The sequence below is a fragment of the Oryzias latipes genome, chromosome 13, assembly GCF_053564925.1.
Source record: "Oryzias latipes strain Hd-rR chromosome 13, Olatipes_Hd-rR_3.1".
NCBI classification, from domain to species: Eukaryota; Metazoa; Chordata; class Actinopteri; order Beloniformes; family Adrianichthyidae; genus Oryzias; species Oryzias latipes.
In genome coordinates, this window is record NC_136249.1 from 19,439,118 (window position 1) to 19,548,111 (window position 108,994).

General features: G+C 39.2%; 8 protein-coding genes and 1 long non-coding RNA gene across 16 annotated transcripts; 4 read left to right on the top strand and 5 right to left on the bottom strand.

The window, feature by feature from the left end:
• Positions 1–3,931: 3,931 nt before the first annotated feature.
• On the bottom strand, positions 3,932–18,710 carry gosr1 (golgi SNAP receptor complex member 1). Of its 2 annotated transcripts, XM_004075442.5 has the most exons (9): positions 18,577–18,710; positions 17,665–17,776; positions 15,820–15,907; positions 15,369–15,476; positions 15,142–15,233; positions 9,801–9,875; positions 7,261–7,290; positions 4,958–5,040; positions 3,932–4,732 (listed from the first exon to the last, which is right to left on the bottom strand). In XM_004075442.5, exons 1-9 carry the CDS (start codon positions 18,608–18,610, stop codon positions 4,608–4,610), a joined length of 747 nt encoding a protein of 248 aa, XP_004075490.1. In that variant the 5' UTR covers positions 18,611–18,710; the 3' UTR covers positions 3,932–4,607. The 2 variants fall into 2 exon arrangements, with proteins under 2 accessions (XP_004075490.1, XP_078786162.1); XM_078930036.1 differs by lacking the exons at positions 17,665–17,776; positions 18,577–18,710 and adding an exon at positions 16,929–17,011.
• Positions 18,711–20,426: 1,716 nt separating this feature from the next.
• Positions 20,427–39,289, bottom strand: cpda (carboxypeptidase D, a). Its single transcript, XM_011482610.4, has 21 exons — positions 38,476–39,289; positions 36,686–36,933; positions 31,047–31,189; positions 30,703–30,872; positions 29,857–30,272; positions 29,557–29,748; positions 28,932–29,099; positions 28,695–28,804; positions 28,449–28,551; positions 27,956–28,098; positions 27,698–27,867; positions 27,301–27,603; positions 26,929–27,124; positions 26,668–26,803; positions 26,429–26,575; positions 26,100–26,198; positions 25,938–26,002; positions 25,673–25,804; positions 24,867–25,052; positions 22,643–22,745; positions 20,427–22,258 (listed from the first exon to the last, which is right to left on the bottom strand). Exons 1-21 carry the CDS (start codon positions 39,117–39,119, stop codon positions 22,029–22,031), a joined length of 4,104 nt encoding a protein of 1,367 aa, XP_011480912.1. The 5' UTR covers positions 39,120–39,289; the 3' UTR covers positions 20,427–22,028.
• Positions 39,290–41,093: 1,804 nt separating this feature from the next.
• Positions 41,094–44,145, bottom strand: cryba1a (crystallin, beta A1a). The gene is made up of 6 exons (XM_004075443.4): positions 44,022–44,145; positions 43,541–43,607; positions 43,261–43,379; positions 42,925–43,066; positions 42,593–42,735; positions 41,094–41,644 (listed from the first exon to the last, which is right to left on the bottom strand). The coding sequence occupies exons 2-6, from the start codon at positions 43,577–43,579 to the stop codon at positions 41,497–41,499; spliced, it is 591 nt and encodes a 196-aa protein (XP_004075491.1). The 5' UTR covers positions 43,580–43,607; positions 44,022–44,145; the 3' UTR covers positions 41,094–41,496.
• A 2,005-nt stretch (positions 44,146–46,150) lies between these two features.
• On the top strand, positions 46,151–49,152 carry crybb1l3 (crystallin, beta B1, like 3). 2 transcript variants are annotated; one of them, XM_004075441.5, is made up of 7 exons: positions 46,232–46,308; positions 46,557–46,586; positions 47,118–47,191; positions 47,296–47,414; positions 47,510–47,642; positions 47,924–48,066; positions 48,342–49,152. In XM_004075441.5, the coding sequence occupies exons 3-7, from the start codon at positions 47,126–47,128 to the stop codon at positions 48,508–48,510; spliced, it is 630 nt and encodes a 209-aa protein (XP_004075489.1). In that variant the 5' UTR covers positions 46,232–46,308; positions 46,557–46,586; positions 47,118–47,125; the 3' UTR covers positions 48,511–49,152. The 2 variants fall into 2 exon arrangements, with proteins under 2 accessions (XP_004075488.1, XP_004075489.1); XM_004075440.4 differs by lacking the exon at positions 46,557–46,586 and having other exon boundaries at positions 46,151–46,308.
• A 2,096-nt stretch (positions 49,153–51,248) lies between these two features.
• unc119a1 (unc-119 lipid binding chaperone a1) lies at positions 51,249–67,655 on the top strand. The gene is made up of 5 exons (XM_004075439.5): positions 51,249–51,746; positions 64,886–64,999; positions 65,106–65,196; positions 66,250–66,422; positions 66,503–67,655. Exons 1-5 carry the CDS (start codon positions 51,623–51,625, stop codon positions 66,613–66,615), a joined length of 615 nt encoding a protein of 204 aa, XP_004075487.1. The 5' UTR covers positions 51,249–51,622; the 3' UTR covers positions 66,616–67,655.
• A 1,018-nt stretch (positions 67,656–68,673) lies between these two features.
• Positions 68,674–94,241, bottom strand: foxn1 (forkhead box N1). Of its 5 annotated transcripts, none has more exons than XM_078930039.1 (9): positions 94,106–94,241; positions 77,708–77,789; positions 73,458–73,772; positions 73,104–73,193; positions 72,591–72,721; positions 72,338–72,434; positions 71,446–71,653; positions 70,875–71,333; positions 68,674–69,349 (listed from the first exon to the last, which is right to left on the bottom strand). In XM_078930039.1, exons 2-9 carry the CDS (start codon positions 77,768–77,770, stop codon positions 69,048–69,050), a joined length of 1,665 nt encoding a protein of 554 aa, XP_078786165.1. In that variant the 5' UTR covers positions 77,771–77,789; positions 94,106–94,241; the 3' UTR covers positions 68,674–69,047. The 5 variants fall into 5 exon arrangements, with proteins under 5 accessions (XP_078786165.1, XP_078786164.1, XP_023817203.1 ...); XM_078930038.1 differs by lacking the exon at positions 94,106–94,241 and adding an exon at positions 84,622–84,728; XM_023961435.2 differs by lacking the exon at positions 94,106–94,241 and adding an exon at positions 80,230–80,402.
• Positions 80,430–82,018, top strand: LOC144981735 (uncharacterized). Its single transcript, XR_013647262.1, has 2 exons — positions 80,430–81,370; positions 81,461–82,018. It is a non-coding gene; the product is annotated as an uncharacterized LOC144981735 (long non-coding RNA).
• slc46a1 (solute carrier family 46 member 1) lies at positions 94,195–100,792 on the top strand. Of its 2 annotated transcripts, XM_078930041.1 has the most exons (7): positions 94,195–94,512; positions 96,114–96,505; positions 96,606–97,084; positions 97,973–98,056; positions 98,177–98,333; positions 98,447–98,508; positions 98,539–98,685. In XM_078930041.1, exons 1-6 carry the CDS (start codon positions 94,195–94,197, stop codon positions 98,496–98,498), a joined length of 1,482 nt encoding a protein of 493 aa, XP_078786167.1. In that variant the 3' UTR covers positions 98,499–98,508; positions 98,539–98,685. The 2 variants fall into 2 exon arrangements, with proteins under 2 accessions (XP_078786167.1, XP_078786166.1); XM_078930040.1 differs by having other exon boundaries at positions 98,447–100,792.
• Positions 100,793–102,317: 1,525 nt separating this feature from the next.
• sarm1 (sterile alpha and TIR motif containing 1) lies at positions 102,318–107,207 on the bottom strand. The gene is made up of 8 exons (XM_004075437.5): positions 106,286–107,207; positions 104,939–105,557; positions 104,647–104,859; positions 104,452–104,543; positions 104,049–104,375; positions 103,746–103,935; positions 103,092–103,213; positions 102,318–102,863 (listed from the first exon to the last, which is right to left on the bottom strand). The coding sequence occupies exons 1-8, from the start codon at positions 106,750–106,752 to the stop codon at positions 102,752–102,754; spliced, it is 2,142 nt and encodes a 713-aa protein (XP_004075485.1). The 5' UTR covers positions 106,753–107,207; the 3' UTR covers positions 102,318–102,751.
• Positions 107,208–108,994: the final 1,787 nt, after the last annotated feature.

A 108,994-nucleotide genomic window follows, 5' to 3' on the forward strand; every position in this document is an offset into this window, starting at 1 on the left:
AAAGAGAAGTCCCATGTGGACACACACACTCACTGGCCACTTTATCAGGCACACCTGTCCAACTGCTTGCTAACACATATTTCTAATCAGCCAATCAGGCAATAGCAACTCAAGGCATTTACTCATGTAGACATGGTCAAGACGATCTGCTGCAGTTCAAACCGAGCATCAGAACAAGGAAAAGGGTGATTGAAGAGACTTTGAGTGGGGTATGGTTGTTGGTGGCAGAGAGACTGGTCTGAAGATTATAGAAACTGCTGATCTGCTGGTATTTTCACCCACAACCATCTATAGGGTTTATAGAAAATGGTCCAAAAAAAGAGAAAATATCCAGTGAGCAGCAGTTCTGTGGTGGAAATACCTCGTTGATGCCAGAGGTCACAGGAGAACGGCCAGACTGGTTCCAGCTGATAGAAAGGCAGGAGGAACTCAAATAACCAATGATTAAAACTGAGGTCTGCAGAAGAGCATCTCCATTCTGCCTTGTTTTAACGGTTCAGGCTGGTGATGGTGTAATTGTGTGGGGGATATATTATTGGCACACTTTGAGCCCCTTTGTAATGCCACAGACCACCTGAGTCTTGTTGCTGACCATGTTCATCCCTTTATGACCACGGTGTACCATCTTCTGATGTCTACTTCCAGCAGGAGAAGGCACCATGTCATAATTCTGGAATCATCTCAGACTGGATTCTTATACATGATAATGAGTTCTCTGTCCTCAAATGGCCTCCAAAGTCACCAGATCTCAACCCAATAGAGAACCTTTGGGATGTGGTGTAACGAGAGATTGACATCATGGATGTGCAGCCAACAAATTTGCAACAAACTGTGTGATTCTGTCATGTAATTATTATTCATATTAGTTGAATTACAATAAGATAGGTTTTCTTAAAATAAATCTGTGTTTGAACGAGGTCATACAAGCAACTGCACTCTTCCATTTCTTGTACCGTGTACTGCTACTGAATATTTTAGTGTTACAGGCACATACTGGCCTACTTTCATGTGGTAATGGGGGATTTTTGAAAGTGGAAAGCTGAAAAATCCCTGAATCAGTCTGTGACCACTACAACCTGCTCCTAAAATACACGTTTTTTACTGTTTCTAAGCCGTCATTTGAAGAAAATAGTTTAGCTACAACTAATCAGCACAGCCCTAAACATGTGAATTATAGAAGAATGTTTAATTAAAGTGCATTTCTTGAAAAAAACAAAAAAACAAAGAAATAATTGGACCAAGCTTATATGGCAATAAAACTAAATCTATGAATTAAAAAAACCACTATGATGACTAATGAGCAAATACTAAGCACACAAAGAATATAGTGACATCAGGATTAGTTTTTTCAGTTTACCTACTTCTGTTTGAAGTATAATATTCTATAAATGAATATATAGAATCCATTTTTAGTTTACTGGGATTTGTCACTTTAGATTGCATAAGTTAATAAAATGTTTTGTTACCTTCTGCCTTCTATATTAAATTGAATTTTTATTAGCTTTCACCTGAAACAATGGCATCCCCTTTTTTCTGTCTCAAGTAAATTAATGTCTCAAAGTCAAAATATCAACTATATGAAGAAGAAAACACCAAAAGTGCAAAGAGCGGATTTTATGTCTCAATAGTTTTACATTTTGTGTTATAACTTAGTAACATGCAAAAAATGTTTAGGAATAGTTAATTTTTTCCCCAATTATACCTTTTTTTTTAAATCTTTCCTTATACAGCATTAATGCATAGATTCAAATGAGTGCACACCTGTACAAATAATGATTAAGATGACTGATAATAATGTTAACAGCAAATAAGAAAAAGATTCTTTAGAGCAGAATAATCTTCCACTCCACATGCCATGAAGCCAGGTGAAGGTTTGCTGCTGGATGATGCAAGTATAGCCCCCAATTCTACAGTTAGAAACCTTGGGGTTTTATTTGACCAGGATTTATCATTTAAGGCTCACATATCTCAGGCGTGTAGAACTGCCTTTTTTCACCTGCGGAATATTGCTAAAATCAGAAATATACTGTAGCGACCTTGGAGTTAGCCCCGCCTTGAGCCCCTAAGGCTGATGGGAAGTGGGGACTTTTAGGATGAAACCTTGAGTCAGAGGGTTGTGAACTGAAGTTACTTCTATGCTGTTGGGGCTGTTTGTGTATATTGGAATATATGAGCTTGTTGCTCAAAAAGAGATATTGCCTCTCTTCTGTTTATTCCTCCCTGAGACTAACCGGGGTTGTGCAGTGTATGGGGCACGGACAGCTCTCCAAAGAAACCTCTTCAACATCCCCACGAGCAGTTTGGCTTACGCTAACCCGCTTAAGTGACGGTCCAGCTGGATTGTTACAATATTTTCTAAGAGTGATGCTGAAAAAGTCATCCAAGCGTTTGTTACGTCTAGACTGGATTACTGTAACTCCTTGTTAGCAGCGTGTCCTAAGAGTTCCTTAAGAAGTCTCCAGCTTGTTCAGAACGCAGCAGCTAGATTGTTAGCAGGAACCAGCAGAAGAGATCACATCACTCCTGTGTTAGTTTCGCTCCATTGGCTCCCAGTTGATTCTAGAATCAAGTTCAAGATCCTCCTGTTAACCTATAAGGCCTTACATGGTATGGCCCCATCCTATATTAAGGACCTCATAGTCCCTTACCACCCAAATAGAACACTTCACTCCCAAAATGCAGGACTGCTTGTGGTTCCTAGAATTAGTAAAAGTACAGTTGGAGGTAGAGCATTTAGCCACCAAGCCCCTGTTTTATGGAATAAGTTCCCAGTTCATGTAAGAGAGGCCGACACAGTTTCTACATTCCAAGTTAGACTGAAAACATTCCTCTTTGGACAGGCTTATTTTCAGACTAGCTAGTATTCTGAGATTACTTAACTTAATGTTAATGTGTTTAAATTGAACTTAATAACAATAACAATTAGTTGTCAGTATGCTGCTAGTAATTTTGAAGCTGGGGTAACTATGGTGCACTGGGGTTCTGTCCTCTTTTCTCATCTACTTCTACTCTCCTTCTCATCTCTATTCTTGATCATTATTCATCATTTAGTTCTCCATGCCTCTGTTTGGTGCAGTGCAATTCATGTACTCTCCCTTTTTCCTTAAGTCTGAATCCATTAGAAACCTGCAAGAAAAGTTCAGTCTCTGAGTCAGAAATGTATAAATATATATTACTATAATAGCTTAGTCCTAGTATACTGTAGATATGTTTAACAAAATAAAGTTTACATTTATGTCAACAGCAAATTATATGTACATCATGCAGCATGTTGATAACAGCCCTAGAGAATCATGCCAACATGTGTACTATTATTGATGACCCTGCAGCATTAAAAGAAAAAAAATTGTAGTCCTTACCTGTGAAATCTTTCTCCTTTGTGGACTCATTTCTCCAATTTTGGCAGTTGAAACCCACACAATGAACTGGCATTTTTTCAAAAAATGTGTTCACATGAATGCACTGCAGCAGTGACTTGACCTCCCCAAGATGGCGGTGCTCTCCTCCTATGAAGAATCACGTGATGTCTCCTCTAGCGAAATTTACTCATTGTTGTAAACACAGGGATCCTGGGAAATGAGTGGAGGGTTACCGTGTTAACGTTCCTGCCCACAACTCAGAGGCAAATTTCTGAGGAACTCCTGCTGCTCTGCAGAAACTATGTCCTACAAAATGACTCAGGTGTTTTCTTTTGGCTAAAAAAAAAATGGCATAATCAGGTGAGCCTTAAAAAAATCTACAAAAACAGATTTGTTTTTTTATATGAACGGCCACCCTCATACATCTAACAAAATGATTTTACCATGTTTCTGAGTGTAGCATTAACTAAATATAAAAAAAACATCACTGCTTATTTGTTTCACACAAAATCAACCTTATTGTATTAAAAAAAAAACATTCAAAGTTGCTACAACGGCAAAGGAAACACAGCTTTCACAGAACACTTTCATATTCTTTTTATTAAAATAGCTTTTATTCATAGTCAAAACTGTCTGGATCAATGTGTTGAAATTATTTCAAGCATATCTAAGGAGCCTTCCAGATGTGGAAGTGGAGGCCGAGGATTCAGCAGCTTGAATCCATCTCCACCTTCATCCTCTGAAACCTCCTCAGAAATGACGTGGCTCTGAAGATGGCGCTCAGTTTATCATTTACTGTACATTAAACAATAACAGAGTTATACACTTTTTTATGTTACTTATGATAAGATGAGAAGACTTGTTCATTTCAATTTTACAGTTGACAAACCATCATCCCTCTCCATCAGTAAGAACCATAAAAAGAAGAAACACTTTACGCCATAGTTACTCCAGAAACCATTTTTCTCCAAGTAAATTATTCATGTATCCCTCTTCTTTTCTGTTTTTACATTTTATCTTATTAGGAGACCAAAGCAGAAGAATTCCAAGCCACCAGCCCTTCATCTGTCCCGCTGCTACAAGTTCTGCAGCAGCTCTTTAGCACGGTTAATTTCTGTCCCAGGACTGGACTGTACAAGAGTCCTTCTGCCTCACAACCTCTGTAGTCCTTCAAAGTTTGAGCTCAGCCTATGAAAAGCGTCCTTGGCTCAGTCTTGCGTCTTTACTGAATGCATCTATCCAGGTTTTTTAGTGAAATGCATAAAGGAGGAGGAGAATGGTGCAGACGCCAATCACAGTGCCAAGGATGAGAGAGTCTCTTCTCTTCCGCAGGTTGATTCGCTGGATGAGACTGTTGATAGCTGGAAAACGATCTGAGGGAGTCAAATGTGAAGGAAGGTAATTCTGTGGGACTGCACGGTCACAGCAATCACTCCTGTAGAAATCCTGATGGATGCATTTTTCCAGGGAAAAAAAAACAGAAAGCTTTTTCATGAGCATTGATTTCTGAAGAAACAGCAGTTGTTTGTTTTTAAACCAATAACTCCTCCGTGTGGTTTCCTGTACACAGCCCTGCAATCATGCAGCAGAAAGGATACTGGCCAGTGTGTTGACCCTGCTCTGTATGGATTTCAGAATGCTCCTTTGAGAAGTCATGTTCTCCTTGGTGGCCATGGCAATGCTAAAGAAAGAAATATGGTAAATAGGCAATTCCACAAGACACAACCCCAGATAAATATATTCCTGGTCAACATTTGACTGTTAATTCAACTGTGAGGTGGACCTATAGAGAGGAAGTAGAGCTGTCTCTTTTGTGCTCTGTTGTAGAAAAATTGAGAAACTTTACTCTGGAATGTGGATTGTGGGAAATCATTTAGTAAATTTTGTCATTAGAGATACTTTAACAAAAGTCCCTTTAGACTGTTATTGCAATTTTGTACCAAAAAAAGTTGCTGTTTCAGAAAGCAAACAGGAGTGACTTCTCTCTACATCTGTGACAGTGTTTTGCACTACATGAGACAACTGCTGACCAGTTCTGCGAGTCCCCAGACCCCCCCATAAAACAAAACCACATATTTCAGAGTGGCCCTTTATTGTGGCCAGTCTGAGGCACACCTGTGGAATAATCGTGCTGTCCAATCAGCATCTTGATATGGCACACCTGGGCCATAGCACGGATTATCTCAGCAAAGACATGCCCAGTGTTACAGATAAAGACAGATTTGTGAACAATATTTCAGAAAAATGACTTTTTTGTGTTTGTGGAAAATGTTTCAGATCTTTGAGCTCGTCTCAGGACAATCAGGAGTAAAAAAAAAGTGTTGCCTTTATATTTGTATTTAGTGTATGTCTATTTGTTAGCATTCTTTACTTTTTGGGAAGCATTGAAGTGACTTTAATCTGCATCACTACTATAGTAAATTACTTAGGCTCTATTAATCTGCGTTGGTCAATAAAAATAAAAAAAAGCTTTTTTCAAGGTAAAATCCCATCTACAAATCTGCAATAAGCGTGAGTGGATGCAGAAGCGTTAGCACAGGTGGTTGAAGGCGGATTGGGGTTTCTGAGGGGACACTGCAGTCTTGGCCTGAAGCTGTGTTTGGAGGATCATGTTCTCCTCAGTCAGGACATGACACTGCTGAGGGAAGCAACATCCGCAAGCCTTTGTGTCCGTGAACACCTGCTTATCAAGAGCTGATCGAAGGAAACTACTTTTTAAGACATGGTACGTGCATGACAGCACACCTTGTTATTGACAGAACGTTTCTTTTAAACACATGCAGGAAAAAAGAAAGAAAAAATGTAAAAACAGACAAAAAAGAAAAGTTCTGAAGTCATCATCAACAACATCTTGAAACGAAAGTCACAGAAGTGTGATGTACGACACAAATGAATTAAAGTAGTTGTATTAGTTATAGTTGGCCATCTACTTAATCAGCAATGCACAAAAAAACAAGCAAACAAATAAAAGGACATGTAAAAGTAACAGCTATAAATGTAGAATAGTAAAAGCTGGCAGATTCTTTGGCAACTTTGATTTCTGTTTTTATAAATATTAAACCTTGTCTCAATTTTAGAGTCAACAATGAATGGGTTGTGTTAGCCACGCATCACTGCAGATACTGAGATTTTAAAACATCTCCACATGGACGACATGCTGGAGTCTGTTGCAAATGCAGTGATGTGTTTCTGTTAGAAATGTTAACATTAGGGTAAAGAAGAGATTTTGATGCTGATACTGATCTTAAGCTGATAAACAGTGAATCCCTTGTCAAGCGATTAGTAATAAAAGCCAATAAAAAACAGGAAAATTGGATGCAATTAAATAAAAATAAAAATATAATTGAAACAAAACTGTTAGCATGTTACATCTTTAATTAGTCAGAAGAAATACCATACTTAGATGTATACAAGTGTTCTAACTCTAGTACACATTTATAAAAATATTTTTTTTTTAAAGCGATGTCAATGTAAACATGAACCCAGGTTCCTGTACATCTACAAGCAACATTTTATTCGAGGTCTTTATTCCATACCCTCCTTTTCTCTGCATTTTTCTGAAGGCAGATGGGCAAACGTCAAAGGACCTAGTCTAAAGTCGTGTGACGCTAAAACCTTGTTTCCAGAGTTGTCAGTATGACCTTCAGCCAATCAACGGGTTTCAACAGAAGCTCTGCCCTAACTGGTCCGTTCCATTTTTCTATGGACCCACAACTAACAGGGCCCCAAAAATTGGTCAGTGCGGTCCAGCTTAATGGATCCATTTTATAATGGAAACGCTCAAAATCCCAGACTGTTCTGTACTGTACCGCTCAGAAAAAACAAGGTTTACAATGTTCACAATGAAATCAGAAAATGTGACACACATAAATCCAAATGTGTGAGGAAACAGAGGATTTACCTTATAGTGTCGTCCATTAGTCGGTCTGAGCTACAGGTTGGGGAGGAGAGAAAAAAAACTGGGTTACACAAGAATACTGTACATGCAGTGAAATACAAAACAATTAGAAACATTTACAGGTTATGCCTAACCTTTCCTTTCCTCCTGAACTGTCCCTGACCTCATGACTGACCATAAAATATACTGCAGTTTTATTTCCCGGCAGAACTGAGACTGTTAGAAAATTCAAAGTTGATCTGAGGCGGAGCCAGAGAGAAACCTGGTTATACTTTCTTCTCTTCAGAGTCTACAGCACAGACATAAGTGGCTGGTTTTCCCATTAGTCATCTCAGTCAGATGCTGGGTTTTGTGGCTTCAGCTCTGAAGGGACTCTTTCCTTTCCCTCTCTGAAGTTGTGTTTCCTGCAGTCATTAAATCGCTCATTAGCTTCCAGCTAATTGCTTTCCTTTCTAGTTGTGATGAATGAACCCATACAGACCACATGCTCTCTTCCTATTCACAGGCAAATGCACAAAATGACAGACAGTCCACTGCAATGCGCACTTCAGTTATGTAGCATCAGTGCCATAGCTTCACTGTGCCCCAAGGACTCGCATTTTTTAAGAAGTTTCCCTTAATTGCAATATCTGCAACTCAACATTCCGTTACAGCCCACAGTTATGCCCAAAATGCTGATATCAGCTCATTTAATCGATGAATATGCTTAAAGTTGAAGAAAACTAATCTGCTCTGAAGTGAAGCCAGTGCATTAGAACTGATAAATATATTAAAGCAGAATTAATGAGAAAATGGAAGGGTTTCTAATATCACAGCAGTCATTGGAAAACAATCTAAAGTTTTAAAATGTCTTAACGGGAAAATGCATATTGAATGAGTGAGCTAATAAGTGATGGTTTTAGAGCTATTAAAAGAGGCCCTTGAGGTGTTAAAGCAGCTTGTATGGGAGCGTTTCTGATGCTGCTTAAAGCGCCGGGTGATGAACAACAAGCCTGATTTTCATGAATAGTATCAGTGAAACTCTGATGTTGCTTTTGAAAGACAGTTTATTAAAACACAAAGAGGTGTTTCGAAATCTTTCCACATTAATGTCAATTAAATCTTAAAAAGCTTAACATTTAAGCAGAAACTAAGCTTAAATAATTCACATTTCATGAATATTCTGTAATCCAAACAAGTTAGCAGTGGCTAGAAACCTATAGGGCTTTCATTATGTGTCTGAAATTGTTCAGTTTTTTACTTCGAACGTATTCCAAACAATTAAAAATAACAATAATAATTTCTCAATTGACGTCAGTACAAAAAGCTTAGAATAAGTTATTGAGCCCATAGAACAGACAGGGATAAACAATATAAATAATTGCAAACTTTTTTTAAATTTTGACAGAAGATAAGTAAGGAACTAAGGATCATTGTGTCAAAACTGATAAAGTTGTTGACATCTGGGAAAGTAAAAAATAAATCAATAAATAAAAATACAGTCCATATATCCCTCCAAGACATTTGTACTCTAACTAAAAATAAGGACATGATTAACAGGATTCATTTGCACCCAGGTGACGCTTTGTTTATGGTTTTTATCTACGTATTATATTCCTATTTCAGCTGCTGGTCACAGCAAACCACATTTTCCCTGTGACTCTAGTGTCAGCTGCTCATTTTTTACATCTTTTTATATGTCTTTCTCCAAACCACTGGAGCGTTTTTCTCACGCATGCTCTGATTTAACTAAATAAATGATCCCAGTTCCCAATCTTGATTAAGTGAATATCAGTATATTGAACTTATGGAATTGCAGTTGTGCATACAGCAACAGACATGCTTTGCCCTCTGCTGGTCATTACAGGTAATGCTGATTCACGCAGCCCATAATAAATTAAACTCAACACTTTATCACAGGAGCAAAAACCTGTTCTGTGATCAATTTCTGCCGGATCTACAACTTAAAATTCATCAGAGACTACCGTCTACTGTCTGTGTTGAAACATAACGGTGAGGGGCCTCCACACAACCTTGTTTCTTCGTTGGCTACTAACAAATAGACAGATGTGATTTGAACTTTGGGAATAAATCCTCATTTTGAAGCGTAAGGAAGGTTTGTTGATAGATTTGCATTTTGTTTTATCCTGCGCTTGTGGTCCTTGCTGACATTCAAATGTGTGCACCACCGAGGGTGCACCAAACACCTCACTCGCGCACACACATACACACAAACGCACACAGGTTTCACAAACCGCATGCTGTTCTGTAGCTTTGCTGACTCAGCCAAATGATTGGAGGATAAGAAAGCTGGAGATCACGGTTCCTCACGCTGTTTTGTAATTCCATTCATTTTTTTTGATTTAAACCTTTAAACTGCAGAGTTCTGCTGCACAAAACACTGTGGTTTTAAAGCTAAATAAGAGCATTTCTTTTGGAAAAGAAACATAAAAACCGTTGCAGTCCAGATTTCTCTCTTCCTGGCTTGCAAAGCATGTATTCTTAACTCGGAAAAAAACGTGACTTTATTGGTAAATAGGTCGATAATCTTGGTGTAAACTTACTTTCTTAGATGTTCATGCTCCTTTAGAAACAGCTCGGTTCTTCTGTTGTTGACCCCAGAGCCACTCTTGTATGTCCTGACAGAGGAATAAACACAAGTCAATCAGAATGAAGAGCACATCAATTTAAACAGCTCTTTCATTTATTAAAGACCTTAAAACCAAAAGCAATCCTTGATCTTTTAAACTTTGTTTCATCTAAGTCAAGGGAAGGTGCAGCTAAATCAGACAAAAGTTGTTTAAATCCTGGTTTGGTGCATTAATTATTATTTTTTTTTTCTTTTTAGAATGAGCTTGTTGGGAATTTAGTCATTTTCATGCTCGTCTATTTTTAACAAAAACGTTTTTTTCTGACATGATTTGCAAAGTAAACTGGCTTTCATAAACATGACTTCATTCCACTGGAACTGATAACTGAGTGTGTAAGGCTTAAAAGTCGGGTTCTTATGGCATCTGCCCATGGAATTATTAATAGAGACCTCGTTAAATTAAAAATGAATGGTAAAATCCATCCAAGCTGGTGAAGATGCAAAAATGAAAATGTTTTTTCTACTAGTAAGCTTTGAAGCAGCAAAGAGCTCAAAGTTAATGGATGGGCTGCCTGCATAGAGTCATTCATCCAGATTGATTTCCTTGAAGTAAAAGGTAAAAAAAAGCAGTCAGCTGGGCTTGAAAAGGGAGCTACACCAAATCCATATGACTTTTTTTTAACCTGCTACTTCAAATAATGTAAGGCCTGTTACACCACTCATGTAACAATAGAATCACACCCGTTCTGATGCACTTGATGCAACTATGAAGTATCAGGTTCCCTGAACAGCTGACTAACATCCTGGGTTTGTAGTCATTAAGCACAGCCCCACCTTCCTGGTGAGCAAAAAAAAAAAAAAAAAAAAAAAGCGCTGGAGGCATGGAGACACACATATGCCATTAACGCCTACCCCACCCAGCTAAAAGCAGAGAGTGCATGAGAACAAACAAATGGGTGCACGCACAGTCCGTGGCTGCCCTGAGCCCAGCATGGCTCCCACAGCAGCAGTGCTGATGCATACTTAGGGCTGGAACTGCGTGTACCAACATCCAGCTCCCTCACTTCAGCAGGGCTTTCTAAAAAGGGCACGGGTGTAAATCACGGCCAAACTGTCACTTTTGCTGCTGACATTTAGATTCAAAGCGGGAGCAGAGGGAGAATTATGTCTCCATTTTGCTGCTATGAACGCTTCAGCTGCTCACTGTGTGTGCTTGTGTGTGTGTGTGTGTGCACGCACTCTTGTCAAAATATGGTTAGCCACATCTTCCAGACATTGATTAAGAACGAGATAAAATATCAAACTGGTTATTTAGATGTTCACATAAATGTGCATGGTTTCTTTGAAAGCAAATGGATTTGTGATTTTTGTGAAGCATAACCAGCCTTCATTCTATGCATTTTTATACTATACTGCCCCCTACCTGACAACTAAAGTCCAAGAGGGAGAGGCCTCAACTTCAGCAGTTTTCAGAGACCGTGTTAGTGAAAATTGCAGGAGAAAAACCCTTTTGTTGTTTTAAAAAACCTCTTAGGGTAAATTATAGAACATGAACACCAAACTCTAGAACTACAGTCCCTTGGATTATAATTTCATGCTTTTTTCTGCAGATGTTTTTCCAAATACTTACATTTCTTACCATAACAAGCTTAGTTGCTGACACGGACACTTTAGTTGACCACAAGTTATTACCCTGTTATTACACCGCTGCTGTTTTCTCAGGTTCAACATATGATGCAACATTTTCTATGTTTAAGAGGCCTTAAGCGTCTGCAGTAACACAAAGTTTAGATTTCCTTTTTGTTCAGGGCTCGACATAGCCATTTGTCCGCTGGCCCGGTCCTGTTTTTCAAGCAGTACGGACCACAAGACTTTATTTTTTACTTGTCCGCTCGGGCCACTAAAATATCTAACGGTTAATACATTTTTCACCTTTTTCAATAAAGTATATTTTGCGAAAACGTGTAGATTTACCTCATCTTTATAATTCACTTTTTCTGCTAGTGCTGTGTTCAGACTTCAAGGGTTTCTATGGGAAACCTTTTATCACTCTTCTCCTCCTCTCCCGCCTGCGCGCGCGGCTGTCGCTGCCGAGCACCACGCGGCACGCGCTCACTCTACTTTTTTTTTCAAACTTTATTGAAAGTAACAATTCAATACTAAACAATGTTAAACAGCAACAACGAAGGAACAAGCCAGTGGGTTATTATTACATTTTAGACAGATATATTTAAACTGACACACATATCAGCGCGCCCCCTGGTGGTTTTTCACCGCGATGATCATAAATTCGACACCGTCACTGAAGAGAGACTGAAGCATGTCAGAGATGTGGAAGACATGGCAGGAATAGATAGGAATATGTTAGATGGAGTAATGGGTGGAATTAGTAGTATGGACAGCAAGATATTTAATGAATGCATTGAAGATGAAACTGTATGCACTAAGCTTTAAGCTGAATGTTAAAGAATCACAGGCAACTCCAAATACCTGAATCTCAGAGTCAAATGGAGTATAATGTCAAACTACTTAATTTTCTTTTTCTTTACAACACTGTAAGCAGTAAGTATTTCTAGTTAGCTGAATGATCTCAGTAATTTAATTTTATTTAATTTTTCAATTATTTAATTTAATTAAGTAACTAAAGTAGTGCTGGGCGATATGGCCTAAAAATAAAATCTCCGATACAACGCTGCTTGTATCGTTGTATCGTGACAGCGATGCTTTTGTCAGTTTACCTTGTTGCATTTTCAAAAGTGCAGAATAAAATGTGACACTGAATTTCAAACGGCGCATTGTAATTTTTGCATCTATTATTAAAGTATTTTATTAATAGTAATACAGTGGAAATTAGTAGATTTGGTTAGCATGTTGATTTACGGTATGCGCCCCTAAATTTTCTGGTTGTGCCCCTAAAATTTTCAGTTGGGGGCCACTGTGCTCCTAGTGAAAAAAGTTAGTCTGGAGCCCTGGGCAGCATGAAAACTTCTTAACTAGTGTTACCTACTTCACTGCAGTGCTCTCTTCAAAACATCTGAAACAGACTAGAGCAGATTTAAGTTTGATATGCTCTATTTTCAGTAATTGAAAAGTGTATAAATAAGTGCTAGATGTCACCAGAATGCACCAAATTTCCCCATATTAAAATTTTCCGGGGGGGCATGCCCCCGGACCCCCCTAAAGTTGCAAGCACCTGCGGAGCTGTGTGCAGTGTCGGGCCAGTAACTTTCAAAACCTACTGGCCCTGTGGGCCAGTGCAAATTTCTGGGCTATGTCAACCCCTGTTGTTTCTTTACTAGAAATGCACAACTTTTCTCTCACTGGACAATCATGTTGCACTTGACCTTTTTAGCATACAGCAAAGGATCTCATTGGAACAAATATCACTTTAAGACTTTCATATGAATATATCTGTAAGACCATTGGACATAACTGTAAACCATAAGCTCCCCATTGCCAGGGATCTATTCGGAACAACATGCATCCCTCTCAAAATAACCTTTGCCTGAAGACAATTACTGACCGTGACTGCAAACATAAGCTTCCTAATCTATTAGGAATAAGTGTACATTTAAAAAATAAAATGTTTCTGAAAACAGTCTGTAGAATATCGGTAGGTTTTTTTTTTTTTTTTACATCGGGCCGATAAACTTTAATTGTGCAAATAATGTTCGATACCGATGCTGGCACAGATATATCGCCCATCCCTATTCTCTATCATATTTAACTTTTGGTAATAAATGACAGCAGTGGAGGTTAAGCCTTTGGAAGAGAAAAGGATGAGTGTCACATTAGAGCTGGACGCTACTGGTCCTCATTAGCTAGTGGCACAAAGAATAAAGAAGAGAAGCCGAAAAAGGTGCAGTGGAGCTAAAAACATTGAGGAAAGTATGTTCTCATGAGCTTAGAAAAAGAAATAATTTTAGCTCAAAAGTTTATGTTTTGTTGTAGTATTTAAAAAAAAAAAACAACAGCAGAAAGTTCAAAAGTCATCGTCACCCACAGTGCAACAACTGTGCAGAAATCGGTCACATCTCTCAACAAAAAGAGGCTTCACTGACCTCATTTCTTAGTTCGTACAAGGTTTCCAATAGATTTTAGACAGGGAGAACAGAAAAAGATCTGAACCTAGCAATTTTGAAAGATTACATTATTTAACGCTCGAGGTTGTTCGACCGTTTGACCGGCAGAGTGTCTCAAAAAACCCCTCCATACTGATAAGTGACTTCAGGACAGCGGAGTACAGGTATGTGTTCCTCTGTAAGAGATCTGCATCTAAGGCAGATGGAGTGGGATCAATGAAAGCCCTGCAGTGCTCCCCATAAGCTGACTGCTGTGTAAAAAAAAAAAAAAAATCAATACACCATTGAGAAAAGAAAAAAAAAAACACAACATTTACAGGAGTCATGGTCAGTGAGGATCCTACAACTTATTTATGATAGCACATACTCCTTCCATCCAAGGCCAAAGGGCTTCTTCTTTAAGTGTTAATCAGAAATTTTCATAAGAGCATGCCAAAGGGAAAAATTCTGATCATTTCCCCAGAAATCAAAGACATTTAAGCCGATTTGCGGGATCAACCAGATTATTTCAAATAAAAATTAAAAAACAGGCAAAGCCGCACAAGCCAGCATCCATCTTTCACCTCAGTGTTGAGTAAGTGATATTGGCCGACCACGAGTGCATTATCAGAAATGAACGCACGCCGTGGAAGCCTGAACCGTCCAACGCTGCCTTAATGTCTGATAAAGCACACTTTGAAAGCCATTATCCCACTTTTACCATGGTCACTTACAAAATAAATAAATATCTAATCAGTTTTTAGCACTTTAGTCTTATTTGTTTGGTTTAAATGGCTTTCTAACAAAAAGCAGACTATTTGTGACGTGATGCAGCGTGTTGTCATGGTAACATGATAACATGTCACCCAGCACTGACCTCGACTGCAGCGACAAAGGAAAGCGATAAATAGGCTGATTGTCACGATTGGTTAATTAAAGCATCAATTTAGAGAGAAACCACTTGTTTATGTCCAGATGATGAAGCAAAAGTCTGCTTTAAAGAAGCCAGCGCAATAAGACAGAGCATTTAAGATTTGTGACCGGAACTTCTTTTTTAGGCGTGCATTATCACTATGGATTATCACTTTTTAAATCACACCCAGCAGCCAATCAGCATCTAGTATCCACCCGGACCATGGTATAAAAGGTAACTGACCACTGGAGTTGAATGGTTTCTATCAGCAGCTATGATCTCATCTTTCCAGTTGTGACACAACTGATGTCTCAGCTGTAGAGGCCTATTTTTATACTCACTCAATGTCTTTTCTGACAGAACCTAGGAGGTCTTCTCTTTCTCGAATGGCCAGAAAGTTGCCCTTGGTTTTGTGGAATTCATGAGTGTAATCCTGAGAAGACAGCAAAAAAAGGACCAAAAAATAAATAAAAACACATCCATGTGTGGCGTCAAGAAACAGGTCATCTATGATTTTTTTTTTCTTTGTAGCATATTGAACTAAAAGAGATAATAATGAATGACTCACCTGCAGAATGTCTCTGTGTCTCTGGAGGGTGTGCATGAGGGCAGCATTCAGAGAAGCTGTGCCCGGTGTGTTAGTGTACTCTGCCATCTTATCGTTGACGGCAGTAAGCTGAAAGACGTAAAGAAGCTCAATCAGAGAGACTTACAAGCTCACGCAGGTTAGGCTCACATATCATGCTAGAATTTTATCCTAAAAAAAAAAAAAAAATCACCACTGAAGTAAGTAATATGGTTTCCCCTGCAGACGCTGTGCTCATAATGCAGTGACTTTTTCTAATGTTTCCTTTTTTTCCTATTAAACCCAATCACACATTTACTTTCTGGATGTTTTCAGAGTTAATATCGACACTCAAAGTTTGAATAATTTCTGGTTGAATTGCAAACTTTCTGAGGAAAACAATGACTAAAGTTTTCTCAATGCTTTTACATTTCATCTGGCTAAAACGACTTACTTTGGCTAAAAGCTGCTCGATCTCCACGGACATGGTGTCAAACATCCTGTCCTGAGTGGAGTTGTTGAGAAGTGGGGTGGTATCCGAGCTGTAGAGAGGCAAGTGGGAACAGTGAGCAGTTACAAAGAAAACCCAACTCCAAATGAATGTTTTCTGCTATGGATCCATCCTGAATGAACGAGATTTTACATAAAAGATTTTCATGTAAAAATAAAGAACTTTAGTTGGCATGAACCATCTTCTCTTTTTCAACTTTTCAAGCCTACAAGATCAGTCATGTTTCATGGTTAAATTTAATCAAAGTTACTCAGAGCAATTGCATGAGGTTCATTAATGGATAAAGGCCTTTCTTCGAGTACATTTTTTACTCAAGAGTACAGGGACAAATTTGTTGTCGTAGCTGTGTTTCTGCCAGCTCAGACTCCTGAATGCAACTCCAAACAAGAAACCACATTTGCATGCAGAGATCTTTTTTTTTTTCAAATCACATTTTATATCTACTTTAAAAGATGCACAGTCTAAAATATGGATCTGCAATCTCAGGCTCTGGCATCACATGTGGCACTTCTATCTCTTCATTATGAAGAAAAATAAATTAATGGTAACCCCAACTTTGTAAAATGATTAGTTAGCATTGAATTAAATTAGATCAGTTAGGTTTACAAATTTATGGCCAAGGTGGCTCTAGAACAGTAAAAATAAACAGCAACGTTTTTGTACCTTTGTCACTGCACTACATCAAGCAGCACTGAAAGCTTTCCAATCCTCCAGAATACACAGATTTGAAAAACTATCAAAACATTACTGAAACGTTCCATCTTTGATCGCTCTATTTACTTAATCAAGCACAAACTATTTTATACTGCACAACATTGTTTATTTGCTATACAGAAGGGGGTTGCTAAGAAAACCCATTTGAATGTTTTTATACAGTGGGGCAAAAAGTATTTAGTCAGCCATCAATTGTGCAAGTTCTCCCACTAGAAAAGATGAGAGAGGCCTGTAATTTTCATCATAGGTATATCTCAACTATGAGAGAGAAAATGAGAAGAAAAAAGCAGAAAATCCCATCGTCGGATTTTTAAAGAATTTATTTGTAAATTACCTACAAGCAAGATTCCTGTCTTTCACAGACCTGTAACTTTTTCTGTAAGAGGATCCTCTGTCCTCCACTCATTACCTGTATTAATGTCACCTGTTTGAACTCATTATCTATATGAAAGACACCTGTCCATAACCTTAAACAGTCATTCCCCAAACTCCACTATGGCCAAGACCAAAGAGCTGTCTAAGGACACCAGAAACAAAATTGTTGACCTTTTTCTCTGCAAATTTCCTTTTTTGTAATTTAAAATGATCAATGGTTTAAATGCAAAGCAGTATCAACAATTTTGAAAGACTTTGTGGTTCCTACTACATTTTGATCAGTGAGAAACAGCCCTAAATGGCTCTTTAAGTATTAAAGGTTGTTGTTTGCAGCAGAGGCTCCTCTGCTAAAAGGCCAAAAAAATCTTTGGATTTGACCTCACCATTTTGAAGTTATTTATATTTGATGCAAATGTGTCCTCACTAGAGTCAATATTCATTTGTTAAAAAGCAAATATCAAAGAGGTTGGCACCACAGCTTAGTCAAAGAAACATGGACCTTTACCAAAAAGACACACTTGGGTTTAGACCAATTATGTTATTAGTAAACTGAATTAGTAATTAAGTAAAGCTTGCACTGTATCTAAAGAACAAATACATAAAACAAAAATGGGCAATTCATGTTAAATACATAATTTCAGAAAATGATGGGCATTTGCTTTAGAGATGAGTGTCATTTGAAGAGTGCAGAGATCTTACGTGTCTCCTCGACGTCCATCCCTGGAGCTGCTGTAGCTGGTGCACAGTTTACTGAATGAGACCAGCTTCAGGTCCAGTTCATTTTCCAACTGCCTAGCCTGCTTCCTCAAATCTGCAACAAAAGCAGCATAAAGGACTAAAAACAAACATATTTGAGGCCGGATATAGGTACTGTATGGGCAAGACGGATATGAAACCCCAAACTGTCATCACACCCAGACTAAATGATCCTGACCTAAACATGTTAACTAAAACAGAGATATGTATGTTTCATTCTGTAGAAAAATTGGTACACCTGCATACTTAAAGTACTGATTAGAGGTTGAGCATAAATAACCTGAACCTTTTAAAGTTTTCCCTTTATCGAACCATATTGCTGATTTTTTATATAAATGTTTAACTCATGATAAGGCTTCTGTAAAGCTAAAGACAAGTTGGGTAATTTTTATTTGAACTCAGAAACCTGTACTGATGGGGTTTATACAGTTGATGGATAGCAAATGTTTTACAGAAAAAAACAGAGGGGAGTTCATCGAGACGTCTCTTACGTCTTACTCTAGACGCCGGGTTTCTTGATCCCTTCATGATTTATGGCTTGGTTTTTTTCGAGACCAACAAAAAATACACAAATATATATTCTTTAATTTAGGTATTGTTTTGAATCTATCGAAAGACAAACGAGGAGCGCTCAGTTGATAATCAGTTTAAAGTTGGACGGTGAGGCTTTGGCAGCTTAGTTCAGTTCGGCGTCGATGCGTTAGTTAGCATGTCGGCTAACCTGTTGTTGCTTAAATCACAGAGTAATGGCAAAGACGCAGACACAATTCCTAACGGCACCAGGTACACGAGACCTAGCGGTGTCGTTCTGTATAAAACTTTAACGTGACTTGGGTCAAATTCTTGATGGATTACCTTCCCAGTAGTTGCTGCTTCCTAGTCCTGCCATTTTTGTTGTTCTGCGACGTCACCAACTTGAGGAGGTGGTCACGTGACAAAAAGAAACCGCGTCTGTTTTCCCGCAGCTGAGGCTGATAGGCAATGACTCCTCAACTGACTAAAGTTTAGTTGCGGAAACGTTTTTTAAAAGCACGTTTGTTTTTGATGGAACATTTTATTATTGTAAACAAAATACCTCGTGGTAACAAATCTTTTACTTTTTTATATTATTTTTACTTTTTTCCCGCCTGTTTAACAGAACCACATTTGAAAGGTCAAGGCAGGTGAAATTATGGCACAAACAGTAAAAATGAACATGTGGATTATTCCTTTGAAAACTTTATACCCTACACACCTCCATTCTGGAGTAGTCCTTCATAGATCCACTCTGTGTTGGCTTAAAATATGGAGTTTGGTCCCAGCCTGTGGAGCTCCCCTCTGCCTATTACAAAATGAATTTTTCGTAACCCTTGTGCTGTCCTAGGCACTATAACATTGGGAGTTGGGTCATCTAGACCCACTAGACAGTGCTCTGAACCTTTTTCTTCAATGATTTGTGATCTTCACTGGTGTCCATGGATTACATGAAATCTTTCCACCTTTATCCACCTTTGTCATGGTAGGGAGAACACGTCAAAGTAAGGGTGGGGGTCATCTAAGATAGCACAAGGGTTTTTAATGTGGCACTGTGCTGGTCCCCAGCCCGGGTAAAAAACAGCGTTGTGTCAGGAAGGGCAAACCACCACTGCAAATCAGTGAAAGCTGATTTGCAGCTCCTGAAGGTGAACATTACAAATATGGCACCATTAAATTGTTAAAGTTTTTCTGAAAATGCTTTCACAACATTGTACTTTTCAATTTGTCAGCTGAACCATGCCATGTTTAGGTAGCAGAACCTTGAACAAGTCAAGTATGTTTGATTTTTTCAAATGTGTTTGGCTCTTCTGTCTTTCCACTCTTTTCTTTTCCAACCTTTTGTCAGTCTTGCTTGGCACATAAATATCTAATCTTTAAAATTAATGAGATGACAGTGACGTCAGGAGGAACCCCCTCTACCCCATCCCCTCCACTCACAATTCTCAACAGCACCATCCACTCCACAGACTCACAAAGCTTCCTAGGGTCCACCGTCTCTCGGGACCTTAAGTGAACCTATCACATTGACTCACTCCAGAAAAAGGCTCAGCAGAGGTTGTACTTCCTGTGACACTAAGTTTACCCTGCCTCAGGAGCTGCTGTGGAAAACTGGTTGGTGTTTTAACTAACATTGGTTGCTAAGTGACTGAATTGAGGAGAACAGACAGAATTCTTCTGTCTGAAGAATTATGTAATGATCCAGTCTGTCCTGACCACATCCATCATGGTCTGGTTGGGATCTGCAACTAGACATGACAGGGCAAAACTGCAGGGAATCATCAGATCTGCTGAGAGGATTATTGGTTCCAGCCTTCCCTCCATTCAGGATCTATAATGGTCCAGGCTCAGGAACCGGAAACAAAGTCTGTTTCTTCCCCAAGCTGTCACTCTGATGAACTCCTGACAAGTCACAGAGCACGGAACAGAAAACGATAACTGCTAATGTATTTTAATTTATTTTATCTTTATATTTTTCTCTTGTCTTTACCTTTTCACCATTCTATACCTTGTTTGGTTTGCACGAGAGCATAAGACACCGAGGCTAAATTCCTTGTATCCACACTGTACTTGGCCAATAAAGCTGATTCTGATGAGAATACTTGCACTATTCTTAATATAAGATCCATGAAGAAAAGAAAAATCAACAATTGCAAAGCAGTTCCATGAAAACTGAAGACAATAGAAAGATGTGCAGTGAATTATTTTATTTCCTTGTTTTGTGAGGTCTTGTGAATATTAGCCTGTCATGGTATAACAAAGCTTTGAGATGTTATATTGTGGATTTATGGTAAACACAAAGTGCACTTTTTCACTCCCAATCACAATTGATAAATATTTACATTTCATTCCAGTTTATATAAAATCTTTACACCAACACTGTGCAACAATAACACACAAAAATGGTATTCCAAAGTTCATATACAGATCTTATGCACAGTATAGGAAAAATAACTTACAAAAGTGTTTCTCCACAATCATTTCTCGACAAAACAGCTGTAGAAATTACAGCAAACCTGTCACGGCAACATTTGTATTGCTTCAAAGCCATGCAAAGCAATGAAACAGTTGTAGACAACCCATAGTTTGGAGATCCGCAAGTTAGTCCAAACATATGAAAATCTCATCCATCATTCTTCAATTTCCTTCTAGTCATGTAAGGAAAAACGATTTCATGGTAAAACTTTCAAATTGTGATGAACCTCTGACAAACTTGTTCAAAATGTTCTAACAAACATCCCCATAGAGACTGATGCTGCCTAAAAAGATTGGTGAATATAGTCACACTGTCATAAACCATGATCCATTTTCTGCATAACACGCCCTTTGGTTTTTAGAACAAACAAAAACATTTTATTTTGCTTAGTCATTTGTTGTTCATTCCAAATTTAAGTCACCGTAGTGAAAAAGAAACTCAGAAGATTCCAAATATTTCTGTTAAAAGAATTTGGGCACAGATGTCATGTGACATTAGTGAAAGTCAGCAGGGTTTTTGTTTTTTTTACAGATTTCAACAGACTCAAAGATAATAGAATACATTCTTTTCACAATTACCTGTAGGTTTCTGTCTTGGCCAGTGATTAAAAAAAAAACAACAATCTATTTTCAGCTTGCACAATGCTGGATCACAACAGGAAAACACTCCATTAACAAGGCAGAGTTAGAATGAAGCTTTTTAACAAATTCTCCATGACATTTTTAAGCTTCCTCCCAAACATACAAACATAAATCTGCTGAGAACAGATAAGCCAATTTCAACTGCACGCTTTGGATCTCAGATCCCCTGATCTCATATATTTCCCGCAAAACCACCTGAGTTTTGGATCAAATCCCGGCATGAAGCAAGTAGTATAAAGTTTAGAGAAGACAAGGCACCGTGTTGGATTCAGTCACCTAAAGGCTTGGACATTGCTGTGCCACCATTTTGTCTTGGACTAATAAATAAAAACTATTTTTATAAATAGTTTGAAAATAAAAACAGCAAAAACACCTGGAGGAGATTTGTCTACTATCAAACAGGTTGTTTTGGACTTGATGGGCTGGACGGAGTTTGACCTAAGGGAATAGTCTTAAATGGCTCGGGAGGAAAAAAAAAAAAATTCATTTAGCAAAACTGAAATCCAAGTAATCAAGGCTGAGACTAATGATGTGGAGTTTAAAAAAAGAATTATCTTACAGTTTTAATACACCGACACAGAGAGGCAGCTCAGTCTTGAGTTTTGCATGCTCCTTTGCTGATCTGTAGTATGACAGTGGTGGGGGTTCAGCACTGGACTAAAGTGGTTCAACATTTCTCAGATTTTGTTCGCATACAAAGTCTCCTCTTCGCTTTCACTCTCATCCTGAAACTCATTGGCAAGCAGAGATTTCTTGGAGCCCATGGAGGCGAGACGTATCTCGTCGTCGTCGTAATCTTCACGGTGCTGTCGCAGGCGATGGAAGCCGTCTTTTTGACGACCGGACTTGGCTGCGCACACGCACCAGATGATGAATGCCGTCACCACCAACGCAGTCATGGAGGCTGCTGCAGGCAGAAAGAGATACAAAACACAAAGAATGCCTGCATTAATACACAAAATATGCATTCAAATAGGACAAACTACTCACACATACACACACTCCTCACAATCACACAATAAGCCTGTACTTAAGATTATCCGGCCTGTGTCAAGATTTCCTAACAGTTTTACCTTGGTACAGAAAAAGAAGAATTAAATAATACAAATGGGGAAAACAGAGGAACAAGTAGTCTTTGTGACAGGATTTCAGGTTTATATAAAACATGATGGAATTCTTAATTTATATCTTTTTTTTATAAAAAGATCAGGTGATTTTCTATGAACAAACCGCACACAGTGGTACACAAAACCTAGGTATTTTATATTAAAAAAAGACTTTTAAAAATTACCTGCACTGGCCACAACAAACTCCCTTTCCAAGCCAAAGATGGTGTTGTCCGCATCAAACTCAAAGAGCAGGAATCTGGCAGCTTCATAGGAAGACACCACAACCTAAAAAGGTAGTTAAGATGCATCTTTTAGGTATGTGAGCAGAATCTAAAAAAAATGAATGATCTGTAACAATTAGAAATCTTTGAACTAAAGTGAAAACTTCTATGGATTTATGTGGAATTTTTAGAAACAAGGGTTGTCAAGGTTACCATTTTCAGATCGTCAAAAAAAATACATGATTGTATGTTCTAGTCTTGCACAAAGCTATGATATGATTAAAGCTTCCTCTGTCATTCATTTCTTAAGATGTCTGCTTCTGCCTTTTAACTTCTTTACAACACGGGCTGGTAATTATCTAATCAAGAAGTCTCACTTGCAGGTGTGACTCACCTGCAAATGTGTGTCATCAAAAAAAAAAAAATCTAATTTTCTTCACAGCAAGTTTGTTTTGTCCCATATTTCTGTCATTTAGGTGTTTTTTTGGAAATTCCCAGCTCTGTCCTCCAATCGTTTAAAGAAGAGGATTTGTTAATGCTGGTTAAAAAAATGGTAAGTGTTGCTCAGTGGGAATCCTGTCTGGTTGTCTGAAATAAACGCCACCTTCATTTTCAGAAGTATGACATCCCACCGTATCAACTACGACAAAGTATTCGATGTCCCCAAAAGTACGGGAGGACCATCATAAAGAGGAACCCCTCTATGGCTCAAGCTTCTGATCTGGACCTCATGTTTGAGCCAAGAGAAACGGATCCTAACAAGCCGATAGATGACAGGTACATCAAAAATGCTGCTTTGATTCCTGATCACTCGGATCTGCCACCCAGCAGGGAAACGGTCAGGAAAGAGGAGAAGACGCCCAGTGGCCATCTGATAATTCATGGCTTCACAGCACCAGACTACCAGCAGATGTATCACGCAGTGGTGGATCCCCTGCTTCTTAGACCAAATGGAAAACTCGCACCCTATAGTCTGGAACTAGGACTTACCATTAAGGAGCATCTTTTCCAAGAACTGGCTTATCCCAGCCTTCAAACATCACATAGTCCAGATGGAAAGATGGAGGTGACAGAGAGCTTTTGTTTGCTCCGCCCTACACCTCACATTGATCTGGACAGTAATGGGGAGCCATGCTAAAAGTCTTACCAAGACTTTTTTTTTTTTCCAGCATAACTGCACTTCTTCCAAGTGTTCTCTTTAGTACTGCTTGTATTTCATATGCATTTCTTTTTTCTTTCTTTTTTTTTTTACCTATATGTGTCAAGAGTGAAATCTTGAAGTTGAGGAAGCGATTTCCTTTTTAATGACCAACAAAAAAGTAGAAGCTCCACAAACAAAGTGCTTTATTCATTTGTAAGTGAGCTTCAACTTTAGGAATGTCCTGAGCTGTATACTCGATAGCAGAACCCTGCTTCATCAAGAGTAAATGGTGTTACGGACAAATGACACCTTTGTTTTTTGTCTCCAAAATGAACATATTTCACTCAATACCTTTTTTCTGCATGTATTTTTCATTCTATTAGTGCAAAATTTCAGGCATTTAATTCAGATTTTCAAAAGAAATAAGGTTAAAGTTCTATGTCTGTTTCCTTTTAAACCAGCCTTTTGTCTTCTGATGACTCCTTTGAATTGAAACTTTACTTGGAAATGAAGTTCAAGCCCTGATTTTACTTAAGTCTAGATAAAAAACCTAGTATCAAGCAGATTTCATTGACTGCGTCATTCCAAAGAATCACGAGGGTCACTAGTGCAATCAAAAGAAACTAAACGATTGTGCCCACTTAGAGCACTAAGACTACCAGGGTAAATTTCAAATACAAGCTTGTTTAAATATGCTCTGCATACAGTGCATAGAAGGCAAGCTGCCTTTGAGAAACCTGACTCTAAAATCATTTATTGTACAGCTTTATTTCTTCGATTTTCTTTTTGTCTTGTTTTCATCAGTTTGTGGAGGCAAGAAAAACAGGAGGGGGGCAATTTTTAACCCACTGAACCTTTAAAGTGGAGGCATGACTCCAGTTAAGCAACTCCAGGTTGTTGTTAATTACATTTCTTTTTAATTTCCTGGCATCATTATATTGAATGATAGCAAAGAAAAAGGAGTGACTGACACTCCCCTTTTACTTACTACAAATGTTACGCAGGTTTGTCTGCAATCCAAAAGATATTTGACGAAGTGTGTACCTTCAGATGTTTTTGTTGGTAGCCATCGGCAACGGCTTCAATATCGTGGCTGCCAGGAGCAAGAAGAGCGTGGAAGTAGCCTCCTTCTGTGGAATACACTCTCCTTCCACCGTTTATGACAATGATGGCTCCAACTATTGGTTTTCCTTTCTTGTCTCTTACAACACCTCTCACTCCTTTATGGACCTGCATGAGGCGACAGTTGAAAGTAAAGTTGTTGTCATAGCCTCTTTTAAAATTTCAAATCACGAATTTACTGAAATTAACAAGTTTTTGGATTTTATTTACTGCAAGTCACATTTACTTGTTTTAAATGCATTTCTGGGAGATTCTGAAGGGACACAAGGAACATTTATATTTAACAGGCCCTTTCAGACTAAGAACAGTGTAACAAAAAAATAAAAAAAAGAGATCATCAACCTCATAATCAACATCCAAAATAGTAAATGACGTATACTTAAATAGTGCTTTTCTACCAAGCTTTAATGCCAAAAGTCCTTTACAGTTACAGTACCATTCACCACGCACACATACATTCACACACTGATGGCAGCTCCACCTTCAACCACCAGGAGCAATAGGGGGTCAGTGTCTTGCTCAAGGACACATGGGCGGGCAAGGCAGGAACTGAACCTGAGATCTTCCAATCACAAGTCGACCGCTCTACCTCTGCACATCAGCCGCCCCCGCAACCTCTCAAGTATTTAATTGTCAGACGCATTGTGGTTTTTTTCTTCAGAAATTCTGTACACTAAAAAAAAAAAAAAAAAAAGTCCATGTTATGCTGATAAAATATTCCGTCATACCTCCACCAACATGCTGAGCAGGGCTTTCTTGTTCTCAGCCCAAAGTGTGGACAGCTGATCAGCCGGGGGGAAAAAACAGCAGCCGGTGTACACAGTGATTTCAGGACAGTTGCCAAAGTCCATACTGAAGTCCTGGAAGGACAGGTTAACACAAACTGACTACTTTTTCACGTAATATTCCAGGCACTCAGGTTACAAAACTCTTGCATAAATACACAGCAGGTGGATCAATCAAAGGAACACCATACTGCTGTCACAGACTAACCTTCATGCTCCCCATGTGACTTTGTCTCTCTGCTGCTAGTATTACTCCATCTGGAACTCTGCCCCCTGAGCACCGGAAAAAGCATCCGACACCGCTTAACGTCCTAAAAACTGACATTTATAACCAACAAGACAAGTTTGAAATAGGATTCAAATTGCATACCTTGCGCATTATTGGAACACCCAGTGTCCCCGAGGTGCATCTTGGGGTGGTTATTGGCATAAACGCTTGCCAAATACTTCAGTGTGCCCTCCTTTTCAACTGGAAAAACAAAAAAGGATTGAATAAAAAAACAACTAAACCCACAGAAGCAGTGTGCAGACTACTACATCATTTGGACTTATCTATGCTTATTGGAACATTTTCAAACAAGTACAGCCCTTCCTTCTCCTGCAATAAGTAATTTAAACATGTTTCAAGCTTTTTTGGGGTTTGAAACATAAATGAAAATACAAATGTATAATCAGCAGCTTTTTGTATAATGCTTTTACCGGTTTGGACAGGCTTGTCATAAGGGTACGTCACCACAAGGGAGCCTCCATCCAGAGCTACAGACAGAGTGAACTTGTTGTTCATGATAAAGTTCATCATGCTTTTGGTCTCAGGCTGGGGCTCAACCACACGTTGGGAGGCATTGCCTGTTCAAGAAGAAAACACAGATAAATCAGAAATGCTGGATACCGGATAACTCTGTTTTGAGGTCATTTCCAGAGTTTTTCTGATTACTGACCAAAGAAGTCTGTGTCCAAATCTTTGCCATTGGCATTGTTCTTGCCCTGTGCCGACGTGCACTGCTTCTCAACTGCTTGTTCTCGTCCATCAGGGTTGACAGAGGGAACAATGAAAATCCGGGTTGAGTTGATAAGCTGGAGAAGAGATCAATAAAATATATATATTTACAATCTTGCTACAATTTATTTAACTTGTTTAGGACAAATTAATTGATGTACTCCAATGTGTTTTAGGAATTCAACACTGCTTTAACTCCCACCTTGGTGATAGCTGGGTTCTTGCCATAGTTGATACACAGAAAGGCAGCAAACTCCAGCAGCATCTCTGTGCCCACTGGGGCATTCCCGTGGATTCCTGCTACAAAGCGAATATTTGGTTCCGATGGTTCTGGCTCTGTAGGCTTATTAGATATTTCCAGGGCAAAAATATTTCGGAACTCCACACTCTGACCCAACCTGGACACAAAAAAACAGGAATAAACCAGACAGATCAAACTTCAACAAATCAAACTTCCACACATTCATCGACACAAGGATAAATGGAAAACAACCTCCTTCCAGCTCAAACTGTAATGGACATTCAGTTACAACATCCATCAAACCACAGTGTGGGGGAAACTGAACCTACCCACCTGTGTAGAATGGTAATTTTTGGAAAGTTAAGTGTCAGGCCTTTCAGGAAGGCGGACAGGTCTCTGAAGCTTCTGTAGCGAAAGCTGCTGTCTGTGGCTGAACTGCTAACCAGCTGCGCCAAGCCCTGACCCAAGGACAGCTCCTTGATCAAGCTCTGCAGCTCCTTCTCAGACGGGTTCTGCGTGGGATAGGGACCGCTGGGAGTCTGGCCGTTGCCATCCTGGTACAAACGCGTCAGTCGGAAGTCAACTATTTCTGCTCGATCCTTTGAAACCGTTGCCAAAATTGTCACAGGCTTATAACTGTGTAAACAAAAGTGAAGATAATTGAAAGTAAGAAGAGTTAGAAACTTCTCGGTACATTCACAGTAATTTCATTTCAAAGCACAAGCATTACCCATGGGCAGAGGCAGTGACAGAGTAGGTCCCTGGGACCAACAGTCTCCAGTAGTCTCCAGCATGAGCTGTGGTGATGTTGTGCTTGATCCCCTCCACACTGATGGTGGCATTTGGTATACCTGTGCCATCTCCAATGTCAGAAACGGTGCCCTTAACGCCAGTGTGAACCTACAGAGACCACAAAGAACAGCGTCTAACACAAAACTGAGCAACATTCAAGTTAAGGGTCAACAATAGTTTAAGCGTTTTGAACAACCTGATGTATGAACTGAAGCAAGGCTCGATAGTTTTGCTCCCAATATTGTGGCAGGTCTCCAGCCATTGGGTACTTGACACAGCTCAGTTCAATGGTCACCTCAAAACAGTTTGTATTGACGTAATTCCAATCCTGCATGCCACCTGTAGTGTAAGGAAGTCAAAGCATCGTTTAACCAATCATCTCCTCCTTCATTAGAAACCTTTGGTTTAGCTTAAAGTCCCACTCCAATCATCTTTTGGTCTGTTGTTAAAGCATTCCCAGAGATCTTTCAATTAGTAGAGGCAAAAATGGATGAAAAAAAGGGAGGTTTTGAAAATGGCCCTTAAAAGCCCTTCTCTTGTTCCAATGTGACAAAATAAAGTAATTTGCCTAGCAACAGCATCTGAAAGTCAGCTGTTGTTTTTTGTTGCCTGTTTTCGCCTGCTTGGTCCACTTATAACAAACACACTGAAAAGGTAAAGAGACACTGGATGAATAAATGTTGGTTTACCAGGAACAGAGTACCACTGAGCACCATTGGTGATCCCATCCTGAAAGACGTCCTCAGAGTACAGGTCCTTACAAGGGTGCCCATTGTGCATCAGAGGATTCTCCTGCACACAAACCACAAGCAAGAAGGAACCAAACAATGAGTGCCATTGTGGCCATGATAAAAAGATTTTCTCTCCACAGATTTGTTTTCAAACACATTACCGGTATATGATCAAACTTGTGTCTAACAACACGGTCTGGCTACCTGCGAATAGGCTCTCGACAACTGCTGAAAGACTGCGTCATCAGGTGACTTGCTGTAACGACTGCTCCCATCTGCGTCATCGTCAAAGGGGTAGTTGACCACCAAAGAACCTGAATTCCACAAAAACAAGCATGAGACAGAGAAACACCATGATTCACTCTTAACCATCAAAGTGCCAATACTCAACACTGCACATACAATGCATCAAGACACTAGGGTTTCAAAATGAGGCTGTACCTCCATGGAGGTTGGCTGAAAGGACAAATGGGACCATCTTCAGCCAGTTCATGACAGCTGTGGTCTCTGGCTGTCTGGGTTCAGTGATGTCGACAAACTGATCAGGGAAGTTGCGATTCAGGTCAAAGTTGTTGCTGTTGTTGCGTCCTTTGTAGCCCTGAACATCACCTGTAAAGAAGCAAACCTAAAGGATCAGCCATCTTTTCAGAAATGCAGTCTTCTTTAAAATCGGAAACATGGCTGCTAGTCCTCTAAACCCCATTCCCCATGCACAGCAGCAGCAGTCACTGACCAAAGGTTGGCTAGTCTACCATCTTGCATCTTTTTCTGTTGGAATTTTTTGGTATATTATAGGTTATTTTGATGTACAAACAAACTCTTGAAAAGGTTTGCAAAATGTTAGCCTTCAGTGCCTGAAAATGATCTAGGTAATCTGCATCTGTTTTATTTACTAAATACAAATAAATGGGACAGCTGTGGCAGGGTACACCCTCGGGTGGTAATCATTAAGTTGCTCGTGTTTTACAAAAGCAAGCCACATCCTACATCAACGCAAGTGTTTCCTTAATGGTACCCTTCATTGCAGGTCAGCTCTGAATCAACGGTGCATGGACGTGTCCCTCACCTTCCCGGGCCACCTCATAACCGTCAGGGTTCATGGACGGCATGATGTGAATTCGAGTGTTGTTAAGCAATTCAGTGACCTCTGGGTCAGTGCCGTAGTTAAGACAGAGGTATTCAATGAGATTGAGCAACAGCTCTCGCCCAACCACTTCATTGCCATGCATGTTGCCCACATACTTGAATTCTGGTTCACCTGGAAAAGAGAGAAATAGAGACCATCAGCATACCAGAAAACAAAAACAGAGTCTGAACGAAAGTATGCTGTTCTGATTCCGGTCCTATCCTCCATCCTAATACTTACCGTGCTCGTGAACCTTTGGGTTGTCAGAGATGACCATCACATATAGCTCACGATTTTCCACCGATCGACCAATAGAATGGAGGTGGGTGATGGAGGGAAACTTGCTGCTGTATTTTCGCAAAAACAAGTCCATGTCTGCATAGTTGTGGTGGCGGAATTCCTGGGGCTGGATAGGCTTATGCAATGATGGAAAAATACGGGGGCGACTAGTGTTTTCTTCAGGAAGAGTAGGTTCAGTTGGTGATAAGTCAGAGGGACTGGTAGAGGTGTTTTGTTGATGAACATGAGGTGGCATGGAAGTTGTATCCAGAGAGACATTTATCGTGGTCTTATCAACCAAAGGAGCCAAAGTAAAGTTAAGCTTAGTGGCTTCGCCTTCAATGACTTGGACATTTCTGATTGTCTTGGACAAGTGCCTGTAGACAAAACAAACAAATAAATAAATAAAACAAACAAAAAAAGAGAAGGCTCAAGACTTCTGCATAAAAGAGAGAGTAAAACTTTACATTGCAACATCCATGAGAGGCTTTACTGTAATATTCTTTAAAGTTTTAACCAACAAGTTACAGCATGAGAGATCCACAGCTGATGTATACTTTGGTAACAAGGTTAACTTTGCAACTGGGAGAGGAAAAAAGCTACACAATTCACTTTAGTGAAGCGGGTCTGTCCCTGACAGCTTCTTCATTTAAGAGTATGTAAGATCTACATGTTAACATTTGTGAAACTTACCTGGAAACTGAACTGGAAAAAATGTAAAAAGAAAAAACTCGGGGCATTGTCAGCAGTATTTGATGTTAAACTTTAGCTGCCGTAAAGACTGGGGTAGTGTTTTGTTTGACTCACCCAGCAGCCACAGCTGTGATGTTGTAGGTTCCTGGCAGAAGCAGCCGATAGTAATCTCCATATTTTGCTGTGGTCAGGTTGTGACGAATGCCTGCTACGACAATGCTGACATCGCTGAGGGGAGCTCCACTTACAGCATCCGTGACAAAACCTTGAACACCTATGTGCACCTGGAAAACAGCAAAATTTGATCTTTTTGACTAAGTTTGCAAACTTGCAGAAATGCAGAGATGCTAAAATAAGGAAAACAGGGTTGTTTTATTTCTATTAAATACAAAAAAACATGAAGAAGTTTGGTTTAAAAACAGAAAGTTCTACTTTCTGTTGTTGGGGTAAAACTGTACCTTTTCCATGTAAGCTAGAAGAGATTCCCTGTTTAGATCCCATTCCTTACGGAGCTCATTAGTGGGGGGATGCTTGCAGCAGCTGAGCTCCATGGTGATTTCCAAGCAGTTTCCATAGATATAGTTATAGTCCTGCATTCCTCCTGGAGGACAGGCAACAAATGTCAACAACAAAGCATGTTAAAACAAACAAAAGGCCCTACTTTTTGAATTCACCGTTTTAGAAATGTGCAAATAGACTTAAGGCAGTGATAACTCCGCCGCTTCTGTAAACTGACCCCGAAGCCGCAGGGCCGTGTCTCACTAATACAATCATTCAAAGAGTGCTCAGCTTGGCAGTGAGCTACGACATTTGCAGTTTGCCTGTCACCTAGACCTCTTGTTGAGCAAACAGAAACACACTGGAGTTTAGGTGGTTTAGCTGACCCTCCCCATTGAGCGATAGCCATTAGTTTAAAGAGGGTTGCCATGACAGCATGCTGTGTGTTTTTTTTTAATCAGATTCTGCTGTTTTCCTCAATTTAAACAAAGTTAGTCTAAGAAAAAATAAATAAACTCACCCATTAGCCACAATACACAAAATGACTCAAAGCAAGTCATGAATCTTGACCAACTGACAACCAGAATCAAATATTTTTGTTGCATTTCTTTAATATTGTGAATGTGTAGAATTTCTAGGAATGTAACACAACCAATGACAAAAATGTCTTTTAAAGGCAAACTTTTTCAAAATACAAAAAATATTATTACCTTTTCCCCCCCTTTGTTTCTATGAAATATTAAAACGTTATTTTTATGTGTGCTCTGCCCCCTTTGCATTCTTTGCTGGCTGCAAAATGGTGCAGTGGTTAGCACTGTCCCCTTTGTAATGCAGTGGAGATCTGTTCAAAGCTCCAGACACCCCCATTAGAGATTTGATGGATGCTGTTAATATCACGTTTAAAAAGTTCAGTTCTCCCTGTTGAGAAACCAGCTTTAGGAAGTTCAGCATCATCATTTCCTTTAAGTTTAAAATGTGTGAATGTTTGTCCACAACTACATCTTTTTTTAAACTCTGTAGTTACACACTTAGACTTTTTTTTTCATAACTGACTTTTCTTTCGTTTGACCTCTTCTTGTTCTACAAAAAAAACAACAGCTTTTTCTTTCTATACGGCCCACATGCATAACTCACACGTGTTAACCTGGTTTTATTTTATTAGCTCAGTGTTATTTGGTCCACAAATTGATGCATAAAAGATTCAACTAACTTTGTGGCCATACAATATAGTCCAATTCTATTACCAGAATAGATTAAGTTATTTATTATTCATATGCTGTTTAAAACCATAAATGAAAATGCATTTTTACCGGGTAAAACTGTATTTTTCTTATTGGCACTTTTTACAGAGGTGGCCGTGGTGCAGCGGTAGGGCAGTCGACCTATGATCAGAAAATTGCAGGTTCGATTCTCTCGCCCGCCTATGTATCGGAGTGTCCTTGGGCAAGACACTGAACTCCACATTGCTTCTGCTGGAAGGTTGGCGCCAGTGTTCTACAGCGGAGCCGCCACCAGTGTGTTATTGGGTGAATCAGTTTGTGACTGTAAAGCGCTTTGGGCCTTCGAGAACGGTAGAAAAGCGCTATACAAGTAAACGCCATTTACCATTCCATAATGTCTCTGACACAACAGCTTCAAATGGAAAAACCTGGCTTTTGGGGGCTTTTAGACTGTTCTGTTACTTGTGGTTAAAGTGTGTCATATTATTTTGGCATTGTTGAAGTGTTGTGAATAAGAAATGGTAAGTTAATGTTTAGTGCAAATAACACACATCCTTCTCTGTGGTATTTCCAAATATAATTCCCCTGACTTGGTAGAAGCCAGCTTGTGATTGGACGTCTTTCTGTTTGCATCACATGCACATAAAAAAGATTTCATAGCTTTAACAACAAAATTTTGTTTGTATCTGTTGTTTTCAACCAATACTGCTGTTACGCTCAGAGCTAGATGGATTCTTCTCTTACATTTACCAAACAATGCTAAAACATTGATTCCACATGTATTTGTGTGATGGCCAATAACATTAGCACAGCATGTTGTAAACTCCAGCTCTCAAGTATGAGTGTTGTTTTCTAAATATCTTTGCAAAATTTCCCTTTAAGACTCTTAAAGTTTTGCGGCTATAAACCTAATTCTTTAGGAATTTTTCCCTGAGCAAATCTGTAATAAATTAAGATCTTAACTTGAAAACATGACAAATAAGAAAAACAATTTGTCACCACAATGTATATGAATCCTAACAATGTATATGAATCCTATTTATGTCAATAGTTTAGGTAGCAACAAAGTAAAACTCTCCAAAATGAAAATCCGGGTTGCACAGTAAATAAAGTAAATCCAACTTTTAAAACCCTGTTCATGCACCAGTGACACAGATCCAACAGTGAAGTGTGAACGCGCCCAGCAGCAAACACGGAATTCTTTAGTGTACGATGGCTTCAGGCATCGAATGATGCAGTGGAAAAAACAGAATCCGTTGTTTAACTAAACACCCAGTACCTCAAACAACTTCAGGAGGTGAAACAGTCATATGACTATCTGCTGTTCAGCATGACCCATCTAATTTCAACTACTTAAAACCTCCAGAGAACATTGATTATGATCCTGCAGCAGAACTGAAAATGTCCTCCTCTCATGAACCTTTGCTGAAATGGAATTAAAAGACCTCCCTTTTAAAAAAATGACTAATAAACGGTTAAACCAAAATGAACCCGTAAATCAGAAATGGTAAATGGGTAAACTTATTTGGTGCTTTTCTACCTACCTTGAAGGCTCAAAGTGCTTGGCAGTCACTGTCCCATTCACACACACACACATTCATAGGGCGGCCCTGCTATAACCTATACCCAATGTGGGGTTCAGCGTCTTGCCCAAGGACACATTGAGACACGGGCGGGTAAGAGAACCGAGCCTGCAGTCTTCCAATCAGAGCCCACGTGCTCTACCTCTGCATGCCCGTTAAAGATCAGGAAAAAGTTGTTTTTTTCCCAATGCAGGAGAACTAGAACAGAAAAAGGTAAGAGCCCATTGATCAGTGTGTAAACGATTATGGATTAAGATGATATGATCCGTTGAGTCATTATTTCAAACAGATGACTCGCAACAAAGCAGTCTTTTGTTTCGGACTCCATTTCCTGGCACTTCGCCTGGAAGTTTCGTTATGTCAGCTAACATCCCAACAATGAGTCCATCACCTGTGGCCAGTTGAGCTTTAGCAGCTACATTCCAATCACAGGGACAACACATCTTTGAAACAAATATGCTTGGATAGTAAACTTAATCAGATTAGCAGCAAGCATTGAGAGAATGTAGTTTCTCTTCTCGAGGACTGTGTTCAATCATAGAGCGGCAATGCCGCTAATGAAGACCTGAAAACTGTTGGTATGACTCAACACAAGAGATGCATTATGTTTTGTAAAAGTATATCATATTTAGGGTGGCCTGCAACTTCAGCCTATACTGTAACTTTTTCAGGTAACCTGAAATCTCCAGTCAATTTCGCTTCATGCTTAATAAAATCTCTTCATTAGACCGGAACTTTTGAGTTTTTTGTTTCTCATAAACAACAGCTCCCTAAAGGCTAGGTGTGTCAAAAGCATTTGTTATATCCATGTCTATTTATAGGCAGAAGCATTTCAGCCGTATAAGTTTCAAAATTATATTAGTGAAACTATGAATCTTTGAAAGGTTGAGATATAAGAGAAGAAAGCTTAGCGGAAAGTCAAGGAAACTTGAGAGTGTTTTTTGCAGCTTGAGAAGTCTAACCTAACACTGCTGTAAACTGACATGTACAGGAAAGTTGCCATTCTAATGAGGAAAAAAAACACTGCAGATACCTCACACACAAAACACTCAGAGTAACCGACAACACTAAGTTAGAACGCCTGCAGATCAAGTGTCTACCCTGTGGCCATAATCACACAAAGGGCTAAGGAAGAACAACAACAACACAACAATCAGATGAGCTGACCAAACCAGAGTTACATCACAGTATAACTTGAATTCAGTCTGTGAGCTCCTGTGAGTTTATTAATGTGAGGCAGTGTTTTCTGTTTTTAAAGACCCACTCCAATGAAAATGGTGTTTTTAACGTGTAGCAGTTCTCATGACCGAGAACACATATAAAGAAATTTAAGATTAAAACTGTGTTTCGGAGTATTACTTAATTCAAATTGGGAGAAAATCAAACAATGTTTAAAAAAGATTTTCATTGTTAGGTATAAAATAAAATCAGCAGGCCACAAGCTCCCTGCGCTTCATTCTGATGCATCCATTTGAAGACAAAAAGATCCATGCAAGTCTTCTTTTTCCTCGGCTGAGCTCACATCCCCCTCAAAACTACACGGCTGGAAAGCTCCATTACTGCTCGCTAGGCCTGCACAATATACCGCAAATTTATCGTTATCGCAAAATCCAGCTCTGCAATATGCATATCGCAAAAGACGGCAAATATCGCAATAAATCGGAAACCTTAAATGTGCTAAAACAATCTTATGTCAGCTTGAACCATTTAACGAATCAAATAAATCCCTTTATGCATTTGACCAATCGGATGGAGGCCTATTATGTTAGATTTTTGTCACCTATGTCGACGAGTGACATTTGGAGTATAATTTTTAAACTGTTGCAATGTAATGGGAATGGTTATTTGGTTATTTTGCTATTTGTTTATATACCGCAAATTTTATCGTTATCGCAATTTTAATCTCTAATATCGCATATCGCGAGTTTTCCTCATATCGTGCAGCCCTACTGCTCGCCATTTTTGTTTCACCGGTAATGTTAGCTTGGGGTTGTGAGGGGCTGTGAGCTAGCGAGAGAGTGGGGAAACAAAGGGAAGATGGAATATCAGTCCAGGGTTACCCCCCCACAACTCAGAGGCAAGTTTTCAAAAGAACTCTTGTCACTCTGCAGAAACTACAACACATGTGTTTTATTTTTATTTTGGCTACAAATATATAGGAATGCTTCTACAATAGATTAAAAAAATGATTGGAGTGGGAGTTTAAAGGCTTGTATCTGTCTAGCCTTCAGGTACAGTAGCTAGCTAACTCAAAATAATTTAGCAGAGGTGCCTAATTTGACATGTTTTGACATTAGACACGTTGGACCGCTGAGCATCTGTGAGATAGAAAAACACTGCTATGAAAGCAGTAGCCGTCACGCCACGTGAAAGGCAAACCCAAGTAACCTGCATCTTGATCCTATCAAATAAATCGTACCCAGTGACTCAAGCCTTCACGAGATCCTGACAAACATCCTTGACTTTCATGACAGAGAGAGGCCAAATACTGAAACCTGTTCAACTCTATGCAAACACTCCAACAAGGAGTACTCATTGACTGCTGTTGCTGTGAAACCTTTGAGAACCATGAAGTTCTGTCCCCTACCTGTACTATCCCAAAAAGTAAAAAAAAAACAACAACAACATGGAAGTGATTTAAAAAAAACAGGGACGTGAAAAAGTTTCGTCCCCACGAATCATCTGAAGAACTGAAAAATAATCCAGGATTCTGCATATTTTAATGCATCATCACACTGGGGAAATATTTTCATTTTTGACATTTCAGCCAAAACCAATGACCCATGATCGGCTCACCTGGCACATCATACCACTGTGCCCCATTGGTAATGCCATCTTCAAAGGTTTCTGAGGAGTCTTCGGGGCAGTTGGGCTTGCCGGTCTTCATCACGGGATGTTTCTGCGAGTACGCCAGGGCCAAGTAGCGAAACAGAGCATCGTCCGCTGACTGGCTGTAGAAACCCTGGCGTTGATGCTTGGCAGAATCATCAAATGGGTAACTGGCAACAACTGTGCCTCCATGCAGGTTCCCCGACAGCACAAACCTGGAGAAACGACAGCATTGTGAAGCTTTAGCTTCAAGATGTTTAACTTCATGGAAATGGATATTAGTGTCAAAGAGGGAATGAAGCTAAATGTTTATCCAGGACATCTGTCTGTCTAGATCCATCCTAGCTTTTTATATGTATAAAAAAGGAAAGGGATGGCATTTCTAATTAAAGCATGTCAAAAAAGAATGCATGCAAATTTAGCCATACCAACAATCATGAGGTGATTTAAGATTGTACACAAGATTCATTCCAAATGTAATGTTACTTTTTTTCCAGGATTTTTTGTTCTTCCTTTTTGATTACTTCTTTGCAGTAAAAGGCATGGGCTGTTTTTTTCTAATTTCTATATTCACTGATTCGGAGCATGATCCGGGGGGATCAAAAAAAAAAAAAACCCCATAGGAGATGACAGTATAGTTGAAAGGATTTGGCATTTAAAGTTGAATTAATTTATCCAGCTCTGACTGCAGTTATTTTTCTACAATTCAAAGGCATGCTAAATTGATTTTTTTATTGCTTAGTGTTCTCGTGTTGACCTGACATCATTTCAAGGAAACGAATGAACCCCATCGATGCATTTGCACATTCCTTCAGGGACTGTTCTGTTATCGGAAATTATTGGATTAATGCTACGGAGGAAATGGAAAAACATGTTTAAGAAAAAAATACCTTCAGATACATCACTTTTTTTTCTATTTAATGAAATGTTCAAAAGGAAGAAAGGTGTGTTATATGTGTATTATTAGGTATTGCTAAATGATTAACTGGAAAGTATTAAATCACTAACAATAAATGAATGGAAAAATAAACTCATACAACTTTTTATTTATATGAAAATTGAGGTTTTTAAGTACCAGAACATTCAAGTGGAAGGTTTCGTGGTTGGTATTTTGATTTGCTAGTTATAATCTAGCTCTTTTTGATGATATGTTTATTCAATGTTTTGTGTATTTTTGTTTCTGTTATGGATTTTTGGTTTGTACTGCCCAAGTCCAGATCCCCCATGCCAGTCCCTAGCCCGGATAAAACACATAGTTGTGTCAGGAAGGGCATCCGGCGTAAAAATCTCTACCAAACCACCTGTGTTAGTCAGTGAAAGCTGATTCGCTGTAGCAAACCCTGAAGGGACATGCAGAAAGGTAAACAACAAAGCGGTGAAAATAAAAAAAAAATAAAAATGAATACAAATTTGGAGATCGTCACCTCAGTGTGTGTAAACACAGAAAGAGATTTTTTGTTTTAAAAAACTCTAATCACCATTAAACAAACTTATTTCCTTGTGTAACAACATGAGGAAATAGTTATTGCACTTCAGCTGTGAAACTGGCAGGGCTTAAGTTTGACTAAAAAGATATGTGTGGCATAAAATATGTTGCTTCCATCTGACGAGGTTCTACTAAGTCATCGAATACAAGGAAACATCTGTAATTCGAAAAAAACAGTGGAAACACCTGTCTGGACCTCCAGGATCCTCCTGTCAGGGCTAAAACGTTCACCTTGATGTGCCTAAAGTACCGAGAACCTAAACAGACTCACTTTTTCTCCTGGATCCATCTGATCACAGCCATGACCTCGGGGACCGTCTCCGCGTCCGTGCTCGTCCCGTCATACTGGTCAGGAAAGCTCCTGTTCAGGTCCTTGTTTCTGGCGTTGTTTCGGCCTCCGTGGTCCCCGGCGCAGTCCCCCTCTCTGGACCTCTCAAAGCCGTCGGGGTTCATGCTCGGCATGATGTAAATATCCGTGCTGTTCACCAGCGCCGTCACGCGCGGGTCCTCCCCGTACCGAGCCAGCAGGTACTCCACCAGGTAGACCAGCACCTGGCGGGACACGGTCTCATCGCCGTGCATGTTTCCCACGTACTTAAACTTAGGTTTTCCGGGAGTCTCTTTGTCGGGGTCCACGGTGACCCGCATCACCCACAGCTCCCTGCCCTCCACGGACTGGCCGATGCTCGACAGATAAGCGATGGTGGGGTACCTCCGGGCCAGCTGCTGTAAACGCTCAGTTAGCTCAATATAGTTGTAGTATTTGTCGTAAGTTTCCGACATTTCCTCCGTCGACTGGCCGGCCCTGCGTGTCCTCTGTAGCCTGGCGTCACCCAGAAAAACAACGAGGGGGAGAAGAAAGACGAAAAGTGACCCTCGCCGTTTAAACGAGGTTTTCCCAAAGAATTGCAGCATTTTGTCGGCCTTCTGCTAATAGACCATCTGGACGTTAGAAGGGCAACACAGCGTCGAATATTTTAAACACACCGACTCATCGACAAGGAAGTTTTCCTTTTTCTTTTTATAATCTGTCAGCCTCCCTGGCCTGCCTGTTTTCGCTTGGCTTCCGCTGACGTCATAGAGGCGGAGCTATACGTCGATTTAAGGTGGACCGCTGGAGTTGGACAAAAAATTAAAGACCGTTGTTATGTTTCGGTTTTAACAGGATACTGTATGAGCGAAAGATAATGAAACTCAAAAGCACCTGTTTCATGATAGCAATTTGGTTCCAATTTTCTGGAAGTATAGGTAGATTATGTAGGTGGCTTTCAACAATAAAACATACTCCCAACAATTACATACCTTAACATTGAATTTGGTTGTGTCCAAAAAGAAAGAGAATAAGTTTTTTAAACAATTTTGTTATTTTATTCATAAATCTGGTTTTCTGAAAGAGAAGCCTAATAATTTGTATGATATACATTTATATTGTGTATTGTATTATATTTAAAAAAATGAATACATTAATAAATAAAAACGCCCCTCTCACCCTTCCGCGGGTGGTTTCTCACCCAGGCTCAGGTCCTCTACCAGAGGACTCACTTCTCCAGTTCTTCTCTGAGTCCCTGGTATTTCTCCAGTTTCTCATGTTCCTTCTTCCTGATTATCCCATCGCTTGGCACTGCCACATCCACCACAACGGCTTTCCTCTGTTCTTTATTCAACACTACAATGTCTGGTTGCTTTTCCATTTCCATCCTATCAGTCTGGATCTGGAAGTCCTACAGGATCTTTGCCCTTTCATTCTCTACCACCTTCGGAGGTGTTTCCCATTTTGACTTTGGGGTTTCCAGTTCATATTCTGCACACATGTTCCTGTATATTATTCCAGCCACTTGATTGTGTCGCTCCATGTATGCTTTACCTGCCAGCATCTTACACCCTGCAGTTATGTGCTGGATTGTTTCAGGCGCCTCTTTGCACAGCCTACACCTTGGGTCTTGTCTGGTGTGGTAGATCTGAGCCTCTATCGCTCTGGTGCTCAGGGCTTGTTCCTGAGCTGCTAAGATGAGTGCTTCAGCGCTGTCCTGTAGGCCAGCCCTTTCTAGTCATTGGTAGGACTTCTTAATATCAGCCACTTAAGTTATGGTCCGGTGGTACATCCCATGCAGGGGTTTGTCCTCCCATGAGGATCTGTCCTCCAGCACTGTATCCTCTGCTCTCCATTTCCTGAGACATTCACTGACCACACTGTCAGTTGGGACCTTGAGCTTGATGTATTCATGCATCTTGGATGTTTCATCCTGGATAGTGGCTTCTACACTCACTAGTCCTCGGCCTCCTTCCTTGCGGCTAGCATACAGTCTCAGGGTGCTGGATTTGGGATGGAACCCTCCATGCATGGTGAGGAGCTTTCGTGTCTTAACATCCGTGGTCTGTATCTCTTCCTTTCGCCATCTTATAATTCCTGCAGGGTATCTGATAACTGGCAGTGCGTAGCTTTTTATTGCCCGGGTCTTGACCCTGCCATTTTGGACTAATAGTTAATTTAACTGTTTGCAGCTCTTCAAAGAATTTGATAACAATGTTCATGCTTTTTGAGAAAAAATAACTTTTTATTGCAGCATCAGTATTAGCTTAAGTTAAGTCAATGTCTTTTAACATTTGAAGGGGCATGTTCTCTGCAAATGCAGTATTTCTCTTTTGCACAGTTTGAATGAGCCTTCCATCATTGGCAGATGAAGATCTGCCTTTAGGTGCCTATTTTGTCCAAGAATATAGACTATATGTTACAGTCCTGGAATCGAACAGAGATCAGGACAGTAATACCCTTAATTACATGGCCTGGGTGTAAATGTTTGATTGAAGGAACTTTGAAATTAATGAATGTGGTGCAGCTTGAACTTCACAAAAACAAAGACTCAAAAATAAATCACAAGTTAGACATAATGTTAGCAGCAGACTTGTATTTGTTTTTGTTCAAAGTTGTCCATTCATTTTTAAAAGTTTCCCCCATAGTGTCATTTTCAATCCACTAATAAGAGGAGCAACAACTTTGAGTGACACAGCTATGCTTCGTCAGGACTTTCAACCCCCCCCCCCCCCCCCCCAACTCTTTATTCCTTAGTGGGGCTACAGTCAGGAACTTTTCTTCACTCTTTCTTTGTTTTTCTTTCCCTTTTCGATTCTTTACTCAACTTTTTCTTTGTTCCCATCTTGATAAAACAACATTTCTGTAAACATCTGAAGGGTTAAGCACCAAGGAGTGCTGGAATGACTGGGTGAAGGAAGGAAGAGGAGGAGGATGTGGAAGAGGTACAGAGAGAGAGGCTGGGAGATCTGGCTGCAGGTCTCACTGCTGGATGCGACGCAGTGACTGGACCTGGAAGGACTGAGCGTGGGAGCCCCACTCTCTGTAATGTTTGTACTCGCCACCGTGGCGATCACATTCCATGATGTACTGGTAACCACGGTAACCTGGAAACTGGTAGCACACCCAGCTGGATAAGAAGGAGAGACATCACTAGTTAGGGAAAACAAAGTGGAGGTGTTCCCAGTAAGATATGATTCACATTCAGATCAAAAAAGCAGCAAGAAGACAAACCTGGGATGGCTACAAAACATTTAGTATCTGCAGCTCTTGGAATTTTTGAGTTGTCAAAATTTTGTATCCTCAGTTTAAGCCAACACAAATCCCCAATGCAAGGTCCTTATAGAACTTAAAAGAGTTTTTGAGTTGTTTTCAAATAAAGACAAACTTTTAATGCAAAAGCATGGACAGTCTTAAAGAATGTGGTTTACTTATTACTCTTATCTCAGAGAAAAAGTATATAAAAAGGTGGGCTCTAATGTGTTGTTTACATCAAAGTAGTTATATGATACTTATTGATTCCACAAAGATCATGCCCATTTGAAGATATGCTTTATAATGTGCCTCAATATTTTAATGAAGTCATAACCCTGGAAAAAAGGGGGAACGTCTAATTTATTTTTAGCTTGAGAAAACACTATTTACTAAAACACAGGGTTAAAGCTGCATGAGTTAAGTTCTAAATAAAAATATTCAAAAAACAAAGTTCACTATAGACCTAAATGAATAGCCTGGTTCTGGTTCTGGTGGGAAAATGAAAGTAACAAAAGTAGAACTTTGCTGAAAGGCAAAAAAAAATTCAATGCAAAAAATGTGCCATATTTAAATATCAATAAATTATTTTTGCATGTTTAGACAGCTTATCCCAGATTTTTTTTATTTTATGTGAAGGTCTGTCCTTTGGTTTTTAAATTTGAGCGACATTTTCATTCTGTAAAGCACTTTGTGTTGTTGAGCCGTGACAAATGCTTTTTAAATAAAATTTGATTTGATTTAAGTTGATATTTGAAAACAATTTAGCGTGCAACAGTGAGTCGTGTTAAATGTACTGGATATGTATTCATGGCAGTTCACTCACGCGCCACTCTGAACTTGCATGGACCCGATTTCATTGTTACTCCAGCCCATGGCCTGAAGAGAGGGGTAGTCATCATTTATTTCCCACTGCCGTCCCATGAAGTTCTCGCTCTCAAACACCACCATCTTGGACTCCTTGTGGTTCTGTGTGGTCAGAAGACAGTCTGTTGTTAAATGTTGGTAATACAAAGGCAGTTTTGGACACATAAGTAAAAAAGAAATACATTTGCACAGAGTGAGAGTGATTGCAAATCTTTTCCTTGTTTGACAAAAAGTTTGCATAAAAAAATTATTTTCAGGTGCAAACAGGAAAATGAGAGTTTAGAAATGCACCGCAGAGCAGATGGGGCGGAAGGACATCATCCTCTCAATGTGGTAGGCGTTGCTGCCACTCCATGACTCCCAGTGAGGGTACTCCCCCCTCTCCAACACAAACTGCTGTCCACAGAAGCTCGAGTGCTCATATCCTGCCCAGCTGTCAAAGAAAAGCACACATTCACATGCACAGAACTTTCATTTTTTAAGCACTAGAAATTTTTTTTTCAAGCTGCATGACTTAACTGGTGAGTCACATGCAGATTCTAAGTACGTACCAATATTCTTTTTGATCCCTAAATTCTTTAAAACATTTTTAAAAATACATGGATTTTGACACATTTTCTGACTTACGCTCCGCACTCCACCTTGAGAGAGCGGATGTTGTTGACGCCACACTCCATAATGTTCTGGCAGGCTGAGGTAAACTCCAGACGTTTGCCCTGGAAGTTCTCCTGATCATAAACTGTGATCTGCGAGGAGCATAGAGCAAAAAAATCCATACGTGAGCCAGACATATTTCAGTCACATGTGGATTCAAAGTGCAGGTGTTGTGAGAAATCAAACCAGGCATGAAATTGAAAAAGACCAGTCTGCCTTTTGTTTATGGTCCATGACTAGACATGAACCTTACCTTCCATGGTCCCAGTGGGTTTGGGTTGTTTAGAGCCATGCTACTGTGAGTCCCAGTATTGATTTACCTTCAAAACAAACAGTAGATATATAAAAAGAATGACAAGCTGCAAGAAAAAAGCTAAATGAAACCACTTTCTTCAGTGGAGAAAATACCATTTGTCTTAGTAAATCTTGAACTCATGCTGGTCTTGAGATATTTTAACTCTATCTGTCCGTTTTCCATGCATCTCTGTTTTAAATAGCTTCCAAAAGTTCATCACCCAGTAAAATTATGCAACTTGGTTTACAGAAAAAACAGTCACTTGTATTGGAGCAAATCTTCAAAGCTTGATTCAATGCATGCCAGCTCTGTCAGTATGTCAGCTCGTTTGCATCTCTGAGCTCAGCGTATAGGTTGTGACTCAGCAGAATGACAAAAGGTAGGGAAGTGAAAAAAATGACAATGGTCTGAACACTGAGGATGGAGATAGAGGGCTTACCTGACCGGCCCCAAAGAAAATTGCTGTTCAGTGCTCACAGGGGGCTCCACTAAAACGATGTCCAGATCCGGAGAAAACTGACCTATTTATACATCCTGGTGCTGAAAAGCAGCTGGGCCTGAGGGTTCGAGGTGAGAGTCAGCACATTGCTGTCCCAGTTATTGTCCAAAGCTGAGCTGCTGGGCTTTAGCGACCCACAGCAGGACTGGACAGAGGGCACGGTGCCCAGTGCAAATAAGCAGAAGCTCCAAAGGATCCATCCAGTGGGCTGCCCCAAGTCCCAGCATAATATAGCCTACAAGAGCAGGTTTCCACAGTTTTATAAACCCCATTTGTCGAAGTCAGAGAGAAAATATACAGATGTATTTCTTCAACTTAAATTAGTAAATATTGTAAACTTAAAATATTTACTTAGCATGTACATTTGGTCCAAAAAGATCTCCAATAAACAAGCAGGTCTGAGCAATTCTGTGTCTGCCATGCATCAGGTCCACTTGCCTGTTCCCAAATCAGTGGTACCTCGCCGTCTCACTCACATGTCATGTCAAGTCATGCACTCGCATTGTCACAGACAGAGGCAGAAAGGAAACGTCCTGTTCATGCAATGGCACAAAGCACGTAAAGGAATTCACACACATACATGGCAACGCTTGCCATGTTGAGGAGAAAATTGAAACCCAGGAGGATCTTTTTTTTAAATGGTGCCTTTTAATTCCAAAATAATAATTTTCATTTTCTTTGTCACAAATGCTTTTAATTACTCAGTATCAAGTCCTTGTAGCAAAACTCAATGAGTAAAAAAGTGTTCGGAATTTTCAAAAAATTGAAGTGAATCGATGGAAAATATAAAATGAGACAACATTTATAGAACCATTACATTCTATAAATTTATTTTATAAATATAGTTTTAGTGTCTGCCGAAAAATTGTAAAAAATAAATAAATACAACACAAGTGCTCTCTTTAGAATTTTTTGTACAATAATGCCCTAATTAATCTTTGTCTCCTTTAAATTACAGTGCGGCTTTCCCCATTTAGCCTTGAGATTTGTAGATTTACACTTTAAAACCCAAAGAGTTGCTTAGGAAAGGTTAAAGCCCAACGTCACCACAATAAAAAGGCTTCTAATTCACACTGGAAGGGACTGTGAAGGTGGTGAATTTAATGCTGAATGCAAAATTTGTTGTGGGTTTTTCAAGATACTGTGATTTAAGTTTTGACAAAAGACAAACATCAGGTTTACAAGGAAACAGAGGAAATAACAATATCCAAGCAAGTGCTTTTTTCAGGAAAAAAGGCCCCCGCTGCAATTTTTTGGAGTTTTTTTTATTATATCTCAAATGTAACCAAACTCTTATGGCACAAAAGCTGATTGCATCACTTCTCTTTTATGATTCGCCGATTTGATGCCAAACAGCATACATCACCAAGATTTGAATCAGCTGAACCAAAACCCTCATTTGTAGGGAGACCAGCCCAAGAAAAGCAACAAACACTGAAACATATCACCTGGTTCTGGTGTAAATAAACATTAAAGGTTGAAGCCTTTCTTTTTACAAACCACAGAAAAAGAGTTTTAGGAAGAATATGAATAAAACTTGATTGATAAAATGTTAACAGTAGAGTGGAAAAGAAGCACTGTTGCATGTAGAAGTCAGTTGCATATCCTCATATGAAGTGTGAGCTTCATGCATCTACAGTTCGAGCCTGTCTAGCACCATGGTATTCCGTCCAATGCTTCCCTGTAGGAACAAAAGAGATTTAAAGTGTTTGTACAGTCAGCACATTACATACCCATGGCTCAACGGCTTACTGTGTGCACCAAGAGTAAGAGGAGAAAAAAACACAGAAGCAAAAGACTAAAGTAACATAACAGAAGAATTTAGGGTTTGAAATAGACCAAAAGAATTGAAATTCAGGAAAATGGAAGCCCCCACAGTGCGAGATGCCCACAACAGTATCCGTGCTTTGGTGTGTCTACATGTGTGTGTGTTAGTGTGTTAGCGTGGGAGCTAGCAAACTTTCTGCTGATTGCAGTCACTATTCAGCCACAACAGTGGGGAACAATGCAGCATTCAGCTTCATCAGCACAACTCTCCAACAGAGAAGCAGAGTGACCTTTGACTCATCACTGGGGTCCAAACAGCCCACAGCCAATGAGATGTGATAATTTTACACCTATAGAGCCAGTCTCGATGTGAATGTATATATATATATATGTCCACAGACAAGGCCTGCGTCCATCCCTCTCTCCAAAGATCTGCTTGTTTCAACCTTCAGTTGTAACTGTAAGTGGCCTCCTAACTCTGCTAGACTCTCTGGACTTTCAGGGGATTATCGTGGCTGCAAATCTGCTCATTTCTGTACCCAGGAGAGGACTGTTTTCTCTTTAATCCCAGTTTTGGATTTATCACTTGGATTATTGGCATAAAATTCAGCAAGATTTAATTTGATGTTTCAGATTTCTTTGCATGTTACCCAGAGGTAAATTCAGTGAGGATAATGAAGGTTTTCATTTATTTTGCTTTTTCTGTAGAAAAAGAATAGTTCAAGATTGATTTGGCAGGTCAGTAATCTTTATAAATATTTCTTTTCACACATGTTGCCAAACATGTAGGATGTAGCCAAACCTTGGGAGTCTTTATTTGTTTTTTCACATTGAAAGTAGTGCTCAAAAATGGTGGAGATAATGAGGATGAGCAGGGAATCATGTGAAGAATTAATTCTCCTTTTTGCGGGAAATAATATGTGTATATTTAAATAGTGGGCCTTTAGATCTTCTATTTGACTAAATGCGCTAAAGGGAGAAATGGAAGTAGGAACTCTTATAAAAAGCTCCTGGTATTCAATCCATGCAATAAAGTTGTGTGCCAGTTTTCTCGTGTTCAGCATCATACATTAGCTTTTTATTGAGTTTTTTAAATTTTCTCCTTATATAATTACTTGTTTCCCAAGATAAAATCTGAAGTTATCTGAAAAGGAGTTTACCCAGACACTCTGTGAAGAGTATCTTGCATTATCGAAGTGATGAACTTCTCTTTTTTTTTAAACAGTTGTATTAGTTATAACTGATATTGTAACCTTTTGTTCTTTCCAGATCTTATCATGTCTCACTCAGGTGCTCAAGGTAGTATTGGCAGCCATCCTGCCATAGGGCTGCACAACTATAAGGTACCTCAATGTTCATTTTGCACCTTGAAAAGGTTGTTAAATGAAAAAAAAAATGTTGAAACATAAATTTTATACTGATGCCTTTGTCATATTCTGTTTGGCAGATATACCTCTATGAATATGAGAACTTTCAGGGCCGTAGGATGGACCTGTTTGGAGAGTGTCGTAACCTGTGTGAGAAGGGTTTTGATAGAATTGGCTCCATTATTGTCGAGTGCGGACCGTAAGTCCCCCATTTTCTATATACATACCAAGGCAAAAACACTGCAAAAACTACTTTCCAAGCTAATTAAAATGCATCTCATTCCAACTTTGTAGCTGGGTGGGCTATGAGCAGCAAAACATGACAGGTGAGATGTTCATGTTGGAGAAGGGAGAGTACCCACGCTGGGACACCTGGTCCAACAGCTACAGGTGTGACCGCATGATGTCGCTCAGGCCTGTGCAGATGGTAGGTTGTCTTTAGCCTGTGAGGTTTCATTGTTCTGCAGCTTCACACATTTTAGCGCTACTGTTGCCCTAGTTATGATCTGATGTTACATGCATTCAGGGCAAATTAGATTTGTAAGCGCTGATTTCTATTAGGAGGTCATTTTATCCCTGCTCTGACAATTTTTTTTATTTTTCTGTAAAAGTCTTTTAGACATCCCAGTATCAGTGTTTAGCTATGACTTTTTGCTTCCATGTTTGTTGTTTTTAAACAGCATATTCTCATATTGCATTTTTTTCCAGGACCCACAGGATCACAAGATTTGCTTGTATGAGTGTGCAAACTTTGATGGTCGCAAGATGGAAGTGTGTGATGAGGATATTCCGAGCCTGTGGTCTTACGGCTTCCAGGATCGAGTTGGCAGCATTCAGGTCACAGGAGGAACGTGAGTAATTTCTGTGTGTCTCCTGGTTTAGAGCATAGAGGTCAAAGAATTGACGGAAAACCTGTGTGACACTAAAAAAAAACTGGAAAATAGTCATTTTAATGATTAAAAATTTTAATTGCATTCATAAGAGAAAAAATGCTGGCTTTTAAAGGGTTTAAAAATGTAAAAATAAAGTGAATTAAAATAATAAAAAAATGATGGATGGCTACTTTCCTGCATAACCAAGTTGTGTGAAAATGGCTTCCTTTGTTTTTCTCCACTTCCTCTTGTAGCTGGGTTGGCTACCAGTATCCTGGCTACCGTGGCTATCAGTATATATTTGAAATGGGCTCTTTCAAGCACTGGAATGACTGGGGAGCCCAGCACCCCCAGATCCAGTCCATCCGCAGGGTCAGAGACATGCAGACGCACCGCCGGGGGTGCTTTGAGAAGACCATGTAGACGAGTCCAGAGACAGGAAGCAGCAGCTTCTTTATGAAATTGATCGTCGCTTTTCCCAGCAGCCAATCAACAAACGGGTGTCACTGGCTTCACTGGTCAAGTTCTTAAGTATGTGGATTTGTGCTATTTGTATACAAACCTCATACAAAAGTATTATATTATATTTATGAAAGGGAGGGTTATGGGGATTAAAACACCCTAAGTAGTTTTTCTTTAGCTTAGTTTGTTTCTATTTGCAATCAAATTATTACATTTTAATTTGTACTGACCTGCTCATGTGTTTGACACTAAAATGATTCCACAAATCAGATGCTTCTCCCCTGTGATCAACAATTTTGAACAAATGGACTCAATCTTTCCTCTGCTGGATACCATGGACAGCTCTTGGCCCTTGCAGTAAGTTTGTAATGCAGGAGGAGGCGCTATATCCTCATCACAAAGCACCACTGATTTATAGATGAACTGGGATTGGGTAACTAACCAAACTCTTCATGGCCTTGTGATGTGGGGATATCAGTATTATCCCAACAGCAGGTTTCAGCTCATTGACAGAGCTGTTCACAAGCATTTCACTTTTTCTCAGGGATGCTGGCATCTGGAAATCCCTCCAATGGAAATAAATACAAATGATACACCTGAAAATTTGGCTTTGTGTTTTCTTTGAAAGGGTTAATGTGCTCTTAAAGGAGTTGTTCTAAATATTCAAATAATTTAAGTTTAAAATTTTGCATTCAAAATCCTTTACAGCGTGAAACACCTGAATGTTGGTCGAAGCGATTCTTAATAGAAATTTCCTTTTTTAGTTTTTAATGCATCATGTTTTTGTTGTTTACTTGTTTGATTAAAGGTTTCACCTTTTCTGATTGCACGGTTTATTTAATGAGTTTAAAGTACATATGATCTTATGCTGCACAGCAATGGATAGCTGCCCAGAGGGGAGTTTCTGAAACATATAGATGTGTATTTTTTATATACTTTTTCTACTGGATCATAAACCAATGAATTCACGTTTATGTTCAGGTTAACTCAACAAAGTAGACTTAAACTCTTAGAAGAGAAAATGCAATTTTTGTCTTGCGTTGCTTAAAAACTTGCAAAAGAGCACATTAGCTGCATTGGTATGATTCTGTCAGGAACAGGAAGACTTTTATTTTGAAAGGAAATCATACAGCTTCTTTCAAAAGTAAAAAACAAATTCGCATTTTGAGAAAATGCTAGTTTCTCTTTATATTTATGTTTTTAAATATGCCAAATATATATATATATATATATATATATATATATCATACAAATTATTAAAACAATGTGATAAATGCATAGAAGTATCAAATTTTCCTAAACGGTAAAATAGTACTATGCAGCTCCTAATGGGTTTTGATGAGTAGAAAACAAGCCTAAATGGCTCTTTTACTATTAAAGGTTGCAGACACCTTAAGACAACCTACATTATGAAGCCATGCTCTCTACCTTAAGAAAAACCTGGAGAAAAACCCAAAACACATTTGGTTTGCTGCAGCAGCAGGGCAGAAAAACAATGTTTAAGATCCCAATCATTTTGTGGCAACACACGCTTGTCGGCCACTTTATTATGTACGCCTTGCCAGTACCGGGTTGGACCCAATTTTTTCTTTAGAACTGCCTTAATCCTTTGTAGCATATATTCAACAAGGTACTAGAAACATTCCTCAGAGTTTGGTCCATATTGACATGACAGCATCACACAGTTGCTGCAGATTTGTCGGCATCCATGATGTCAATCTAATGTTCCACCACATCCCAAAGGTGATCTATTGGGTTGAGATCTGGTGACTGTGGAGACCATTTGAGTCCAGTGAACTCATTATCATGTTCAAGAAACCAGTCTGAGATGATTCCAGCTTTATGACATGGTGCCTAATCCTGCTGGAAGTAGCCATCAGAAGATGGTACATTGTGGTCATAAAGGGATGGACGTGGACAGCAACAAGACTCAGGTATGCTGTCACATTGTAACCATGCTGAATCTAAATCTAAAGGGCCCAAAGTGTCCCTAGAAAAATATCCCCCACACCATTGCACCACCAACACCAGCCTGAACCATTGATACACGGCAGGATGGATCCATGCTTTTATGTTGTTGACACCAAATTCTAACCCTACCATCCAAATGGGGCTGCAGAAATCCAGATTCATCAGACCAGGCACCATTTTCTAGTCTTTTATTGTCCAATTTTGGTGAGTCTGTGTAAATGTAGCCTCAGTTTCCTGTTCTTAGCTGACAGCAGTGGCACCCAGTATGGTCTTCTTCTGCTGTAGCCCATCTGCCTCAAGGTTGGACATGTTGTGTGTTGTCTTCTTTCGACCTAGGTTGTAACCAGTGGTTATTTGAGTTACTGTTGTCTTCAGATCAGCTGGAACCAGTCTGGTCATTCTACTCTTACCTCTGGCATTTCAGAACTGCCCTCCACTGGGTATTTTCTCTTGTTCGGACCATTCTCTGTAAACCATAGAGATGGTTGTTTGGGAAAATCCCAGTAGATCAGCATTTTCTGAAATGCTGAGATCAGCCCATTTGGCACCATCAAAGTCTCTTCAGTCACCGTTCTTCCTTATTCTGATGCTTCGTTTGAACTGGGACAGATCGTCTTCACTATGTCTATGCCTTAATGCACTGAGTTGTTGCCATTGGATTGGCTGATTAGACATTTGCGTTAAGGAGCAGTTGGACAGGTGTGCGTGATAGTGAGAGTAGTCATGACTTTTTTTTAATTCCTCGTTATTTATTTCCCAAGTAGAGAAGGCCATCCTGAGTTTAGCACATTGCATTCTGTGAAGCCGTGTGTGAGTGGCCAGTTTAAAGCCACGGGATTTGGATTAGAATCTGCGACAGAACCGACGAGCCTTTAAGCGAGAGGAAGGGGAGGGAGGGAGCTACGGGCTGATTCTGATCTTTTACCGGATCGATAAGAGGAGGAGGCGCGGAGAATGAGGTATTCTTGTAGCAGCGCACAGCCCGCTTGTTGGCTCCGACGCACGTAAATCTGCAGCGACGCGACGCGGACATCACCGAGAAAGAAAAGCGCCACTTCCTTGCTTCCCGCACCGCGCGCTGTCACAGTCTGTCCTCCTGGACATGAAAGTACAGCAGGACTGCAACTCAGCGGACATGGGGATCCCGGTGAGAACCGAAGAAGAACTGCGCAAAAACACCGTAATTACACCCGAGGATGTGCTTGGGCTACAGAAGATCACCAAGAGTAAGTAAATCTGGTACGACTGGTTAACATGTTGTCATGTGCCGTGGCTCTCCTTCTGTCTGTGTCTACCATGGACAGCGCCACTGTTTAAACCAGCCTGCTCCGGTCACTGACTAGCTTTCTGTTATCACCTGCAAAGCCACTATTCATTGAGAATATTTAAGTCTCCATAATGTGTTTAAGAATTATTTACTATTTTATTTAAAAATGTCCTTGGATTTGATCATATGAAATAAGGGGGGGGGGGGGGGGGGGGTAGTTGGAAATAGCTCTGGCTTTACTACTTGACTTCAAGACACCTGCAGCTCTGAGGTAACAGGTGGCCAGAGATGTGATCAAGCGATTACAGCTCATTGAATTAGGGGGGTGGGGTGGGGTGGGGGGAGTCCTGTCTCTGTTCTTTATGGTGTGACTGAAACATTTTTAAGTTATCTGTTCCAGGAGAGTTGTTCTCCCACTTTGAACTTTGGAAAATGACTTTTTCTGCAGTCAAAAGTGTTTCTCCTCAGACCATCAAAACAAGGAAATACCGGCGGTAATGTGACAGTGTCTTGATGTAAAGTATCAAAATCCACTATAGTTTACCCATGTGTTTAATGATATACTTGTCACAAATTTAGCCACGAGGCCCAAGCCACGGTCTCATTGTGCTGGTCCCAAGCCTGGCAAAATCCAGAGATTTGATTCAGGAAGGGCATCGACATAAAATCTTTGCCAAATCAAATATCCGAATCAAAACTTTGACATCCATACCAGATTGGTCAAGGCACGGGTTAACAACTATCAGTGCTGTTCACCGACAGGGTGGGAATTGGACTACTGTTGGTTGAAGAAGGAGAGGAAGAAGAACGGAGACATGAAGATGTATGGCGTTTCGAATACACCCGCTCAGTTGTCTTTATGCCCTTTCACTTTATGGCAGAGATGAAACGCCATAAAGATAGCTGGTGCTAGAGTAGAGGATGGAAAATATAGGGTTAGATGGAGGAAGGTGCATCGCTGTGGCGACTTCTGAAGGGAAAAGCGAAAAGGAAAAGAAGAAGCAGACGACAAACCAATTCCCTTCCTATTCCAAAGTAAAACTGCCAAACTTTACCAGAAAATGAACTTAGTCTGTTTTCCAAACCACTTTTAATTTCTGTGAGAAATTAACTGGGAGGAGATTTCTGTGAATCTCATCATTGTATATTATGGTTAAAATCTATAGTGTACTCAGTTTATTAAATGATGTAGTTGAACCTGCTGGGCCTCTTTAACCATATGGTTTGTTTGCCCACTTTAAAGAAGGTTTTTTTGTTTAATTTATGGCCAAGATGACCAGAACCTACCATGAAAGTGTCTATAAAGTGTCCCAAAACCAACAAGTGATTTGCCGACACACTGTACTGTCATTGTTGACAGTGAAAAGGCGTTAAGTGGAGTGGAGTTTAAACTGAAACTTCTTCTGTTCAGTAATGAAATCGCACACCTTCCCTTTTGAGCCATAACTACAAAAGTAAATTGCACAAAATTCCATTGCCTTTAAAAGAAAATACAATGTTAATCAATTTTTGCTTCATTGTAATAAAAAAAAAAACATTCACAGCTTGTATTTGTAGAATAATTCATGTACAGTTTGATAAGACCCTGTCGGCATGTTAAATAATCATTTAACTACGTTTTGTTCAGATTTATTCCTGCTTCTTCTATCAATTTCACCAGACATTGAAATAGAAGAAATATACATTTGTTAAATTAGAAATGTTTTTTTATTGTATTTATTAACCTGTGTTAAAATAGTACATGATCTAAAGTCAAGTACAAATCTCAAAAACTGTTTTTCCGTACACTAACAGAACAAAGAATATTTGATAATGTTGCATAAAGTTCAGTAAAAAAGAATCACTGAGGGAGGTCCTTTCCTGCTTCTTTGTTTGTTTTAGCAGTTCTGTCTGCAGTCTTTATTTTCTGACAGGACCAGGGCCTCATGTCTGACTGACTTATACCACCAGCTAATGACAGAAATTTATTTTTGCATTTGGCAAGTTCAAGGGGACAGCTGAATGGTTATTGGGAACAACTAAAATGACAAACAATTTAATGCAAAAGGGTTTTTTTAACCTAAGCCTTTTTGAGAAATTATTTTCTGAGCATCACTTAAAGAAAAGAAAAAACTGTTTGTTTTCTTTTACATAAAAGAATAAACTCACTCTTACACCAAGATCCCAAGAGTCATACTTTCCTCAGATTTAGTTTAATTTAAAAGATTGAAAAAAAAACATAAACACAAGCAAGTAAAAGGAACAAATCCTGAAGACACCTCTGGGATGTCACCCTCTCCCATCTGTTTTCATTGAGTAATGTCTGAGCTGTGAACCAAAAGCAAATCTGCATCAGTTGAAAACAATCCCTAAATCACTCATGATGGTGCGGTAATCTCCGCCCTCCTCTGACATGTAATCTGGATTATGTCGGGATGGCTGTAACACAGCATTCTGCAATGAAATGATACATGACAGGTAATTAATACCTCCATAGTGTAAAGCACAAAATATTTCTGACAGTGGTCTTGGTTTACTGAAAAGAGTTTAAGAGGCTGTCTGTGAATGGTGGCTGAGCAGTCTTTGTTAAACACTTTAATCGATTACTTCTGAGCAAAGATGATCCAAACTACAGCCAAAATAAATGACATAATGGCAAGTTATTTCTGTATACCACTAAGATAAATGATGTGTTGCACAATTCGGTATATCGTTCTCTCTGCCAGGAAAAAAAGAATTGAAGCAAGAGAAAAGAAGAGTTGCTTAAAATGCCTCCTTTCTTGTGCTGTAACATTGGATTCGTTGGAGCCATGTTCTACCCAGATTTGGGTAAAGCTTACCAATTCTGGGAGCCGTTTTGGTCATGGATGCTCCAAATACTTATTTTCATGTTTCAATTGTAAGGTATTTGAACTATATTATTGTAGCTTTAAGTCTAAACCTAAATGAGTAATGTACTCCCTGTTTTCTAAACTTTATAAATATATAATATTGAGAAGAATCTTAAACCGACTACTTAATGAGACTGTGAGTGGACTGCTTTTCCAAAAAAGCACCTTCTAATCAAGGTCAACAAAATTAAAAGTGATGGTTAGTCCTGTTTCTCACAAATGTCTCTAGAATCAAGTTAATCATCCATAGCATTATTAATAGTCATTAAACCACCTGAGATTAAATGTGCAATCAAATCAAACTTTATTTGTTGAGCACTTTTATGACTAATCTACCTCAAAGTGGTTACATAAAAACATTTGCTAATTTTAAAAACCAAAAGCAAGACCAAAAAAAAAAAGGAAAGGGCTCAAACTGTAAAAAAAATATATATATATATTATATATATATATATATATATATATAGATAGACTTTTCTAGTTTTGTCCTACCATCACTCAGAGGCCATAAATATGCTTTCTTACTTCATCAAAAAGGATCATTTGTGGGAGGCAGTTGTCTGCTTCAGGGCTTGTGGAAAGAGCAAGAAAAATCAGTTGCTCTGCTTGGAAAGCTTTAAGGGCTCCATGCTGCTGTGCTTATTAAAGATGTAACTGATTTTGTCAAAGTCATGGCCTTTCTCATGATTTCTTTAATGTGTCTAATTAAGAAAAAAACAGGGATGGTCTCTGAGTCAAACATTTGGAAAAAGCAAGCAGTCTCAGATGAATGTTTTTAAATGAGGATTTCTTTTTACGGTTCCAAAGTCCTTCAAATATTTGTGCTGCTTTGGTGCATCTGAGAGACACTCCATTTAGATTCAGGGGAAAATGGTGGCAGTTTAAACTAGATTTGATGATTGAAGTGAAATTGTTTTGCATTGAAAGCCTTTTTCTTTGCACTTTAAATGCTGTCTTAATGTGAAAAGAAGAAAAAAAACACATATGCAATTGCTAAAAGGGGATGTGAAGGAGTCAGCAAAGTTTCTTCAGACCCGCAGATGCTTGACATCACCCTCACCCAAGTGACAAGAGAGCACAGGGCAGAAATATCAGTAGTATCATTTAAAAAAAGAGAGCTTAAATGATGCCACTCGTCTCAGATATGTGAGAAACACCCCTTGGATTTCTCACAGACACTTTGAAAGCCTTTATAATGGCCCCGAGGACACAGAATGAGCTGCAGTCTTTCATGGTTTATCCTGTGTCATTGACTGTTGTTGGGTGCCTGCATTCAGAAATATTATTGAAATGTAAAAAGAATTCTCTCTACCAGTAACAAACTGCAAGTTCCATCAATTTATATTTTTATTCTGGTATTTTATCAAACTCAGTGAACTCATTTCACACCCGTCTACTGCAGAAGAGCCTAAACTCTTAACAAGCATGAACCCAGAGTCATTGGAGGACACCTTCACATTATAAAAATCTAGTTAAGAACATTAGATCTCAGGATTAGTAGAGGCTTGACCACACATGGATGCTTCAATGTACTGTGGGTATTTTGAGCACAAATGATCTCTGGTGTGCAATTTCCCTCATGCAGGTGATTCCTGTTTCTTCCATGCGTACGATTATTTGACTTTAATAAGTGAGCAACACAAAGCAGCTCTTTATCTGCTTCAGGTGGGTATTCTGACAGCCAGAGCAGTGAATACAACTTTAATTAAAATTGATTGGCGCAGTCGATTCCTATAATCTCCCATTCGCAGCTGCCTCGGCTTCTGTCTCACAAGAAGAGAAGGAAGTTATTATGACTCTCACTTGTGTTTGTGAATCAGAAAGCTGCTCGTGTAAATCTCTGTGGTGGTGTTGCGATCCAGTTGCAGGTCAACGCGGGTCAGATATTAATGTTGGATTATTCATGAAAAATAAACAGCTGTCCTATTAATGATACTGTTGCTGCTGTTTGCACTTTGAGGTCTGCTAGGTCATTTGGATTTTAATATAATTAAGGCTAAACACAGAAAGTCTGTACAGCTCATCAAGCCAGCATAAGTTGAGAAATTCCTGGTGTAGTGAAAAAGCAGAGGCGTGGTTGCACTTGCACAGCATTTATCTAATAGCTTCTTATGTAGGATACAGATTATTTTTCTCATTTATACATAGTTAAGTAGTTAAAACATACCAACTAAATCTGGATTTCTCTGCATCACCGTTTTAAATCTGTCTATCCTAACAGCCTGACAAACACGGTTATTAAAATAATTGTGGTTTTTGTGGTACAGGCACTAAATTTGGTATGGATGTACTTTAGGATCCCCTCTTTCAGAAAAGCATGTCAGCCACGAGAGAGTCCAAGATTTTAGTAATATATAAATAATATACATATAATGATAGTCTGTTGGTACCCCTCAAGTTTAAAGACTGCATTTTGTGCATGAACAGCTCTCATTGATGAGACTTGGGCAAAAAGATATTTTTATGATACTTTGAAAATTTTTGTAACAATTCAGTATATTGCCGCCATTTTTATGAATGGTCACCATTTTAGATTTTTCTCATGGCAAACGTGCTTTTCTGAAAGAGGGGATCCAATGGTACATCCATGCCAAATTTGGTGCTTGTACTACAAAATGCACGATTTGTCTGAAATATCAACCTAACTGGCTCCGCTAATGAGAAAAAGGGGCTTACCTTGCTCATAGCGTTAATAGGAGAAGCACACAAAGAAATGTATTTAGTTATTACTTAATTAAAACTGTGTTAAAAAGTTTGTTACTTTCAATTTTTGTCTTATTAGTGCACAGACGATTAAAAATATAAATTCATCTTATTTCTAAACTTTATTTGTAGTTGATTAGGAGAAATTATGTTCAACAAGATTGCCAAACTACTTTTTTTATTATTGTCTATCTGAAAGATGTACATTTTGAAAGAGAGTGTTTGACAGTTATTTTTTATCCATCTTTAATATAGCAACACTTTTCTTAAAGACATATGTGATTTGTCTGAGTGCAACTAGCTGGGATTTATATTTATCCTCGGTATTGACTGCAAACGTGCTCTAAGACTGGTAGAAAAGTCCAAGAAGTTCCTCAACAAGCTTCACTGTAAATCTGCATTCATACTGTCAGTTTTTAAAGTGTCAGTCTGTTTGGTTGTGTGTGTGCGTATGCACATTTGAGTGAGTTAGCCTGAAGAGACAGTGGTTGTATCATTCTCAGTTAAGTGGTGTCATTAAAATTTTTTTGTTGAATTATATCATTCTTGCTTGTTTTACTTGTGGAGAGGAAATTGTCCTAATTATTATTTTCTGCATGTTTGTTTACACAAAAAGACAACAAATATGATATTAAACATACGAAAACGTCTTTGTTTTAAAGAAAGACTGGACATGGGGAGACTGCCAAAGTTTCTTGTTGAACTTACTAGTATTTTGCAGAACCTTCGTTCCTAACACACACAAACACAAACTAGTTAAGGTTTCTACCACTGCAGATCTTCCAGAGCTTCCTTTCCAGTGCGATGGTTCAACTTTGTTGCATTTGTCCTCAAAGAACATCTTCCTCTCTTTAGCACAGGATGGAGAACCATGGGGAGGGAGGCGGAAAAGAGAAAAAAGAGATCTCATCTGCATTCAGCTGCTCAAACTATGACCCCTCCTTGAACCTCACCATTTGTCAGTTTTCCTGCAGGCGCTGTTAACTGAGAGACGTGAAACAGCCTGCCATATGCAGGTGCGCTGTAATGCATGTAATGGTTATGTCCCCTGCTGCCCTCAGCAACAGATCGTTTAAACCAGAGCACAAGCTCCAACACATTTGCATTGTTCTTTCTGGTGTTTTTGGGGTAAATTCAGCACAAGTCAGATGGAAAGAATAAGGCATGTGAAGTCAATCCCTGCGGCTTGGACTGTAACTCTGGGCTAATCTTGAGGATTAAGGAGCTAAAAGTGGCTTGCTCTTTGTGAACGCTACTTTGGTGTCAGACAGACTGTATGTTTTAACACAGCATGACCTGAGACATGGTGCTAATTTTACTCTCTGGAGTGAATCAGCTGCCAGCAGCCTGCTTTCAAGACTTTGCTGAATTTATTTTCCATTTGGTGAAAGTTCTAATGGCTGACAAAAACTGGTCTTTTGATTGATGCATTTTAGCAGATATGTATGAGTGAGATTTATTGAAACGGTACTAAAGTCCTGCTTGCCAGTATTAAAAAGATCTTGATACAAGTAAAATCTGCAAATCAAATGCAGGATTGCAGGGTACTGTAATTATGGCAGACCACCTGTGCTGGCAGTAAGTGATAAAATTCCCCACAGAGACGAAAAAAAAGTCTAAAGTCTTCATGTTTTGGAGCAGCTTGTGTTCCCCTTTCACTCAAGGGAGGTGAGATAAAACAAAAAGGACTCCCCCAGGTCCTCCTAAAGGTAGAACATTAATTTGCATGCTGCTCGTGCTTAACCTGAGATTCTGTTTTTTGATCTACTGCTGCATCTCAATGTTGTGCAGGAGGCAGGTGGATGACGAGAAGGGAAAGAGACAAGCTGATGGAGCTGGCACTTTATCGGAAGAAGCGTTGCTAGGTTACAGTGTTGAAGGAAGTGAAGTGGACCACTTTGAGAGAGTGTTTCATGTTTTCTTTGATTTTGTTCCATGAAATCAAAATTTTGTTTTTGGATTGGCAGTCTTGGTGGGAACAGTTTTGTTGATACTATATTTCTTACAAAAATATTTTTAATCCTTTTCATTAGGGTTTGCCTCTTTAAAGTCCCACTCTGATCATCTTTTGATCTATTGGAAAAGCGTTCTTTGGTCTTTTAATTATGATTATGCCGTCCTTAGCCGGAATTGAAAAAAGCAGTGTCATCTTCCAAGATATATTTTCTGCAGAGCAGCAGGAGTTCATTAAAAACTCAGCACTGAGTTGTGAGCGGGACAGTTGGCACGTAGTAAGTGTTCCCCCATTTCCCATCATCCCTTTATTTACACTCTCTCCTGCTAGTTTACAGTCACTCACAATCCCAACCTAACATTAGCGATGCAACAAAAATGGCGAGAAAGATTGGAGCTATCCAGCCGGACAGTTTTGAGCCAACTCAGACGATGAAAACAAAGCCAAACGTCAAAACTATTTGCCTGCAAACTATTTGTCTGCAAGTGGATGCACCAGAATGGAGCAGAGCAGGGAACCTGTGGCTTGCCATTGTAGGTTCTATGTCACACCTACAAGCTTTTTCCAACCGAATTGTTTCATCTGCTCCTTTACTCAGAAATGCTATTTTAAGCTTAATTTTCTAAATATTTGCCTTCCATTTTCAGGAAAATGCTAAAAGAACATGTTAAAAACTCCAAAAACACAATTTTCAACAGGATGGGTCTTTAAAATTTTATTAAAGTAGCAGGGACATGTTATTAACGTAATATGTTATCAAGCCTCTATTGAAATGCCCAGTAATATAAAGTCAACAGCTCCCAAGTAATTGGAGTCACTTAGAACCAAGTCTTTGAGTTCAGTTCCATTTGTATATTTTTAATATTCAACATGAAAGATCTGCAAAATAATTTACGGCACAGCATTTAAAAGCTTTGTGAAATCTCTCAAAATGAAGGTAAAAAATGTGAATTAATCCTGTTATCCCCAAAAGATACACAATATCAGCTGTTGTGGAATAAAATAGATCATTCCTATTATTGGAAGTAATTAATAAGCATACATTTTTATAAGAAAAAAACCATAGGCCCAGAGGGTCCTTATTATCATCCCATGGCATCCTTATGTAGCCTTTTATTTTGAACTATTAATGAAATTATGTTGATTTTTATTACATTGTGTGTGTGTGTTTTGGAAACAAATTGTGTAATTTTAAAAAGTCAGTGATTCCTTTTTAATAGCTACCACACATGTAAGGAACATGCACACGTGGGATTAGAAACTCAGCTACAAATTTGGTGAGCTACATTTAAATCTTCTCTGCCAAAAACATATTCCTGATACTGACTCCTGTTTTGATCTTGTTTAGGGGTAGAGTCTGAAAAAACACGTCTGTATGCATTAAATTTATAGACGTTCATTTTTAAAAATTGCTTATGCTCAACATAAAAATTCCATTTAGCAGACTTCATCTGTAGGGAAGCATAGATTCCTCAGGGCTCGGGGAAAAAACAAAGCAAATTCTGTTTCTCGAATGAGGAAGCTTTTATAACTTTATTGATAGGATTTTTTTGCAGTTTCATATCATCAGAATCCATTACTTTACTTTTACTTGTATAGCGCTTTACTACCTTCTTAGAAAGCCCAAAACGTTTACAGTTACAGTTCCATTCACCCTGCACACACTCTGGCGCCAACCTATAAGCAACAGGAGCAATCTGGGGTTCTTGCTCAAGGACTCAATGACAAGAATTGCTAGAAAATAGTGGCTATAGAATAGACAGTGTTATAAATACTCTAGTGTGTTACGTAAATAGTTATATTTGTTTTTGTTATTAAAGTCTAGTCAGACTTTTAAGTACATTTTACAAAGACTTTGACCAATGCAGTCTCCATATAGACAAAGGTTGTCTCTTAGTTTTCACAAATGTATGTCTTCACCCTTTTTCTTTGTGCTCCCTCAGTACTGCCTTGTCTCTCTTTATGTTCACTTTTAACCCCAGTGAGTTTTTGCTGTTTCTGAACTTGAAACACGTATGATTTTTATCACAGCTGCAGATCTCAGGGAGTCAGCACTGTGGGCCGTCATCAGTCAAGCTGCTCCGTGGGCACAGACTGTGAAATCAAAGTGGACCTGAGCTGTTCGTTGTGATCCTCTCACCACAGTGGGAGGACCTTGATGGCGTGCACATTTGCAAACTGTGCTGTCAGATGAAATGCTCCATCTGTTTTCCTCAGCAGCTCAGCCGAGAAGCAAAGTCTGTTTGAGAAAGCACAAACATGATCGAGGGGGAGGTAAAGGACGTCAGATGTCTTGGGGGTGCCATTTAAAGGAAAAATTATGCATTCGGTGCACGACTTCAGAAGTGTCTCACTGCTTTTTTATGCGTTGCTGAACATCAGCGCTTCCACATGATTTCTGCACCTAAGTTTTGCACTTGATTGGAATAAAAACGCAACCTTTTCTGAACTGTTATGGTAAAGCATTTCCCTTAAATTCGTCTAAATGTATGAAGGGAATTGTCTTTGGTGGGCAATGAATCACATGGGGGATCATGTCAGGTTTCTCTGCTCACACAACTAAATCCCAAAATAACCTCAGACTGACATTTGTTGGTATTACAATACAGGTTAATCCAGTGTGAAAGTTTTACCTCGGTGTTACATTAGAAAAAACACTATAAGCTTATATTTAGGATTCTATTTGGTAATGTCCTTAGAGAAGATAAGTTCCTCACGTGTAATGCACTGGCACCAGAAGGCAATGCATCAAACCACAGCTCTCTAACCCTCTTACTAGTTCTGCAGGCAAAATAAAGACATCAGATTCAGATTCACATGGAAATTTGGATCTTTATGCTGGTCAGTTTAGGAGCACGTGTCTGCGTTTGCTGACTTCCACAGCTGAGCAGGGATCACTATGTAGCAGGAAGAGCTACACTATGTTTGGGTTCAGCGGAAAAAAAGTGAAAAGTTTTACACAAATTGGTGGTTCAATTGCTCAGTTCAAGGGTGTTCAAACTTTTTCCAAAGAGGGCCTGATTTGGTGAGGTGAAAATGTGCAAGGACCAACCATTCTTTGAACCTTGATATTACATGCAAATTAAATAATGAATACAAACATTTTGTTGTGGGATACAATACATTATTCAGACAAAACAGAAATACATTTTACCAAAATTACTGTGAAATTCTGATTTGTAGACCAGAAATACACTTTAAAATAAAGGGTCTTTAGAAAATACTTTTGTCAACATTAAATCTGGGTTTATACAAAATCTTACATATTTTTTATTATTTATAGTATTTTGCGAGCAGGAAAATAAGACATTTATTCAGAAGTACAAACCTCTATGGTTTAATCACAGAAAAAAAATAGTTTGGAGCTTGAGGCTCTGGAGGTCAAGTAGCCACAGGTTTACAGCAGCCTACAACATCATTTAGCCAATCACAGTCAAGAAATAGTATTTCTTAGAAAGTGCTGGAGGCTGCACGTTATTGATTTTATTTTTATAATGTTTGTCCTCTCTAGCAAATGAAGACAGATTTTATGATAGGAGCCTGCGGCCTGGTGGGCCGCGTTTGGACCATGGGCCAGACTTCGGACATGCCTTGCTTAGGTTCTTTTTGTTTTTGTTTTTTTTTGTCCTATCCAGCAAAAGAACATACAGATCGAAGCAGCTGAGTGCCTCTAGTGATGGGCATGTTCAGCTTTTACGATCGGGGTTGTTTGATACTCTTTCAAGTGTGATGCCTAGCTTAGTTGATGAAAAACGTTTCAAACACAAAGTCTTGAGTTATTGACCTGAGTGCATTATAAATGCGCCTAATTACAGCTTCCTTAATGCACGTCTTTATAGGACTTGTCAAGTCGTTCGTTTTGTAGTCTGTCTTTAACACATCAGTAAATACTTACATATGTACGTTGTATATATTTAATTAAATATATCAGTTTCATAGTATTCTCTGGCCATCTAGCAACAAAAAAGATTTATAGACATTCTTTTACAGTTTTGTGCTTTTACATAAAACTTGCTTTGTATAAGTCTGTGCTATGGACAGATTCTTTAGTCGATTCTCAGCAATATTTCCAAAAAAGGTCAAGCACATTCTCTGTTAGCTCTAAATCGCTGTCTTTCACAAGAGTGACTTCATCAAACAAGGTGTCAGGTATTGTGTGCTGGACATTATGAAAGGATCTATAAATATCTGAGCAGGTGGCCAAAGCCTGAGCAGCCCATCTGTTTCTTAACTCCCAGAAATGTGCGAGGATGAGACTTTGCGAGTGTGTTTGCACAAAAGGAAGACAAGGAAAAGAATGGCGATGAAACGCATCAGAGTAAAAAAATAGTAAGAACGGTGCAACAGATGTTTGCTACTATTAGCTGCCCTCAACCTAAACCCAAGAGGTACTGCATGTGCGTGCATGTCTAAGCGGGCATGGGAGTGTGTGCAGGATGTGTGCATCCAAGCAGTATGGTCCATGTGATGATAAAACACAATAAGCCTCTTAAATCTAATCCTGGCTGGTTGGGTAGGGAGTGTCTCCCACAGTTTGTCCACACACACATGCATGTTCATACACTCACACACACACACTTTCTTTTAATATCTAGCTAAAGAAAATAGTATCGTTGATACATGCATGAATATCAATGAGCATCACCTGTCCCTTCAGAGTCTGCAGAAGGACGAAAAGAAAAACACACCTTTATGATTTTCTCAGAGATCATAATAATTTAAGCACTCTAAGCTAAAAAATAAACTGTTTATTTACTTAATCTGAAGTCTTAAAGGAAAAAAAAGATACTTTTATTAATGAATTTATTTATTTTATAATTTTAACAACTCCGTTTTACAATTGTTCTGTACCTGTAAGGCGACCTTGGGTGCACAAAAAGGGGCCATATAAATAACATTTATTATTATTATTATCATTATTTAAGAGACAGCAAAGTATATGAAAAAATAAGAAGTTAATTGGCAAGAATTGGATTATTTTATAAAAAACATGAACAGACCGTGAAATGTACATAAAGCTTTCTTAAATTAGGCGGTCTATAAAAGTCAAAATGCTTTCTACTCTTCATTTTATTTAATTTGATAATAGTTTCAATATATGTCAGTTAAATCATGGTGTAAATCATCACAGTTAGGGATTATTTTTTGCATAAACTACTTTAAGTTGTAACTTTAAAGGCGATTTTCCTCAGATTACCCACCTTTACCTAAAGGTGCCCGGTAAAAAAAGCTGAATTGACCTGCTTATGCTTTGTATGTATGTATGGGATCTCATTCTTAACTAAACTTGAACTACAGATTAGCTAAATTAGTCAAAGAGTTAAGAAGCATTCTGAGAGCTGTTCCTGTACTTGTCTTTTCTCACTGCACAGAAATGTTTGTGCTAAAAAAGGAGCTGTGTGGTTTCTATGTTTAACATCTAGAAAAGGTCAGCGCATTCAATGAGGAGAGGGTTCTAATTAATGGCAATGGTGACAAGTATCTGTGTGCCTGTTAAATATCTCAAACATGAAGAGGACAACTTTTACTCATACCTGTCGTTTTTATCCTAAATTTGTTTTCTATTTTCAGATTATCTCTGCTCTCCAGAGGAAAACGTCCACAGGATCGACTTCACCAGGTTTAAGATCCGAGACATGGAAACGGGTACTGTGCTGTTTGAGATCACCAAACCTCCAACACCAGGTCAGCCTTAAGCCACAGCAGAATGATTAGAGACCAGGATAATCCCACAGATTATTTAACACTTTCAGATAAAGTGTAAAACAGTTTTGTTTCTTCTCTTAATTAGGCGGTGTGAAACTCTGTGACCCCAACGCTGGGCGTTTTGTCCGGTACCAGTTTACACCAGCATTCCTGCAGCTGCGGCAGGTTGGAGCCACGTAAGTCACATCATTCTTGGCGTTACGCTTGCTCAAATGTAGGGGACAAATCCATGGTCCACCCTGTTGCTGTTGCACAGCTGTGTGGGCTTCTGCTTAGGACAATTGGCTCAGATGGATCACTGGGAACACAGGTCAGTCCAGCCCACCTGCTGAGTCAGGCTTTTAGCTGTTTATGAGCAGCAGTCATTGTCAGACTCCCTCTCATCACTGCCTGACTGAAAGTTTATGCAACATTCAATGCAGACATCTCATTCAGCCCAAAAACAATGATCAGCCAAAGTGGCACGTAAGCACTTATCACTACAGCTTTATGCTTTAACCCTTGTGCTATCTTAGATGAACCCACCCTTACATTGACGTGTTCTCCCTACCATGACAAAGGTGGATAAAGGTGGAAAGATTTCATGTAATCCATGGACACCAGTGAAGATCACAAATCATTGAAGAAAACAAGTTCAGCGCACTGTCTAGTGGGTCTAGATGACCCAACTCCCAATGTTAAAGTGCCTAGGATAGCACAAGGGTTAAATAGGGAGTCAGTAATTTGAGCAGAACTTTGCAGTAAAGAAAGTGTTGGAAGTTGAAAATCAAGTTAAATCAAGTGTTGGCAATGCAGTTGGAAGTGTAAAAAATGTTTTCACTTCACTGCTTGCTTTAAAAAAAAAAATAAAGAAACGGCTGTAGAAAAAAAAAAAGAAAACTCAATGACAATCTCTTACATTTGTTGCACGCTCTGGGAATAAAGGATTCAAGTAAACCAACAGCTGACTTAGAAATAGCAGATAAACTTTTACCCTTTTGAAATGAGCTCACACCAGAGAAAATAATTGTTTGCTTCTGGTTTATTTACATCAGGGTCACATGAGAGCGCAGCTCTAGTGATGTTGCCTTAAGCTTCGATTCGTTTTTGTCTCATCGGTTCAGTGTTATTGGACATGTCAGGCAAAAACGGCTAATGCTGAGCTCAAAGGCAGCCAGAACCCTCAAAAGATTTGTTTTCTTTTAGTTTAAATGAAACATTTGCTGATTAACTTCATGGGATTTCTGCAGAGTGGAGTTCACGGTGGGGGACACCCCCATCAACAACTTCCGCATGATTGAGAGGCACTACTTCCGGGATAAGCTGCTAAAGAGCTTTGATTTTGAATTCGGCTTCTGCATGCCCAGCAGCAAGAACACGTGTGAGCACATTTATGAGTTTCCTGCGCTTTCAGAGGAAATGAGTAAGTATCAGACACTGATAAAACCCCAGTGAATCTGTGTGGACAATTGCGAATAATACTGTCTGCTTCTTCTCTCTCAGTGCGTGAGATGATCCAACACCCTTATGAAACTCAGTCTGACAGTTTTTACTTTGTGGACAACAAGCTGGTGATGCACAACAAGGCAGATTATTCCTATTGTGGAGGACCATAGGTGGACCTCAATGCTTTTCATTCTTCCACTTCAAGACATTTTGCAGACTGCCACTTCAGGACCAGAGCAAGATAAACTGGCAGACAAATCACTGACATACTTTCACATGTTAGCTCCACACATTTCTGGTTAGATTCACAACTGCCTGACCAATCAAGTTCCCCCTATTTGCCTTTATTTTTTTTTTCAGACAGTTTTATCACCAGTTTGCATCATCGTGTGAGTGTGTGGACAGCAGCACATGTAGTGTTTGTACATACTGTGGACTTCAGACTGTCCATGCGGGTTCCTGTTGATCATTGGGAGAGAATTTTAATTTTGTTTGTTAACTAGTAAAAAAACTGAAGTTTTTACACAGAAAAGAAAATGTATAGACAAGGTTTATGATAGATTTCAGAATATTGTTTGTTTTGGTGTCTTGTAGCAGTTTTACTTCCAGGGTTTCTTTCATTCGTAGCAGCACATGCATCTGAACGAATCGTCTGTGTTCTGTCATCGTCTTCCTGGATCACAGCAATGTGTAATTTGTCTTTGTGAAGATGTCATTTCTTCCATGTTTTCATGTTTGAATAGTACCACAATGTGTTGTTACTTTTTTTTTAAACAAAAATAGCAATTTTGAGGTGTCAGAAAACATGTTAACCAAAAAACAGATACCTGTTTTGATAAAAAAAAGTACTTTCTCTCTATTAATGAACACTGTGTACCTTTAACAGAAAATGTGGAAAGTTGGTAAAATTTTGACAGAGAAAGTTCCATCAATGCAATAAACAGGATTTTTGAATAATCCTGATCTATTTTTACATCAGTGTCTCCGTCTTTACCTGAAAATGAAAAGGGATGCATATTTTCCCTCTTGAGAATTAATGAAAATGTATATTTTGGCAGAGTAGACACTGTTGTTTCTCATTTGAATTTCTATGCTATTTTATCTAAATCTTTTGAGAACTTTTGTTTAATATAGACAAACTTTCCACCATGCCTGTGTTGTTGTCAGGTTATTTGATGAAATAAAGAGAAAGATTACATGAAAGGAAAAATATGACATCATTTATGTGAAAGAGTATTCCTTTTCGGAGTACTGTTGCTGCCATCTTCTGGAATATGAGACTGACTGCTGTCATTAAAAACTCCTTTCATCACTCACCAGTCAAGCATTATTAATACATTATTAATAGATTATAAAATTAATATCTCAAACTGAGATCTTGTCACTTGCTCAGCCTATGGCAGCTCGGATAAATATACAGCACATTAAGTTTCTTGGATTTTGAAATACCTGGGGGGGTTTCAGGGCACTTGAAGGCATTGGAAATGTTCCAGAATTAATTTGCACCTGGAAAGATTCCCTTGATTTCACCTTCACCTGTGTTTAACTCTGGTTTGCACTGAACAAACTCCTGTCTGAAACTCTAGGCTGCGCTGTGTTGGCTTTCCAGCTGCACACTGTAGCTCTTTGGAATTTTGCACTCATTGACATAAGTGAGAAAAACAACCCGATGTTTGGCTGCAAAATCAGAGGAAACACACCTTGTTTTGTGTCATTATTCTGTAAGGTGTTACAAAAATAATAATTATAGTCTCTTCCAGACTATACTGTCTGATTCCACTGAAGCTAAACCTGCAGGTTATTTAGGTTTTTACATAAAAAACAAAAATCGATACCATTACAAACAACAATATGAGACAACTCACATAAATTACAGGACTTGAGAAAAAAGTAACCCTTTGTGAAAACACAAGACATTCAGTTAAAGGTAAACAAATAGAAACCTGTCCAAAAGGATCTAATATCACACATTTCAATCAGAAATGGTTCAATGTTTTAACTTAAGCCTGGATTCTCTCCTGTATTAAATAGTTGCTGATGAGTGAATATTCCTGTCATCCAGGTGGTATTGTCTTGAAGCTAAGCCATAGCAACTGGACTTAAAATCTTCTTCCTTGGAATGTTTTAACACTCATCCAAGTGGCTTCATCAGCCCAAAGAAGAGTTTAAGTACAGTTACTTTGACTCAATTTCAAGACCTCTCATTTGTTGAATCAGCATGGTCGGACCCTTTGCTGCATTTCTTTATTTTTTTTAAACATAGATTAAAGTTGCAGGTATTTGAGAGATGCCATAATGATACACTTTGAAAATCCAGAATAAGCTTAAATATTTAAATGTGCTGCTTTTGTGTTAGCTATCATGTTTTTTCTCGGAACCAAAAAGAAACAAAACTTATCTTAAATAAGCAAAAACACCATAATTTGACTGCAAATGCAAAGTCTTAACATATTGTCTGTCACACAGTGATAAGCAAGGGATTCGATGGGTTAAAGCCACCAAGCAAAAAAAAAAAAGAAGCACAAAGCTGTTTGACAAAATACTCTTGATCCTGGCTTGCACAAAAAAGTTAAATATCGGGGAAAAGGAGAAACTGAGGATTCTACACCAAGGACAGGGATGTAGTGCAGGAAGTCAGATATCCAGCCAAGCTCTCAACTCCGGAATACGTAACTGGATGCAGTCCATTCCAACAACTCCTGTCTGAGTTCTTGTCCTCATATTCAACTTTACAGAGACCTGCAGGGATGCTTGCAGTGGTGTGACTGAAAGAAGATGGGAGCTGCATAAAGCCAGCCTGTGGGAGATTGTGGTCCTGTAAGAGAAAGGTGGCAGGAGAGGTTGCCGTGGCAACTTGAGACTCTGACGCCAAACTGTCATCCCTTAGCTCCTCCCAGACATTACCTGACCGATGAAAAGAAGAAAAAAAAAGATCAGAGGCTGTTTATAGAAAATTTCAGTTCAGATTTTATTTCAGTTATTCACTTTTAATCTAACTTTATTGTCTGTGGGAAGGTAACATGTGGTTCTCAACTCAGTCTTGCTGAAAAAATTAAATCTTTGCCAATAAATTTAAACTTAGATTTTCAAGGAAAAAAATGTAACTTGGTGGGGGATAATACAGATAACAGTTTGATGGATATGGATCTTTACAGTAGAAAAGAGTCTGTCTGAGGGGATAAGTAGTTTAAAAAACAACACAAAAAACATGATAGCTCCATTACTATCTCAGGTTAAAGACATCAGATTACAGGAATGTTTACTTTGGCAGAGCAATAGACACATCAGTCAGTGATCACTGTAACAAGGAACAATTACTGTTCAGTTCAAGACTGAAAAAGGTCAAAAGAAAACAAAAAAAGTCTGCATGTCCAACACTCTAAAGCAGTGTTTTTCAACCAGTGTGCCGCGGCACACTAGTGTGCCGTGGGAGATGGTCAAGTGTGCCGTGGAAAATTGCCCTCATTAACTGATCTAAAAACATTAACCATCTCCAGGATATCAGCTCTTTGTTCATCCAAACAGGTCCTGATAAAACACTGAGTAGTTAGGAATATGAAAGATCATAAAATACTTATTTCTTTGTGTTTATTTGATTCTATTAAAGACATTTTGATAAAATGACGGCACCGCGATTTACCTGCAGCTATAACTGTTTTCTGAAAAGTCCCGCAGCTTTTACTGTCTCCACGACTCCACCAATCATTCTTGAAGGCTTAATCACATGTCATCAGTCTGACCAATCAGAAGTGTTTAAAGTCTAAACTTCCTTGTTCCAATTTAGCTCATAACTCACTCATTTCCAACAAAAATAGCAGCTAAAGCTCGTCTTTAGCGGTGTAGCTTTCCACAGAATCCGGTATCAGACCGTGGAACAAGTGAACAAAACCATGAAACTCAGAGACGCAAGTGTTTCTGCCGTTTTCTCGCCGTATTCACACTACATCTCCCATGATGCATTGGCTTAAAGGGACAGCGCCTTAGCGTACAATGAGTCGTCCTTGTTACACGGATTGAAACCACAACGAACATACAGTTTGTATGTAACTTAACTTTTATTACATCTTTTAGAAAAAACATCTTTGCCGGGGGGGGGCTGTAGATCAAAACAGACTATGAGTTTCTGCTTTTTTTGGGGGGGGGGGTGCTGGTGTGCCGCGGGATTTTTGTCAAGGTTAAAGTGTGCCGTGGCTCAAAAAAGGTTGAAAAACACTGCTCTAAAGCACCACAAAAAATAGCAAAGATGTGTAAAAAAATACAAACAATGTAATTAAGTTTAGAGGGATAAAAGGAAATTATTTCCTGACTACTTTTTTAAAGGAATACAACATTCTTTTTATCAGTGCAAACATTAACAATATTTGATTTTAAAACATAAATAAATTCATTTGATTCTATGGGACATTTTGCGTCTCTTCGTGACTCTTACCGTGCAGCTGCAGGTCGATGAGACTGGGGTTGAGTGTGTCTATGTCATAACTGGTGTCTGCCTCAAGCAGCAGGTCTTGCATGCCCCTTGGACTGACACTGTACTCAGCCTGGAGGGCAGTGTTGAAAACTGTAGGCATCTTCCCAGCAGTGGGGGAGTTCAGACTTCCAGTGGCTGCTGGGACTCCTGCTGCAGGCTGTGGTTCACAGGGTGAGTACAGAGCAAACGAGTTGCTGGGGTGAGCAGCAGTCGGGGGAAGGTAGTAGGGCTGCTGAGGCTGAATATGGAAGTATTGTGAACTTCGAGTGTGTTGGGGTGTTGACTGAAACTGGATTGGAGCACAAGTTGACGAGGTGGTGCTGCAGAGAGGAGCCACTCTGGCTAGTGAAGCTGTGCTGGTGTAAGGAGGCAGGTGCCTAAATTTGTCTGGCTTCTCTCCCAGAAGATGATCAAGATCTTCTATGAAAAACAAATACATGTAGTTTAAACTCTAAGACACCTAAATGGAAAGCTTTACTGGTAAATCAAGTTCTTACTGCTTTTTTCGGAAAAAAGTGTTTTGGGAACCCACCTGGCCTTGCCATGCTTCTGCGGACAGTCATGGGGTCTTTGCGACGCCACTTGTGCAGTTCCTCCTGCATCTTCTCTACTTTGGCTGGATTAAGAGCCCAGAGACATCCTTTCCGAGAAGTGCTCCCGTTCTTGTTCTCTACCTTCTCAAAGCATTTGTTTAAAGAAAGGTTGTGCCGCACAGAGTTCTTCCAGCCGTCAGGAGCTGTCTGAAATTTAAAAAAAGCAAAAGAGGTAATAAAAGAAAAAACAAACATGAAAACGATTGCTCTATATGCTACTATGTCAAATGGCTATAAAATGATGTTTAAATATCGCACATTACTTTTGAATATTATTCTGCTTGCAACAGCAGAACGCTCAGAAGTGACAAGATTTGATTGAACAATATTTTTGCATTGATATTGGATTTTTGTCTACAGCCTGCTTAAAGTCTCACAGACTGCTTTGTCGGTTGTTTCTTAGATTGAAATGATGCCGCGGACCTCCGTACATGATGGGCTTGTGAAGACAGAACAGCATGCAGTCACTGTTCAAGATGCCTTTACACAAAGGCTAAAGGAAAGTTCATAGTTTACCACTCAGCATGTTTTTCAATTATTTGAGATTATTCTTTAGTTTTGAGTTCAGTAATGCTGTAAATCCAGATCTGCATTCACCCATCCTGAGTACAAATGCTGTGCATTTTCTACTCCATCCTTGAAACCAGCTATCTTAGCTCAGCATTGTGGCAAATCTTGCATGTTCACTCCTCAGTAAATTACAAATCAACCCAATGTGCAAGCTTTGGACTGTAAAAAAAGATTCCAAGTGAAAGATCCACATTCATCATGAAAAAGACAAACACTGGCACAGTTGAGCTGAAAAGCAGATTCAGATTTGTTATGTAATACCTTGAAATATGGAAAGTGTTCTGTCATGAAGCTGTAGATCTCACTGACCGGAAGACTCCCTGTTTTACTGGTCTTCAGAGCCATAAATATCAGGATGCTGTAATGTAGAAAAAAATATTTGCAATGATGTTGCAGCTTGTAAAAAAAAGGTCACGCATCAAAGTTTCAAAAAGACAAGTACCATAGAATTATGTGCATTGTTCTTTTTTAACATTTACAAACGAGAACAATGGCAAACATGTTGCTCTGTTACCTGTATGAGTATATAGGCTTTGGGAAAGAGGACTGTGTGACGTTCTCCTGGTGTGTTTGTGACGACGGAGTCTGGATACTATATTTAGAGCTGTTTGTATGGTCACCATTGGGATACAGTTTAGATTGGACCTATGGAGAGGGCACACATTACATTTATGACATGTCAGCTACTAAAGGGTAAGTCTCTGTTGTGAGGATCAGCTTAAACAAATGGTGTACATTTGTATAGCAGTTTTCTACATTCCTCAAACGCTCTTTACAGTCACAGTCCCAATTACCCATTCACACACACACATTCACACACACATTCACACATTGATGGCAGCTCCACTGCCGAACACTGGCGCCAACCTTCCACCAGAGGCAAGGTGGGGTTCAGTGTCTTGCCCAAGGACACTGCAACATTTGGGCAAATCTGATTCTGCTATCTTCCGATTAGAGGTCGACCGCCCTACCATGGCATCACGGCCGCCGTACTCTGTGCTTTTCTGTCAGCCAAACACACTCTCACCTGCTGCAAGGGTGAGCTGTGCGATGGATGTCTCTGTGAGAGGAAGCTGATGTTCTCCAGTTGTGCAGCTGGTAGCTCTGAGAATGAGGTCTGCAGTTGTGAGACGATAGAATTAGTGCAGCAGAGCAACGCAAGATTTTAGGCAAAAGCTTCAACATGTGTCGGGAACTTCTGAAGGCTACATGTCAACATGTTGATGTGGAGAGTGTATGTTTAAGGTGCCAGTTTTAACCTACAGCGCGAACCTAATTTTAATCTGATTTACAGAAATGTGAAGTTGTTGTCATCCTTTTTCTTTGAATCAATCAAAACCGAAACAAAATATGTGAGTAAAAATGAGTGAAATCTTAGAACCTGAGCGCTGCTGCTACAACTGTTCCAGGTCATTGGCACATCACTACTCTGCAAACAAACTTCAGGACTGCACACTTCCTGTAGGCTGTTGAAGGCCGAAGAGCGCTGATGGAGAAAGCCGGCCGTCTCCATCACTCCATCACTGAGCTGTCTGCGATATGGATGGAAGCGGTTCACTGGGTCTCTTTCCGATGCCGGTTCTGATTCAGAGCAGATGGTACCATCAGCACTATGTTGTCGGATCAGACCTGCAGTTCTGAAGCTGAAGGTGGTGCTTTCTTGCTCAGGGAAACAGGCATCCCAGCGCCCTCTAGTCTGCAGTAAGAGTGGATAGAAAACATGTAATGATGACTGCATGAGGCACTAAATAAAAAATATCAAGACTTACACCTCTGAACAAAATAAACAGTCTAAAAATACAGTTAAAACACATGACAGTTATAGTCTAATAAACAAAAAAGTCAGTTTACAATTCTCCATCAATTCAACAATGGTGGGTGCTTTTGGGGTGCCTAATGGTGTCATAGTATGAAGTGCACTGCTTGAGAAACGTTAAGTCATTAGGTCACACAAAAGTTGACAACACTGTATGGTCATATTTTATTTCAAAACACCGAATTCCAGGTCTTTCTCTTTGGGTTCTTTCATGATTCTTGTGTTCAGATAGTCCACCGACTCATTCATCCCATTGCTGGTATGTTCAAAGACCCCCAAAATTTACAGCAGAGTCTTTTAAACCTTAGAACACCACACTATTTGTCACTCAAACATTCACAATTACCTCTCACTGTAAATAGGCAATATGTTGTCTTAACAGAGACACACTAAAGCATTAACTTCCAAAATTCACTCAAGCGTTCACAATAAATAAGTGAAAGAACTCCTCAACAATTTTAGTATGCTTCATTAAATGATGGACTATACAGTGAATGCCAATGGGAGGAGGATGAAACTAAAACTAGAAGTCTGCCTCTCCTATCTAAAAAGTGTCTTGAGATGGTGATTCACGCTTTTCTTTTTTCCCGTTTGGACTATTGTAACGCACTCCACACATGCCTTTCACAGCAGAGTGTGTATAAACTCCAGTTAGTCCAAAATGCTGCCACCAAACTCCTAATCTAAACCAGAATGAGAGATCATATTACTCCAGTTTTAGCATTTCTGCACTGGCTCCCAGTTCGTTTTAGAATACATTTTAAGATTTAAAAGATTGCATTTAAAGCACGCTGTGGTCTGGCCCCTGAATACATAGCTGATCTCCTCGTCCCTTGTGTACCTGGTCGCAATCTTAGATCTTTGGCAAAAAGCTTTTTAACAATCCCACAATCCAGATTGAAGAGCAAGGGAGACAGGGCCTTTGCTACAAGAGCCTCAACACCCTGGAACAGTCTCCCTGAAGAGATCAGGCTCGCTGAGTCCTTACCAGTATTTAAATCTCTTTTAAAAACTTACCTTTATAGGTGTTCTTAAATTTAAACTTATGATATTATTGATTTTGGGGTTTTGATTGATTTTAACCGCTATCACGGTTTTGTGTGTGTGCTGTGTTTTATTTTGTCGTCTGTCAGACACCTAAATACTGTTTTTAATCCTGGTCTTTTTGTCTTATGTTAAATGTACAGCACTTTGTAATCTTGATTTTAAAAAGTGGTATATAAATTAAGTATATTATTATTATTATATTATTATAGGCTAAAATGTCAATTAACTTCCTTACTGGTCGACTTGTAGACAATGTCAATGTCTAAAATCCAAAAAAGGATTAAAACATTTAAAACAAATTTAAAGTTAAAGAAATGTATTTTAGATTATATACATTATTTTACTTGAAAAACATTGCATTTTTTAAATGCTCTAATTTGTAAATCCCTCACTAGAAAGAACTTTGTTTTTATTAACAGGTTTTACTACAGAAGGCAAAAGACAATGAGGTTTTTTTTATTCTGTTCTTGTTTTTCTCTTTCAGGACTTTTGGAAGTTTGTAAAAAAAAAGAAAAAAAGTCTTGCTTTGTCTTTGCCTTTTCTTCTTTTAACAGCCCTTCAGAGCACTCTCCTTCCTTTGACCAATTTTTAAAAATTTGTTTGTATAATCTTTGACTCTCTGCCAGTCTTGCCAGATAGAGTCAAGGTTTTCCAGCCCAAAAGTCATCTAAAGACCACCAGACTCAACAAAAAAACACCCAAAATACTAATCAGTGATTATTAATCATCCATTATTAATTACTTCCTGATTCAATTGAAAGTTCAACTTTAACACTTTTTATATAGCATCCACCACTTTTGCAATCAGTGAGAGAAAACCATGAAATATTGGACATCAATTAAACTTTACTAACCACTGATGTTTTGCTCAAATATTAGGAACAATCAAAAAACGGAAAGTGAAACAAACACAAATATTTAAACAATTTAGGATTTCTAGTTTAATTTACCGTATCAGCCTATCATGATCTAAAGTGGAAATTGTTCTTGTATTTTTACTTTTCGTGAATGTAGGTGAGATAAAATAAAAGCAAATGTTCTTGTGCTTTCGTAAAACAAATGACGTATAGTTTACATTATTATCACAAAAAGCCCGGCTGTTTTCCTGACTCATTCTGTCTTTTCAGCGCAGCTTCTTGTCAGGTCTGAGGTTTAATACATGACCTATCATATAGAAAGGGAGGTCATGGAATAAAAATGTCTAGATCGTAAAAATATTAATAATAAGCTTTACATTACTAGCATACGATGAGTAAACTAAAGGAATAATCAACCCGACTTCACTAAGGATTGCATAATCCGTTATGCTGCAGAGTTCGCAGCCTGTGCTGAAATTAAACAGGGAATACGCAAAATACAGCAATTTTGAGAATTAAAATGATTAGAATCAGACTTGTAATTTGCATTTTTGGAGCAGGTTAGTGGACACATATTTATTTTATTATCAGTAGGCTTTACATCTCATGTTGGCAGGTGAAGCCCCTGTCACCCGTGAAGCTTCCGAACCGATCCCAAACCCATCCAAATTATGTCCATCCACCTAAAGCAAAATTTACTCACAAATCAGAACAAAAACTGCCCTATTGAGCTGGAAACTGCCCAGTCTGGCAATGCTGCCTCTGCCTGCTAACTAACAAGTTTTTAAGTTGACTGGAATATACCACTGCTGCAGAAGGATGGGAGAGGACCAAAAACTTTTACATGATCAATATCACGTCAGTTTAGGGATTTTGGGTGTTTTTAATGACAGAGTTAAATAATGATGGATGTAAAATTTATTTCAGACATTCAGTGTTTAGCTCGGGCCCCGAGAGAGTTGGGGGCCCCAGGGAATTGCCTACCATTGCCTATTGGTAAGTCCGCCTCTGCTGCTCTCTTTTGGCACAGAGACACAGAGATTTGGCTCAGTCTTTCCTTAATAATCCAAGATAAATAATAAAAGCCTGAGTTTGCCACAAGAAAGGAGATCTTCCTAAAAAAAAATCTGCAATGACTTATTAATAATTAGAGGTGTAAAAATTCATTTTAACAACAATTCATACTACAGTTTCTGGTTCCTGATATGATTCATAGTTGATATTGATTCATTTTTAAATATCTGATTATCTCTGAGTGACCAGTGTCAAATACCTGGTTACTGAACATTGAAGTTTCACAAATTCCTTGTATTTATCAAGTGTAATATAATCAAGACTAAATTACATATGTGAACAAACATACAAGTAAACAAGAATTAATGACAAATCCATTCACATTTCAGTTTCATAGATTTCAGCCCACTGTTGTTTTTCAACATCAAAATAATACAAAAATTTTTTTAGAACATTCTACCACCCTGTATAGTCACATGTGTTTCTGCAAAATGCAAAGTGTGTCCACACACTGGACTGGAATGATGGACTGATTATTTTTGTCATGTGTTGTCTGCTGTGATGCACTTGGTCGTTTTTACGTTATAGTAAAATAAACCTATGTCCCCAATCCAAATTGTATTTTCCAAAATCAATTATAATCAATTTATTTCATTTTGAAACGATTTTTTTATGGTTTAGGTCGATTCAATTAACAACTTGCCCCAAACAGGACGATCTGGTAGGATAAATTGATTCATCGATTCGTCGTCACGCCCCTCTGCGTAGATTTAATTTCAGAATCAGTAATGTTTTTGAAAACCTAGTGTTAGATTGTGTGTGGGGGGGGGGGGGGGGGGTTTCCTCTGAGCAAAAACAGAAATGCCATTAGAACTGCCAACAAATGCCTTCACTAACCTGAGGGGCCGATACTTGAGACTCGCTACTGCTGCCGAGGGAAAACTTGGGGGACCGTGACATTCTGTGTGCAATTCTGTCCCTGTAAGAAAGTTTAAAAAAAACAATAAAAAAACAGAACATGAATGAAAGTTATGAAGACATTTTGTGATGAAGATGATTTAGAAAGAGGAGTTGCAATCGAAAGAATTTGGATGCACAAAAAAGTATAAAGACGAGTTTAACACTGGTTTTCTTTTATACCTGGTTCCACTAATATGGTGTGATTAGCAATTTAGGCTGCTTATTTCATTTTGAAACGATTTTCTAATGGTTTAGGTCGATTCGATTACCAACTTGCCTCAAACAGGACGATCTGGTTGGATAAGCAATACGACTCCTTTGTCCATTAAGAAATAAAAATGTCAAACATTTCTTGGACGTTATTAGACTGAGTGATATTACGAAGGGAAGCATTTCTGCCAGGGTTGAAAAACATGATTGCGTTCTCTAATCTTTTTCAGATCATCTCCGACCAAAATCATTTGTCATTCATCAATCTGCAAGTCTCTTAAACTTCTCTGACAGCAGGATTGCAGGCGTGGGAACAGTACAGTTACAGAGCCAGTGCATTAAACTGGTGACAGTGGATGAACGTGTGTTGGGGGGGGTTATCTGGCTTATTGTGAGGAAGTGTTATATGATCCTGGCGGAGGCGAGAGACACGTGGCTCTGATTCCAGTAAAGATAACCTGAACCTCCACATAAACCAAGCTCATTAAAACTGCCAACAAACCATGATGGCTGTCAGGTCACATGAAGCTGAACAGTGCTGAACTAGACAAAGCGGAATCAGCCAAAAAGAGAGAAGTAGCAAAAAAAGGAGGTTTCTGTTCGAGTCCAAGGAGGCTTAAATATCCATGTGAAAGCTGAGAGACTGCCTTTTATCAGCACCGTCGCAACAAATCCTCTCATCTGTTTGACAGGCCCGCTGCCGCTCAGCAGGACAAATGCAGCACTTGCGGATGTTCAGTCAAGAAACTGATAACCCTCCACGCAGAAAATGTTTGACCCAGAAAAAAAGTTACGTGTTTTGAACTGTCTGAAGAAAAAACCTATAAAGCACACATGGAGTCACCCAGACCTTAACATGTAGTAGAAGTAGTAGAAACATGACATTTTTATGTCCAACTCTGATTTTTATTCAAACATGTTTAGTATAAATGAAAAAAAATGTATTAAGTTTTGACAGAAAAAGGGTTCAAAGCTGTTTTTGAGTTTTCAATCAGAGACTCAATTGAACTTTTTTTTTTACACCAATGCTGGACTTTTTTATTGGGCCTATTTAGTTATTAAGCTTAGAACATGTTATTCTAAAGGAGTATAAAAACAGCTCAGCACCCAATAAACCAAAGTAATAAGTCTTTCTTTCCACGCTCGAATGCTGCTGTCAACTGTCATGCAGTGTTTCAGCTTCTGCCAAGATAAACTGTTGATCTTATAGGTGGAGTATTTTATTACGGTGCATTTCATGCCAGGATAAAATATTTTTACTGATACATCTGATTTAAGCATGTCATTTTGCTGGATTATTGTTTTTTTTTATATTCGGTGTTCATTTGCTTCATAGATTAGCAACACAAGCTGATTAATAAAAACAACTTCAAATCCAATAAATGTAAAGCATTGGTATTTTTAAGTCTGAACCCATGAGACTGTTGGCATCTATTTCTTTCTCTTATGTCCCCAAAAAAACCAATAAATATCCAGGAGTCTTAGCTTGGTCCTGTGTGGGGTCACAGGGGTCGCTATGAGGCAGTGTTAGCAGTGCCAATCATGACACAACTGTGTAGCCCCAGAAAAATGACAAATATTTTTCATCACTGTTACATGCCAGACTGTTTTCTGCCATCATGTCTAAACATGACTCTTTTTAAATATGCAAATCATTGGGGATTGTTTTGAAAACAAATCAAGCAATGTTTCCTGCGATAGTTCAAAGTGAATGCAGCACAGAAATACGATGAGAAACAGTTGATTCAAAGGGGAAGAAGTTTCTCCCAATGGTTTGAACAGATTAACAAGATGTTGTGGTTTGGCTCACAAAGGAGCCGTGGTGCTGCTTTGTGGCTGCATGAGCCTTGAGCTTGGTGAAGAAACTATTTATCTCAAGATCAAACTATTGTGAATGAATGGATTGGTCTTGTACTGTCTTGTACAGTGTAAGCCAGGCAAAACTTCCATAGTCAGAAGTAAACTTGATCTTCAACAAACAAGTATTAGTCAACTTTCCTCTTAATCAAATTCTTATTGTTTTCTGCAATGCATTTGAAGATACGAACCTCACCTGATTTCTGATTCAAACACTGCACTGACAGTTGTGTTTGCACACGCACTTTGCAGGGAAATCTCTGAGAAGCTGCTGTCATTTGAAACTAAAACGTAAATCAGTGTCAGAGCATAAATCCAAAAATACCAAAGCAGTTTTGTTACTTGTCTTTACAAAGAACATTGATCCCACACTGGAAAACTGACAAACTCACTTGACTCTTGCTTTTCAATAGACGCTCTCCTCTTGTTTGTTGCTCCCGTCAGATTTTTCTTCTGAGACCTGCAACCTCTGCTGAGTCCATTTCCCTCTCAGGTCTGTACACCTCTATCCACCGTCACCCTGACAGTGAGGCACTTCGATCAGATTGCCTGTCTAAATGTGTATGAAAACAGTTGATGGATGGGTTTCCGATTTTGGCAGGTCGGAATATCATCCTCATTTTCCGTGTGACTGTGTATGTGTGTGTTTGTGTATCTGGCACTCGTCCAGGCTAGCCCAGCAATTAGATATTCCGAAAGAAAAACCTGCTGCAACAGGTTCCCAAAGATCTAGTGGTGCAGTCATTGGCAGCTGGCAGCACTCTTCTCCTCCCTCCATCAGTCTTTCTTTGCTTAGCTGAATGGCTACTTGTCTGAATGGGACACAAGATACAGCAGTGATCACAGCCAGCGGCAGCCAGTGGGCACCATGCCCTGCTTTCTGAGCTTGCCCATGGCAAAGGCTGACTTAAATGTGATTTAGTTTCACCTGACTGTTGAGTATTTAAATAAACACACACAAGCAAATACATGCAGGATCACTTCTGCACTTTAAACCTGTGAGAATACATGCAATATAGCAGATAGAGGAAATAAAAACTTCAAACTGCAGGCTCCTTTGACAAACCACCAAAAATAGTTGACTTAGTCAACTGTTGATGGATATGATATTATTTTTACTGCACAACCAATACCCGATGTATGTTTTAAAGTGGTTTATGCAGGCCTCTATACAAAATAAATATTGAAAATTCCTTTTTCAGCTGAAACTTTTGCTGCAAAAGAAAAACGGAGCTGCAGGGATAAGGGGAAAGGGTTTAGAGGGAGCAACGTCAATACATGCAGAGTCCTATCCTATCCTCCCAATGAACCAGGAACCGCAGCTCGTCGGTATACAGTACCTTGAACAAAACCTGTCCTCAGTGAGAGGGTGAGGCAGAATGACAGAGAGACACAGGATTCATTACAGATTGAATAAACTCTTGTGTTACTGTGTAAGGTCTCTGCAGAGCAAAACTACTGCCGACGGCTCTTTTTGCCAAAGAGGTTCTTGAGAAGGGTATGACAACTGATCCCAGGAGGGAGGGCTCTTAAGTAAGTCTCATCATTCCTCGAATATCCAGACATTTAATTCTCCGGTATTGTCAGCTTCATTAATCTGTTTTTTTTCTTCTTCTTTTTCAGAGCAAGAACAAGTTTGAGGTTGCATTAGGAAGAGACAAAGGGATCTTTGTCATCGTGCTGTAATAAGTTCAATTCAACTTTGTCATCTTTTGTTCCAAAGGAATAAATCTGTCACTGCATTGTCATTAGTACTTCTATTGGCTCATGCATATCTTTGGATGTGCTTCACGTTTTGTTATATGCAAATTAGCACTATTTCATCCAAATGGAATTTGGTGTTCTTGAATGAACTCATCAAAGGTAGAAAACATTGCAGCGTTGGCAAAAGAAAACTCAACTTCTCAAGCTTTCAATTGGCTACCACTCTGCAGCTTGGATTTTACATGAGAAACTATGACAAGAGCTCCCATGAAGGGACAAAGGTGAAACCTTAATCAGTCACATAGTCAATGATCAACATCTTGGACAGTTTGGATTCCTAAACTGAACATATATTTCTTGTGCAGAATTCCCAAAGACAATGACAATACATCATCACACGTCTGAAAACAACTGCTTGACCTCTTTGTATTTGAAAACTAAAATTGTAATTCCAGTCCATCAGTAAAGCCATACATGCATACCTGACTCGACTCTACTCTTTACCGTCACCATTATCCTTTACCACAAAGTAAACCATAGCAGATGTGATTCCAAAGATTTTTTTTATCCACAACCAGAGTTTTTTAAATTTCTGAAACAGATTATAAAATAGATTATAGATTGGAATGCGATTTCCACTGCCTACACTTTTAAATGGGTTAAAATCCAGTAAATTGATTTAACTCTGACTCTATAAGTGAGATTTGTTATAAATGAATAATAATAAATAATAATGGCGCTTTTTCTTGGTGCTCAAAGGGTTTACAATGTGTCCATTATTCATTCACTCATCACATACTTGGTGATGGCAACTACTAATGTAGCCACAGCTGTCCTGGGGGAGAATGACAGAGGCGTGCCATTTTCGCCCGCGCCCAACACCGGGACATTCATACACATGCATACACATTCACACACCAGTGGAGCCGCACTGGAGGCAGGGAGGGTGAAGTGTCTTGCCCAAGGACAGCTGACTTTGGCTGGGGGGAGCAAGCGGGGACGACCCTATTATCATTGGACGACCCGCTCTACGCCATAGCCATTGACCCACTGAACTACATTTTTGATATCTTGAGACCTGGGATCAAATTAATTACAGAGGTAATATAACCCAAAATGTGATGTCCACACATGCCAGGCTGTAAGAGGTTAAAGTATGTAAAAGACATCTAACAGACACTCAGGCCCAACAGGAGGCTCATTCTGGTCCAAACTTTGAGCTTTGACATGTCAGATTGGCTGAACTTGCTCACCTTCAAACATAAACAAATTCCTAAATAACAAATAAGGCCATTATATAACCTAAACCTTCTTTGTTTAGTTATTTCTAAATTGTTTATGGTGTAAAACGTTCTAATTTCCTATTAATATACTATTCTAATCTGTTCTGTTCTGTTCTATTAAATATTTATGTATTTATTTATTGATTCAGCATAAATAGTGTAAACATTGTTGTAAGAATGAATGCAAAGTGAAAAAAACAGCTAAACTTATATCCCGGTCAATTTTCATCATAGATTCACTTCAACATTTCTGTCCAGTCTGCTTCAGCTCTGCGACTTCTTTGAATGCGGTGAATATGATCAGTGAAACCAGTAAAACCAGCAGATCCAGAACCAGAAAGCCCATTTTAGGAAAGCTCTCCTTAGAGAACAGACATGTGAAAACACAGATGCCTGTAATTCTGACAGTAAATGACCAATGTTGTGATCAAAAAGTTTGTTTGGCATCATAACATAACAACAATGTTTTAAATGTTATGATTTTCTCCTAATACATCTTGTCTTATATATTTCCAATTATCTTTATTCAAAACAAACAGCTAATAAAATAAAGATTGAAAATGAATAAAGGGGGAAGAGGAAGAATTTTTCAAAGTTTTTCTTTCCTCTTTACCCATATGGTCTGTGGCAAATTTGACTCAAACTGTGGTTGACAAAGAAATAGTGTTTAAGCAAATGAGAAATATTTAAAATTGAAAATTAATAATAAAGCATAAGCACTGAAATAGAGATTGGTCACATGTATCTGTGTGTTTTATCATTTTATTTTGACATATTTTTTAACCTGTAAAGCACTTTGTGTTGCTGCGGTATGAAAGGGGTTATATAAATAAAGTTTAAATTTCAATGTCAATCTCTGCACAATGTCCTTTAAAAGAAATAAATTGATAACCCAAAGGATAGTTTTTAGGCATTTAAAAAGACAGAAGTAGAAAGGAAGAACAATTTATGAAGTGATTTAGTTTAATCACAAAAGACTGCTATGAGACTGATTCAGCACACAGATTTACCAGTTCACATATTTCTGCTGCTTCTTTTTACCATTCCCAACTCCAACAGAATAGATGTTTTTTTCATGGTTCTATTGCTTCCTAAATTTTTTAATAAGCGCAGCTGAAGATGAGTTAGCAGACTCGTCCTTCAACTTTGGTTCTTCTAAAGTAACACCTTTAGAAGTTTATTTATTACTTTCATCAGAAAACAACATGAGTTTTTTGTTCAAAAAGCAGCTTTGTAAATTAGAGGATAAGTGGTAGATTGAGTCAAAATAAAAGTCAGATTCCACTTTTAAGTGAATCAGTAGCAGTGATTTATGAGTGTCTTTAGAAAACATGCAGTCCCCGAGGCAGTGCACTTTATCACTGAATACTTTACTATTTTGGCTCAGAGGTAGGTTATATAAATTGAATAATGACTTTTCTTGTCCCAGGGATATTTTTGATTTGAAAAAATGTGCAGCTGTCTCTTCTGATGACCGCTATGAAAATGTCATATTACCATTTTATAGCCCGTTATTAATAATTTAAGCAATAACCCCTATTTAAGATTTCCAGGAAGTGGGATAATTGCTCATACTTCTGCATGGCAGATGAAAAACTTCTGTCTGATCCGTTAATATACCTGATAGCAAGAAACCTTCAACATATTGATTGTGTGAGTTGTTAACCTCAAAATAACAAATCTCCAGTTTATACAACATAGGTTTTGGCACACAAACTCTGATATAGCAGATGTGAAATTTACAGTAATTCTTTTTACACTTCCAGAACAGATCAGACCATAAAGTTCCCGTCTTACCTCTGACAGCAGGGATCCGTCGTACCAGGGTCCACTTCCAAGGATGTGAAGACCAATTTGCAGAGAGAAGTGGGAGATATTCAGAGAGATCTCCACCCAGAGGTCCCCAGGTTAGGCAAAACTGTTTGGATTTTTGGATGCATTAACTTCTGATACTTTGACCTCTTTATCATGTGGATCCACCCTTTTTAATTTTACATTAAACCATTTTGTAGATGTGCTCCCCCATCATGCAGTTCAATGAAACATTTCAATCATTCTCTGAGAGTTTTTTCTTTACTTTCAATCTTGTTGCAATCCTCGTATTGACCCTTTATAGGGATTTGCCTTCTGTCCCTATTCCTCTCTCTTTAAATCTTATGGGGACCCACAGATGTAATCCTATGGCAATGAGATTTTGGCTTATCGTTAAATTTATCTGTGAACCTTTGAACTTCTTTTGTGTCTAATGTAAAAATGTCGTGTTTCAGGCTGAAAACTCAGAAATTGATCAAATACATATAGTAGTTATTTAATCTAAACTGAGAACAATTCATTAGAAATCAAATAAAAATCTAATTTATTTTATTATTATAATTGTTTCATGTGTTTAATTTTAGACGTTCACATCATTTGTGTTTGAAGTCCCTCTGTGAACGTTTTGCTATGTTCAATTAACTCCAGTACAGACTCATCTGCTAGTTTAAGACCTTGTTTACATATCATATCATAGGATTGCAACGGTAATCCCTGATCGAAACGGAATTGTTGGCTGTAAAAGCATTGCCTTTCAATCTGCTTGGCAGACTGGCTGGTTACTGATTTCTGCATATATATATATCGCCGAATCTTGACTGCAGCAGTGGGGCTGCGCGACGCGGACTATATGTTACGTATACATATAGTCCGCTTTTTGTGAGAAAAGCTATCCATATCGGAAAAAAACAAGAATTAAGGACTAAAAACAGGTTACTATTTATTTCTTTTGTAAGTGACCATGGTATAAGTGGGTTAATGGCCTTTGAAGTATGCATTATCACTTTTTAACGCACTTCGCGGAAGCAACCGTCCGACGCGAAGCGGAGGACAGTTCAGGCTTCCATGGCGTGCGTTAAAAAGTGATAATGCTTACTTCAAAGACCATTAACCCTTACATATATGACTTTTTGCTTTGATAAAGTAAAAAAAAAGCATTACTCGTGAACCTATTCAACAAAAAACCACTTACTTCAGAACCTACATGGGTACGTTTTACCGACAAAGGCATGGTTGTGCCAGTGGAGAATTAAGCCCTGTGCTCCTTCCAGGTAACAGCACCATCTAACTGGTTCGGATTTGTAGATGACACCTGGTTGAAGATTAAAACTGAGGGAGTGAGTGCAGGCATTCACAGAACACACAGTGGATCAGGCCTGTACATTTACCAGAGAGGACCGTCCCGTCATCAGTGGCAAAGGGAAATCTACAGGAAATCCACACACTAATACCTTTTGCTTGACTCCCACACCCAAACATTGAGCAGTCAGAACTCAGAACCACAGGAAAAAAAACATTCCCACCTCAACAGAAGCTATGATAAAAGGAAGACATTCATCTTAAGATGACTGTGAACATCTGGATATCCCAAATGGGCTTTCATCAAGGGGTCATCGCACACTTGGAGGGATCCAGAAAAACGCTGCCAGGTCAAGAACAACAACATTGTTATCCCATCTTTGCCAAACAACAAATACATGTCCATATCAAACCCATTAACACACTGAAGGAGATGCTGGGTCACCCAAAATACAACCCACCCCCCAAAGAAAAAAGAAAAACAAAGCAAAGAAACAATGTAGTGTACACAGTCCAGTGCAGTGAAGAATGATCAGACGTCTCATTAAACAAGCATGTGCATTAGCGTAGGAGGAACACCACCTCAGAACAAGTTTTGGAAGTTTGTTCTGACTTAAAAAACATTTGAAGACAACAATGTACAAAGCCTTGACAGAGAAGACATGGTTTAAAAGAGAGGTAAGAGTACATGTATATTCTAATAACCCTTCCCTCAACAGAGGAAGGGCTCAGACACCTTTTGTCTCCTCTTTACTATGCTGCCCTTTCATTACTTCCAAAGAAAACCAAAACTCAACTGCAACCACACCCAATCCCCCCCATGATTGGGTCCAGGAGGGGTCATAAGAGGAGAGGCATTTCACTCTGCTTTCTCTTCTGTTCCCCTCAACGAGTCATTCAATTGCAGGAATGTAGGTGATCCACCTGGAGGATATATGCAGGGCTTGAACCCAGCACCACACATACTGATGAAGACCCTTGAATGAGTGGTAACGTTATAACGTTTCAAAGAAAGAAGACTTTTTTGGCATGTGATCAGTCACTTTAAGCTATTTTGTCATTTGTTGTAATTTAAACCAAACAGCTAAATATTAAGGCCTGTTGTACCCAATTCTCTTTATTTATTAATTTTTTGTTTATAAAAAAGTGTCAAGTCCTGCTTTTCCCAGAATCAGTGGCCGTACGTTGTTGTAGTGTAGCTGAAGTAACTTTAATCTGCATTTTGAGAATTCGTTTTTTTTGTTGTTGTATCCTTTCTGTGGCACATCGGACTCAGCTCTCTGTTTTCCTGTTTTTATAAAAAAAAAAATACAGAAAGTTCATATTTTATTATTATGGACTAAACTGGGTAAAGCTGACAGTTGATCCTTCAATTATGCTTCTTGTGCTTTCACTTTACCAGAAATAAACCATAATTACAACCATTATTACACCATTTAAATGCAAAATACGTTGTCACTTTGGATCATGTCCTACTTCTGCAGGGGTTTCAAATAAAGTCACTTAAAAGTAATATGGGAATCATGTGAGGCATTACAATTCTGAGATATTAAAAAAAATAAGGTATTGTTTTTGAATAATTTACTGATATGATCAATCTGTAATGTGTTACAGTTTGGAATTCGCTTGCTTAAGAAAGCAACATGCAACACATTGGACGACTCAAATGAAGATCCTGTCAGCCACTTCAGGGCACATCAGTATTCAATAGAGTTCAGTTCCCCCGAAGAGACATTTTCCAGCATTTATCCTGAAGGATGTTTTGCCCGACTTTGACTGGTACCAAGTGGAAATGCATCACGCGTGTCTTTGAACCCAACATGTCAAAGTAAATCTGGCTTCAGCCAAGAGGAAACAAACAAAACTAAACACATTGTGTAGCATTCATATATATGTGCAACGTTTTGCCAACAGGATCATGTTAAAACAAATCTAAAAGCAATGATTTACCATGCACAGATTTCTACATCAGTGTCCATGATAATACTGATGATACTGGGTTCAGAGAATACATAATACTGTCTGATAGAAAGGATTGGCATAAGCTGCTTATATACAAATTAAATGTTTCCCTTCATCGAGATATTTTTATTTTTTTGTCAGTGCTTTACTTTTAAAATGTCTTAGTGACTTTAATGCTGCTGCTCACAGTTCAAATTTACAGAAAACATTTAAATTTAAATATAAGAAATTAAAATATATTGACATTTTAAAGGTTCAAGGTTAATAATATTGACTAAAGGCCAGTGAATAGAGAGTGGATGTCACGAACTGGAGGTGGAGGACCCAAAAGGCAGGATACCAGGATTGGTGATAGGAAATAAAACATTACATTAACAAACTGAAACATGACAAAACTATGGGGAGAAAAAACCAGTGACAAAACAGAGCAGACGACCTTTCTGACAAGGATGAACAGAAACCAAGACACTTAAATAGGCTGAGGGTAATTAACTGAACTGAAAACAGCTGTGGATCATGAACCTGAATGTGGAGTGACTGACAAAAAGAAAACCAAAAACATGACAAAGAAAACCAAACCACTGAATCCTTACAGTGGACTTTAGCTGAGATTTAACATTATCACTATTCTGTTCATCAACTAGCTTTCCAAAAAAAACCAACAACAACTGACATAAAATATATCTGCACTGACACACAGTAATGACTGATGACAGTAACTAAAGGTTAATGTCCTACTTTTATTGATTCTTTCACCCACACTCAGCTGAACGGATTGGTCATTTATTCACTTGACAAATAAGAAGTCCACTAAGAGTTAGTGAAGTGATGATTTGATTTGTGTCAGATTAGAGGTAAGAAATGAGAATATGAATAATAATAATGAAGGATCCTAAAAGAAGTCTCCTTTGTTGGTTAAAGATACATAACTTTAGGCTAAGGAATTTAAATAATCAAGAGTGTAAAATGTATGAAGGGATTCACTTTTTGCATAAATTCTAAAGGATGAAATGCAACAAATTTAGGCTTACTTAGATGTACTTTTCATAGACAATTTGTCATCTTGGGGAGCTTCATAAGGGCCTGAGCAAGTGAAGATAAGGAGGGATAGTCATCGTCACAGACACATCAAACGTTCTTGTTGAGATGATATCAGGAACCAGCGGTGTAGGACTCAATATGCCGGAGACAAGACTTGATGGCGAACCATGGAGAACCAAAAACGTGACAAAGCAAAGCAGATGACATGACAAGAAAGAATTAAAAACCAGACCCTTAAATACACTTAACTGAAATCAAGACACATGCGAATGATTGACAACCCCTAAACCTGGTGTGACTGACAGGGGGAGAACTCAAAACAGAACTAGATCACAACTGAAAACACAATGGGCAAAGCCAAATCCAAGAGCATAATCCTCACAAAGGAGCCGACAAAGGGAGGTAGAACAACATAAAAACCTCATCATGGATCCATCAGACACGTGTTTTCCTTCATCGTTCACCTTTCACCTATAAATCTAAAAATGTCAAACCAATTCAGTTTCATTTAGATAGCACTTATTGTACAAAACATGGAATCTGGAGGTGCTGGAGAAGAATAAAAAACGTATGGACATACACACAATTAATACCAAGGCATTTAAAATAAGCTTTAAAGGAAAGAAAAAAGCAACGAAGAACTCCTGCAGAGTAAGTTAATAATACGTATTCACCCGGACCATGGTATAAAAAGTGATAATGCATTCATGGTCGGCCATAAACCCTTACATGAACTGACATAAAATACAACAAACAACAACAAACCACGATTGAACAGGTAAACAACAAGGAAATGTTGATAAATGAAACCATGAGATATATATAGATATATATATAGATATAGATATATTGTGTAAATGAAGTTCTCAGTCCAAAAATCTAAATTTAACGGCGGATCATCTTGTTTATTTTAAAAAATTAAATAACCCGAGCAGGGAAGTTATTACTTTTATAGCCAAGATGGTGATGTTTTATGAAGATGCTGCCATAATATTCTACATTAAACTGTCTTTCTATAATTTCATTTTGGCTCATATTGGCCAGTAGAAGCTTGAATACCCATGCTGTGGCTGACTCTGGCTTAAAAACTTTACAAAAAGGCTTTATACAGGGCTAATTGTAATCTGTGTTTTGCACCAAGCGGTGTTTTGTTGCAGCGCTAACAAATGGATTTCGGCTCCTCAAAGTCTGCCTCACATCATTTAAACTGTGCGTTAATCATTTTGTCACCCCCACTGTGTACAAAACTCAGCTTTCTCTATATTTTGAGCAATAGCTTAGACTTTTCTGCTTATAGGCAAGAACAGGACACGCTTGATTTAAGTTACCAATGTGAAAAGAAAATAGTTGCCACAAAAGCAGTGTGTGTGTAAGAAACAGCGCTGCATGAACTGTTGTACAGGCTTGACCTTGAGGCTATCAGGCTTCAGCTCAGGAAGGCAGGAGCAGGACTGAAGTTTATTGGAAGGCACTGAATCAGCAAGATGAGTCACCATTGCAAGAAGAAGCTGACAATTGTGTTGGTCCAGATACTTCTGCACTTTGTGGAAACCAGAGCAGTCATTTTCCAGCTTCTTGCCTATAATGATTTTATTATTTAAAGTCCCACTCCAAACATCTTTTGATCTGTTGTCAAAGTGTTCCCAGTGGTCTTTTCATTTTGATAATGTTGTTTTTAACCCAAATCCAAAAATCTTTAACGTTTTCTAGGACGTAGTTTCTGCAGAGTGGCAGTAGTTCATCAGAGATGTGGGCGGGACTCTGCTGATATCCCATCATTCGCTTTGTTTGCACTCTCTCCTTCTAGCTTACAGCCCCTCATGACCCCGAGTTAACAAAAATGGTAAGCTACATTGGAGCTATCCAGGCGTACAGTTTTGAGTCAGATAGCAGCTCAGACGGGAAAAACGAAGATGTTAATCGATGTATTTGTCTGCAAGTGGATGCATCAGAATGGAGTGGAGCAGGGAGACTTTGGCCCGCCCTTTTCAGTTTCTGCATCGCAAAAGAGAGATTTTTCAAATAATTCTGATCCATCACATTTGAATAAAGAAATACTCAGAAACTTTGCTATAATCCTGAATTCTTTTACATGTTGATATGTCCTCCGTCATGAGAAAAATCCTACAAGAACCTGTCATAAACACCAATAACAGGATTTTCATTTGAGTGGGTCCTTAAGAAAACATAAATTGTTAGCCTATAGCGTGTGTTCAAAAACTGTACATTCATTTTAACGGCACTTTGAAGCAACTGTCAGATTTATTGGTGGAATCAATAAATCCATTTGACTGCCCCGAACATAATGACAGGTGAGACAGACAAAAGCTTGGGGCAGCAGGGCCCCTGACCAGAAAGGAGCCTTTAGGGTTATCAGGTTAATTTGAGTTCACTTTATTTCTAATAATAACATTTTTCATCATTTTACTTTCTGTTTAAATATTTTTAAATGAGCTTTATGATTATATTGTACCAACTTTGAACATCTTAAATTGTTTGGTAGAGTGCCATTTCAATGCTTTTCTATGTCTTTTTTGTTTGTTTGTTTTTTGGGTCAAATTTGACCCGTTTTCAAGTGTCAAAACTGGTCAATTTTGATTCGTACATATTTTAAGGGTAAAGAGCAGCACTGATGCTACTATCCTGTGTTTTTGATTGATCAGCAATAATTAGCCATTTTTTTCCCGAGTGTTTAGACTATTTAAAGGAAAAAGTGGATAAGGCTGGTCAAGAGGGCCACCTCTGTACCTTTAGCTTTGGATCCTTTTAGTTTTCCTTCACCATAATTTAAACATGATGGTTAATTTTTTACAAAGTAAAAACAAAATGTTTGGAGCTGCCTCTAGAAAACACTAAATATTCTAAAGAACAACTGATTCTTGTCTTCTCTTCTTTTTTATTGTAATTTCCAAAGGAGTTTCTGGATTGAAATCAACATCCCTCTAACAAAATGACTGAAAGGGGGAATATGGTCAGAGCCAATCACCACTTTGGAAGGATGAAGTCCGCTCTCTTCCTGTGCAGATTCTCAGTCATTAAGGTCACAGCGGAGCAGTAATAACTCCAACAGCGGCTGACTTGCATTCTCCAAAAGCTTTTATGTCCAAATACTAACTCTGTGAAACAATACACCTGAGTGGAACTTGTCAAGTCCTGCTGTTTTCCATGAAGAACTCTGACCCTGACAGAAACTGTGACTAACTTGTGTTGCCTCATCAGCAGAAGAGGAAGGTGATATGATTAGACCTGTTGGTTCCCACTTTTTTCTCGTGGTAATAAAGTCCTCATTTTGGATTCTCTTTTGAAATACACCAGTCAAAGAGAGAATGAAGATGGAACTGTGCCCAAAAAAATACCTGCTGGGTTGTTTGAATATTGAGTTAGTTATGGCTAAATTAAACACAGCACTAAGAGGCATTTGGCAACATAAGCATACAGCCATAAAACCTGGACTAAGGTGCAAAATCAATCTTTTATTAGGTCCTCTTGTGCTATAAGTGTGTGAGTCGGTTAGACTTCAGTAAAGTAAAATTATTTCAGATTTTTTTTTAAATACTGTCCTTGCTGGACACATGATTAGTCATTGTTTGGTGGATTCTGTTAGATCTAACAGGGTTTCTTTAGCTTTAGCAGCTAACCGAACAATTTTTAAAACTGGCTAACTTTTTAGTGGCTCTCATTTTTGACCATTCGTTAACAGGGTTGCTCTTCCTCTGCTTTATTTTAGGGAGCCCCACACATTTGGATAGCAAGTAAACTGGAAAAAAACATTAGGACTTGATGGTCTTTAACGCTTTTGGTGTGAAACTTTACACTAAATTTGACACCTTAAGTAGATTGTTTAGTGTGAAATCAAGTTTATACAGCTTTATTTCAAACATGGACAAGATTGAGAATTCTATCATTTATCATGAAAATTTGATGTTTTGTTTTATTTACCAAACTTCTCAGACACTTTTCATGTAATATTTAACACTTCCGTACAAGTTTTTTTGGGAAATTTATTTCACAAATGCATTACTTAAATTGAGAACAAGATTTTTTTTCTCTACATTTGAGAAAATCTGCATATTTTTAAGCTCAGCATCTATGAGTTTCTCATTTTCACTGAAAATCTTGCTGCTGTGAGAAAATTGTATTTTCTTATGCATTAATTGTTGGATTTCTCTATAGTTTCTTGCTTTGCCCAGTTTGTTCTAGTTACAGCTTGTGTCTGCATGTAGTGTGTACTTTCACCCTGATGACCACGAAGTTTTAGATTGTAAGCTCGAAAAGTGCTGTCCTGGCAAACCTCTAACTGCTAAATGTAGTATAGGAGCATCATTTTAGTGGTTGAGGTTAAGTACTAAGTACTAACTCTCTAAAGGCTTCTTGAACAGTTAAAACAATAAAGGCAACCGGTCCCTGTCCAGGGGTTGCCGGATGCTTTGGTCCAGGTGTGGGAGGAGATCCCAGAGACCATCCTCGCCTCATCAGAATAACTATCTATTGCAGGGAAGTCAAGCACACACACACTCCAATGAGCCTCATTTTGACTCGTTTCAGACATTACACCCAAGTTGGATGTGCCTGTAGTGTCTTTTTCCGCTTTAATTTGGAGTATGATTCCACATCCACACCTCCATAGGCTAATACATTTAATTTACATTAATAGTTTTTGTAAGGTGTGTTGCCAGCAAATACAAATATGTAAAGAATAAAAACATTTAAAAAGAATAGGAATAGTGTTCCCAGTTATTTATTAATTTATAAGGGGAAAAAAAGCGGGACAGATGTAAATAATGCAAAAATAGTCCGAAACTATATAGGTTAAAATAAAGCTGAAAAGTAAAAATGTTTAAAATCAAGTTTTTTTCATTCTAAATAATAATTTCACTGAACCCCTAAAATATTTAACAATCTAAATTTAGGAAAATAAGTACTAAATACACTAATTTAATATAAACATAATTAAGAGAAATATGCATGATATCACATATTACAATAGCAAATACCGTATTGCATTGAACTATATGACATTAGTGTATATTATTATATAAGTAAAAACAATTAGGTTAATTATTAGGTACCAACCATTTACTAAGGAGGATCAACCAAAACATGAATGTGTAGTTTAACATTATATCCAGCAGAGGGAGCTGTTGCTTCGTTTTTTGATGACGTTTACCTCAGTTCTGGACATGGAAGTTAGCAGAGGAGCTAAGCAGAAGGCGAGCCTCTATGCTCCGGAACCTCACTTAGTAAAGTCGGTTCGACATGTACGAGCCGGACACCGCAGCCATCCTCCCGGAAGACCTCCTCAGCACCGCTTCAACGGACGACCAGCCGTCCAATCCAGCCGCTCATGGCCAGGAGGAGGATCGCCTCCCGCTCGACAAGGTTGCGCGGCCGCCGGTACGATCGCGGCTGCCGGTGTCCGTGGAGCCGGTGCTCTTTCTGTCCACGTTTGCTCTGGTTCTCCAGGCTCCCCTGGTCACCCAGTATCTGTGGGACCGCATCAGCGATGAGCTCGGCTACAACGGCTCCAGGAGGTCGGAGTGCAACAGTTCAGAGCCCGCAGACCCCCTCCAGAAGGTGGGACCCCCCACAACCAATAGGTCAACACGAAACCTACAGGGGTTTATTTATTTATTTGTTTATTTTTACTTAAGCATTTTTGTGCAGATGTGGACCAAATAGAAATGTCATATTTCATTTAGTTTAGTTGCACTGCAGCCCACTAAAAACTTTAATGTTATAAACGGGCAAGGGCGGACTTAACAGTTTGGGGGCCCAGGTGAACAATAACACGGGCCCCTATGCAGTGGTTGTATTAATATATTTTTAATCTTTCCCTTGGGTAAAATGCCTTAAAAACACGTAACCATCTAAAAAAAATCACATGAGCAGTCATTTGCAATTTCACTGATTTAAGTTGTGTATGACAGTATTAAATAATAATGGGCGTGGAAATTATTTTAAATATTTTTGTTAAGTGTTCAGCTTGGGGCCACCAATTGGTGGTGGCCCCAGGCAATCGCCTACATTTTCCTAATGCTATGTCCGCCCCTGTTATGGAGTAGTGAATAAAGAAGGTCTTGGGCACCGTTAAAATAAACTTAGTATGCAGTTAGGTTTAGTTTTCAATTTTAAACACATTAGCAAGAAGCTAAAATAACCTTCAGCCGTTCACGTCACATAGAGGAACAGTGGGCACACATCGAAACTATGACATAAACCAGTGTTTTTCAACCTTTTTTGAGCCACGGCACACTTTAACCTTGACAAAAATCACCAGCATCCAAAAATTAAATAAAAAAGGAGAAACTCATAGTCTGTATTGATCTACAGCCCCCCCGCAATCTCACATGCATTTTTGTGATAATTGTGGTAGAAAAAGCTGGAAGCTGCAGCTGTTTTCTCTAAAAGATGTAATAAAAGTTAAGTTAGAAGATTTAAAACTGTCTGATGTGTGTTCGTTGTGGTTTCAAGATGTTTAACAAAGTGAGGCTCATTGTGTGCTGAGATGCTGTCACTTTAACCCAATGCATTATGGGAGATGTAGTGCAAACAGCCGCCGAACGCAGACAGACTCGAGTCTCTGAGCTTCATTGTTTCGTTCACTTTTTCCACGGTCTGATACCGGATCCCGCGGAAAGCTACACCGCTAAAGACGAGCTTTAGCTGGTATTTTTGTTGGAATTGAGCAACTTTATGAGCAGAACAAGGAAGTGAAGACTTTAACCACTTCTGATTGGTCAGACTGATGACGTGTGATTAAGCCTCCAAGAATGATTGGTGGAGACAGTTAAAGGGGCGGGACTTATAACAAAACAGCTGTAGCTGCGGCTAAATCGCTGTACCGTCATTCTTATCAAAATGTCTTTAATAGAATCAAATAAACACTAAAAAAGTATTTTATGATCTTTCATATTCCTAACTACTCAGTGTTTTATCAGGGCCTGTTTGGATGAACAAAGAGCTGATATCCTGGAGATGGGAAATGTTTTTAGATTAGTTAATGAGGGCAATTTCCCACGACCGGTTGAAAAACACTGACATAAACGATAAACATTTGAGGAGCAGTTTATCTTGCAGTTAACAGGACATTTAGTGTTTTCTTTGATACTTTGAAATCACCTTGATGTTCAGCTCCACAGCGTCTCAACAATGTCTCCTTGTTCTTCACTATTCAGCAAGTGGAAACTTTGACAGCTCACTGGAACCTGTACATCAACCTGGGAGGTTTTTCGGTGGGACTGTTGGTTGTGCCTCTCCTGGGTTCTTGGAGTGACCTTGCTGGCCGCAGAACTGTCCTTATCCTCCCCAACCTCGGTCTGGCCCTGCAAGCAGCTGTTTACCTTGTAGTGATGTACCTCAAGCTTCCTGTGGCTTACTTTTTGGTGGGCCGGCTGCTCAGCGGTCTGTCGGGTGACTTTAATGCCATCCTGGCTGGCTGTTTTGCCTATGTGGCTGACATTAGTGACAGGAAGTCCCGCACCTTCAGGGTGGCGGTCTTAGAGGCCTGTCTGGGACTTGCAGGGATACTAGCCAGCATCATAGGAGGGCAATGGCGGAGAGCCCAAGGGTAAGTAACTTTGTGCTGTTTTGCTTTAAATCAAAAAGTCTACCGTTAATCAGAAAACGTGTGCATTTTTTCATCATTTATTTCTTTCTTTTCTCATCAGCTACATCAACCCATTCTGGCTGGTCCTGGCAACCAACTTGGCCTCCGCTCTGTACGCTTCCCTTGTAGTGCGCGAGTCTGTACTTCCAGACCCGAGTGCTAAGCTCCTCACAACTCGCCACCATAAAGCTGTGTGGCGCCTCTACTCAACAGGAGGCAGCGGCATTGATGGCGACAGAAGCTTTTGCAGGTGCAAGCTGTGGCTTTACTCACTGTGCTTCTTTGTGGTGGTGACTGTTCACTCCGGGAGCAGAGAGCTGTATGTGTTGTATGAGCTAAGTCCACCATTGTGCTGGGGGTCCGCCCTTATTGGATATGGGTCAGCAGCTCAAAACCTGGCATACCTGACCAGTCTGCTGGGGCTGAGGATCATGCAGCTGTGCCTGGAGGACTCCTGGGTGGCTCTCGTGAGTCTGGCCTCCAACATAATTGGGCTGTTGGTCTTCTCTGTCGCTGATAGCACCCAGCTAATGTTCACAGGTGAGACACTGTTTAAGACCAGAACATAGCTTGGAAGTGTTGACTAAAATGACAGAATTTGTAAAACCAAAACTGGATTTACAGTTTACACAAGCTGTAAGTTGGTGGAAAAAAGCTCAAAGGGAAAATTCTTCAGATAGCAGGGTGCTGAAAGCAATAGTTAAATGTTACTCTAGATGACGTTTGATGTCATTTTCCCACATCTGTTCTTTCTGAAATCCCCTAAGGTAAATTTTGGGGCTTCAATTTCACACATAATGTTTCAATAGATCTACATTTAGTTTCTAAGCAGACACCTTTCTCCAAAGATACTTACAAGTTTCTTACAATTGACGTAAAGCCTTGCTCAAGGGCACGATGACAATCAAGCCTGAGAATTGAAATCCAAAACAAACTGATAGTAAGTTGGCTGCTCAACCCAAAGAGCTTCAGCCATCCCATTTTCAAAACGAACCTCCCATTTGATTTGTAAAATATATACCATCCACCCATTTTCTAAACCAACTAAATCCCCTTTGGGGTCGCATGGTTGCTGGAGCCTATCCCAACCACTGTTGAGCAAAGGCTTGGTGCACCCTGGATGGTTTGCCAGTTTATCGCAGGGCCAAATAAATGCAGCCGATAGGATTCTAAAGCATCTTTGTGCTTTTATACTACACCAGAAGGCATTTAAAGCAACATATGACTCATCAAAAATATTAGATGACCACAGAGGAAAACTCTCAACTCAAGGATCCTTTGTGTTAAGTAACTGCTGAGTTGGAAACCAGCTTCAGCCTCATTTCAGATTGCACAGTTTGTGTTTGATCTGTAATAATGGGCTTTAGGCAGTATAGAAAAGGATTTCTTATGACTGTCAGTGATAAACCTGCTCTTCTCCCCGTCCAGGTTACGGTCTGTGTTTCTTATTCATGGCTGTGACCCCTGTGCTCAGGTCAAAACTATCCAAGCTGGTGGATCCATCCGAGCAAGGTCAGCTCCAAAGGAGTAGTGGTATACTATAGATATGTGTAGTGGTAGTGCAGGTAGATTCCAAGCATATTTACCTTTGCCACTTGTTGCATACATAACCGACCGTCTGCTTTGCTCCAGGTTCCCTTTTTGCCTCCGTTGCCTGTGTGGAGACCTTGTGTTATCTTGTGGGCAGTGGCATCTTCAACTCTCTCTATCCAGCCACACTTTACTTCATGAGGGGCTTTACCTTCCTGTTTGCTGCCATCCTCCTCCTAATCCCTGCTGGAATTATTGGGTATTCCTCTTTTTTTAATTGAATCTGTATTAAGTTTTTTTTCTGTTTTTGCTTTTAAAATAAGACGAAGCATAAAGATGAATGTTCCCTACAAGATACCTGTTTTTTTGTAGGACCCTGCAGTGTTTGGACCAGAGGAGAGAACTCAGAGACTCTCCTGAGTAGGGGAGAGCACAAAGAGGAGCCCCTACAAAAAAAAAAAAAAAAAGAGGAGCCCCTACACGGTTATAGCGCCTCCTCCTGCCAGTCGGCTCTGACGAGGAGGCATTTGGATACCTTTGGATGCTGGAAATGCTTTGGACCCCTACACCTTTGCTGAGTGACTGACTTAAAAAAAAAGTCCAGACCAGATGACCAAACCCAGCAGACATTGCTGCACAAACTGCCTCCGTAAATGAGAAAAGGGAAGTCATGACTTTGTCAAACTATTTTCAGTGCAGTTACTTCAAGATTCATACAAATTTATTATTATGAAGGTGCTTACATATTTAGACATATTTATAAAGTAATTTTATGTGTTTACAATGCAGAATGAAGGTTAAACATTGAACATTTATAGTGTTGAGAGTATGTGAGTGTAATGCTATAGAGCTCTTAAAGTGGATTACAAGTTTTTAAAAAAAATTGATGGTTTCTCGTGCAGACGACTTACTGTCTGGTGAGCACTAGATACGTTCTCGTGCACACGAGAAAACTCAAGGTGTTTTCGAACTGGACACATTTGGTTTCGCTTCAAGTGAACCAGAGTTCGTTTCCCCCAATAATACGGAACAAGTTTTCAGTCTGAATACACCCGAGCAGAACCTGGTTCAGGACCAGGAACCACACTCTGACTCATCTTTGGAGGTGGTCTCGGTTCGTTTCCAATCTGACTGAGCTTCGGTTCGCTCTGTGTTTCCTCTGTCTAAATACAATCCGTTCTCGGAGCGGAACAACTGAACCAAAGAGGCCACCGTAGCCGGTGGTCACGTGATGTAAACACAGTACGAATGTAGTAACAGATGAGCCGTGGACAAATGTAAAGCACCAGTTGTCATGTTATCAAAGAGGACAAAAAGGTCCAGCTCCTTACTTGCGCTGCTGTGACATCATCCTAAAAGCTACCCTGTAGTACCATAGCAGAATTCTCTTAAAATAATGCCAAAAGACTACAACGATGAGACACAGCAACTTATTGAACTGTGCTTGAATGAATGCAGGCTCATCAAAACAACTTTTAATGTGATACACATTGCTTCTCCCCGTTTCCCAAACAATCCATATGTCATAAACACTTATCAGCGTACTTACTTAGCTCCCAAAAAAGCGAGTAAAAATTGTTGAGCCTGTAACAGTTGATACAGACGTTTAATAACGGTCAGCAAAATATAAAGTTTGAATAAACGAACCCCAAGGAGGACTGCAAGGCGCAGGACAGCGAAGTCCCCTTGACGCCAGTCTGAATACAGACCAAACACAACGTTCAGAACTCGATCCGGACCAAATTACCGGTAAGCGGACTGGGTCCGTTTAATACGGACAATTCCAGTCTGAATACACCCCAGTGGTCATTTGCACACGGGAGACCTTTTTAGAAACCCTAAAAAAGGTGATCGATACCAGACACCAGTTGCGCACCTGTTGCCTGTTCTGCAATAAGGTCCACGAGGAATTAAACACAACCAGTCACAATTACGAGAGCTTATTGAGGTCTATTTTACCTTGCACTTTGCACCTCTAGCATCACTATTATTGTGATTTATGAACGTGATCTAAAACAAGTTCTAAAGTCATGCGGTTTGTTTTGGCAGAGGGGATTCATCTGCTTTGATCAACTGGTGAGCACCAGATACTTTCTCGCGTGGACAAGATACCAGTTCTATTTTTTGTTTTCTATGTCACTTTATGCCACAAACGTTATTATTGCAGTCAAGCATCCAGAAAAAAATATCTGATTTCTAAGCAAATATTTAATGAGCACTTTAGAAACGGACGGCCATCTTCATGTTCATTTGATCATTTTTCAATATCAAATGTGATTTATATTTGATTTATTGATTTATTTCAAGCATTGTAGTCAAAGCAATAAAGAATTTACAGATATTTATCAAACTCATTACAGAAATGATGAAATGCATGGATTAAAAAGACAGAAAATAAAACAAAACAAAAACGTCACTTAAATCACATTTGCTTAATTAAATACAGTGATCATTAACTAAAGTTAGGTAGAGCTTGATTAATTGTTTGAAAAGCAATAAAGTTTGCTTTTAAAGTTTATTTGATCATTTTTCAATATCAAATGTGATTTATATCATTAACTTGTTCTATTTTCTTTCTAAATATTTTTAATAAAAGGGTAATTTTTTCCAAAATCAAGATATTTTTGTAAAACTATATGCTGAAATACTTTACAATAAAACAAAGTACAGCTATTGTCTCTTTGAAAAAGAGACAGTAGTTTGCTTCTTGGAAAATCAGTTGTTTTGCTGGTATTTTTTTTAAAACACTGTTGTTTTGACCTATTCTTTATAAAATCGTACTGCATAACAGTTTTGTTAAAAGAATGCTTTCATAAATATAAACACTGATTGTTTTATTTTCATGAATTAAAAAAATGAATGGTGAACATCAGCCACTGAGCAGCCAATAAAGCATGTTTCTGGACTGTTGAGTACCTAAAGAAAACCCACGCATGCACAAGGCAAACATTCAAACTCCACACTGAAAGGACACTGCTGGGATTTGAACCAGGGCCTTCTTGGGTTGAGGTAACAATGTTAACCATTACACCACTGTGTATCAAAAGAAAGATCATAGATTAGGGCTGCATGATATGAGGAAAGCTTGCGATATGCGATATTAGTGATGAATATTGGGATGACGATATAACTTGCGATAAATGAACAAATAGCAAAAACATTTCCATTTCACTGCAAAAGTTTAATTTAAATAAGAGTCGTAATACCTTAAAATATTCTCCAAATGACCCTCATATAATTAGGAGGGCAACATCTAACATAAAAGCTCAATCTAATGGGTCAAATGTGTAAAGGGATTTATTCAATTCATTAAATAGTTCAAGTTGCCATAAGATTGTTTTAGCACATTTAAGGTTTACCATTTATTGCAAATTTCGCCGAGTTTTGCGATATGGATATTGCACATCTTGAAATCGCGATAACGATAAATTTGCGATTAATTGTGCAGGCCTATCATAGATGATGCAGTGGTCGGCCAAGGAAACTTGGCAGATGAAAGCCACATGAAGCTTTTAACTCTTCAAAATCATAAGATGTCAAGCAGTGCAACCAGTTCAGAACTGACAGAACCAGTGAGGCCCTGGTAAACCCATATACTGCTCAGAGAAGTCCGGCTACAAGTGTCTTTGCGGAATAGTTGCAGCCGAAAAGCACAACCTCCAATGTCCAAAAAAGGCCAAGCAACTCAAGTTTGAACAAAAACACAGGAGCTGTGGTGGAAAAAACTGACATTGAAGAGTCAACATTTTAAAATATTTGCCTGTAACAGAAGGCAACTCGTGCATTATAGAGCTAGGGAGCAGCTCAATAATGGAAATCTGCAGGCAATAGTGAAGCCTGGCGGAGGTTCCCTGAAAGCTTGGGGCTACATTTCTGCAAATGGAGTTGGAGATTTAGTCAGAATTAATGGTTTTCTCAAAGCTAAGAAAGACATATATATCCATCATGCAATACTATCAGGAGGCATATGATTCGCTCCGAGCTCACTTCGCAGCAATACAATGACCTCAAACACACATCCAGAGTCATAAAGGATTGCCTTATGTGTACAAAGGAACAAAAAGTACTGGATGTAATGCCATGGCCCCCACAGAGCCCTGATCTCAACTTCAAGTGTCTATGAAACTTTGTGAAGAGACAGAGGGATGTGAGGAGGTTGGTTCTTCAAGAGGGCGATGTAGAATATATCAGTTTTCTGTTTTTTTGGATAAAGTATGACTGAACCAGAAAGAAGTGTAGTGGATTTTTTCTGTAATAGTAAGACCTGCTTTTATTGATTTAGTACATACAAGTTAACAGAGAGAAAGCTGCATGTACAATAACCATTGAAGAGAAACGAAGGCTTGGTGGATTCTCTGGGTCCCTGTTGGTTTATTACTGCTTTTTTCCTGAGATACAAAAGGTGTATACTGCACCTGGTTATACGTTTAAAACAGTATCATTCAATAACATTGACATATTAAAGTTTGTTGAAGTACTTGAATTCCCTTTCACAATTTCATGCGTTGACAATTTAAACTGGGATAATTTATAGGTCATTTATGTGAGCTCCAAACATACTTCATTTTACAATCGTCTTTAGCAGTAAGGAAAACCATTTGAGAGTTTTTGACTACAACATGTGGAAGGAAGGAGACATCATGAATGGTATTTGATTCTGCTGCACTTTTTGTCCACTTATTTTTTCTCCTGCTCTTTGGACTTATTAGCACGGTCAGTTTGGTCTTGTGGTTCTTTCAGGAAGCGGAGGATCTTCTCAACTGTGGCCTTCTGATATTCATGAGACCATCTGTATGAGCAAGAAGCAGTAACAAAAATCAGTAACAAATGCAGATCTGACAGTTTCCTGATTGTACAGATTAAATATTTATGGAATAAAGACCACCATTATAAACCCACAAAAACAAACTATTACATCTGTTAAAACAATTCTCAATTTTTGGCAAAAGACATGAAATTTTGCTTTCAATGCTGAATAAACTCAATTATTTCAACAACTGAAGGTTCTGATACTTACTTGATGCCATTGAAGTTGAGTACAGGTCTCATGTCTTCAGGTAATGACGTGGGTTCAGGCCACACGAAATTATCCACGACAGGAACAATGTTCTTCTTACAAGCCAGGGCTGTGACTATTTCCTGCAACAAAAAGGACATTTTCTTCAACTAAAAAATGTTTAATTTGACATTTTAAAAAATCGTCAGCAAATTCAAGGCCTGGTGACCCCTTTTTTAAGCAGTAATGAGAGTGTTGCCCTCACTACTTCATGAATGAAAAACTTTGTTACAGGATTAAAGTTCAGATAACAAAAACCACCGAGACATGAACCAAAAGACATGAAAACACTAAAAACGTTTCCGTGCATTAAACACATCTGTATCAATGTCCCCATAGTGTTGACTGGTATCAAGAATTTTTGTGTATAACCTTCATCAAGGTAATAAGGATCTCATTCTCAGAGGCATTAAGACAACATCAGTTATAACAAGAATGCGCCCTATGACATGTTAATTTCATGGGAGTTATTTAGCACCATTTTTGTGATGTCATACAATGGGAACACTTTAACATTTTGTTTAATCAAGTCTTTCACAGAGTGTGTCAATTTTGGTAAGTCCAAATGGGCGTTTGGATATTTATATACATGTGAAAGAAAGAAAACCTCCTGACCTTGTGCACCCAATCCTTCATGCCAGTGTCGCCCATGCATTTGTCGAGTGCGTTGGCTGACAGGACCAGGATAAAGTGCTGCGCCCGCTGCACACTCTGAACCAGTTTGTCTTCAAATTTGCCAGCCTCCAGCTTTTCCACGTCTATGAAGACACTGTATCCTCTGACCTGTAGGTGCACCTTCAGAAGGCTAAAGACGACAAAAGTTTTTTTTTAAATCATCTTGTTCTTATGTCAATTCTAAATATCGGCTTACTGCTATAAAAAAAAAAAAAAGAAATCGAAGCAACTTTTAGTCCTGACCTAGCCAGCTGGGAGCCGGTCGTCCGGCGGTAGCTGATGAACACGTCGGGCCCAGGCGGCTGCGCGTCTGTGTGGCATGGCTTGGATGGTTTGCGGCTGGCGGACAGTATCTTTGCTCTGTGGACTCCATTTTCTATGTGGCAGTCATACTGAAGGTGGTGATCATTGAGGTTCAGGATGTTGTTTCGATCCACTCCTGATTGGACCATGCCGTAGGTGTACTGACGGAAAAGAGGGTCCACCTCAGCCAGCCAGTCACTCATGTTGTTTGGGTCGCTTGTGGAGTAGTCAGCATATGTTTTGAGCACTCGTAACTCTCGCAAAAATCTGGAGCATGATTTAAAAAAATCAAAACATATGTTTACACAACACCAACTTTACACACATAGTGTGATTGTCTTACCTCTTACGGGTGAGACCTGCAGTCATGCCCAAATCAGAACTCAGATCTTGATCTGTTATGTTCAGAAGGAGATCTCCATCCACCTGAAGCTCCTGTGCAGCAACACACATCACCAGCAGACCGGTTAGCCTATAGGCACGAACATGTTAGTGTTCTCCGTTCCTTTTTTTCTTACGATTTTCCTTTCTTATTCACCTGGAAACGGTCACAATAAGCACTGAAGTCCACCTGCTGCAACCACACCCGCACTTCAGAGCTTTTCCAGTTGGAGACAGATGGGAAGATTCTTTTGGGCACTTCTTCTCCCATCATGCTTAGCGCCTTCTTGGCAAGTAAACAGGCTGTACCCATGCTGCAGTACATGACGATTCTTTTCAGGCTCTGAATTGCTCCAATCTCTTGAAATATCTTTAAATACATAAGACAAACCAGAACTTAAGGTATCAGATGTCATTTAAACTCTATGGTAAGTGAGCCCCGCTCATACCTTAGTGTTGTGCTGACGGGACTTGATACTAGCCTCAACACAAAGGTAAAAGGCAGCAATGCACTTTCCCTCCACTCTTGTGCCATCCAGCAGAGGCAAGAGGTGCTGGAGGTCAGATGCAGACTTTCCCTGCATGCAATCGGCGCTGTCCGATAAACTGCGGGCAAAGTCATCTGGATCCAGAGATGCAATGAAAGGTTCGACCAGCTCCAAAGTCCCAGATTTCACCACCTCCTTCTCGATTTCTCGGTTTGCAGCCAGCACGGTCACAGCCAGGCAGGCGTGGAAGCGGATAAGCTCGTCCTCTTTAGAGAAAGCCAGAGGGAAGAGCCACTCAGCCGCCTGCTTCTCAATCATCCACCGCTGACAGCGGTGGCCTCCGTACATGGCACAGTTTGCCAGCGCTACGGCACAGTGGCGCAGCACGGTGGGATCTTTGCCTCGGCACCAAAAAAGGAGAGCATCCAGGGCCCCGTTGGAGATGAGGTTGACAGATGTTTCCTCTGTGTGTTTGAACATGTGCTCTAGGATGCCGGAGACACTGCGAGCCAGCTGAGCATCCTCATGCTGTTGAGCCAGGTTGAGGATGACTCCTAGACCCAGGCGTGCAACATAGTCCCTGTTGGAACAACCGTTTGCAATCAGACACCATCAAATACAACTATAGTTAATGAAAGGCATCAATTATTTTTTTCAAATTCACCCACAGAACTGCTGTCCTGAAGGTTTCCAGTGCGGGTCCTTGGGCAAAACCCTTCACTCTACTGCCTAGTGCCTAACTATGCAGTCACAAGGGGGACCCAAACTTGTATTTTATCCAGTCCCCAGCCCGGATAAAAAACAGGGTTGTGTCAGGAAGGGCATCTGGTGTAAAAAATCTCTGCCAAACCACCTGTGCGAAGCATTGAAAGCTGATTTGCTGTGGCGGCTCCTGAAGGGACATGCCGAAAGGTGAACCGCTGCTGTCTTGAACATCCAAACACAAAAATATGTAGCTATTCTGTAAGTATGTGTATTTCTGCTGTATGTTTGAAAGGTGTGATATGGAGGTAAAAAGCTGCTAACCTTGTGTAACCTAGTGGTTACTTTATGAACTGACTTGGCTCCAGTTACTCTTTCGTTTCTCATGCAGTGAAAAAGTCATTCTCTAATTTACATCAATCGCTGTGTTTGCTACTGATAAGTTTCCTTTTCTTTTGCAGAAATAAACAAAAATATATATCCTTAACACAAAATTTAACAAAGTTATTGAGAACTTTAATATTTAGAGTAACAACATTTGTCATTTGGAGGTTTTTTAGAGGCTGCCTGCCTTGTAACCTTTGGATGAACGTCTACCAACATTACCTGTTCTCTGAGGTGAGAATCTGCTCCAGGAGTTTTGCAGACTCGTAGTTGATCTCCACATCGGGCGTCTGTTGGAGCTGCAGCACCAGCGCCAGGCCTCCATCCAGCCGGATCCGATTGCAGATTTCTTCAGCCACCCGACGTCCGACGCCAGGTAAAACCCAGGCCTCCTTCACCAGCTGGTAGATGTCTGCGACAGCCCTGCGGATCTCGTTCGAGTCCGAGTGTTCTTGAGCGGACTTCAGCATCTGGATGGCTGAGCGCAGGGCCGGGAGGGAAGTGTTCAAGACTGCCTGGACTTCGGTGCTGAACCCCGGAGAAACGGCCTTGGGCTCGCTCCCTGAGCCGCTCCTCCTTCGCTGGAGCCGGCTGACATATTCCGGTACTGTGAGTCTGTCAGAGCTGAACATGATGATGGAGAGATGTCGGAGGAGCCTCGACAGCAAGAACGTCGGAGTAAAGAGCATCTATCTGCGGACGCCGGTGTTTACGCAGGCCCCTGATCCACAGCCCGCCCTGTAAACAAACCACCCTCCAACATAAACAAGGAAACAAGGGGCTAGATTTGGCCAAATTGCATCAAATCCTGCTGGTTGCTATTAGAAGCAGGTGTAGACCGTCTAGAGACGTTTACGAACAATCCCGACTTTACAGTTGTTGTTTTGATTTAAAACGCGCTTCAACAGTCGGCTTTAGTGTTTGCAGAATCCTCAAATTAGCAAAAAAAAAAAATGTAAGATGAAATAAGATACACGTTTCCTCTGTCCACTTTTTGTTGTCCCTCCAGACAAAGAAGGGTTTCTCAATTCCCCCTCCCTGTTCCTAAAATCCACGCAGCCTTTTGATTTCGGTGAACGCATCACTTCCCTCTAATGCTGCTCGGTCACGTGATCCTTCGTGCAGCATCCACTGTTTGTGTGTGCGCGTGTGTGGGGGTGTGTGTGCGTGTGTGTCTAAAATATGTTTAAGACACAATTATTTTTTTATTAGCCTACTATGCTAAATAAAAAAATAGGAAAGGTAATTATATATACCTTGATAGTTTTTTAGCCTTTGTATTTTTCAAAAAATTTGTTTTCCAAATCTTACCTATATGTAAGAACACTTTTAATTTTCAAATTTGCTGTAAATATTACATTTTTCTATAAATAATCAATTGACTGTGTGTAATGGCAGCATATGATCCCCTGCAGACAACAGAAAACATACATGATTTTTATTTGTTAAAAAATAGAGGAAAAAATAATTCAAAATAGATTTACTGGCTGGAAAAATTCTGGTAAAAATATTTTAAAATGTGTCTCAGTGAAATGATTCCAGTTGCTCAGAGGATCTGATTCAATAACAATACTGTAGAACACAGACAAATTTGGGGGGAAAAATCTTATTTTTGAGATCTCCTGAAAGAATATGTTAGAGTTTTGGTTTTGAGTGAATTTATTTGATGGATAGATCTGTTATGTTTAACTTATTTGATTGTATATACACTTGTAAAAAATATTAAATGTCGATTAAAAATAGTTGTGAAATTGGTTTGGTATTATTTTTAATGTCTGCACACTGATGGCTTTAATTTTATATAAACCCATGTGATCATCACATTTTTTGATGTGTCACAAGTATAAAAATATCCAGCTTTAAATGGGATTTATTTTCCCCAATATTGTATTTTCAACTTTGTTCAGTTTGTCTTTTCCTCTGCATGCGTGAGTTTAGTGTTGTGTGAAGTTTCAAATTTTGCTGTATGTAGTGAAACATTTGCAAAACGTCTTTAATTTCAGTCTCACTGTTTATCCTAGGAAAAAACACATAATAATTAAAATAAATGTCATCAATACAACAGAGGGAGCTACGCCAAAAACATGAAAGTTGAGTGCTTTTCCACCAAACGTGAAGCATTGGAGACACCCAAAGAACAATTGGGATGCCCAAAGCAGCTCATGGAGAGATCAGTTAATCCGGGAAAGGAAATCAAAACTTGAAGGACCATAAAATACTCCATGTGGATGAAAACACACAGCGTAATGATAGGTTATTAAGTTCAGGTCCTCCTAAAACAAAAAAAAGGAGTATCTTCCGATGGATTTTTAGGAGCTGAAGGTTCAGTGTGTGGCATATGAGGTAAGGTGTTCCAAAGACTTTAGGCAGAAAGAAATAAAACATCTTTTCTCAAAAAAAAAGCCGGAGGCTCTCTTCAGAGGCTTCTGGTCAGCAAACAACAACAGAAGTGGGAAAAAATGAAGACTACATTTTAAGAACTCATGTCTAACTGTCAGGCAGACATTTCTTTAGCAATCTCTGCTTCTGCAAAAACCTGAAACTTTAATTTAATAATAATACTTATTTGCAGGAAATTTCCAAACAAAAGTCCAAGACCTCAACTCCAGATATAAGAAGGTCATTTCTGCAGCCATGTAGAAACTGTACAGCAAGAGCTGGAGGTGGAAACAGCTGTTTGCTTTCAAGAGTTTAAAGAGGACCTGTTTCTCCTTCCCAGCCTTGAAGTTGAGCAGAATATATTTATTTATTTTTTGCCAAAAGATAGTGGAGGAGATTGTCCCCAAGACTATAAAACTACTTAGTAGGTAAACCGTGTATTTTAGATTCAGTTGAAGGCCCTGAAAACTCAGTTTAAAAAGAAAATCACTGTAATTAAGCAACTGCAAAAAGGACATTCTCTGTCCAGTCCAACAGCCAAAGCTTTTCTCA

Coding starts and splice junctions, on each gene's coding strand:
- gosr1 (XM_004075442.5), bottom strand. CDS start 18,610: ATGGCAGGACTAGGAAGCAGCAACTACTGGGAAG. Junction 9,876..15,141: donor TCTGTCAGAAAAGACATTGA/GTGAGTATAAAA, acceptor TTCCTCTGTCAG/GACATACAAGAGTGGCTCTG. Junction 4,733..4,957: donor CAGGGTCAACACACTGGCCA/GTATCCTTTCTG, acceptor TGACTCCCTCAG/ATCGTTTTCCAGCTATCAAC.
- cpda (XM_011482610.4), bottom strand. CDS start 39,119: ATGCTGCAATTCTTTGGGAAAACCTCGTTTAAACGGCGAGGGTCACTT. Junction 36,934..38,475: donor AGATGGATCCAGGAGAAAAA/GTGAGTCTGTTT, acceptor TCGTTTCTCCAG/GTTTGTGCTGTCGGGGAACC. Junction 25,053..25,672: donor TGCTCAGCATGTTGGTGGAG/GTATGACGGAAT, acceptor CGCCTCATGCAG/GTCCATAAAGGAGTGAGAGG.
- cryba1a (XM_004075443.4), bottom strand. CDS start 43,579: ATGGCTCTAAACAACCCAAACCCACTGGGACCATGGAAG. Junction 43,380..43,540: donor ACCCACTGGGACCATGGAAG/GTAAGGTTCATG, acceptor TGCTCCTCGCAG/ATCACAGTTTATGATCAGGA. Junction 43,067..43,260: donor CTCAAGGTGGAGTGCGGAGC/GTAAGTCAGAAA, acceptor TTTCTTTGACAG/CTGGGCAGGATATGAGCACT.
- crybb1l3 (XM_004075440.4), top strand. CDS start 47,126: ATGTCTCACTCAGGTGCTCAAGGTAGTATTGGCAGCCATCCTGCCATA. Junction 47,415..47,509: donor ATTATTGTCGAGTGCGGACC/GTAAGTCCCCCA, acceptor CCAACTTTGTAG/CTGGGTGGGCTATGAGCAGC. Junction 48,067..48,341: donor ATTCAGGTCACAGGAGGAAC/GTGAGTAATTTC, acceptor TTCCTCTTGTAG/CTGGGTTGGCTACCAGTATC.
- unc119a1 (XM_004075439.5), top strand. CDS start 51,623: ATGAAAGTACAGCAGGACTGCAACTCAGCGGACATGGGGATCCCGGTG. Junction 65,000..65,105: donor CACCAAACCTCCAACACCAG/GTCAGCCTTAAG, acceptor TCTCTTAATTAG/GCGGTGTGAAACTCTGTGAC. Junction 66,423..66,502: donor TGCGCTTTCAGAGGAAATGA/GTAAGTATCAGA, acceptor CTTCTCTCTCAG/TGCGTGAGATGATCCAACAC.
- foxn1 (XM_023961433.2), bottom strand. CDS start 77,830: ATGTTCTGTTTTTTTATTGTTTTTTTTAAACTTTCTTACAGGGACAGA. Junction 73,194..73,457: donor GTTGTAGCAGCAGCGCTCAG/GTTCTAAGATTT, acceptor TCACAACTGCAG/ACCTCATTCTCAGAGCTACC. Junction 71,654..72,337: donor AACACTTTCCATATTTCAAG/GTATTACATAAC, acceptor TTTAAATTTCAG/ACAGCTCCTGACGGCTGGAA.
- slc46a1 (XM_078930040.1), top strand. CDS start 94,195: ATGTACGAGCCGGACACCGCAGCCATCCTCCCGGAAGACCTCCTCAGC. Junction 94,513..96,113: donor CCGCAGACCCCCTCCAGAAG/GTGGGACCCCCC, acceptor TTCACTATTCAG/CAAGTGGAAACTTTGACAGC. Junction 98,334..98,446: donor ATCCCTGCTGGAATTATTGG/GTATTCCTCTTT, acceptor GTTTTTTTGTAG/GACCCTGCAGTGTTTGGACC.
- sarm1 (XM_004075437.5), bottom strand. CDS start 106,752: ATGCTCTTTACTCCGACGTTCTTGCTGTCGAGGCTCCTCCGACATCTC. Junction 104,376..104,451: donor GCAGGTCTCACCCGTAAGAG/GTAAGACAATCA, acceptor ATCATGCTCCAG/ATTTTTGCGAGAGTTACGAG. Junction 103,214..103,745: donor TGAAGGATTGGGTGCACAAG/GTCAGGAGGTTT, acceptor TTTTTGTTGCAG/GAAATAGTCACAGCCCTGGC.